Source organism: Haliotis cracherodii, unplaced genomic scaffold (genome assembly GCF_022045235.1).
Source record: "Haliotis cracherodii isolate W230 unplaced genomic scaffold, xgHalCrac1.p SCAF_10, whole genome shotgun sequence".
NCBI lineage: Eukaryota > Metazoa > Mollusca > Gastropoda > Lepetellida > Haliotidae > Haliotis > Haliotis cracherodii.
In genome coordinates, this window is record NW_027266265.1 from 42,755,500 (window position 1) to 42,871,073 (window position 115,574).

General features: G+C 40.3%; 4 protein-coding genes across 17 annotated transcripts in view; 2 read left to right on the forward strand and 2 right to left on the reverse strand.

Annotated features, from left to right (window-relative positions):
- The window catches only part of LOC139450950 (lon protease homolog 2, peroxisomal-like), a 19,522-nt gene extending 13,037 nt beyond the window's left edge, over nucleotides 1–6,485 (forward strand). Inside the window, exons 13-17 of the mRNA XM_071232776.1 lie at nucleotides 1,487–1,743; nucleotides 2,746–2,958; nucleotides 3,563–3,754; nucleotides 4,044–4,154; nucleotides 4,918–6,485. Coding sequence (XP_071088877.1) covers nucleotides 1,487–1,743; nucleotides 2,746–2,958; nucleotides 3,563–3,754; nucleotides 4,044–4,154; nucleotides 4,918–5,028 — 884 coding nt within the window. The 3' untranslated portion in view covers nucleotides 5,029–6,485. The remainder of the gene's footprint in view (nucleotides 1–1,486; nucleotides 1,744–2,745; nucleotides 2,959–3,562; nucleotides 3,755–4,043; nucleotides 4,155–4,917) is intronic.
- Nucleotides 6,486–35,631: 29,146 nt separating this feature from the next.
- LOC139454405 (uncharacterized) lies at nucleotides 35,632–82,367 on the reverse strand. 14 transcript variants are annotated; one of them, XM_071236085.1, is made up of 14 exons: nucleotides 82,261–82,367; nucleotides 80,559–80,617; nucleotides 56,330–56,438; nucleotides 55,395–55,540; nucleotides 51,778–53,589; nucleotides 48,855–48,956; nucleotides 47,796–47,882; nucleotides 47,026–47,079; nucleotides 46,251–46,274; nucleotides 44,152–44,226; nucleotides 41,441–41,646; nucleotides 40,163–40,232; nucleotides 37,936–38,082; nucleotides 35,632–36,659 (listed from the first exon to the last, which is right to left on the reverse strand). In XM_071236085.1, exons 2-13 carry the CDS (start codon nucleotides 80,595–80,597, stop codon nucleotides 37,972–37,974), a joined length of 2,835 nt encoding a protein of 944 aa, XP_071092186.1. In that variant the 5' UTR covers nucleotides 80,598–80,617; nucleotides 82,261–82,367; the 3' UTR covers nucleotides 35,632–36,659; nucleotides 37,936–37,971. The 14 variants fall into 14 exon arrangements, with proteins under 14 accessions (XP_071092186.1, XP_071092182.1, XP_071092181.1 ...); XM_071236081.1 differs by lacking the exons at nucleotides 46,251–46,274; nucleotides 80,559–80,617; nucleotides 82,261–82,367 and adding exons at nucleotides 45,532–45,549; nucleotides 81,641–81,893; XM_071236080.1 differs by lacking the exons at nucleotides 80,559–80,617; nucleotides 82,261–82,367 and adding an exon at nucleotides 81,641–81,892.
- Nucleotides 82,368–91,709: 9,342 nt separating this feature from the next.
- Nucleotides 91,710–104,463, reverse strand: LOC139450960 (uncharacterized). The gene is made up of 7 exons (XM_071232786.1): nucleotides 103,840–104,463; nucleotides 100,945–101,531; nucleotides 99,917–99,995; nucleotides 98,985–99,042; nucleotides 97,504–97,634; nucleotides 94,831–94,924; nucleotides 91,710–92,816 (listed from the first exon to the last, which is right to left on the reverse strand). Exons 1-7 carry the CDS (start codon nucleotides 103,979–103,981, stop codon nucleotides 92,711–92,713), a joined length of 1,197 nt encoding a protein of 398 aa, XP_071088887.1. The 5' UTR covers nucleotides 103,982–104,463; the 3' UTR covers nucleotides 91,710–92,710.
- A 10,780-nt stretch (nucleotides 104,464–115,243) lies between these two features.
- The window catches only part of LOC139450971 (proteasome subunit beta type-5-like), a 9,545-nt gene continuing 9,214 nt past the window's right edge, over nucleotides 115,244–115,574 (forward strand). The window contains exon 1 of the mRNA XM_071232797.1: nucleotides 115,244–115,390. Coding sequence (XP_071088898.1) covers nucleotides 115,250–115,390 — 141 coding nt within the window. The 5' untranslated portion in view covers nucleotides 115,244–115,249. The remainder of the gene's footprint in view (nucleotides 115,391–115,574) is intronic.

A 115,574-nucleotide genomic window follows, 5' to 3' on the forward strand; every position in this document is an offset into this window, starting at 1 on the left:
AACACAACAACAACAACACAACAACAACAACAACAACAGATGGATACCAACAACAACACCACAACAACAACAACACAACAACAACAACAACACAACAACAACAACACAACAACAACAACACAACAACAACAACAACAACAACAACAACAACACAACAACAACAACAACACAACAACAACAACAACAACAGATGGATACCAGTTTGTTTTTTAGCCCCCACCCAAACAAAGTTTCGCAGGGGCATATAGAAATGGTCTCTGTCACATTTCATTTCGCAGCAGTACTCAGAAACCATACAACATTTCTTATGCTTGAGAGACAACCAAATGGACGGGGTGGTCAGGATTGGTGACTTGATTGATTGGGTGACATTGTTCTCTGACAGTGTGTGACATTTCTCAAAATGCAGTGTTTATTAAATATCAGCACAGTATTATACATCATTCAAGAATTGTTTAATGTTTTCAATGTTATGTCATTCAGTTGTATTTAGAGTTTTGATTTTTTTTGTAACATTGCTATCTAATGGACAGCTTTTGATTGTCTATTGAAAAGTACCTTGGACGGCACTGAAAGCGTTTTATAGACTAGAGGGAATCCTTTGTTTTAGTCATCAATCTGAAGTCCGTTGTACTCACAAGCTTTATGATTGACCATATTTTATATACCGGTAAATAGGTATGTGACATACTTTTTGTGATTTTATGCACATATTTCAAAGGGCAGGGGAGTAAAATGTTTTTGCTTTGTTTGTTTTCAAAGCTAGACTCGGTATTATGTTAGCTATGTGATGATATCCTGTAAATAATCAAATCATGACAGACCAGTGATTCATGTCACTACTGGGGAGCTATTCTAGACTGGGGAAGTGTTCCATGTTTGGGAACTATTCTATGTGAGAATCCCCACAAGGAACAGCAGAGTATAGTGCTGACAGGCTGGATCATGATTGGGGTGAATCTGAGATTCAAACCCATGACCAGGTGGGTCCTTACACAGCCAAGGGAAGCAACTCAAAGTGTTTTACGTGGGGTCGCTTTATACACAGCGACATACGGTATGTAATTATGCTGAAGGAAATAAGTACTTGCACAGTGTTGGGTGTATATTAGGAAGTGCTGTTTGTGAACGGTGATCTGACTTTTGATTTTGGTATTTTGAAGTTATGTCCATTAATAATTATTGATTAAACATTGATTAACATGATTAACTTCCAGAACACCTAAGCATGCTGATTGACCCTTTCTTGAACTCAGCATGTTCAGTTAGGATGAAATAATTTGGAATATTTAGTCTTAAATGTAATGTCTTAATTTGAATATGTTGAGATGTCAATGTCAAGCACTGCTTTGTCTGGCCCACACACAGTTATTAACTGGCTGACAAATTGCTCATGAATATGGCATAAAACATCAAACAAAACTAATTGATGAAGTTTGAGGAGCTTGTATTTTGTATTGTTGTATGCTAATGCTTGTCTTGTCAGTGTCCAAGTACACCCGTGAGGCGGGAGTGCGTACCCTGGAGCGGCGAATTGCGGCCATATGCAGGGCCGTGGCTGTGCGGGTTGCGGAGGGCGTGTCCAGAGCTCGGCGTGAGAAGTTGGAGGTCACCCAGGGGGACAAGAAGAATATTCCCTCAGAGATTCTGTCGGAGAAGGACTCCCACGAGGCCTCCACACTCGCCCATCCTCCCGAAATGCCGATAGTCATTGATGAAGCTGCCATTGAGGACATCCTAGGGGTATGTGGCTGCAACTGGAATATATGATTTAGGGGACGTTCACACAGAAACATGTAAAGACAACAATTCCTCAGCAGAATTTAATTTGAAATTGAAATTTTGAATTCAAAAACGATTAAAACCTTTAGAAAATCTATAGGGTCCATATTTTGTCCAATTCATCGAAAAGAAGAGTTTACACTTGTCACAATATGATTAAAAAGAAAGGACATAATCACAGCAACATTTGTTATGAGTAAATATGTTTATATTACTTATCAACATGATCAATAAGAGTAATATATCTCTTGTAATCGTGTACATCCATCAGACAGCGGAAAGCAAACATAACACATTGCACGTTACGTAAATGACGTTTATGTACTGACAAAAGAAACGTGAATACCATACATGTTGGTTAATACATGAAGAATTACTCATTCAAGAGACACACATGTTCGACACAGGAACGAAAATACTGGTAAGTTGTGTGACAAGATTCTTATACCATGTGCATTTGCTGTGTACTTGGACATTCAGTAGTACTTTGTGAGCACCTTCTGTGTGGTAAATGTATTGAATCCAAGTGTTTTGCCTAGACTTGATTGTTAACAGGCTGTGGTGACGACAATTAAATGCTGACAATGGTATTAAACAACACTCTTTTGAAGCCTTGGCCCGTGAAGACGCCGGGGTAGAATAGGTCTTCAGCAACCCATACTTGCCGTAAAAGGTGACTATGCTTGTCGTAAAAGGCGACTAACGGGATCGGGTGGTCAGGCTCGCTGACTTGGTTGATGCATGTCATCGATCCCAATTGCGTGGATCGATGCTCATGATATTAATCACTGGATTGTGTGGTCCAGACTCGATTATTTACAGGCCGCCGTCATATAGCTGGGACATTGCCGAGTGCGGCGTTAAACAACAAACCAACCAACCAACTTTTGAAGCCTTGTGTTAACTATTTAGATTTCAGTGTGAAACAGGAAAGATGTATTGTTGACTCCTTGTATGTTGCAGCCTCCGATGTATGAGAGGGAGATGTCGGAGCGCCTGGGCCAGCCGGGGGTAGCCGTGGGGCTGGCCTGGACCGCCATGGGGGGAGAGATCATGTTTGTGGAGGCTACCCGCATGGAGGGAGAAGGGAAGATAACTCTGACAGGACAACTGGGCGATGTGATGAAGGAGTCTGCCAACCTGGCTCTCAATTGGGTCAGGGCCAATGCCAAGAGGGTAAGTTTGTTTGTTTGTTTTTTGTTTAACGCCACATTCAGCTATATTCCAGCTATATGATGGCGTTCTGTAAATAATCGAGTCAGGACCGAACAATCCAGTGATTGACATCATGAGCATCGATCTACACATTTGGGATATGATGACGTGCAAGTTAGCGAGCCTGACCACCTGATCCCGTAAGTCGCCTCTTACGACAAGCATAGTTGCCTTTTACGGCAAGCATGGGTTGCTTAAGACCTATTCTACCCCGGATCTTCACAGATTACGAGGGTAAGTAGTCTATCAGCTCCTGCAGCTATGTAAGTCAGTGTCAGCCATCAGCTACTGCTTGGTGATCTTGCAGCATGTATCAGTGACCAGGTGACCTGGTTGAGTGTGGAGTTGCCTCCCTCTGCCATGCCAGGATCTGCAGATCAAGGATTTGCATCTTGAGATTCACCCTGGTTAAAGGTTATTGGTTCTCAGAACAATGACCCTGGTTATGAGTTTCACCAGAGTGGTAGGCTTCTACGATTTATGCCAATTCGGACTTTTCTCCCACATTTAGCTGACATTATTTTAGACAAATTTGTGTTTTTAAAAGATCAAATCTTTTTTCCAGCTGAACATGAAGTCTGACCTTCTGGACAACACTGACCTTCACATTCATTTCCCTGCTGGGGCTGTTGGAAAAGATGGACCATCTGCTGGTGTTACCATAGCAACTGTCTTGGTGTCACTCTTCAGTGAGCGATGTGTTCGCTCTGACACAGCCATGACAGGGGAGATCACTCTCAGAGGACTTGTTTTGCCAGTAGGTTTTGTAGATTGTAGACATTAAACAATACTGTTGGACTGTTTACCACCTTATTTCTAATAAATGACTCTAACAAAATGCATAATTCCTCAATCTCCTTCATGTAGCTCATCTTTAAAATAATAATGAATAATGGCAATCTTAATGAAAAGTTCTTAGAGATCGTCCTAAATTATTTTTTGGGTGTATGAGGGGGGCATATTAAAGATTGCACACAGCTTAAAATAAGCTGTTTTGATTCCTTAATAATGCAAGACAGTTCACCAAAACCTTGTCTTATTACCAGGTTGGCGGTATAAAGGAGAAAGTTTTGTCAGCACATAGGGCAGGAATTAGACGCGTGATCATGCCCCGCAGGAACGAGAAGGACTTGCAGGATATCCCTTCTAACATTCTGGTAGGTCCCTCAACAGTGGCAGAAGGCAGGGACAAGGGGATTTGCAGGATATCCCTTCTAACATTCTGTTAGGTCACACAACAGTGGCAGAAGGCAGGGACAAGGGGATTTGCACATACAATTGTGTACATGCTACATGGGACAATAATCTCATTGTTCATCACACAGGACATCTGAATAAGAAGTGCCTAACGTTGAGGGGAACAAAGCAGGGTTTGTTGCTTTGATTTTGATGGCTGTTTGATGTATCTCACCCAAAGAGTGGAATCTCATTCCTTACAAACCCAAGAGACATACTTAGTTTAATAGCTGGTGACCTTGTGGTCAGAAGTAGTTTGGCCAACACCAGATGCCAGGCCATCATTGCTTTCTTTAAGACTCAGTGTATTGAACTAAAAATCATGTGACCGCCTCCATGGTCTAGTGGTAGAGTGCTGCCCGGAGAGTGTCATACCAATAGATGCTAAAAGATGGTACTTGTTACCCTGTCTGGCGCTCGGCATTAAGGGGCTAAAACAAGGACTGGTCGGCTCGGAGTCAGTACACTGTGTCTGAATGGCGGTGTATTTGTGTTAAACTGCGGCATGGTATCTCAGTGAGCTAGCACTATCAATCGGCATCAGTCCGGACTAGTACAAGCAGCCACACAAACACATGTGCATGCACATCGCTATATAAGTGCTATATAATCTTGGACGCGACGTTAAACCCAATTTCACCTCTAGAAATCATGTTGAATATTATTGTCTATTTGTTTTTCCAGAAAGATCTATCTATTGTCTTGGCAAGTAAACTGGAAGATGTCCTTAATGCAGCCTTTGACAGCGGCTTCCCATCCCTCTTACCTTCCCCACAGGAAGTCAGCAAGCTGTAATGACCTTGACCCTGCAGAATGACCTTGACCTTGCCTTGGCCAACCATGGATCTTTCTTTACCATCTGGTATTCACTTAACAGATTAAATTTGATGCTTTAATTTATGGAATGGATGATTGCTTCAGGTTTGTGAAAATTGTATTAATATGAAGGTGAATATATACGTTGCTCCTTGTCGCATCAGTATATTATCTGAATAATGCAGCCTGGTATCACGGAAATGCAGCCAATGAATATTGATGAACCTGGAGTGTGTGTTGCTGGTGTTTGTGATAGAAGTTGTCTTGGGTGGAGTAGGTGAATGTTGTTTAATGCCACAGTCTGTAATAATCCATCTGTATCAAGGTCTGTAAGCTATCATGTGTGGAGAAAGGGAGACCAGATCTATGTCAGACAGCATTATCAGCCAGGTTACAGATTGTCACCAGACACCCTTCATTTGGTAGACTTTGTTACTAGTCTTTATCTTAAGAAGTTCTATTGGAGATCTATTCTGCCCTGGAGTACCCTTGAAGTCATTGGGATAGCCAATGCTAATGTCTGGGTGGAGTCAGTGTGGCTGGAATCACAACTCTTGCTGTGAACAAGCTGATTTCAAGCATTGTAGGGGGTACCGGTGGCCTAGTGGTCTAAGGCGCTGCGATTCGCTGTGCAGAGTTGTGTCCCCTGGACACGCCAGAAACCTATGATTGTGGGTTCGAATCCCGGTTCACCACGATTATGTTTCTAGGTTTGTCAGCACTATGCCCGTGCTCGTGCCGTGATATAACTGGAATACTGTTAAAAGCAACGTTAAACCCAACTCACTCACTCAAGCATTGTACGAAGTGGTAAACGTCTGAGCCCTGCATCACTTCGAGCTTTCTTCCCACATTAAGCTGACACGCTGCGATATAACTGCAATACTGTAAAAAGCGGCGTTAAACCCAACTCACTCACTCACTCATTGTACTTGAATGAAGGGATAAATGCCTCTACAAAATGAATGGTTTAACTGATTTACATTGTATGTATTATATCTCTGGTGTGGTCCAACACAAATTTTAATGGATCCCTTTTTGCTGAAATGTTTTGAAGATAAAAAATTAATTTAATATGTTAAATTAATAAACAGAAAGGAAATTTCTATTGATGATTATTTACATAACAGTGCATTTATTGTGTAAGCATGTTGATTTCTTGTCTGATACTGGTTGGCATACCCACTATCATGCCTTTCTTATGTTGACTTTTTTAAGCATATGCAGATATTTTGAATGAGTGTATTTGTAGCTTATCAAGAAGATTTAAAGATACTATTTTGTGACTGTATGTTGTTGGGATATGAATCAATCATCACTATTTAATGGCATGAGCACAATTGGTGACTGTGTTGTAATTATGAAGTTCATGCCACATGTTACTAATATCCTTGTTGGTAATAAAATGTTCAGGAATATAAAGATTTTTATGTTTACATTCTTTTTCAGGATTGTCTGTTCCAGATTCGATTATTTACAAACCGCTGTCATATACATGTAGTTGGAATATTGCTGAGTGTGGCGTTAAACAACAAATTTAAATCACAAATCTTACACACTTGCTAATAAGTTGATCATAGAAGGTACATTATGTTCTTCCTGAGACCATACATGGATAAATGATCTCTGATTATATCTGTTATCAAATAACAACTCATATACAAAACTATAGCCAAAAGTATATACATGTATATCCACAAACAAATGATTGATGATGATTTTGGTTATTTTACGAGCGCTTCCGGTAGTGTCGATTTCTCACAGGCATACCTTGAAACATTAGGATGAACAGAGACCATATACTGATCGGTATATGGTCTCTGGGATGAAATAGACAGTGTGTTTGATGCATGATGTGGTTGATAAACAACTGATTTCATTAAACGTACTTACTTACTTTGGAGATTTAACGTGCGCTTTCCGACTGATGCGTATTTCGCACACGGGCCCGGCCAGGCCATTTAATGTGTTTCCGAAAGGGGCGAGGGTGGTCTGTGCAACCCAAGAGGGGGCTTTAGGGGTTGCTTATATAGAATTTGGGAATTTTGAGATTTGGAATAGATGCTGATGGGGTTGGGGAGGAGAACTAAGGGAGCTGGGTATGGTGGATGATTGTTTGTTTATGTGATTTTGATTTGGTAGGTTATTATGGTTTTAGATGCGTTTTATTAGTTCCGTTTTTATTAAGAATACGCCTAAGGCCTTGAAGTTTTCTAGTTTATTTTGTGGGTTTAGTATTGCTTCTAGAGTGAGAGCCTTGTTTAGATTGAGGGTGGTTTGTAATGCGGTTCGATGTGTTAGGTAGTGTGTGCAGTGGATGAGTGCGTGTTCTGGGGTTTCTGGTTGTTTGCAGTGTGGGCAGTTACCTGTAGTGTGTTTTTTAAATTTTTTTAGGTGGTTATTTAGGTTGGTGTGTCCTGTTTGGAGTTTAGTGATTACTCTGTCGATTTTTTTTGATGGATGGAGAATTTTTGGTTTGGTTAGTGGTTTGCTGAGCACTCTTTTGATTTTGCTATTTGAGTTTAGATATAGGTTATGCCATTTTTTTGTGATTTTTTGTTTGTTTACACTTTTAATTTCTGTTTTTGAGATGGGTAAGTTTAAGCTTATTTCTGGGATTTTAAGGGATAGTTTAGCTGCTTTATCGGCGTTTTCATTACCGTATATTCCTACGTGGGCGGGTATCCACAAGAAGGTTATTTGTTTGCCTGCTTTTGTTAGGTCGTTGGAGCTTTTAAGTATTTGATTTATTAATTTAGGTCGGTTTTTGGTATTTTTGTTTTGGAGGGCTTGTAGTCCACTTAGGGAGTCAGTAAGTATTAGGATTTTTTGGTTGTTTTTGGATTCTTGATTGTGGAGGGCTGAGGCCATGCCCATTAGTTCGGCCGTGAATATTGATTGGTTATTTGGGAGTCGGAAGGATTGTGTGGTTTTAGTTGGTTGTGTGGTATGGACTCCGAAACCCGTGTGTTTGGAGGTCGGATCTGAGGATCCGTCCGTGTAAATGTGACACCAATTTGGCCAATTTTTGTGTATGTATGCTAGTGTGGTAGTTTTAGCTATGTTTGGGTCGGTTTGTTTATTTATTTGGCTAGCTAGTGTTGTGTCTATTTTGGGTATTTTAAGTTTAGGGGTGAAGATATTTGATTGTTTGCAGTTTTGTTTAAGATTTTTAATTTGGTGTTCATTTAGGTAGTTTGTTATTCTTTGGGATATTGGGGTAAGTAAGGGGTGTTTACGAGCTAGAGCTTGGTTTTTAGGGCTGATGTTTTGGTTTATTAAGTTTTGGATGAGAGGGTTTGATTGGGACGCGGCCCAGAAATTTAAGCTTAGCTGTTCCCTGCGTAGACTTAGTGGCATTTCTCCTGTTAAGGCCTGAAGTGAGGTGTAGGAGGTGCCATGTTGGGTGCGTGTAATGAGTTTGAGAGCCTGATATTGTATTGAGTCAAGTTTTTTGGATAGAGAGTTGTTTAGGGTGTTGTATATGGCGCAGCCGTAGTCTAGTTTTGATCTAATTAGGGATATGTAGAGAGAGAGGAGAGTATCTTTGGAGGCTCCCCAGTTAGAGCCAGTTAGGCATCTTAGGGTGTTTAGGTCTTTACTGCATTTAGTTGTTAGGTTTTGGATGTGAGCATCCCAGGTGAGATGTTCATCGAAAATAAGTCCTAAGAATTTGGTTTGTTTTTGAAATTTGATTGTTTGGTTGTTTAGCTGGAGGATTGGGGAGGCGGGTTTCATGTTTTTATGTTTGAATACTATTCCTGTTGTTTTTTCTGAGTTAAGGGAGAAGCCCCATTTGTCAGCCCATTGTTGTATTTTATTAAGAGATTTTTGGAGTAGATTTGTGGCCATTTTCATGCTTTTAGTGCGGATCCAGATGGCTCCATCATCCGCAAATTTTGATGTGTTTACTTTAGGGGATAGACCCTCGAATAGATCGTTTATCATTATATTGAAGAGGGTGGGGCTGAGGATACTGCCCTGTGGAGTGCCATTTTCTAGGGGACATTGGTCCGATAGAGTTTGGTCTATACACACGGTTATTTTACGATTGTTTAGGAAGTCCTGGATGTAGTTTATTATCTGACCTTTGAGTCCTATTTTTTTAAGTTTTTGTATTAGCCCATCGTGCCATACCATGTCGAAAGCTTTAGAGAAGTCTAAGAAGATGCCTGTGGTATATTGTTTATTTAGTTGTCCTGTCTTAATATCTTGTTCTAGTCGGGCGAGGTTATCTAGGGTTGAGCGGCCAGGAGTGAAACCGCTTTGATCTGGGTTTATGGTGTTATTTTGGGTTAAGTAATGTTGTAATCTATTTTTAACCATTGATTCCATTACTTTACATAAGTTTGAAGTTAGGGATATTGGTCTATATGAGTTAGCTTGATTAGCTGGTTTATTAGGTTTAGGGATTGGTATGACTAGGGCCTGTTTCCAGGGTGTAGGAACCTGTCCGTTTAGGTAGATGAGATTGTATAGTTTGAGTAGTGCCTGGAGCAGTTTTAGGGGGAGTTTTTTAATTATTTGGTAAGAGGTTAGGTCTAATCCTGGGGCTGTGCCCTTTTTCCTGTTTTGGATTACGTAGAGGAGCTCCTCCATTGTGTAGGGTTGATTTATTTCTAGATTGTTATTGTTTGGTTCTTTTGTGGGTTTGTTTTCTGTTTTAAGTTTATCTTGGAATTTTTGGCTGAAGTTGCTGTTACTGCTAACGGCCGAAAAGTGGTTGGCGAGATTATTTGCTTTTTGGGCGGGGTTGGTTGAGTTGTTAATGTTAGGGTTTTTTTTATGTCGTTTTAAGCCTCTAATGGCGTGGATTTTGCGCCAGACCGTTCTGGCATCTGTACGGTTATTTATACCTTCGCAGAATTTTTTCCAGTCTCTACTTTTGGCTATTTGGACTAGTTTTTGAACCTGGTGGTTTAGTTCGTGGGCTATGTTTAAATATTTGTAGTCGCGTTTTGCTTTATTGAAGGCTGATTTACGTTTTCGTCTAGTCTGTTCTATTTCCTCATTCCACCATGGTACCGTCGGTTTGCCTGTCTTAGATACTTTGAAGGGGATGGAGGTTTTGGCTGCGTTTATTATATAGTCTGTTAGGTTTTTACAATAGGTTTCTGGATCATTATTTTCTATTTCGTTTAAGTTAGCTTCGTTGCAGATATCTTGGAATTGGTCCCAGTTAGCTTTGTTGTAATGGAATTTTGGTTCTTGGTTTTCTGTTTGGATTGGTACGTTTGTATTTCCTATGGTTATGTTTATGGGGAAGTGGTCGCTACCTAGCGGGACGTCGTGCACTTCCCATTGAGTGCTTTGGGCTAGATCTGCGGTGCATATGGTTAGGTCGATAGCCGACATTTTTTGGTTTATCTTATCGTACCTCGTGGGTTGGTTGCTATTAAGGAGTACTAGGTCGTTTGTTTCTATCCATTCGGAGATTAATTTGCCATGAGTATCTATTTTATCATCTATGCTCCATGTAGGATGGTGAGCGTTAAAGTCTCCTAGGAATATAGTAGATTTATCGCTTATTTTGAGTAGTTTGTTTAGATCCTCAGGTTGGACTTTTTGTTCCGCCCAGTGGTAAATATTTATGATGTTTATGTTTCGGTTATTTAATGTGATTTTAATGCCGTTGGCTTCTAGGTTTGGCGTGTCTATTTTTATTTCTTCGTAATTTATATCTTCCCTGATAAATATGATTAGTCCTCCTGCGGCTCTTCTTGTTTTCGGTTTAGCTCTGTCAGTTCTAACTGAGTTGTAGTTAGGTAGTGTGAATTTCGATTTTTTTGAGAATTTGGTTTCCTGTATACAAGCAATGTGAGGGCCTTTATTTAGTTTAAATTTAGTTTTTAGTTCATGGCCGTGGGAGGTGAGTCCGTTGGCGTTCCACTGAAAAATATTTAGTCCTTCGAATATTGGGTTCGGGTGATTGGTGATTTAGTTTTTAGTTTTTATTTTATTCGGTGAGTTCTTTTAGATGGAGGTTAAAGAGGAAGAAGGGAAGATCGGTTAATTTTAGATTGAAAGCTACTTTGTGGAAGGATTCCATACTAGCTTTTGGTGAGTTTTGACTATGCATATATGCTAGGAGTAAGGTGAGGTTATTTAGGTTTGGGGTGTTGGCTGGTTGGGAAGTTTGGTTTGTTTTAGTTGGAGTAGTGTCTATTGTTTCCTCAGTAGTGGAGAAATCTTCGTCATGGGTTGGATTAGGTTTAGCTGGTTGAGTTTCCATGGGGGAGGCATGTGATGTGGAGGGTTGTGAAGGTGTTGGCGGGATGGGTGTAGCTGATGTTTTCTTAGTGTTTGTGTTTTGTTGTTGTGCTTGCTTGTGGGAGAGCGTTGTTGCCATATGGGCTGTAGGGTGCTTGGATGAGGGTCGTGTTGTGGTGGTCATTTTGAGGTTTGTTTTGCATGCGGGGGTTGATGTTTTGGGAGGGTTCGTGGTTGGTTGAGTGGCTGCTTGTGTGTGTGAGGTGGGTGCGGTTTCTCGGTAGGGGTCCCAGACAGAGCTGTCGGTTATGGGTGTGGTGTTTGTTTGTGGGATGGTGTTTGGGTGTGGTGTAGGGAGGAGTGGTTTAGATGCAGGTGTAGCAAATTTTCGTGTTTGGATTTTAGCCGTTTCTATGTTTATGTGTTTGTTGGCCTGCTGGGTGAGTGTGTGTCTGTGTGGGCATTGGTTTGAAAGTGAAGTGTGTTGGGTGGATTTGCAGTGGATGCACCAGGGTGTGCATGTGCCTGGGCAGTCTGTTTGTGCGCATTTTTTACATTTAGTTTTAGGGTAGGTGCATTGGGAAGCAGTGTGGTTGTATTTGAGGCACTTTGAACATTGCTTAACCTGCTTTATATAGGGTTTGACTTCTAAGTTTGTGTGGGCTCCGAAGGATATGTGTTTGGGGGCTTCAGGGAATTTAGCGGTTTTTTTAAAGTTGATTATGACAATGGAGGTTGGGACCGTTTTTCCGTTTCTAGTTGAGGTTATTCTGCGCGTGCTGGTGATTAGGGGTTGAGGGTTTTGGTCTTGGTTTATGTTAGCTTCTAGAGAGTATAATTGTAAGTCCTCAGTTGTTTCCCTTGGGTTAACCCTTATTACGCCTCGTGTATATTGTTGCCAATTAGGTGTTTGTTTGATTACCGTGACGTGGAATATTTGAGTTATTTTATTTGCTGCGTTGTAAGATTCTCGGTTAGGAAAGATTATCTGGTATCCTTTGTTGGCTTTTTTAATTTTGTTGTAATTTATTTTTTGTCTTTTGAACCAAAGTCCTATTTTGTCTGCCGAAAGTTCTAGTGAGAGAGTGGTGCCTGAGCCTGCTGAGAAGAAGTAGAGGGCGAAGGTGGTGAGGAAGGCGGCCGGGGAGGGTGTTGGCGATGGAGGTGGAGTGGATGTGTCGAGTTTGCGTTTTTTGGTGTTTTGTGGTGGCGAGTTAGCTGGTTTGGTTGGGGTGGTGTATGTCGTGTTTTCGCCATACTCGGTCGGGACGATGTTTTCGAGTGACCTCCCAGAAGTGTTGTGCGCTTCCGCAGGCGTGGGTGAGTAAGGAGCTGGAATGTCTGCGAGTGTGGCGTTGCGGGTGTCAGTCATATTGTTTGGGTGTTGTGTTGGAGAGCGTGTGTTGTGGTGAGTGGTGGTGGTTTTGGGGAGGTGAGTTGGTTTGTTGTTTTTACTTGGTGATTTGTGTTTAGGAGGCGGAGGAGGTTGCGGTGGTTATTTGTTGTTGGTTTTAGTAGGAGGGTTTGGGAAATGGATTATTTATTGAAGATTAAGTTTGATTCTGGAAGGCTGGGATAAGGTGAGACAAGTGGAAAGCGGGGATTAAGAGATATTTAGTCGAAGGAGTGGAGGTATGTGAGTGGTGGGCGTGGGTGGTGAGTAGGAAAGAGCGAGCGTTGTGTTTAGGAGAAGGGGGGATTAGGTGTTTTTTGCTTTTAGGAGTTGGGTCAAAGGGTGTGTTTGAGTGGTGGGCGTGGGTGTGAGTAGAAATGAGTGCGAGCTGTGTTAGGGAGATTGGGTAGGGTAAGGTGTTGGTTATTTAGTGTTGTTGTTTTTTAAGGATTTAGGGGTTTTATGATTAATTCGGTGAGAGTGATTTTAAGAGTATGTGAATAAGGATAACGTGATAATTACCGATGATGGAGTTTCCTTGGCTGGCTATCAGGCAATGCTCTGTGCTGGCTTGGGAAGTGTTGCTCGCTGGGAGTACAAACTGCAACTGATTGTCTGGCCAAGACTCGTTTATTTTCAAACCGCTGTCCTGTAGCTGGAACACTGCTAGGTTCGGCGTTAAACAACAAACAAACAAACGGTGAGAGTGATTGTAAGAGTATGTGAATAAGGCTGAAAGGATGACGTGATAATTACCGATAACTGCAACTGTCATTAAACGTTTAAATTAAAGCATTAAATCAGCAGAACGTACTGTCCACAGCTGGGGCGAGTCCTGGACTTCCTGATTGCCATCTTGTCAGAACAATGAAGCCTCTGAGTGAAGCCTGCCATCACCGGCGGAGATTACCAGATGAAAGGAGGTGAAATCTGAGCGGGGTTGCTCTTTTCAATTCCTACGAAAACAAGTGAATAATTACATGGAGTGACATGATCTCAAGGTCACAATGGCTTCCTCATTTAGAGTTGTCAGTGTTAAAGCTAATCATCCCAGATGCGTTTAAAAGGAGCCAGGTAGAATTTCTACATCATATCTGACATCTCCCTGAAGATGACCGTCGCTTCCAGAACACGTGGTCAAATCAAGTTGGGAAAGCTACGCAAGAGGTACGAGATGGCCGCCAAGCAAGTCCACGTTTTGACTGAATTGCTGAAGGCGACACAGGCCCGGTACGACAAGGCAAGGGCAGATAACCGGCGGTCTTACCGCTACAACATCAGACTGCGCCAGACGGTGATAGACGGGGTTAGAATGATGTACTACGACTATGCTGTTAAGCTGATGAGGCTGTTACCGAGGAGCATGCATACCAGAGACGTCCACCAGTAGGGGCAACTCTCTGGAGGTAGTCACCTGTAACCACTGAGTGGTAAAACGGCCCTTTTCAGGGCCAACCATATCTCCAAAAGAACACTTCGAAACATAACCATTGATCGTATATTGTAGCCAAGTAAAAGCCCCCCAAAATCAGTTACTCGGAACATAGAGATATAATCTGTATTTTTACAATCAGCACATCGCCTATGTTGTAATTAGACAAAAGTGAGTGAGTATGGTTTCACGCCGCTTTTGCCAATATTCCAGCCATATCACGGCGGGGGGACACCAGAAATGGACCTTACACATTGTAATCCAACCCGGGCCTTCGGCGTGACGAGCGAACGCTTTAACCACAAGGCTACCCCGAAGCCCTTTTGACAACAGATACAATCATTTATCAATATATGGTGATTTAAACATTATTTCCAAGAGGAATATCGATTGGTTAACAAGCTCATGGCTCATATGAATACCTATTCGCAAATAATTGAAACTTGTTCTAATAAAAAAAAATATATGAAAATGTGGAGCAGTTGATCTTCCCTTGGACGTCCACAAGAACAAGCAAGGTTACTTCAGATATGTCGTTCATATTCATGAGCCTTCAAGTTGGTGCATCCAAGTCGAGACTATACAAATACTATAAAGACTCCCTGATCTGACAGAATCTTGAACCTGAATTTAAATCAACATAGCGTTGGTTTATCGTGTTTATTTGTACTAGTCTTTTAATTGTCCCTATATTCACAGCGTTAACTAAGTTACCAGGCAGCTGACGCTATTGTTCTGTGATCTCGGGCAAAAAAGATTTTGCATAAAATTCCTGATGACATCTTGGTGTCTGAATAGTGTCACTATATTTTAATACGTATGTACGTAACGTTGAAACTCCTTCGGGAATAAGATCTGATAAATAATTCGGAGGTAAGTTATTAATCATTTTGTTGAACAGTATTGTTATATTATTGTCTACTTTGAGCTAGTGACTTTACGTTAGTCTCCCTATACATCAATATGTGGCCTGATGACCCCACATATACTTAATGCGTCTAAATGTAAAATTTCAAGTTTGTTTTTCTTTGTACAGTTATCCAATATATACACATGTACATGAATTAAGCACCACTCACTTTTGGGATATGTACTACAGTCAACTACGGTTATAACGAACACGCTTATAACGAACTGACGGATATAACGAATTTACTTTTTGGTCCGGACTATTTGCTGTAGTTATGCTGTATATATGCTTATAACGAACTACGGTTATAACGAACTAAAATTAGTAGTCCCTTAGTTCGTTATAACCGTACTTTACTGTACATTAATAAATGACTGGTATGCTATTATGGTTTTGGACCTAGATCAATTACTCTGAATAATTACTCTCTGATGTCAAGATAGGTGTTTAACCACAGAAACATATTTATCTATACCACATGATTTCAATTTAAAAAAATATTCCTTTATTCCATACTTTATTAAAAACCTTGCTAACATAGCAAACAGCTCTTACTTCTTTGTCGCTATCCAAAGCATCAGCAATAAAATCATACAGATGTGTTATCTGATAAAGGGTACTGTCTCCCGGCATGAATCCAGATTGTAAATTAGTCAAAATATTATTTGCTCTGAAGAAACTGAACACGTACTTGAGAACACACTTCTTGAAGACTTTTGCCAAACAACTAGTAAGAGCAATTGGTCGGTAGTTTGAACATTCATTAACGGTACCGTGTTTATAAATACATTTTACAAAAGCTTCGTTCCATACGAGTGGGAAAACTGACTTACATAGGGACAGACTATAAAGTTGCGTAAGAGGGTCTGATAAAGAGGTTGCAGTTAATTTAAATTATACATCGCCAATTCAATCAGGTCTTGTAGCTTTAGTAGCATCAACTGACATCTTGAATTCCTGTCTAGTTAATTTGATATCACTAGAGTAACATTATTATGGGCAACATATTGGGGTAGCTCTTTGGATGTGGAACTGTAACTGTACTGTACAATAGTAATTGATTCAGCTTCATTATAAAATATACCATTGTAACAAACAGGTGGAAAGATACGATGCTTATTTGCAATCAAAACCAAGGTACAACAAATCTGAACTTGACCCAACCTGTGTTAAAATTTCTCCTTTTAGCTTTTTTAAATGCTGTCGATTTCTATGTCGAATAAATCTAGGAAAGTTGCCGGGGAAGTAATCCATGATCCAACAATTGAGCTATTTTTTTTATTAACTTATACCATGCCAAATTGCTAAGAATGACCTATATTAACAGTAGTCTCTTCAATTCCATTTGCAATACCACTGATATTTGAAGAAACAAATTTTTGGACGCATTGTATATTAGAAATGCATCTTTTCATATTTTCAATTTTAACTACTAAAGCATAGTAATACATTTTTCTTTCGTAGGTAGGGGTGGTGGGGTATTTTCTATGATCTTTCTATATACGGGGCAGTGGTCACTACAAATTGGATCCAGCACACCTGACTTATTAGACACCAATATTAACTTACATTAATATACTGGGTGTTTGCGTGATTTTAGTTCGTTCTGTGAACAGGGATTTTTTCTATGTCGACAATTTGTGCTCAGATAATTCATGTTAAAGTCATAGATAGTTACCATGTTCAGACCAATAGCATCTCTAACAGATGGTTTAATCGCTTCAATAGGAGCGTCAGTCTCATGTAAAATAAGGAATACTGTTCGGCGTTAAACCAAACTCACTATGTATATTATGGGCGATCATATCACGGAAGTACATATAAGGACTCAACTACGTATGTAGTCTTCCGTAATGTGTGTGCCCAGTCCAACTGGGATATAGAACGTGTTACATGTTTCAAAGTGTTCTCTGGTGTAATATGGTTGGCCCTGAAAAGGGCCGTTTGACGCACACACTGGTGGCGCATGAGGGTAGTATCACCAGTCTGTATGTCGCCCTGTGTTGCTGGATATCTCCACTATGTCCCAGGCAATCTTCTCAGCATAGCTGAAATACATGTCCCGGACACCCTCGATCACGGCCAGACGCAACCGGGTGTGGTATCGGTAACTTCGGCGGTTCACTGCCATTGCTCTGTCGTACCGGATCTGCGCTTCGCCGAGGCGTTCATTCAAAAGATGGATTTGATTGACGGCCCACTGGAACCTTTTCCGTATCTTCTTCAGCTTGGTCTGGCGACGTGTCCTGGATGCGATGGTCATTTTGACTTCTGTTCAATGGAATTGACGTCAATGATATGGTTCTGAACTGTTGTCGACCGCTTTTAAACTGATAGACCATGTTGTTTTTGTGACATCATGATCGAAGCCAATAGATTCTATGTTGAGTAGCTGGTGTCACCTGCTGTCATTGTTTGTTTAATGGCAACTGTGAGTTAGCGTTGTCTCGCATCAGAGTTTGGGCAGGCTTACTTACCTGTTGAACTTAATCTAATCATAAAGAAGAACGCTTTGCACTACCTGTAATCATCTTGATTTACATGCAGAAACTACCCAAATATTAGAGTGAGTGAGTGAGTTGGGTTTAACGCCGCTTTTAACAGTATTCCAGTTATATCACGGCGTGCCAGCTTAATGTGGGAGGAAAGCCCGAAGTTATGCAGGTCTCAGACGTTTACCACTTCGGTGAAGCCCACGAGCACGGGTATAGTGCTGACAACATAATCGGGGCGAACCGGGATTCGAACCCAAAATCATAGTTTTCTGGCACGTCAAAGGGACGCAACTCTGCACAGCGAATCGCGGCGCCTTAGACGACTGGAACACCCCCCCCCCCCCCCCCCCCCCCCCCTACACACACACACCCAAATATTAGAAATAATATGTATTTTTGCACCCATGGATATAACATGAAAACGGTTCTATGCGGCACCTTCGTTTAGTGACGCCCGCTTAACTCGGACACCACAAGCTTTCGTTTACGTCACAGATTATCTTTATGTATTGTACTTACATATTGATATAAACATATCTATTTCCATAAAGTGGAGGGATTGGCAAACAAACACATTTTGCTTATCTGAATGCCTCTCCCAAACATGATACATATACAAATTACAAAGTATTGAAAGTGACATGAGAAATAGCATACATCATATAATTGACATTAAAGATAATTATTGTTCTGTAAGTGTTTTATTACTCGATTATCTTTCGTAACTGCAGCTACGTTATTTTTACATCCAGCACAACAACAGCGGAGTATCAAATAGCAAAACATAGCACATACATATTAAACATGAACATGTTATATATAAAGTCATAAAGTGTCATCTGTTTTTCCTTTATATAAGCAATGTTGTGCTTGTTTACAAGTCCAGAAGTGAAGTGCAGTAAAGAACGCTCGCCAAACATGACCCTAGGATTAAGAAATATATCTCCCACCGGTACATGCCTCGTAACACACTCACAGCAACATACGTCCTGTGTCACAGGTACAAGCAAATGGTTACTGGAAGTACTGGAAGTATGTTGGATGATCTTGTTACAAACTTTAGCCCATTTTGATATCATTTCTATATCGCTGTCTAAACTTATACTTGATGGCACTGGGTCATCAATAAAAACGCATCATGAAGTATTATCAGCAAACAATTTAATATTACATTGTATGTCTTCAACGTTATCGTAAATAAATATTAAAAAATAACAGAGGCCCCAACACTGAACCCTGTGGAACGCCTGTCAGTACAGATTTAGTCCATTTACATCCATTGATGACAGTATATACAGTTTTCTGTTGGTTAGATAACTTTCAAACCATTCTAAAAGTTGTCCTCGTATTTAACTTATGTGAGATACCTTTATGCCAGACTCAATCAAAGGCTTCGTTAATATCGCTATATATGCTCTCTTTACCATTGTCCCATGCTTCTGCAATAAAATCATATAAATGATTTAACTGGTACACAGAAGAATATCCTACCTAAAATCCTGATGGTGATGATCTTAAGCCATCGTCGGGAAGAAACTTGGAAACATGTTTACAAACATACTTTTCCAAGACCTTGGATAAATAGCTCGTGAGACTAATTGTTCAATAATTTGAGTAATCATGAACATCGTTTTGTGATGTATTGGAACGGAAGAAGAATATTTCAATATTCAATGTATCGGGAAATTTGGAATGCGAAAGTGAAATATTTAAATAGTTTAAATAATGATTTGGATAGTTGCGTAGCTTAGAACTTTAAAATACGTTTAAGCATATTATGAGGTCCGGTTGCTTTGGAAATCTCCAGGGAAAATAATATATCGTTTACTTCGGATTCTTCTAAATGTATATTTTGAAGATTATGGTCAACCTTTATCAAATCATCGTTAACCACTACTTCATTATCAGGATTATCAACAGTTGCCATGCCAACAAAATAGTTATTTAATATACTAGCATTTTCAATATCATCTTCTTATGCAATGACATTCTGCTCTATATGTGGGAAGCATGACACTCTCTTATTAGTTTGTTTCATATACGTCTTTACTTAGCGCCACCGGGGGCGGTCGGGTAGCCTAGTGGTTAAAGCGTTCGCTCGTCACGCCGAAGACCAGGGTTTGAATCCCGACATGTGTACAATGTGTGAAGCCCATTTCTGGTGTCCCCCGCCGTGATGTTGCTGGAAAATTGCTAAAAGCGGCGTAAAACCAAACTCACTCACTTGGCGCCACCGTGTTTTACTACCACACGATGTATTAATACTATAAGTATTATCCAGATGGTCTGTATATGGCAATTTATACTTCCTTATTCCAGTTATAACAATATCCCTGCATCATCTGTATATTTTCCAGTGGGATGATATGTTACTACGTTTAGCCTTTCGTTTAAACCCTATAATGTGGGTTCCCAGTTGTGCATAAGGAAAACCCAATCGGATTTTTGTGTGCTTGGACATAAAAAGGACTATTGAATAATGATACAGATTGATGTAGCTGAAATTGGCCTTTCAATCTAGACCGCCTCCGTGGTCTAGTGGTAGAGCGTCCGCCCGGAGAGCGGAAGGTCCGGGGTTCGATCCCCGGCCGCGTCATACCAAAAGACGTTAAAAGATGGTACTTGTTGTTACCCTGTCTGACACTCGGCATAAAGGGCTAAAACAAGGACTGGTCGGCTCGGAGTCAGTATACTGTGTCTGAGTGGGGTATCCATGTTAAACTGCGGCATGATATCTCAGTGTGCTAGCACTATAAATCGGCATCAGTCCGGAATAAAACAAGCAGTCACACACACACACATGCACGGCGCTATATAAGCGCAATAATCTTGGACGCGACGTTAAACCCAATTTCACCTCACCTTTCAATCTATGTCTAAAACTGTTCAATCAAATCTGATTCAAACATGAGCAATGGGACGATATTCAGAGTTTGGGGTTGAAAAAATATCAATGGAATGGATCATAAGGCTCTGATTTGTAAATCAGTTCTTGTGGAAATCGTTTCATAATCATCGACCTTTTGAAATGTGGGTTTAGGACCAATTGGAGGAGTGACGGATAGGGCATAGTGTACCTAACACAAACAGTGGAGATCATGCAACGATTCTCTGCAGGATTAAGAATGTTGACGCTCTATATTCACTGGCGATGATTAGAAGTTCAACAAAGCGTGTCGCTTCAGGATTAGATTAACTCTAACAAGCAAGGAAGCCAGTCCACAAACTGATGCGAGACAACACAAACTCACAGTTGCCATGAAACAAACAATGGCAGAAGGTGACACCAGCTACTCAACACACAATCTATTGGCTTCCATCGTGATTTTACGAAAACAACATGGTGTATCAGTTTAAAAGCGGTCGACAACAGTTCAGAACCATATCATTGACGTCAATTCCATTGATCAGAAGTCAAAATGACCATCGCATCCAGAACACGTCGCCAGACCAAGCTGAAGAAGATACGGAAAAGGTTCCAGTGGGCCGTCAATCAAATCCATCTTTTGAATGAACGCCTCGGCGAAGCGCAGATCCGGTACGACAGAGCAATGGCAGTGAACCGCCGAAGTTACCGATACCACACCCGGTTGCGTCTGGCCGTGATCGAGGGTGTACGGGACATGTATTTCAGCTATGCTGAGAAGATTGCCTGGGACATAGTGGAGATATCCAGCAACACAGGGCGACATACAGACTGGTGATACTACCCTCATGCGCCACCAGTGTGTGCGTCAAACGGCCCTTTTCAGGGCCAACCATATTACACCAGAGAACACTTTGAAACATGTAACACGTTCTATATCCCAGTTGGACTGGGCACACACATAACGGGAAAATTACAAGCGTATAAATACTTATGTGTTTCCATGATATGATCGTTATTAATATAGTGAGATTGGTTTCACAACATTCAGGTTTAACCACTCGGGTTAACCTACGGGTCTATACATATAATATCCGTAGTTTGTTTTCATTCATTTCCTCGTAATACAGTATCGTTCGTTGTTTTTTTCTCCATTTTCTTTAATGCCCTGGAAAAACTGCTTCTTTTGTTGTAGTTCTGACTTTCAGAGAGTTTTCAATCTTAGTGTACTCACGGAAATGAACAAAAACTGTTTTTCTCAATTTAAAAATCGACACAAAGTCCAAATTGACATAGCAGAAACAGACTATAGGCATTATGCACCTGTTCTCACCTGTCGTCAAGGTGTCATAGGTCACCTTGATCTACTTACACCTGGTCATATGCCCTGTTTCACAATAGTCTGTTTTATTCACATTTTTACACACTTTTACGTGTAAAAAGGCATAAAAACATTTGATACGCTGTATTTGTGTCACGACCCAATTAGTACTAATCAAGTTGTTTGAATATTTACATATTTTGTATATTAACTGCATTTATTTAAGATCTGAGGTCGAAAAAAACAGTTTTTTTTCATTTCCGTGAGTACTTTAGTGTTCACATATGGCCTGGACCCAATATCTTTCGGTTTGGAAGAGACTAGGATACCAGTTCTCTTTGCAGCATTCGGTCTTCTTTTATGCTCTGACACACTAGGGAATAAAACAAAAACATGGTGAGGTGAGGTGAAAAGGGGTTTAACGTCGCGTCCAAGATTATTGCACTTATATAGCGGCATGTGTGTGTGTGTGGCTGCTTGTACTAGTCCGGGCTAATGCCGATTTATAGTGCTAGCACACTGAGATACCATGCCGAAGTTTAACATGAATACCCACTCAGACACAGTATACTAACTCCGAGCCCACCAGTCCTTGTTTTATCCCCTTAATGTCGACGCCAGGCAGGGTAACAACAAGTACCATCTAATAACGTCGATCGAACCCCGAACCTTCCGCTCTCTGGACGGACGCTCTACCACTAGATCACGGAGACATGATTACAATATTTTAAGTAGTGTAGATAATAAAGATCACCAATAATAATGTGTAAAACTGTGGAATTAGCAGTGCCGGGACATACTGGAATTTGGAGGCCCACAACCGATAATAATAAAAAGAATCAAAATAAGGTCTGTCGTCCGGCAGTGCAGCAGCCATCATTCGAACCCTGGTTTGGAAGGATATACCCATGAGTGAATTCGTCTCTAGTGAGTGACATAAAATTCAAAGTCACATCGGCAATATTTCACCTATATTGTGTGATTTGAACCAGTTTACATCAACACTATCTTAAAAACGTGTAAAAGGTCAGCATGATCACGATGTAACACAGTTTGTTTTTTCTTGAAACTAGTTGGGAAAGTCCTCTCTGAGTAACGCAATGTGGCATTGGTCAAGGGTATGTAGTATAAGATAATGTTCCTGGTATGACACCACATTATTCAGCTTAAACTTGACCCTCCGTGGAACCACGAGTACCTGATGTGACAAACAGATGACTGATTTCAAATCGTGTCAGAAAATCTGTGTCGCCAGAGGGACTTGAACCCGCATTGTGTGATTGGAAAACAGACTGTGGCGTTATAGATATGAATATGTATGATGTCCATGTTATAAATAGAAATATTTCATTAGAAGTGTGAAGTGACGCACTGTTTGTTTGTTTGTTTGTTGTTTAACACCGCACTCAGCAATGTTCCAGATATATGAAGGCGGGCTTGTAAATAATCGGGCCTGGTCCAGACAATCCTGTGATTGACATCATGAGCATCGGTCTACGCAATTGGGATACAATGACATCCATCAACCAAGTCGGCGAGCCTGACCTCCCGATCCCGTTAGTCGTCTCAGACGACAATCATGGGTTGCTGAAGACCTATTCTACCCCTTTTTGAGAATTTATAGAATTGGAAATTTAAATTGTTGCATCCTGGCTATAGTCCGTGTATTACACTCTGTGGTATCACAAGTTCACTTGCAATTGAAAGTATTTCCATTAAAAATTGGATTAGGGCTTAGCATCACTAGGTGCTTTTGTAAAACTAGAAATGTCGGAGTATCACTTTGTAAAAACTTAACACCCAAGCTTGACTATCCCGTTGCAGATTATCTCAGTGTTGAGTAGACCGGAACGTTCCATTAAGCACGTGGGCGTCGTCTCATCGAAGCCCTTCCTCATTGTATTACAGATGGGGAGCGTAACTTCTGGTGTGCCACCCACCCATTCAACAAAATCATACTCGCTTTGGCTCCGTTGATCTCCACGTGTAGCCCACTGACTACTGTATCGTTTTAAATGTTTCTATCTTTGGGATGACTGCAATGCTCAACATTCAAGGTATTTAACATTATTCGACTTAAAGTGGTTTCGCCGGAAGCTCTCGTAAAACATCGGAAAAGACGACGAAGAAGAGGAGGGGATGAGAAGGAGGAGAAAGGAACTGGTCGAAGTTAGGCAGTAATATCAAAACTTTTCTTATTTTGTGATTTTCATTGGGGGTGGTGTTGTGTAGCTTGTATTGCGGAGATGTAGACATAGTCAGCCCAAACTACAGCCTATGTGGACCCTCAAGGCCTCAATACGGAAGCCTTTTAAGGCCATTTGTTTTTTTCTGTTTTTTTTTCCCTTGAAATTTCAAGATGTTGTGTTGAATTTTCAAGATACTAAGTTTCAAGATAAGTTGAAATTTCAAGTTAATATCTTGAAATTCAAAGTTTGGAAACTATAGTATAATGGGTACTCTACTGTATAGCATATATTTTATATAAAATTTCAGTGTCATCTAGTCAGTTTGAGTGAGTTTAGTTCCTCATAGACCCAAATATTGCATGTTTTTGTATGGCTTGAAACCGTTGTACTGTGTATAATTATAATGACACTAAATATACTGATCTTCTACGTCAAGTCAGTCTATTCCCTTGTTGTTTTGGCAAGTTCTTCCGTACACTGTATTTGAATCATCACTTCACCTCCTTTCTCCCTTGGACATTTCAGACGCCCGTGTCATCTATGTTATATATTCGGGATGATTATATATCTGGAACATTCTTTTTATTGTTATGCACAAAGACATCCCTTGAAACGCTCGGAACAGGTGTTGAGGATGAAATGCCTGACGATTGACTTGCCTTTGCTTGTGTTTGTGACGGGTGCCACCGGTGGGGAAGGATACGCTCACCTTTTCGCGAACACCCGGTATCATTATTATTTGGTAGTGATTCATAAACACATGCTCATGATATAGTCGGAATCGTACAATCGACTCTGCTTTATGCAGAGATTTTTGCTGGATATGGAAAGAGTTTTGTCGCATTATCTATTGGAAATAGCCACTGTTGAAGTGTGGATGGAGTATGACGTGTACTGACTCTGTGCAGCGGTGTCATTTAGGTTAATGTTTAATGATGATGCTGGAGATTGTACGAGCGCTTCCGTTAGAGCCGATTTCGCACATGCGGCCCACCTTGAACATGAACTTTATGAGTAAATGAGAGAGAGAGAGAGAGAGAGAGAGAGAGAGAGAGAGAGAGAGAGAGAGAGAGAGAGAGAGAGAGAGAGTGAGAGTTAATGCCGTGCTATAGGTGGGGGAGCTGAGGGAGTTTGTGGCTGTGTGTTATTTTGGATTTTAATTTTTTTTAATTTAATTAATTTTTAAAATATTTTTTTAGGATTTTAGCATTGTTATAGAATGTTTTTGTAGTTTATTAGATGCGGCCTAGTATGCCTGTTTTAATTAATAAAATGCCTAATGTCATCAAATTTTGTAGGGCGTTTAGTGGGTTTAGAAGTGTTGCCCGAGACAGTTGGTTGTTACAGTTTATTGTGGATTTGAGGGTTGTTCTGTGTTGTTGGTGGTGTGTGCAGTGTAATAGAGCGTGTTCAGGTGTTTCTATTAGGTTACAGTGAGGGCACTACGGTGTTAAGAGAGCAAGGAGTCTATTAGACATTAATGTGGGTAGTTTTGTCTAAATGAGGAATGATGTTACTAAATTCTGCCGTATAATTCTGATTAAGTAATTGCCCAGGTGTACACCTCAATCTCTGGCCCCTGCTATCATCGCTGCCCCCCGACAGCGTGACCGGTGGTGGAAAACGTCAGTGGGTCATTAGGCTGGCGCGCTAAGCTTACCGTGCCATTCCCAGCTCTCCGTGTCACCGACACAAGCGGGGCAATCCCATCGTCACGGTGTGACTCGTGACACCTGTCCCTCCTCCTCACCATCAGTGTCACATTGGTTGCATAAAGCTTCCCAACAACAATCACTTTCAGTACATGTCCTGTTCGGTCATAGCGCAAAGTCAAGATTATCAAACGATAGCTTTCTTCAGCTGGAATATATAGATACTGCAGTTTTCGAACTACCAGATCCGCAAACATGCATTCAGTTACCATGGATACTGATGAAATATTCGAGCTCTACAGCAGCCTGTACGAAGCAGAGAGAAGATTTAAGTCCGCCTGCACTCAAATCGCCGTCCTGGATGCCCGGCTGGAAGACGTCCGAGTTCGATACGACCGTGCTGTACGAAACAACCAGAGGCCGTTCCGAATGTTGTACCGGATCCGCATCGCCACCATACAGGGAGTGAGGAACGCCTACTGCGAGTACGCCATGGAAAAGGGCACCGAGATGGCGAGGTTGAACAGCGCCCTCAGATCGCCAGCCTGGTAGAGCAGGAGTTCTCTCATTCGGGCTTCTCCGTTTTCCTCCGTCGGACTGAGGCGGAAAGAGTCGAGTTTTTCCACCATAACTCAAAAAGGCTCTTTTCAGAGCCAAGAAATGCCATGAAAGAAAACTTGGTCCACATGGTCAAACCAATATTACAGACTTGTCACACACAAAGTCATATAGTGGGTATACACGGTTTATTGTGAACGGGTTAGTGGGAATTGGAAAACTGTAGCACCAATGCTTTTGTTTTAACGCCGCACTCAGCAATATTCCAGCTATATGACGGCGGTCTGTAAATAATCGGGTCTGAATCAGACCATCCAGTCATTGACATCATGAGCATCGATTCACGCAATTGGGATACGCTTCAACAAAGTCAGCTAGCCCGACCACTCATCCCGTTAGTCGCCTCTTACGACAAGCGTTGGTTGCTGGAGACCTATTCCACCCCGGATCTTCACGGGTCTCATTTACTATGCCCGTATGTTGACTTACTGTTTGTCCCTTTTTCATGTTTATATATGTTTATTAGTTATTAGTTTACCATTATTTCTCCTATACCCTGTAATCAATGATACTTCCTGATTCTAAGAATACATCACTCCTACTTGAGATGCCACCTAGCAGACTTCTGGAAACAGGAAGTCTTCGATTGCAGCTGTGGAATTGTAGAATAATACCCTGATGTAATGCCACGTTAATGGGGATCTAACGCATTAGTTAATAATATACAGTAATCGCTTTGAACACGTGTCAATGTTGCCGTCAATTCCTTATGGATGCAAGAACCAACCATTAGGGTTTAGTGTAGCCGTCAGTAAATGATAGAAAGAAACCGATCCAGTAAATAAGATGTAGTTGCCACGACAAGAGCGTTATCTCCCATTAGTTACACGTCCCATGTGTCACACACCTCCATATTCCCAGTTGTCACACACCTCCATATTCCCAGTTGTTACACACCTCCATATTCCCAGTTGTCACACACCTCCATATTGCCAGTTGTCACACACCTCTATATTCCCCGTTGTCACACACCTCCATATTCCCCGTTGTCACACACCTCCATATTCCCAGTTGTCACACACCTCTATATTCCCTGATGTTACATACCTCCATATTCCCAGTTGTCACACACCTCCATATTCCCAGTTGTCACACACCTCCATATTCCCAGTTGTCACACACCTCCATATTCCCAGTTGTCACACACCTCCATATTCCCAGTTGTCACACACCTCCATATTCCCAGTTGTCACACACCTCCATATTCCCAGTTGTCACACACCTCCATATTCCCATTAGTTACACGTCTCCATATTCCCAGTTGTCACACATCTCCATATTCCCATGTGTCACACACCTCCATATTCCCAGTTGTCACACACCTCCATATTCCCAGTTGTCACACACCTCCATATTCCCATGTGTCACACACCTCCATATTCTCAGTTGTCACACACCTCCATATTCCCATTAGTTACACGTCTCCATATTCCCAGTTGTTACACAGCCTGGGAGGTGGCCAGGAGGGGAGTAATTAAGACCACACCTACTGAGTAATGGACCAGTAATGGCTCGTCACGCCGAAGACCTGGGTTCGATTCCCCAAATGGGTACAATGTGTGAAGCCCATTTTCCGGTGCCCCCCTCCGTGATATTGCTGGAATATTGCTAAAAGCGGCGTAAAACCATACTCTCGCAATACGCATTAAGTCGGAAAGCGCATGTAAAAAAAACAACTCTCTCTCTTTCTCATTCGACATTCTGGAGTTGATATTCTACATCTTATTAAGAGTTAGAAATATTCTGCATGTTTTAGTGCCAACAGTGATTGCCATCAAAACATCGTGAATGAGTTTAGATGCGATGTCCATGTTTGTCTCTCGTAATCAAGGAATGTTTGTTTTACGTGACACACATCTACTTCCCGTGATCCCCTTCTAATATATAGATATACAAGAATTATATATTTTACATAAGCACACATATATATGACAAATGATTATAATGACGTGTTAGCTGTGCATTGTAACTGTTATAAACACATAAGGATATAAATTTATTCATTATCTTTAAACTATAACCACCTGAAACATAAATGCTGCAGTTCGTAAATATTTAAATTCAGACATGTATAGTTACCATAACGTGTCGGTGTTCTCTATTGAAAGTGTTGGCAATAGGAGGCTTGTCGGGTGTCTTTTAAATACCAGAAATGGATCCATGGGTTTTCATTCAGCGCCAAGTTTCGATGTAATACATGACTGTTTGGCTGATAGGCTTCAATGATTTTGCGTCATCTAATGCCATAGTTTCACAGACGAAACCCCGTACCAAGAGAGGTTATCTTTATTGGACGGATTAATACCAATGCATTGTTTAAATCATTAACGTCAGTATACAAGTGATCAAGCATATATTGTTACGTTGAATCAATTAGTCTTAATTAAAACCAACTGGCTGTTGAAAGGAATAAAATAATCTAATTTAATTATCTGTAAGCGTTGGTTTAAAATAGAATTAAGGATTTTGAATTACAAATGAAATTGATACAGATGCACATTTGTAAGCACTGACGTATTAATATTAAATAGGATATTTTTAATTTCTTACAATTATGTAATTATGTATAACCCATCTACGACAATATTTGAAAAGTATAGTGAAGTGGCAGATTTTTGGTTTGTTTATATGTTTATGAATACAAGTTGGTTTAAAAAATAACTATGGATTTAAATTGAGTAAAAAAATCTAGAATTACATTACATGAAAATATGTATCAGTATTTGACCAGATGATATTCTTAAACAGTTCAGGAGAGGAACACGGGAGATGTGATACCTTGCTTGATAACGGCGACAGTGTCTACACCGAAACGTCGCATTCATCTCCCTAGATGTACCTACAGCGTAGCGTTTCATCTTATTAGAGACCACATACCTATATATGGTCTCTGATCATATGAGTACATAATCATGTTTATACCCTTGAAGGTCCGGGTCAGAATTGGTCTTCAGCAACCCATGCTTGTCGTAAGAGGCGACTAACGGGATCGTGATGTCAGGCTCGCTGACTTTGTCGATGCATGTCATCGTGTACCAGCTGCGTAGATCGATGCTCATAAAGTCAATCACTGGATTGTCTGGTCCAGACTCGATTATTTACAGACCGCAGTTATATAGCTGGAATATTGCTGAGTGCGGCATTAAACAACAAACAAACATGTTTCAAGTTTTCTTTCAGGATAAATTGTTGGCTCTTATAAGAGCCTTTGGAAGCCCACTTTTTTTCAATTTACAATTCCATCTCGCTCTCTTCAAGGCGTCCTTCCGCATTCCGTTGTGCTTCTTCTATCTCCACAAGGCTGAACCGGAGGCGCACCATGTCTTTAGCCTTCCTGTCCAGGTACTCCATGTACACGCCCATCATCCCCTCCAGGATGACCTTCCTCAGTCGAAGGTGAAGGACGAACGCTCGCTGACCATTAGTTTTGGCGCTTTCATAACGGTGGTTGACGTCTTTCATTCTCTGTGACAGAAGAATGACCTGGTCGCGGGCTCGCAGGAACTTTTCTTCGCAGTCGTAGAGGTCGTTTTGTAGCATGTCGCGGTTGAAGGAGTAGACGAGTGCCATGGTGGGAATGAGATGAGGAGGCTGACCTGAAGTATTTATCTGCATCACTTGAAAGGGTGCTAATGGCATGTTTAGCTTCTACTTTAACGAGCGCTGTGAAACACTCTGTGTCAGCGTGGGACAATGTTTGTTGTGCTGCGCGCATTGTTACCATAATTGACGTTAATTGACTACAACTACCAGACAACCATCTTTAACTAGATAATTAAGATTACGGAACGGATTAACACTATAGCATGTTTTTATACTTAATTAGCGTCAATATAAGTTGATCAAGCGTATATTGTTACGTCCAAGCGGGTAGTCTAAATAACTACCAGGTAGTCTGGTTGAAGCCTGACCGATTTCTGCATAATGCCATAAGCCCCACACAGCCTTTGTCTTTGATAGACGGCTTGTTTAATTAATTAAACTCACGTGTTAGCCGAGGGAGTTATATTATATCCACATGTGTTGTCATGGGTCGGTTTTAAATTTTGTCACCGCAGATGACAGGTTTATTGCAGCAAATTCAACATTATAAAGGTAACCTTTAACCTGTGCAATAATGTCAGTCAATAAATAAATTGCAAGTGATTCCATGTCATTTGATTGTCTAACCAAGCAATTATGTTTGCGTTTATGCTTCCATAAACCGAAAAATGGGCCACGCCCATTCGCGAACTACTGTTTCCTGATTGACTGACAATAGAGTGGGCGGGGCTTGTGTTGCATTACTGCGCTGAACGATGTCACCGATTTCGAATCACATGTACATTTTATTTGTTACTGAATAAATAAGCAGTCTGTGCAGTTGGTCATTATTTATTTATTTATTTATTTATTTATTTATTTATTTATTTATTTATTTATTTATTTATTTATTTATTTATTTATTTATTTATTTATTTATTTATTTATTTATTTATTTATTTATTTATTTATTTATCCATCCATCCATCCATCCATCCATTCATTCATTCATAGAAATTAGCCTCCATCAACGCAAACAATATATTAAATTCGATTCTTTATAACACCTTATTTTCAGTGACCCATTCATGCATTTTTCAGCGTTATTTTGCCTCTTATGCCCTATGGAATCTCTTTCGACGAATGATCGTGCCTGGTTACGCTCTGGCGTTGACGTGAATTTCGGGAAAGCATAACACATATGTCATGAAGTCATATGCATACATTGTAATAGTTCGCACTTTCTCTGTCTGCCACAATACCTAGGTTAGACTCACCATTGACTTATTTTCAACCCTTGCACCTATAGATTTAGTTCGAGACAGTCGAAAATGCGACACATGCGGGATAAAAAAATGATAAATTCAGAAAGAATTTCCCCGGGCCGGACTGTGATCTCGACACATCCGAGTTCGAGACAACGGAATTCGACTGTACATAGTGCTTCAGTCGATATTATGTAGCCGAGAATGGTTTAAACGTACTCTCCCACTAACGAATATGAGACGACGTTTCATAGGGACATTCGTTTTCCTGGTTACTGCCTAACAAAGATTTTCACATTGACGTTAATATCATGGTAATGAAAAAAACCGATTATTCTTAACATGTATTTACATAAAAGCATCGTTTTTAAACGAACTACTCCTTCGTGAAGAACAAGAAAACGTTTTTTTCAAAGATGTTCAGACGAACCTTTAAAGCCATAAGTGAAAATGCGTTATTGTGATATTTATGAAAATGATGAATGATGCTACTACATAATCAGAAAGAGCAATTCCGCATACTTGCTTATACATGTTTTTTAGGACATGCTTACCCTTTCCGCGAACACCTGGTGTCATCACTGAATTCCAGTGGTCCATTCATATAATTTACGCCTTTTACGCCAAATGGAATGTGTTACGGTGGATAATCGAGACAGACAATTTATATTTACAATAAGACCTACCTTTTAAGCACTGTAAAAACATATGTAAGTTCCAAGTTCGGTTGGTTGAAGGAATAAAAAGGGAAAAAAGGGTATGTCAGAAATGTCATTTTGTTAAAATAAAAACAAAAAACACCCAACATAATACGGCTCTTTCTTATTTATGAAAGTCAAACGTTTGTTGTCTTCCCGTGTGGGCTCCTTTGATGTTTATGTTGTTGGAAGTGGCACCACATTCAGTGGAAAGGAAAAACACCCGTTCCTTATGTAATTATATTACATATACGTAAATCTAGTAATTAAAACAGAACCAAGGATATGTTATTTTATCTGTTTTCAAATTTTCTTTCATGGATTTGTTGGCCCTCATAAGGGCCTTTGAAATTAAGAATGAGTTAACGTGAACTCATGTTTACGAAGAAAGTGTTTGTTCAACCTTTCCAATCTGGTACTTGAGGAGGGCCATTTCTTCAGCCTTCTTCCACGCGTACTCGTAGTACGTGTTCCGTATTCCCTTCGTTACCCTCTGCCGGAGTAGAAGGTTATATCGGAAGGTGGGTCTGCTGTTGGCGATGTCGCGGCGATGTTGTATGTCGTCCAGTCTAGCGTCCAGGAGATATATTTGGTCACATGCGCGGTTGAGCCTGCTTTCAGTCTCGACCAACGCCAATTGTAGCTTCAGCAACGTGAGTGTAGGCATCGTAGTAGTAGTTGCTGTTGAAGTCGACGTCGCAAGACAGATGTTGAACATGTGGTTCCGTGTTAAGATTTAGTAAGGAATGACTGTTTGCTGTGTGGTTATATATAGTACCGTGAGCATGGGGTGTCAACCTATATATACTACTCAAAAGAAGTTAAAGAACACCCGAATTCTTCATATGACTATGACATCTGTCATGGCTGGTGGGTATTTCAAAACACAGATTTCTAATGGTGGGTGTTCTTTAAATTGTTTTGAGTAGTGTACTACCTGTAGGGTTAATAGTGTACTGTTTTAATGGCAGTTGTCGAACAGAGCTGTCGTTGTCAACTTCGGTGTGCATAAGCTTACGGCGTTGCCGAGTATGACATACGCGAGCACATGATGACAGACTTTATGTCCCTGACCTGGCTTCCAGATCAATACGACCTGTGTTTAGCTTATGTTGTCAGTGATACTTGTCTGTACGATTCTGTAATACATGATGTCAAAATACTGGTTTTGCTGCCGTACTAGTAACAATTACTTGATGTTTTGGAATTATTGATTTACATAAGATTCTTGTATAATTTAATTCGTAATTGCCCGAGGATCGCCTTTGTGCACAATCAGCATTGCTGGAAGCTCTCATAAAATCCCCGACCGTCAGTCATGATGTCATTTCCCCTTTGAGCATGTCACATCAGTTTGATCAATGGGTAGAGTCATGTTTTTCAGGTATATCCTGGCACGTCAGCTAGCAGGTCTTCGACGTTTACCATCTGGTGAAACCCACGGTATGGCCTGACGAACCAAGTCAGTTCCCGCGTTCATAGGATCGCGTTACACCCAAGGGACGCAATAATGCGTCGCCTTAGATAAACTGAGGATCATAATTGGGGACAATATGGGATTCAATCCCACGATGACATTGCCGCAAACTCTTGAATCCCTAAAGATCCAGGGTAATATGAGACGTATACCATAAACAGCGCGCAGAAGCGTACATCTCTTAACGTGGCTGTTGTTTTACGCAGTCTATATCACGGCGGCCTGTAAACAATCAAATGTGGGCCAGACAACTCACTGACAGATATTATGATAATGATATATATAAGCGACAAAACCATTTCTATAATCATAAACAAATCCCAAGAAGAGTCCATTGTACCGACTACATCATATGCAAGTGTTTATAAATCACTATCCAATTGGTGTAAGAAGCATATTATTTTATTCTGGATTTTCCTTTGACTGATCGCACAAGACATCGGTAATGAAAAACTAGTTTTAAATACAAAGATTATTAGATTAAATTCAGCAAAACTGTCATCAACAAGTTTCCTCTTCACACTTTCTCAAGCATTATTCTGGTATCAAATCATTGTTGCAACCAGAATTTTTAAACTGTATTACAAGATAAATCTCCATTAAGAGCTCTTTGTAAATTGAGAATCTTCCATGTCAATAAATGTCGTAGAACCAAGGATAGTGATTTTGTAAATTGTATATGTACTAACTGTAGCAACCAAGACGAGTTTCATGTTCCTTTTATATGTGAAAAAATAAAACGTGCAGATCAAAGTTTCTATCTAATTTAGGTATTACACACAAAGACAATCAATTAATGATCAATTTGTTGAATTCCAACAATGAAGACGTTGTCAAATCTTTAGCAGTGTATTTAATACATGTGTTAAGACTAAGGTGAAAATATACCATGCTATGTTCAAGATCACGTTGACTTCATGTATGTTAAAACTGAAATATTTTTTTAATTTGACGTTTACACGATATGCGACTTTTCCATTGGACGAGAGGTCGGTCACATGACCGCGAAATTGACATTCATGAGTGTATGAACGACACAATTTGACGTTCATACGTTTTTCACGAGACCGTGTTCTTGAAATGACGTAAACACTGACGGACTACTTCCACATTCCTGGGGAAACCCCTGGGAATTCCCTACCACGAAAACATACATTAGCATTATTTCTGATCATTTAGAACCTTTTATCTTGGTCACAGCATTTCAGTATACATTGAGAAACGTAAGAGAGCTTGACTGCATGATTGTTCACGAATTTCCTCGCTACGGCCCATCCTAATGAACAAACGGAAAAATGCACATCCAAACTATCGTCAGTATCGACTCGATCTGTGTCTAGGCTGACAGTGACCGCCTCCAGCAATCTACGAATTTACCTTGGTGTCTGTTTGACGCATCTTTAATCACCTTTCAATAATCGGTCAGTTGATCAATTATGACTAACACATGTAACCGCCACAGGTTCATTAAAAACTTCGGAAATCCTCCCGTTACGTTTATCGTGTCGGCCATTTTGACGTCTTGTACTTGATGTAATTTATGTATTACGACGCGCTGTCATTGTGACTGACTTACTGAGGTAGTTCATTACAGACCTTTCTCATCTAATGGGGATATTATATGAAGACATGTGTTGCGTAAGATGTTTCTGAAGAGCAAGTTCTGCATCCATACGCTCATGTCACCTCTCTTTTGGGGGATCTATTTTATTCCGCGATATAGCTGGTTGTTGTTTGGCTGTCAGTGTAAACATGAAGTCACACGTACTAAATAAAATTGTGTTTAGATCTTGGCCTAAGTCCTTTGAGGAAAGAAATTGTGATAAAAAATTATAAGAATTGACTTTCACTTTGTGTGAGTTCATTGGAGTATGAACCTGCATAGAGTGAGGGCCAAACATTGTATGAACGTCGTCGCAAGCTCCGACGTTCATACAGTTTGGCCCTCACTCTATGCAGGTTCATACTCCAATGAACTCACACAAAGTGAAGGTCAATTCTTAACAGTACTGTTGGCCATATGACATTTCATACTGAATAAACTGTCTTTCTGATAACAAGTGTTCGCGAAATGGTGAGCGTATCCTGCTTCACCGGTGACACCCGTCACAAACACATGCAAAACTCATGCCGTCGGATACAGTGACACAATCAACCAAATCAGGGCCTGACCATTTAAATCACATTGTCGTCAAGCGATAGTTTTGTGGGGTCGAATTCTAACAATGGCCCCCACGAGGTTATCTACTTCTGATAACTTAAGTAACTCCTCGAAACCCGTGAAAATCCGGATCAGAATTGGTCTTCCGCTTGTTGTTAGAGGCGACTAAATGTATCGTATGGTCAGGCTCGCCGACTTGGTTGATGCATGAATGGTATTCCAATTGCGTAGACCGATGTTCATGATGTCAATCACTAGATTTTCAGGTACAGATCGCCGTTATATAACTGGAATATTGCTGAGTGCGGCGTTAAACAACAAACAGACAAACAAACAAAAACTCCTTGAAAGGAATAAAGACATGACTCGAATGGCGGGTAGTTTAATGAAGTCTTTAATTACAAGAGCTGTTTCAACAATGGCGCTAGAGGGACCATATATACTTTAACACACAGAACAACACACCGCTCTTAAAGCCTCATAGTCCGTTCTGTACAGCAATGAATGGACTTGAAAATCTGAAGTAAATATTTTCAAATTTTCTTTAACACTTTTTAGTAAACGCTTTTCAGTCTTTTCAGCACGTTTTCTCCCGTCACTTTGCCAAATATCAGGCGTGGCCACACTCGTACCGAAACTGGTTTGTGAGGCAGTTTGAAGTTTTAGTGAAACCAGTTTGGGCCTCCACTTAAACTGGAGCAAGTTCACAGCGATTTAGATTTCCAGACTTGCAAAATGAACCCTCAATGAAGAAGTATATTCCGGTGTGGCCGTTGTCGTTTGTCTTTCCTTTGGGTAGTTATTCTGAGCTGTTACTAATTAATGGTATATATCAATTTATGTACAATGGAAGAAAATATATCGGGGTAAAATCGTAATGGCAGTGAGGAATATTAAATCACACGTGAATCGGTTTCTTCCCTCGGTTGATTTCCAAACCCTTTTTTTATGCCAAGCTGTTGCGAATATAACACTTGTTATAACAACCAAATGCCTTAAATTAGCCTTTAAATAAATATATGCAAATAAATAACAAATATGAAATATCCCTTAATTTTGTCAACAGTTTGGACATACACATATACAGTAAGTGCGCGCTTTATGGCCTCATTTTATACTGTTTCAGCATAAGATTCTGTTTCAGCGTAAGACACTGTTTCAGCAAAAGATGCTGAAATGCGAGCGCAGAGTGAGATGCGTTCAACAAAGTCACCATGAAGCATACGCCGTAACGTGGGATAGTTAAAATATCTGTACCAAAACCGGAAGAAAAGCTTTTCTAATCGAAACAAAATGTACAAAATCTCCAATCGATGCTTCAATGATTGTAACGTCGTCTGGCATACTCCAGGACCAGACACCGACTTGACTGGGATGCCCTACTTCACTCTAATACTTCTTCTGAAAATGGAAGTAAAGACATATAAGAAACATAAAATTTGGGGAAAGCCGTCTGAACATGCTAATTTCTGTATGGTTTTCCTTTGCATATAACAAAATCTTTAACAACAGTAATATACTGAGCCCCGTTTCACTTAACGATCATACGTCCTTTGAGTAACGCAACGGCCCAATATATGATATTTTTCAGATTTTTTACTGGTGGATACGAAGTGATAATCTTTCCAATATCTTTCAAAGATAATATATACATAGTACAAATGGTCTCTTATCATTACGATCAATTATTATCAAAGTAATATGGCAATCAGTATAAAAACAGCTTACAAATTATAATCATTCAGAAAGTGAGGAAGTGATTCAAAAAGTTATCTTACTGCAGAAATTTGAAATACTCCACTGATTGGCCACCAGCACGACACGTGACCGCGACACGTGGCCATTACTCGTAACACCAAGGGACCGTCATGCATTGGGAGCACAAAAAACAGCGGAACTGTGTCAGTCACCAGGTTAGGATAGATATAAGAACAGGGTGAATAAACGACGCATCAGGTATGAAAGTCACCAATACTTCTTACCGTCGCCTTAATTAATCCGCTTACCTTGACGACAGCTATCATAGCGGCCGTATATCGGAAGTTAAACGTTTGGTGTCAAATGAAAATGGAACATTTGGAACTATAATATCGGTTCATACCAGAGACCATATATGGTCTCTGTTCATACCCAGTGTGTCGTTTGTACATTCGCTTCACTGCATTTTGCCCACTACCAAGCAGCGAAGCAATTTGCAGATTTGTTTTTGAACCACCACTGGATTTGATTCAGTATGTTAGGGTCTTACACGAGGACAATGGCGAGAAACGTATGTAATTTGTGACCAGGGTTTGGGGTTGATGGGTAGCAAATAATTTGAATAGTTCGAATTCGGGAGGTCAGGACCAGATGAGCCAGTTATTGATATTATGAACAACGTCCCACGCCGTCGGGGTACGATAACACTCAATCAACCAAGTCACCAAGCCTGTCCCCCCGATCGATTTGGTCCCCCTTTACGATCAGCAGAGGTTGCTGGGGGACTAGTCTAACCCGGATTCCCCACGGGGTCCTATATCAGTACACAAATACGGATTTGATATCTATCTGTACAGGGGAGCACTCATTGTGCAAAATGTTGCGGGAAACCGGTGGGTGCAAAGGTTTGTATATTTGGAGGGACACCACTGGTAAGGTCTTTTTCACTGCAAGCCCGTCCGTTGCCATGGATACCTACCCTCCCGAGGGGACTAGACACGTGTTGCACGCGACTTTACTCCCGGTCTCTGTAATAGTTGGGCTCGCCTCTGCTCCTACACACTGTGCGCCTCAATCTCCTCCTCAGTTCGGAGACGGGCTGTTTTGGGGGCATACCGTATTGGCTCTGTCAAGGTATAGCACAATATGTGACGTCATATCCTTTTGATGACGTCATAACATGTTCCAGAAACTCGGAAATCAACTGTCAATGTCAAGGACGTTTATGGAACCCATGCATATTTGTAAAGAATATGTTACAAAAACAAAATCACACCGCTGGTGGAAAGTTGTAAAGGCTTTAAGGAAATATGAGGAAAGTCCTTGAGATGACAGTGGATGACGGTAGTTTTTGTAACCCTTTGTTGTGCCCTAGTTCAGTTCCCTGATTTGTTTGATACTCGTAGATTTAATTGCAGAAAGCTGACGTTAGTGCAAAAAACTGGGCTGAACTCAAGAAGCAACAACGGTTAAAACAATAAAGAATGTTACTGTAACAGTACTATGTGATGAACTCGTTAGGAAACAGTAGAATATTTAAAGCATTTAACAAAATTGACATGAAACCACAGCATGCAATAAGTTTGATAGATTCCAAACAACGTTTTGATAAATGTACATACTGAAGTTTACTTCTTGTCAAACGTTGAATATTTAATAGTTGGTGGAAAGCACAAATGCTAATGTATATATGTGCACTACCCCAGGCGCTAAAACTCTCCAAACGATACATATTTATATTGTTTATATCACAACAGTCAATATATATATATATATTGTAAACTAAAGTGCCACGCCCAACTGCAAACAGGATAGTGTGTATATCATACAATACTTGTCATGGTCGTCAAGATAGGTGTTATCCGGCATACATAACGATAGGCTTGATTTACAATGGACACTGATCTATCCCTCGAGTTTAACTCGGAACCCCTTCCAAATAAATATATATAATTTTATGGGCATCAGTAAAAATGCAAAATGCAAAATATTCCCCAAGTTTGACAATCGTTTTTGTTCCCGGAATACCAAGAATGGGATTCGTTGATGTCATGTTGGGAATCGAACCCTGGGCTCGTGCGTGACACTGTTATTACCACTTGGGTATCCCACCCCGATATCACGACTAGGAGGTGGTTTTACGTCGATAGCATCCACCCCTTTGATTTCTTTGAATTGAGGGGTGGCCGGGTAGCCTAGTGGTTAAGCGTTCGCTCGTCACGCCGAAGACCCGGGTTCGATTCCCGACATGGGTACAATGTGTGAAGCCCATTTCTGGTGTCCCCCGCCGTGATATTGCTGGAATATTGCTAAAAGCGGCGTAAAACCATACTCACTCACTTTTTGAATTAAAAAGAATGTTGTCTTTATTTTCTTTCCTTGGCTACGATGGACAAAAAAATTTCGACAAAGTTCCAATATTCCTTTAGACTCCTGTTTTACTTGGAAGAATGTTAACGCTATTTCCATGACAAGAATTGTTTATTAAGGGGAAGCGTCTACTATGGATATTGGAAATGGTCAAACTGATAGTGGGAATAAAAATAAGGGTATATATCGAAATAAGTATTCGGATTGTGTTTGGTTGTGTGCACCATAAACATATGTGATCTGCGATTTGTTCTTAGAATTAATAGCATCATAAATCTTTGAAAAACTTACGGTTAAGTGAAAGGATGTCGCTATCAATTGTTAATCCACACACACAGTTATAGATTCACATGCAGTCCTTACCTCTTCTCAATGCAAATAATCCATATAAATGTATAATGTGTCTAAATTATATATAAAACATTGGTTTACCAATTTGAAAACTGTGAATAAGTAAGTATGACAATCTAGACAAAATAACTATGAAAGGTATTTAAAAAAAACGTACTCAAAATATTCCAAAATTCGTAATATGGGATGAAAGAAAATCTAAATCTTGGTTGATCGGAGGTGTAGATCATTAACGTAACCTTTCACTTACATATTTCAATAAAGCATATTGTGATACAGTGAGACCTCGCTAGTCCGGACCCTGTGACTGCAGTGAACGCTGATGTGTATAAAACTAAGTGTCTTGCTACGCATCAACGATTCGTTAATGTGGAAATTCGTAAATCCTGATGATTTCAGGGGGAACGCTCCCGCACGGAATAACGAGGTTTCACTGTATTGAGTGTTTAGTGTGCCAGGTTAGTTGAACTAGAAGCAAAACTTACGACCACACGGGGAGGGGATTTGTATACCGACAGGCGATCGCTGTTGACACTCACCGGGCCCCTGTAAGAACTTAAAAGTCAGAAAAAAATTAAAACATTCTGAAAGCACGATGCACCATTGCCATATGACCTCAACACTGTATGCCGCCGAGAGTTAGGCTTGCTTTCCGCAAAAGCAACGTTTCTTCATGAAACGTTTCGGAAGCTCTCAACATAAGCATAGGTTAAGCACACAGCAAAGGGAAACTGAGAACCGGTTAAGTCACAAAAAACCTTGTGCTTAACGGCTGCGCTTACGTGTTTGTTCTAGTTCAAGGTGAGTTGCAAACATATTGATAAGCGCGTTTAAGTCTGCTAGGCGAAACATGAAATACTTGAAAATGTAAACGATAAGTAAAGCAAAGTTTAATCTTATAACAAATTACGATTAATCAACATTTAGTACAGCTTCAACATCGTTAAAGTAGAATCCTTGAGTTAGTAATGTGAACGTGAAGAACGTTTTCTAGTGTGGGTTAGGAATAAAAGTTAACCAAACAATAACGATATTACTAGCCTTGAACTGAAACAAGTGAAAACTCAATGTATAGACTTGCAAAAAGTGTGGAGACTGGTGCGAGAGGTATAGAGAGGAGGTGAAAAATATTCTTTGAACGGAAAAAGTAAGAGACTACAAGCTACTTACTAAGGCAAAGACTTTCAGAAATTCTCAAAACTTGATCTTATTTGAAATATTTTTTTCCATATAAGCATGCAAGACAAAAAACATTTAACTGAATTTACAATAGTGATTTAATATATATGAATTCCAAATTATAAATAAGAAAATTTTACAAGCATAATAGGTAAAGCATGCACGACACAGGCGAAAGGTCAATGCAAAACCAGAAAAGAGCATGCACATTGTTTATACAAACGAATTTCGGTATCTTATCTCGTGATAGTGAAATAGTATACTCTGTTCTCAACATTAACGCGAGCGGTGAATTTACAAAAGAATATTTCTTTTTAACATTTAATTCAGTTTTATGTTCAAAATCTGAATTCAAAACTCGTTTGGCTAAACATGATTGTATCTTAGTTACCTCCCTTGAGCACAAACAATTATAATACAAGTATACATATACGCTGATATTCAGTTCAGTCTTCAATGGGAAAATACACCAATGGATTCATGTCGAATATTACAGATTGTATCTAAATTTAACATGAAACAAAACTGCAAGGGAGGTAACTTTTGTCAGAGCGTAAACAGGAAGTGACGTAATGGGTACATACGTGTCACGACGCTCCAGCTCCTCCATCTTACGCTGAACGCTTCCCTGTATGTCTCGGGTTGGGCCACTGTCGGTCAAGTAGCGGTCAAGCAGTTGACGGTGGCGGTCCATCTTGTCATGGGCGTCACGCACCTGCTCTCGCATGCGCGAGAACGATCCTGGTTTGTAGATAAGGTCAGCGGGGTCCATACGGGACTCCAGACGGTACTGTGGAGATTATTGGTTACTTAATAAGGAATTGTGGCGACAAAATCCTTTCCATTATTATAATCTCAGCGAAAAGCAGAGTCCACTGTTTGTTTGTTTGTTGTTTAACGCCGCACTCAGCAAAATTCCAAATATGACGGCGGTCTGTAAATAATCGAGTCTATACCAGACAATCCAGTGATTGACATCAATAGCATCGATCCACTAAATTGGGATACGATGACATGCATCAACCAAGTCAGCGAGCCCGTCCACCCGACCTCGTTAGTCGCCTCTTACGACAAGCAGAGTCGCCTTGGGTTGCATATTGACATGCATATGGGTTGCTGAAGACCTATTCCACCCGGATCTTCACACACTTCAGACTTTGAGCACATTTGATTTTACAATGATTCAAACCTTTCGTAATCCGTTAATAATCTTGTATGTATTATCAAGACTGACCTTATCTGATGAAGTCTACACGTTAAGCTCTCATGTTTCAGTCATTATAGTACAAACCTTTGCCTCAAATTACTTTGTAAACATTGATATCACAGTGACACTTTCAAAGAAAGTCAATAGCTGGAATACACGTGTCAGTATAAACAAATTGAGAAAACTTCTAAGCTAGCTACATTGCATGCGAGAACCATGCTATAGATTGTCGGTGGGAAGAGGACACAGAATTCTCAATACCAAAGTAATTGGAAGTAATTTTTTGAACCTCAGCAAACAAAATCTGGTCGACCCTTCTATTATATGTTCGTACACAGAAGCTCGTACACAGACTCGGGGATGTACGGGCAGACTACACACTCCACACTGGGCAGTATTTGATCTCTATATGTTAGTACTGTACAATGTCCGGGAAGCAGTCATCTCAACCAGGAGGTGTCATGTCATCTTACCAATACCATTGGAAGGAGTCCCCTTTGTCATCTGTAAGCTGGGGCAACGGAATTAACTTCATGGAGGGAACAATATGATCTATGCATCGCCGACTTGCGTGAACGTGGTTTTTAGCGCCCTTTTAGCAATATGCAGCAATATCATGACATCAAAAATGGGTGTACACATTGTATCTAATTGGGAAATCGAACCTGTGTCTTCGACGAACGTGTTAACCGCGTGACCGCTCAACCACCCAACCTGGTGTATAGTATAAATAAAGTATCAACGTGTATTTGGCATTGCTTCATTATACCATTCGCTTCATTTGTCACCTTTGGGCTTCGGTTATGGGGGCAGATGTATCATAGACTTCAGTCTCTCAAATCAGTACAGTGTAGAGAATTAGAACAGATTGATTTCCGTTGAACTCCATTAGACCTTCTTCCGTGCTGTACTTAGACCTTTGAATACGCATTCAAATTGAATTAGAAAATTTACAGACCAATTTGTCTCTGAAATTCTATAGTAAAGTAAAAATTCTATAGTAAAGTCCAAGTTTTGGGATAGAGCGGTGTATTTTTATCTCGAATTTATAGTGCGACGGCCGTGACCGGAGTTTAGATTCGACATATCGGTATAATCCAGATAACGGGGTTCCAGATATCGAGGCTCGACTGTAATTGCTCTTTGTACTTCAGTGTGTTCTGTCATGCATGCAACAGAAGATAGGCAATATTCATGCAAATTCAGAAAGTTCAATGAAAAACATATTAATGTAAAACATAACAATAATTTTCAAGGCCATAATATAATGAACATGTAGCCAAGCATTGTGAAATTAAAGTGTGATTTGCTGAAACAGAAAGATAACAGTAAAAATTGATGAGTAAAGCTTAAGCAAAACAAGCTGCTATTGTTATATGCTGAGCGCAGATAGAAGTATTAGATGAGCGCTGAAGCTATGTTACTTGTTATGTGTTTTGTTGTTGTTGTACAAAGAAACAACCTACACTGTATGAGCAAATAATAAGTGGGAAGGCATTGATGCAGATAGAAGATATGACTTGGTGATATAAATCATACGCCTGTGTAAATCAATGGTTTACGCTGTACCAGACAGCGCTCGAGAAGAAGTGTGCATTTTTGTCCGGAAAGGACCAAAGTGCCGTGATAACAATATTTGGAACAGATTTTATTTATAATGATTAGGATGTCATTGAGGCGTGATTTGATATTTTCAAACTATCCACACAAACCTGATAGAATGGAGCCGTGTTAAGTTGGTCGTACGTTTCGCATATTTTCAGTTTGGGTTGAGCTCGGAACATGAAGTAGCATGTCAAAATGATGAAATTAGTCAATCGTATCAAAAATTTTGAAGTGACAACAAATATTATTTCATTATGAACAAATCTGGACTTCGAATTTTCAGGAAAATGTGATTTTAACTGATTAAGAAATACGTCCAGAACTTGGTAACATTATTGCCCCTAAATCACTTATCAACGTAATTAATGCCAATGTCAACCCTCTCTGTCCTTATGCTAGCCCCATCCTCCCAGGGTTGCGTGGAGATGATCCCATGCACACTCCGAACCAAAGAATTGGCATCATCAACACCTTAAGACGCACCTGCCACGACAGAAGGTTCCTAGGTTTGGTGAATCCCTCCACATCTCGAATAGCTCGCCTGTCTGATGGGAGGGGCTGGTGGGAGGAGGAAGACGGTAAATACATACGGGTAACTCGATATCCGGGTATGTATCTCGCTTAGCACGTGCGTGTTAGTGGTGTATTCGTGTGACGTGTTCACTTTTTATGGTTTGCCAACGTGTGAAGGTTTTGTTTTATTTTGGGGGAAGGGTTTCACACAATTTTGATACATTCAGAGAGATCTTCACACAGTTACCTTATATGAATGAGTTTTAAGAGATGGAGAGCAAAGCGATTGGAACATCTTAAACGTAGTTTGTTTTCGTTGATATTGAAATAACCCGAACTAACCAATCTCCCAAATATAACATAATTTGCCTGGGGACCCAAATCAGTATTTCTAAAATGCATCATAACAAATATGGGGGTCATAATGTATGTAATGTGTGGTTTGTATTGGTTATTTGCAAACAAGAGTTCCAGATAGGAAAAAGTAAAATAATGTTATGTATCACACGAGTGATAATAGAAAAGATGACGCCAGACACGTAGAGCACGTGCTGAAAATAAGAGAATATTACACAGTTCGTACGGTACACGTTTTCTTTAAGGATGTCAATGCAGAAGTATTTGTTTCAAATAGTCCTAATATATGTTTATTTTGTTACCTCACCTTAATGCAATTTTCAACAACAAAGAAGCGCTGTAGAAAGAGCGTTGCTAAGCGACATACATGAGTAAATAAACAAGATGAGTAGAACAGGAAAGGACATTGTCCGGGTGGACAGTGCTGCTCAGAAATACCAACGCCAGGCGCACACTCAAAATGCACGATTGTCGTCATCCATGTCACGTGGTAAGGTCGACATCTTGTTACCATTAATGCCTCAGCGGATCTGATATATTTCTGTTCTCTTCCTTGTTCATGGGGTGTGGCATGATTATCATTGAAATATATAAATATTACCATACACGATAATTGTCATTAAATGTTTCTCAATATATTGCTGTGGAAAATTAATATATAGCATTAAATTAAAGTTGGATGACAAACAAATCAGCCTTATAACAATGCTCTTTGGCATAAAATAGATCCTTTATTCCCTCTGATATTTTCATGTTGAGTCTAGGCATAACCACAGATAATTAAGCCCACAGATCCTGGTGCCGATATCGGTTCTTTGGGAAGTCAAATATTAAATTCCACAGTCTTAAAGTTTCTCCACTTGGCGTTGTACTGTCCCCTTGCTGATAGCCCTCGCAGGATACGCGAAGACCGTGCATTTTGAGTGCAAACGTAGAACCAAGATGCTGATTTTGTGCTTAAAGGTAGTTATAGTTCTGAACGCCAATACCTACCATTGCCCTCGGGGTGCGCTGAAAAAGACATAGCCTGATCAAGATCCAAACTCAGGGCAACGTTCACCCATATTAGCCTTGAAACGTCCACGAATGCAGGGTAGATCACAATCCCATGGCACTTGTGATTGAACAGGGAAACCACGCGTAAATCTTTGTTATTTGAAACTCGGGTTCATCACAATACTATGCTGTAACTCGTGGTCGTGCGAATCAGATGAATGTTTGGTTACGTATACAATTTGGAGTTAAGGTTCAAAGTGTCTTTGGAGACCTATCTCAGGCTGTCTAGCAGGTCACGAGGAACAAACGGCTATTGTTGGTTACATGGGGAGGAGAGGCAAGATTTGACACGTGTACATGATAGTGGATGCTCGACTGAGTTCAAGATTGCACCAATAAAACTGCAGGGATAAGGTAAAATCCGAACCCACTAGCACAAAGTTTCCACTGAGGTCATGTAAGGGGGGAACATTTGATATTCTAGAAATATATCTCGAAAACTGTCGAAAATATTATTTTTGGTCCAAACAAATGTTTGGTTCTTTCAATTAGACGAAACATTGTATGTTTTGAAGAGTTGAATTTTAAGAACATTCTGTCTCACACAAAAATCCCAGCCCAGAATATGAAATGCTCGGTCCCTCATAGATGTCAAATATGCCACTATAGTCATACTGGTGTCCACATCAAGCCCAGATCATACGCTATTTCCTCACCGCCCCTGATAGGTCATCGTATCTCTGAAAAGTCACGCCATGTCAAGTATACAACACCAGCTAATACTATTGAGTCGCAGCTTGGCATAAGACACAAACGTCTGTACGTATAGGTACAGAAAAAACAAGTGATGACTAGAGGGTTTATGTCATGATAAGGCACTAAAATGTTGTTCCATTGTGTTTTTAATTGAGTAAAATGTGTATTTTGCTTGTTATAGAATTTTTGTTATAGAAATTAAAGTTAACATTTCAGGATGTATGTATTATATCATGTACATATCTGTAAGACAAGTGTTATAAGTATGCTTTAACACCACGATAGTCACTAGGATGTAAAAAATAAAACATCAAGGGTAATAATATTAAAAGTGAAAATAATACAATATGTAACTCTTGATTTAGATACAGAGCTACTTAAGATTTCCATGAGAAAGTACAGGCATATGATTTCAGATCTTCATTAATATGATTCCATATAAATGTAAGTACAGATCGTTAAAAAATGCAAGTGCAAAATCGGTTCCACCCGAAGCACTCGTAAAATCTCTAACATGATCATCAACAAATTTAAAAACTATTGAACATTTATTTCTTTAAAAATTGCCGCGAGTAGTGCAATACTGCTGATACGGCTTTGAAAAATATTTACTCACTCACCCTTTAAAAAACCCTTCAAATTTGCAATTACTTTTCAAAGAAATCCTTTTTAAATGGTAACATGATATTGACATATGCGTCATGAATGGATAAACACACATTGAAAGAGACATACCAGTGGTGGTCTAGAGGCGGAGAGTCCAGAGGTCACCTGGGGGTACACACTTTCCTGAAACATAATACAGTCGGTGCGTATGTGCTGACTCGGCGAGGTGAAGGTATCTTGTCACGTGACAGTGCAAATTCAGACATAATGATTGAGAAGGAACTGCCTGTAGGATTGCATATGTTGATTGGATAACGAGGAAGAAGATGTGAAAGAAATGAATGTCATGACCACTAATAAGCACATAAACAAATAGAACATAAAAACATAACTTGTTTATTTTATTTTCCGAATTTATTCATTCTCATATCCCGTTTCTTACATTCATAGTTTCATATCGTCGGAATCGTAAATGAGCTCTGCTTTTAGCATATATTCTTTTGATTATGGAAAGGGTTTTGTCGCTTTTATTTTAAAGGTTTACTCCTGAAAACCCAACAGTGACCATAATGATCTCAAAACCATTTTAATTGTCATCTAATCTTTGGCTTGTTCAGTGCTTGTTGAGTGCTTGTTCTTAAAGACATGATTCGTGAGACAGAGAGAAGAGACCACTGCAGAGGTGTTATTGAAGGTGGCCTTCATTGATTAGAAAGTTTCGTACACAGCTTGTTATTGACACACTGGGTTCTCGGTAATCTATTTTGAAGGTAATTAATTGGGACGTGATGGGAGATGCAGTGGACTGGGGATGCTATTCACGAGGTGATCGAGTCACGAACTGAGCGGTAACTATGGAAGTAATATATGGGACATGCTTTACATTTGTTTCAACATACCTGCAGAAACAACGATCGTCTCAATTGAGGGAGATCTAAACTTTGATCCAGTTTGTTTGGACTTTCCCTCAGTTCTAATTGAGGTAACTGTTGAAATCAAGATATTTGAACATTAAGGTTCACGTTGCAACACACGTGCCAAATTACTACTACTAGACGAGTGCAAAGCCTTGCTCTAATTCTTGGTTTACAGACATTTCACCCCAAATATTTTCAAGAAGATATTCTTGATAGGCGATCTATATAGAGAAGAAAACAAGGAAAGATCGAGTGAAAGGGTTCCCTCTCCCCCAACTGGCCAGCTTTGACACTGTTTTCATTACGTAAACGAGGCAACATGCTGTGGGAAGAAAACAGGCGGCAGTTTCATACCCCATGTGTGAAATGTGGGTCGGCGTATCCATAAACCAAATAATTACAGAAAGCCTTCTAACAATATATGGATATATAATATATTATATGGAACATACATCATTATTCCTACATGAACTGATCTTCATTTGTAAAATTTTCCTCAAAATGGGAATAATTTTTTGTTGTTATTCATTGATTGAAGTCAGTTACGTCCTTGACTATATGTGAAACCTGTGTTGGAAGATCAGAGGGCCTGGTTTGTGTTAGCCAGTCAAAGGTTAAGGCTTTATACTTCGCAAGGAACTACATTTTTCATGAACTAATCTTTGGTTTTGATTGTGCTGTGCAGTGTCACATCAAGGAGTGAATAAGCCAATTGTCAAAGCAGAAATCTTTAGGTACATGCACGTTCCGACTGGAGGGTTTTCACAGAACAACCATATGTTCTCTTATATAATAAACTGGGTATATTTTACTCGCTTTTTACATCGCTGACTAAAACAATTCACGTAACGATAACAAAAATACACGCCATTTCTATTCTTATTTACTACTTTCAATATTCATATTAAATAAGAACAGAAACGTCTATTATCTACTGGCAGTTCCTTCAACCAATCGTGTCAAAGACCATGCATCACGTGACCTTTCGGCTCCAAGGTCGCCGGCGTCCAAGGTCACACTTACAAATGGACGGGTTTTTACCTCGCCTCTTGCACGAGTGGTTCGCAATTTGTCTGCGGCGAACTTAGAACGTGGCCTTTTCCTCCTGGGCTCAACTTCAACTTTGCTTGCAACAATTGCCGCCTGTATGAAAAGCAAATGAATGAAATTCGAAGGCAGGATAAGGTGGGCCACAGCAGTGTTGAAAACTTGACACCAAGGCGCAGTCGTAGGAATGATGACATATATACTACTCAACATGTGATACGGAGATATGTCATACCGTTTACCCAATCAGTTTGGTGTCTCTTAGAATAGTAGACTATCCATATCAAACGTTGAGTAGCATACATAGAACATATGCATTATCAGATTGGTGGAACATAGGGTAGTAGATTATCCCCAACAAACGTTGAGTGGCATACGTGGAATGATTGTCACTATGTACATGTAGAATGTGTTTTATTGACAGTTTCAATATCCACACGAGATCAGAACATCTTTAATGTAATGGTTAAAGCAGATTAGTTTCACCAAGTTCTTAACGTGTACCTTATATCAGTTGAATGAGTTGACAAAGAAGTAACTGCAGATTGGGCGATTAATGTATAAATCTTATGTAATTGTGGACTCCCAGAAGAATCACTTAAACATTCATAAATTTGTGTTTGGGGCACCATCAATGATTTCGAATATGACACTATTTATGTTTTATCACAACCAAAGCGAGTGATATGTAGAGTTATGGATGTAGTGAGTCATCGAGACTGCTGATGGCAAGTTTTCTTCGCATTACTGTGACCCAGTGTCTACAAGGAAATGCCTCACCCGGTGAACAAAAATAAAGGTGTACAAAATTGGTTAAATGGAACATTTTTCTTTTAAAATCTTACAAAAATGATGCATTAATCAATAAAATAACGGAACAGAATTAAAATATTAATGCAATAAATACGTTATAAGATTGAATCATTATAATCAAATACTTCATTTCTTCATTACTGCTTATGTACACTTTAAATATACCAAAGTTGTTATACAGACGTATTACCTTATCAAGACACTGAAAACAAGTGCAAGAAACAGTACGTTCATACAGAAGCATTCTGACAAAGAGGCTGGCTGATGTATGTTAGTGACACAGGCGGGTGAGGCATACCCAAGCTAATGGTGTTAAATACACAACGACTAACGCTGTCACACGAACTGACATGCTACGAGCAGGTGCCTTAATGGGAAGCATGCAGACTTCTCTCGTTGACACGTTTAGATGTTGGATGTTTAGTGGAACTGTAAAACGCCAGATCTAAACTTAAATGTGAGTTTTAGGATCAACGACCGGTCTGTCAGAGAAGTCAGATAGCCACCCTTGAAGGGTCACCTGACTTGTAACTTATAGTTCATGCGGTCTCCTCATGTCCGCTCCACATGCCAACAATGCTGTAAGTACCAAAGGTGGCGGCCATCTTGAAAATGGCATGCTGGGTGAATTGATTACTAGGCTGAAAACAATGAACTGTAAAAAGGATCAAGCATTAGCATGAACGAATCCAAGTCTGGCTGTAATATTAAGAACATGAAGGACAGTAACAGTTTAGCCAATTGTCGCATGCCACGTGGCATTAGTAGAGAAAGAGCAGCATATGCCACTGGCTGTTCAATAGTTTAACCCTTGAAGAATGCAAGCTTCAACATGATGTAAGTAATGCCAACATATGCGAATATTTGTTATTGGGCGGAAGCTGAACCATTATTGTGACAAAAGCGGAAGCAGTTATGATCCTACGGGAAGCCGTGTAAAAAGAGCAAGGGTTCTCTTGTGCACAAATTTTGAATAGGGTTTTGACGTTCCGAGGATACTACGGGAACCAATGATAGCATGAACTCAAATATGCTTGCCAAATTAACCCAACAGCGAACGAACTGAACTAAGGAACAGCCAAACAGTAACTACACGTCACCTTTGCTCTTCTTGGTTTTCTATAAGTGGCATATGCAGACCGCAGAGAGCGGAGTCGATAGCGAGGAGGAACTTTCGCGCGTTTTGGTGTGGCATAATATGTGAAAACAGAGGAAGCCACTGCTCGCTCCCGAACCACGACAGGTTGTCGCCCATACTCTCTAACAACATTCGAAGAGCGTGGCTCTCTGTCAGCAACGTACTGTGGGGCGCGCACCCGAGGACCAACGGGTAGCACGTAATACCCACTCCCCGGACCTGCGACTTGAATTAGAACGACTCTAGGTCTAGGCGTATAGTAGGCGGGAACTGATGCGTAAGGATAGCTAGCTACCTCATTCCGGTATAGGATAGGTTTGGCTTGTGGTTTGGCAGTTTGTTGGTTGGCTTTTCGTGCAACCCTTCTCGCTGCGACAGAAGACTTGGGTGTAGCGTATGCCTCACTGGATACCTGCGAGGAAGGGAGGGCACAAAGATCATGGAAGGAGTGGAAAAAACACAAGAGCTGCAAATTAAAGATGGTCTACATAATCTACAAACCTAGTGAAGCTTGGGAGTTTGGACCTGGTTGTTTTTTAGAATTTGTTTTTTGATGAAACCGTGTTCATCAAGATTGATTGGTGTTCCTTCATGTTCTTAACCGATATCTAGTTAGCATTCAGGCAACCCACCGTCATTTAGTGCCAGACCAGCCTCTCTACTGATGTCAGTGCTTGTGAGTAGGGAGGAAAGAATGTAAGCCTAGTTAGTTGGTTTATTCCTAGTTAGCAACACACCTGTCTGAGGGGAGATGTAATGCGCGCAGCTCTCCTCTATCTAGGAGAGTAGGTTAAAACCGTTAGCATCCACTTAGCAGCCAGAGTCATACACAGGAACTAGCAAGTAAGAGAAAGAACCGGAATAGCCACTACATTGGGTGAAGCATCAGCCAGCCATTCACTAGGAGCAGAAAGGGAGACAGAGCATGTCCATAGGCTTGGCTAGACTACGGGCAGAACACATTACCTTGATTTTGATCTTATCAAGAACAGTAAGCTTATAACTGTCACGTTTGTCCTTGTCATTCGCAGATGCCGTTTCAGGTAAAGTGAGAGACAGCGTCTCTGAGGGCAACACACGCTCGCTGACAGGAAGCTCAATGACGTCAACACGTTGTGTTGTGCCCCCCTGAAGGCGTTTTCTGAAGGATGTGTACGGGAGGAAGTTATCTGTCGGCTTGCTAGGAGTGTAAGTTCCAATCTCTCTGTATGCAGATGGTACCGTTCTAGGTGAAACCCTACTATCAAGTCTGCTGCGGAAATCGGCACGAATATCTCGCAGCTTGTTCACATAGGTCCCAAAGAAACTGTCCACTATCGAGGAACTTGGCGAGGGAAGGCCAAGTACGCTTGTTCCCAATCCTCTGCCTACAATTGGGACTGGTGGGTGGTAGTATTTAAATCCATATCGGCCGCCGGTATTGGGGGACACCACATCTCCTTCCACGCTTAGCACTAAGCTAGCATTATCATAGTTGCCAAAGCCATTGTTTTTGAAAGCGGTCCTTGCACGAGCAGCGGATGATGACACAATGGAATTCAAATACAAATCACTTCCCTTTGAACCAATATCTGAGCTGATTTTGGGAAGATATGGGAGTGTGGATACAAGTGGGAGCTCTGGTGCAGGAGGGGTGTTCTCATAGGGGGCTAGTTCTAGAACTCCGGGAGATTCAAGCCTTCTCCTCGGTTTGAAGGGTACATACTCATCAGGCTCGTCCATGTAACTGTCATCTTCATTATCCAGGTAACTTATGTACCTTCCCCCAGCAGCTCCCTCATCGTCCCAGTGGGTAGCATTGGCTGTACCATAGTAATCTGGTATGGATTCCGTCTCACTGAGGATATCCCCTGCCTCTGACGTGATGTCGTCTACGTCATAGTAAGGCCAGTACTTTGATGATCCCCTTTGTCCTGCCCGCTTTCTTTTAAGTCTGTCCATATAGTTGCCAACTCGTCTCTTGGTCCCCAAGACCTTTGGCCGACGTCTCGTGGTGGTCAGTTCTGGGTAATCAGGTTCATTCACATAATAATTGTCATATGTAGTCAGAGGGGTGCCAGCTGTGTATGTGACGGGAGTCTGCGTGCCGCTAGCATACGGTGACACTGATGGCGACAATGTCAGGCGTCTGGAAGGGATGTACCCACTAAGTAGCCGTGTTCCAGGTCGGGAACTGTAGGACAGGTACACGGGAGACTGTGTGCCACTAGCATATGGCGACACACTGACTGTCCTGTAGGCAAATCTGGGTGACACATACCCTCCGAGCAGCTTTGTGGTCTCTGTATATGCTGATGGTCTATATGTGGGAGTGGTAGATCCACTGTCAAATGCTAATTTGTAGGTAGGCCTCTTCGAGCCTAGATATGGCGATTGATAAAGGGGAGTCGTCGTCCCACTACCTAAGGGAGATCCAGAACGGTACAAAGTGCGAGGAATGTACCCTCCTAGAAGCCGAGTGGATGAACTGTCTGGCAACACACCGGAAGAACTGCTATCATAAGTACTTTTGAGAGAGGCTATCCTACTGGCGGTGTTGCCTAAACTACTGTTCCTGGCGTATTTACTGACGGTGGGAGTTACATTTGGTCGAGGAGGTGCGCTGGCTTGAAGGTGTGAGGTGGGGAGTGAGTAACTTGTCTTACTGGATGACACCGGCGTGTCATCAATGTCGGGGGAGAAGGAACGAGTGATAGGTCGTGATAGAAAACGCCTCCCGGGAAGGGCGCTGGCTGTCCGGCTAGGCGAGGCCATCAGCGGCGAGTTTGTCGACGGGGGCTGCATGAATAGTGAAGGGACACCTTAGATACAACTTACTTTGCCCTGGTCTAAATTATATAGAATGTATGGTCTGGGTGATGGAACTAGTTGGACTAAGGGCAAATCAAAGGAAAATCACTATCTACATAAATAAAACATGAGAAGCATTGGGTTGTAGGTTGTAGTGTCTAATGAGGTTATTGGATATGCGACAAAAAAGACTATAGGACGGAATATGGCTACTTGTATGGAACAGTTACCTTGGCCCAGAATGGCATGATCTTGTAACACATGACGGTACAAATGACGTGTGTGTATATGTGTGTTCGCCAGTGCCTATTGACAATGTCGATGATGTTAAAGATGAGGAATATCATCTGGCATAAGTCTAAAGGATTTGCAGAAACGCAGGTGTTGGGTACATGCTTTCGCGAGCACCTGTTGTCATCACTGATTTTTAGTGATCCATTTATATAATTTGACCTTTAACGCCCAATGAAATCCGTTTCGGCAAATAATTGAAACTAATTATTCTTTGGCGTTGACGTTTTAGATTTATAATCATCAATGCATTCAGTAATAATATTGGTCAACAAAGATGTTGTTGATTTAAATTAATTGCGTTTTAACCCCGTTTCTGCAAATACTCAAATTCTAATAGTCATCGCTATTCGTCTTCATTGTACTATCGAAACACAAAGACCATGCAGTAGATTATTATATCGACAAGCCAGAATATGATGAATTACCAATATATGTGCTAAAGGAATAGGGACTGTGCACCATGTTATAAATTTCGTTTCAGATCAATCATTCAAAAGATCTACAGACAACATTGTAATATTCATAGACTATATATCTAACGACAACATGTGTTAACTTATATGTATATTTTGTCATACACAACATAAAGAACCTTTAAATGAGTATATGTAAAAAAAGATATACCTCTTACATATATAGTTGCATTTTTGTAATTACTGCAATAATATTCATAAAAATATGGAACGTAAAGCATGTATCTGAAACGGAATGTTATGGAGTTTATTCGGGGAGTCATGGGATCACGCACACTCCTTCTGGTTGGGATACTATATGATTAAAAATCATTCTCACATGTTATTGATTGACTATCGAAATATAACTTCACGTAGTGTTCACGGAAATTACCTGAGTCCTCTATACTCCAGATTGATGTCATTGAGGATTAAAGGATAAAAATAATAGTTAATTTTCAGGTATGAAGTTTCATGTATGTAAGGGGAAGACCCACGGCATGAACACATCAACCGGGCACAGCCCTGTACACAAATCATGGTGAATAAGACCAATACAAAATCACAAACTGTAAAAACTAAATCTGGATTCAAAATCATTTCATATATTACAATGATCTAAATGATCAAGTAAACATTGAAGGCAAAGTACAAAGTTTCAAGATTAACTTAAGAATATAAAATGAATTTGAGATAATTATTATAACCGACATACAAGCTATTTTTGTTTCCTTTCGTTATTTTTGTCGTTGTTTCATAAGCTTTAGAATCACATTCAAATATATTCTTCATTGAAGTAAAGGTGGTACACATTTTATAATATGGACTGTAAAACAATATCTTGTAATATTTCTAGTCCACATGAAGCCTAGAAGCTGTTGAAGAAGTGCCTCGCTACTGTGTAAGCACCACACGCTTTGTGTCTCTTCAAAACTCGGTTCAAACATTCTTAACCCAAAAGCATCAATGTGAAATCGTTTTTCAATCGCGACAAGAATGTTGGAATTGGCAGTGTAGGAAAATGGCGGATAAAGGGAGGTAACTCACGATGGCTGCTGTGGCGTTTTGCAGAAGAGTCTGGTCCCGCCCTCGTGACCTGTTGGCAGTGTCGTAAGTGTCGTACAGGGAAGCGTCAGAATATGATGTGGCGTTAGTGACGGCACTGCCAAGAGCGTACTCCTCTGCTGTGCTCTCTGAATACAGATTGTTGTATTAAGATGTCAAAAACATTTTCATGACAGTTGAAATTTGTTTGCAAAACACATATCATTCAGCTCCACTCGACTCATTCCGTTACCTACAAGATTCCCCAGAAAGAAATAAAGTAGTCCAGCACTGCAAGCCATGCATAACGCAAGATTCCTCCGCACAAAGTTCATACATCATGACGGCCGATGTCTTTAGAAAAACTTTTTTTATGACAAAAGAAGTTCGGTATATTATTTGATATTGTGAAAGATTAATGTGAGGTCACGACTGCCCATTAAATAGCGCAATCTGAAAGTCACGTTCATTATGGATTCATACTGATATTGTCTGAGTAGACTTATTGATTGCTGTGTGTCGAATGCATCTATCAGTGTCCTTTGTTGATGACATGTTCTTGACAAGACTTACTATTTTTTCCCCAAAAATGAAATTGTCCTGCAAATGCTTTTGAAAAAAAATGAAATTGGTAGTCACAATAAAAGTATTTTTCTTTCTTATTTAAAAAAAGAAAGACTCATGAACTTGATTAAAAAATATATATCTGTAACTAAAAAAAATATCTAACCTCCATACAAAATCCCAAATTCCCCTCACCCAAATTGGCCGGTCCCTAAGGGAAGGCACACGATAGTGAAGCGTTTTTTCATATTCTCGGTAGCTCACACGTGGATCCAGAACGATGCTATTGCTACAGACGAAGTGGTACAGTGAACTTTCGTTTTAAGCAGAGATTTCTTGTTATTATGGAAAGGGCTTTGTCGCTTTTTATTTACCGTATCCAAGCCTGCGTGGTATATACTCAGGGGCAAAGGCGTCGCTGTACACACGTCTAGGGGTGGCACCGAACGTCCCTCTGCGCAGAACGGAGTGGCCCCTTGTGCTCTGAAACAGGTAATACATTGGTTTTAGCGCCTGCGTTTATACCCAGGAACAGGTGATGCAGGGGTTATAGTGCCTGCGTGTATACCCAGGAACCAGGTAATACAGGGGTTATAGTGCCTGCGTGTATACCCAGGAACCAGGTAATACAGGGGTTATAGTGCCTGCGTGTATACCCAGGAACCAGGTAATACAGGGGTTATAGTGCCTGCGTGTATACCCAGGAACCAGGTAATGCAGGGGTTATAGTGCCTGCGTGTATACCCAGGAACCAGGTAATACGGGGGTTATAGCGCCTACGTGTATACCCAGGAACCAGGTAATACAGGGGTTATAGCGCCTACGTGTATACCCAGGAACAGGTAATACAGGGGTTATAGTGCCTGCGTGTATACCCAGGAACAGGTAATACAGGGGTTATAGTGCCTGCGTGTATACCCAGGAACCAGGCAATACAGGGGTTATAGTGCCTGCGTGTATACCCAGGAACCAGGTAATACAGGGGTTATAGCGCCTACGTGTATACCCAGGAACAGGTAATACAGGGGTTATAGTGCCTGCGTGTATACCCAGGAACAGGTAATACAGGGGTTATAGTGCCTGCGTGTATACCCAGGAACCAGGTAATACAGGGGTTATAGTGCCTGCGTGTATACCAGGGAACCAGGTAATGCAGGGGTTATAGTGCCTGCGTGTATACCCAGGAACCAGGTAATACAGGGGTTAAAGTGCCTGCGTGTATACCCAGGAACCAGGTAATACAGGGGTTATAGTGCCTGCGTGTATACCCAGGAACAGGTAATACAGGGGTTATAGTGCCTGCGTGTATACCCAGGAACAGGTAATACAGGGGTTATAGTGCCTGCGTGTATACCCAGGAACAGGTAATACAGGGGTTATAGTGCCTGCGTGTATACCCAGGAACCAGGTAATACAGGGGTTATAGTGCCTGCGTGTATACCCAGGAACAGGTAATGCAGGGGTTATAGTGCCTGCGTGTATACCCAGGAACAGGTAATACGGGGGTTATAGTGCCTGCGTGTATACCCAGGAACAGGTAATGCAGGGGTTATAGTGCCTGCGTGTATACCCAGGAACAGGTAATACAGGGGTTATAATAGGCGGGTATACACAGGAACAGATAATAAAGGGTGTTATAGTAGGCCGGTACACCCAGGAACTGATAATAAAGGTGTTATAGTACTTGCGTGTATACCCAGGAACAGGTAACACATGGGTTATAATAGGCGGGTATACCCAGGTAATACAGGGGTTATAGTACAGATGTTATACCCAAGAACAGGTCACAGAGGGGTTATAGTAGAGGTGGGTATACCCAAGATCATCCATATTTTCTCCAAATAATGAGAGTCAATTGTATATTCATTCAATTTAATTGTATACATTAAAGCATTAACTCATAAAAAACATATGTCTGTTTTATGCGATATACCTTTGCAATGAGATTATTTTCAATTAATGTAGGTGATATCAGTCTTGAATTAGTAGGTTAACGTGTTAATAAACAGTTTCTACTATTCAATTAGTGTTTAGTTTCAAATGCATGGAATACATCGACCTCCAAGAAAGTGTTCCCAGTTATCTTCCCTTTGTTGGCTGCCCCTGGGTAGGTTTCTATCGTTAACAGGCCCATTGCAGACAAGCCACACGCGTTTGGAATGTTCATCACAACTGTGCACCTATTCAAAGTCAAAGGGGAGCCACCATTTAATATTTAGAAACAGAATACTGTTTCGGTCACTTCGTCAAAACACGCAATTTTCTTTTGTTAAAAGATGAACCGAACAATCGATACTACTCATAGGTGTTAAGGAACACTCGCTGTTTTTTCATATAACTACAGTCAATCGGTTATGGCTGGTGGGCATTGCAACACACATCCTTCCTTTGTTCCTTTGAGTAGTATACATTGTTTTCACTTTTGTCGAGAGAACAATTTCTTTTTTTTGATGAAACATATGAAAGTATTTCTTTCACATACAAACGATCGCATCAACTCCACCACCACCATCGCCCCAATATTGCAAATTCTTATGAAATATAATTACAACAGTGAAAAGGAGTGAGTGAGTGAGTAAGTATGGTTTTACGCCGCTTTTAGCAATATTCCAGCAATATCACGGCGGGGGACACCAGAAATGGGCTCCACACATTGTACCCATGTCGGGAATCGAACCAGGGTCTTCGGCGTGACGAGCGAACGCTTTAACCACTAGGCTACCCGACCGCCCCCAGTGAAAAGGACCCCAAGGTGACAAACAAACAGTATTTTCACAACACAACTTTGCAGCAACACCATATACACTTCCGTAATCAGCAACGGCAGTAAACGGTCTGCGCGAGGGCAACTATGTCAGAGGAATCTCTGGCACTGCAGCAACATTTGCTGACTGAGCAGATTCTGTACAACTATTCACAGGTCTTGTCGTACAGCTGTGGAGTGTGCGTGGCAGGCGGAAGTTGGAATGTGAGGGAGTGAGTTTTCGAGTAGAGTTTGAACCTGCTTTGGGTAACATTCCAGCATATTTACGGCGGGCATACCAAAAATGGGGTTCAGGCAGTTAACATATTAGAGGCATGGAACCAATGGTCTATCTAACCGCCCATATAACTAATAGGATATTTATAGCCACATCAGGCAGTTAACATATGAGGGGCATGGAACCAATGGTCTATCTAACCGCCCATATAACTAATATGGTATTAATAACCACAACAGGCAGTTAACATATTAGGGGCATTGAACCAATGGTCTATCTAACCGCCCTTATAACTAATATGGTATTAATAACCACAACAGGCAGTTAACATATTAGGGGCATTGAACCAATGGTCTATCTAACCGCCCACATAACTATTATGATATTTATATCCACATCAGGCAGATAACATATTAAGGGCATGGAACCAATGGTCTATCTAATCGCCCACATACCTAATGTGATATTTATAAGCACATCAGGCAGGTAGGGGCGTGGAACCAATGGTCCATCTAACCGCCCACATAATTAATATGGTAATAACAGCCACAACAGGCAGTTAACATATTAGGGGCATTGAACCAATGGTCTATCTAACCGCCCACATAACTAATATCATATTTATAACCGCATCCTGCTTCAAGTGCGTGTGTGTCAGGTTAAGTGTGCGTGTGTGTGTGTGTGTGTGTGTGTGTGTGTGTGTTAACAAGTTTTTTTATGCAGACCAATCTTTTAATGATTTGCCTGATAACATGGTACAAGTGACGATGTTTAGACATTTACAGGAAATGAGAAGTGAGATCCATCTCGTTGACAATGGTCCCTCTTTAATGACTAAAGGATAATATATATTTGGGTGTAGCTTCTTTAAAATAACACATTACGTTGTATTGTTTGGACTGCAGGTGTATACAAAATGTAACTTGTCGTCACATATAATTTCAGACATGCATGTAGGAAATATATTTCTACTCTTGAATGTTGAGGTGATACAATATATCCCTATCCTAAAGTATGAATCAATGGAAATTGAAACCACGATTAATAAAATATACAACTATTTTTTTCAAAATACTTTCGTTCCCCCACAATAAAAATTATTTTCCTGACATGAACGTCAAAGTCATCACTAAACTTTTGAAACCGGTCTGAGTTTTTCAATCCAGAAACTTCATTCCGGAATCCGTCAGAATGTGGCAAGACCCACGTGCGAAGCTGGAGTAGGATGAAACCCGATACCCCTGACACACGCCGCATTCCTCGTAGAAACACAGCACCCATACAGGAAGAGCCTAATTTAGCTGCGCTCATCTCAATACAGTGATAGATAGGAGAAGAGCTCCACGAACGCGCGCTTGTAAGGTTGCCATGGAAACGGATAGGTAGATATAGCAAGAGCGTACTTCAGAGGATTTCTGACGTAGACTTGTAGAATACCTCAGCGTTAGAGCGAGATAAACATCTTTATAGCAAAGCTTTTTCTGTGATAACAATCTTCTTATACACTAAATATTTTACCTACGAAAATTCAAATGTGCCCCCTCCTCCCCACTGTGCATGGTGTTTCTGGTTGCCTACAGCAGAGATATTACTTATTTGATATGATCTATGTAAAAATGTATTTATATAGTTTCCTATCAACAATATTTAAAGATAAATTGTTTGATAGGCATTACATATTTAAAGATATTTCACAGCATTTCATTACATTGAAGTGGGATATGGTCATAAGAGAATAAAATACCAATTGCAATAGTCATTTCTAATTAAAATATTAATTGCGAAAGAATCTCTGTTCACATAGTTCTTACAGAATAGCTTCAACATCAGCTAACCTATAATATACAAAACATCCCCTTTGAAGATTCGGGGTAGAACTGGTCTTCAGCAACCCATGCTTGCCGTAAAAAGCGACTAGGCTTGTCATCAGAGGCGACTTAAGGTATCGGGTGGTCAGACTCGCTGACTTGGTTGATGCATGTCATCGTATCTCAATTGCGTGGATCTATGCCAATGATGTAAATCACTGGAAAGTCTGGTCCAAACTCGATTATTTACAGACCGCCGTCATATACCTGGAATATTGTTAAGTGCGGCGTTAAACAAGAAACAAACTAATGATAAAGATAAAGTTTGCAGGCAAAGTGGCTTGATTTAATGGATCTTGACACGTATTTCTATTCAGCATTTTGGGCTCCAAGGTTAGCAGGTAACATCTGTGGCTGTGCCTTCAGCGACGAACACGGTACATATAAAGACTTGAAGAAGCACCTCCGTGCACACAATAACAAGGGGGCTATTATTAACCTCTCAGACTGGCAAAGAGCGCATCAGCCCAAACCGAGAAAAATAACATACAGATAGACCATAGACTTATCAGTGAATCGGAGACTGAAAGTGCAAAGCGGAACTTGAAGGAATTACTGTGTGTATTCTAGCAACTTCCAAGGCCACGCCACATGTTGTTTCTGTGGAATATCAGCACGCGCGACACTGTGTACATTTGAACCTCGATAGTCTGGAATTACATATACACATGAACACTCCCTGCTCTCTATTAGTAATCTGGACTATTTTCGTGGAAACGTTGCTTTACGGAATTTGATGGTTTAATTATGCTGAATTATGACGAATTTTGGACTAAGGATATTGAACTGTATTAAGTATTAATTACATTGTAATGATGTTAAGTTCGGTGTTTTCTTGGGATAATTCGGTTTTGCTTGTTTGTCTGTTGTTAATCGCCGCAGTCAACAATATTATAGCAATATGACGGCGGCCTGTGTAATAATCGAGTCTGGACCAAACAAACAAGTGACTGATACTTTTCGTCCAGTTCCACGTTCTCGGCTACAATGACACGATGTCAACCATGGCACCCAGTCAAACAACCCGATCCATTTGGTCGCCTCTACGACCAGCATGGGTTGCTGCGGACAATTCTAAACCTGAATCTCTTCTGAAAATGAACATGATATTCAATATGACATATATATCTGCCACTAGGTGGGGTGTTTCGATCACATCCGGTCAGAGATATGTCTTCTTAAAAAAAAAGATCTGTGTAGCCCACACACGGACATACGAAACTGAAGAGTGTAGGGTACTAAGGGATGAGCATGTCCGTCCAGTGTTGCATTCGATAATCACATCATGACCATTTCAGTCTCGACGTTAGGGATACCAATGAGTGTGTGTCGAGCCATAAAGGGTGCAGCTGTTAACCATGTCTAGATAGTCCCTAGGAAGAAACGAGAATTGGTGAAATGTCGACGCGTCCCAAACTATCCCCCAAATGCAATGTCTAGGTAATCAGCGGGTATAAATATATCCACTCTCTTCAGCGTACGGGGATTCTGCTGCAACTGTTGTTGTTACGCGCAACGAGTAGACAAATGAAACTTAAGTTATGGCAAACTGAGTAAACGGCTAAATTTAAACTGTCTTATGTTTCAAGCCAAGGGATTTAGTGTAACGCCAAATGGTCTTATCACTCAGGTATTTGTGTCTCGTAGATCTTTGCACTGGCAAAGTCCTGCACACACGTGATTCTTCCTAGTAGCGCAGCATAAGTGAGTTGAATTAAACGAACTTTCCACGATAACATGTTTAGTGAGTGAGTATTGTTTTACGCCGCTTTTAGCAATATTCCAGCAATATCACGGTGGGGGACATCAGAAATGGGCTTCACACATTGTACCCATGTGGGGAATCGAACTCGGGTCTTCGGCTTGACGAGCGACGCTTTAACTACTAGGCTACCCTACCACCCTGGTTAGGTTTAGAATTCATGGCCAAATAAGCGAACGAGTGAAGTTTTACCCTGCATTACTCTAGTCATATAACGGCGGATGACCCAAAGAATGGACTTCCCATGTTGGACCTTTGCTGGGATTCGAACGCGGTCTTCGGTGTGACGAGCCAACACTTTAACCGCCAGGTCACTCCACCAAACTTGTATCATAGTGTACACTGAGCGTCCGATAAACTAATGATCAAGCATCAAAATAGTCTGTGTCACAGTCCCCGAACCATATTATTTTCCCTTACGCCCAGCACTTACTCTAAAACTATACTTATAAATGAAGCAAGTTTAGAATTTCCATCTTACAGGGCTCCTTTTCATGTTTAAATGGAGTTGTTTGTTTCTATCAAAAATTCAATATTTTCAGAGACTAAGCCTAGCATCTAAGGAACTGAAACATCATGACGGCAACGTTGTACCTGACGTGAAGATAAACAGAGGTAACTCAATCCATAAATACATTAAGTATCTGCAAAGTAGTTTTTCAAAGCCTAGCACAGCTTCATCTGGTGAATCATTCTCAGAGTCCGCACTTGCCATCACGCTCTATGTAGAGCATGCTCCCGTGTCTACGATGCTCTACCACAGGCGATCCTGTATCCAAAGGATTGTCCTGTGGTCTAAGGAAAGTTTAACGGTAAGCGATATATATAGAGCTTTCTTGGGTTGGTTAAACATCAGTTTGGAGAGTATATCACGACGTGGCAGCTGAAGGTGCAGAGAAGGCCCAAAGTGGCATATGTTGCACACTTTTACCACTTTGGGGAAGCCCAACAGAATTGAAAGACAGTCAACTACGGTTACAACGAACTAAGAGTGCCACTAGTTTTAGTTCGTTATAACCGTAGCTCGTTATAGGCACAAAACAGCCTATATAATGCAAATGGACGGGACCAAAAAACAATTCGTAATTAATCCATTGTCTAGTTACGTAGTATTTGCTTTTAAGCCTCTGTGAAATAATGAAATGAAATGAAAAGGTCTCCCTTCATGCACTGTCGGTAAATATCGCCCAACCAACAGAGATATAGAACTACCTGTATCAGAACATTCTCTGAGTAGTGACGACAACATTGACGTCAGAGCAGGGAGCAGATGGCGCTGTTAAGGGCAATGCCCATCTGCATCTAATGCAGGAATCAGGGGAAAGGGCTGGGTTTCTTTTAGGTTGCCATGTGATACCAGACATGAAACCATTGTGTTTAAGAAGTTATTCACCTGCAAACACCTTGCCGTTCAATGTACACTTGTCTTTGCCGGTCTCGTTCGGCGTTTTGTTTGGTTATGAAGATTGTTGCAGGTATTCATATTAAATACATCTATGATATGAATACATATTCATGCATAATGAATTAGCATGGTCATTAAGAGAATTGGGTTTAATTTGACATTATTAATTCATATTTACCATGATTTTCATATTTTATTTCTAAACTTAAAGTTAAGACAAGTTCAGACAGCGATTTTCAAAGTTAAATATGACGTCATTAAGTTTATTCTGCACAGAATTAGTTTTCTCTCATTTCGGTATTAACACAATCGAGACATAAGGTAAAAAAATAAAAATGTAAATATGATACAACTTAGATCAGATCTCTTCAAGAAATACTGGTTCACATTTGCTTTGCAAGATTATTGGAAAAATTAAAAAGCGCTCATAGAAATAAATTTTTGATTAAAAACAAGTTCTTCAATCACATGTCAACATTATAAAATAGTTTTTATATGAATCAATATAAACAAATGTGTTATAATTACCTAAAAGCAGTTCAAAACTTATAATCCACCTTGAAAGGACGAAAACACCTCCTTGTAAAGCAGAACAGCTTCTTTGTGAACAGTCTACTACGCAAAAGCGGATCTTAAAGAACCTAGCGGAGCTGGAAAGGATAGTTTAAGACCCAGCTCCCGGTGTAAGGTCCGCCTCTTGTTATAATATTCCAATAACCTATTGCAGCTGACATTATCCTGCACCGGGCCCACTTGGCATTGGCAGAGAATCAAGATTGACTTGCAACTGGCAGACCAATCACGTCCGTCGATGTCGGATCTGACACAGGTCTCCCTTACAGCCCGTGTCGCAAGTCGTCTAGGCAGATTGCCAATCCTGAAACACACCTGTCCGATCTTGCGCTCCCTGCGAAGTGGTTATATAAGATCGCGAAAATGATACTTTCCTAGATACAATTTTAAACAAATTCTGGTAAACTAACTTGTCTGACAAACAGGCTGGTTGGATCTGTGTCTACAAAAGTGACTACAAGGCCTTGGCAACGGCCTATGTTAATTGTTATCACAAGAGATATGGCAGCGGGGGTCATTAGCTGTTCCCAACGCCCGTCCTTGGCCGATTCTAGTTCTGTGGATGATCCGGGGGCTAAAGTGATTTTGCAGCAATGCGGCAAACACTATCTCTATGGCATATAGACAGCAATATATCTCAGACGATCAAGCATGAGATTTGGGTAACCTTTAATATATGGGACTTGAAATGCCTTTGTAAAACTAACACAGTCCAGAGTATCACATTTGTATTCAGTTCGTAAAAAAGCGTATGCAAACGTTTATATTGATACATCTCCAGCTTGTGTAACCTTTGCGATAAATGTTCCCATGAACGGCTGAATGTTACAGGAAAAGCACCTGCATTACCCAGTATAACGCTCCTAGTTGCAGAGAACTTACCAAATTACATGTTTGTATCATGAATGAAACTGATAGGCTTGTGTACCGCTTGGCTTATTGCAAGAATGTAAGGTTGAATCAGCACTTAATAACACTTATCTATTACGAATCAATTAGTACCACATTGGCCAAAGTGTAGACTGATCCATGCGTTTGCCCTTTACAAAACAACTTCACCTGTTGCACAGGATCTATAGTGAAAAAAAGGTATTATTGGTGCACTTGGAAGCATGTGCGAACATGAACGTATAACAGATTCGGGTTAAAGGGCAAGTTCACACGGAAATGAACCATTTTTTCTTGTACTTTTTCCACATTAAAAGTGTTAACATAGAAGTATCATAGACAAAAATATAAAAACATCATATTTAATTAACATATTTATTGCACTAAAACGATTTATATTTTTCACATTTACCAAGTGTTCTATTTCCATAACAAAAACACCATGGCTTATGCCCCTTGCAATATGACGTCATTGGTGCCAATTGATAAACATTATGACGTCATCATGCTTTGTTAGAGCCGCTTCACGTGGTGTAGGTACAGTTTTGTGATTCTAGCATCTCAGATGCCAGCCAAAATTGTGTTATGCTGAGTCACCACTGCGCCGGAGTGTGTCGTAGACCATGTTGTTTTACCGCAAACTGGTCCTTGATATCTTTTGCGTTGAGAATAGACAGGGACCCAGTTGAATTGGCACCAATTACGTCATAATCTAAGGGGGATAACTCAGGCCTATTTCGCTCGTAAAACGAAGGCCTCATAACGGCATATCACTTTCACACTATTGTGAGCTTCCTACTGTCACTGTGAAAAAAAGGGGATGTACATGCTCTCTCTTGTATCATCAACACAAGTGTGATTGGTTGTTTAACGCACTCATGAATTATTACAGGTACATGACCCTTTGCCGCCATTTACGAAAGCATGGTTGCCGAAGACCATCAATTTCGGATCTTCATGAGGCATCAACAAGTAGCTTGTAGGAACCACTGTTTAAATAAAATACATATATATATATACACTTCATATGCAAATTTTCCCAGGTTTAACATTGGGCGTACCGCGATCATGACCATCTGTGAGGTGAAATGGGGTTTAACGTCGCGTCAAAGATTATTGCACTTATATAGTGACGTCCATGTACGTGTGTGTGTTTGTGTGGCTGCTTGTACTAGTCCGGACTGATGCCGATTTATAGCGCTAGCTCACTGAGATACCATGCCGCAGTTTAACATGAATACCCCACTCAGACACAGTATACTGACTCCGAGCCGATCAGTCCTTGTTTCAGCCCCTTAAAGCTGAGCGCCAGACAGCATGACCATCTGTTACTTTACAACATAATTAATATATACTACTGAAACGGTTAAAGAACACCCGATTCTTTGACATTACTATAGTAAATCAGTTAAACTCGGGTGTTCTTTAACTTCTTTGGAGTACACACACGTACATGCACGTCGCTATACAAGTGCAATAATCTTGGACGCGACGTTAAACCCCATTTCACGTCACCTCACCTTCTTTGGAGAAGTAAATCAGTGGCATCGTGTATGTAGTCTTTAAGTACCGACCATCTGAACCACCTTGAAACTATGCTTTATCTAGGTCCACCACCTGCATGTTTGATATTGTCAGAGCAGGTAGTGATGTAAGCTTTGAGAGTAAACAAAACACGCGTTGTTTACTCAGTGCACCAACATGCACCATTAATCACACGCTGTGGCAGATGCACTAAAACAAATTTAGAGATATCACAAGCGCGGTAAGATGTTATTTAGATATGGAACATTTGACATATTTTGGCGGAAGATGCTCTCCAAAAACATATAAATATGTTAACGATATGGAAACGAATCATCAAGTACGCCAACTTTGATATTATTTTGATAGGAAGGAACCTTGCGATGTTTAATTTCATTTGCTGTCAGAAATACACAGTCACAACTTATGTAAACACGTATGTATGTAAACACGATCGTAGAATTCTTATTAATATATATCACATTATACCATTCCTATATATTCAGTTCTATAGTGCAAATAAATCCAATTATGTAACACATATATATCCAATTCGCATAGTTACCCAACTGTATAACTACTGGATACCAGATTGTATCACCACAAAATATCAGATTCTTTAACAACAGAATATTATAAACAATAAATAATAACTGATATCGGAATCTATAAATCTTAGATATATGCTTCTATGACTGCTCGTTATGTACCATTCCAAAAATCCGAGGTATTCTATAACGCCTATCCCGGGTTTATGTTCGATTCAATAAATCCTTGAAGTCCGACTCCTAGCTGTCTGATTCTGTAATTCCCAGATATCAGATTCTATATCTCCCAGGTGTCCAATTACATATCTCCTAGATGTCCGATTCTATAACTACTAGATGTCCGATTCTCTACTTCCTAGATGTCCGATTTTATAATTCCCAGATGTCCGATTTTATAGTTCCTAGATGTCTGATTCTGTAACTCCCAGATGTCCAATTCTATAACTACAAGATGTCCGATTCTATAATTCCTAGCTGTCCATTTCTATATTTCCTAGATATCCGATACTATAACTCCCAGATGTCGGATTTCTATAATTCCTAGATGTCCCATTCTATAACTTCAAGATGTCCGATTTCTATAACTTCTAGATCCCGATTCTATAACTCCTAGATGTCCGATTCTATAACTCCTAGATGTCCGATTCTATAACTCCCAGATGTCCGATCTATAACTCCCAGATGTCCGATCTATAACTTCCAGATGCCCGATTCTATAACTCCCAGATGTCCGATTCTATAACTCCCAGATGTCCCATTCTATAACTCCTAGATGTCCGATTCTATAACTCCCAGATGTCCGATCTATAACTTCCAGATGGCCGATTCTATAACTTCCAGATGGCCGATCTATAACTCCCAGATGTCCCATTCTATAACTCCTAGATGTCCGATTCTATAACTCCTAGATGTCCGATTCTATAACTCCCAGATGTCCGATCTAGAACTTCCAGATGGCCGATTCTATAACTTCCAGATGGCCGATCTATAACTCCCAGATGTCCGATTCTATAACTCCCAGATGTCCGATTCTATAACTCCCAGATGTCCGATTCTATAACTATAACATTTAGGAGATAAATATTTCGTTTTGTAAGATTTGCGTGATGTTATGCTGAATGGATGTACGGAAATTTCATTTGAACACGACGCCGTAAGGCGGAGTGTTCAAATGAAAAATTTCCGTACATCCATTCAGCATAACATCACGCAAATCTTACAAAACGAAATATTTATCGACATTGTAACATGAACGTTAATTAAATCGATATTTAGGAGGAACTAATTTACTAAGCGCATGACACAACAAAACTGTCGTTAGTAATACGTCTCCTCGTGCTCACCTTCGAAAAGATGCATGATATGGGGTGCCGCGAAACCGATCAATGGTTTCGAGGTACTCCAATAATGAGGGTCCATTTTACGAAAGGGGTGGTCACATGTTCAAGCTCATTTCTCAGAAAATAAACAAACAACAGGAAATATCACAAATTCAATTCTTTATCACAGTTCCTCATCTTACTTGTAATTTGTAATTATGCGTAACTATGAAATACAAATAATCAAAATTAGAAAAGACGTACATACTGTTTGGCCCCTGTACAAGATAGTGTCAACTCGCCTGAAACTGAGGTGGTGACAAGAGACGTCAAACGTGCGAAATTTCAGACATGCAGCTTAGCTGGGATTGAAAAAGTTGTTTACTGTTACAGTGGAATAACATATGTGAGAGAGGCCGTGGAAATTAGCAGAAGAATTAACCTGGAAATTACTCACGGGAGCAGTGGACAGTGGCAGGATATTTGTATCTATGACAGGTACCAAATTACGTTCGTTAGCGAGCTGCTCCTGTCTCTGAAAAATGTTCGAATAATGTCGTTTTTGAGACGAGCACGAGTCAATGGAATACGACTTCAACGATTCATCGGATTTGTGGCCGGTAATTCTGCAAATCTCGCGATTCAATACCTGCGTTTGACAGTAAAGTGACGGCAGTTTGCAGTGTGAAATTCCCGGTCTTGGATAATGTTTATGCTGCGCTCAAATGGCGGCCCCCTGATGTGCCTGTGTATGGCAGCACGCAACCCAACAAAACTCGATTTTGAGTAAAGTTCTCCCTCAGCATTTCTGACTTCGGCATAAAAGAACCTCAGTCTCTCATTCAGTTGAAAAGCAGGAAGCTCTTCGAACGTGGGTTCAAAACCTCGGAAACCAAGCCATTCTGGAAGTGAAAAGATTGCCGTGTTCAGGGTACAAATGTGACGGTAAGTGGGAGTATTTCGTTATTATTACGGTGTCGTGTTTAAATGAAATTTCCGTATATCCATTTAGTATAACATATCTCAAATCTTACAAAACATAATATTTAATTTATGTTAAGATTTTGGTCAATCTCGTTATATTATTGCCAATTTTTGCGATGACACATTGGTCACGCTTTACATTGCTATTATGGCAATGGTGTAAGGGAGGTAACTCTCGCTGATGTTGATCGAATCTGCGTAGGAATTTTTTTTTATTTGTTTATGTATTCTTTTATGTTTCAATGGCTTACGTCGAAATATTTTAACTCCCAGTAGATTTGGAGAGGTTCCTATCCACGATGTCCTGTACTGCTTTTGTATCAAGGGACGCGAAGCGGTGACTGGACGCTTGAACTTTGGGCTCTACGGAAACGCTGGCTGTATTTCTTAGTTCGGGGGCCATCTCAGAACGGTTTTCAGCTTCAACAGCTTTTTGTGGGTTATAATAAGAACAAAATTAGGTGGATGTATGAAAGTCATTATAGAGTTGCAATAAATGTTTTTTACTCTGTTAAAAATTGATTTTGTTTTGTTTTTTCCTTTGGCCAAGCCCAAGAAAATTACATTATTTATGATTATGATTTTGTAATTAATGGAAAAAGGTAAATTTCATTTACCTTCAAATTCTTGTATTATCTCAGAAAATGTCTCGTCGCCCCATTCACTCAATATTTCATCGAAATCTCCGATGTGGAAGTCAGGGTAAATTTCCATCTGTTCCTCCATGTTGATGATTTCAAAAATAGTTCCATTAATTAATGTATACATACACGGTGATGAGACCCCAAAAATTCAGCGATGTTATGCTCATTCGACAACACTTTTTAACCAATCAGATCAGGGAACATACCTACATTTATGTTACAATTCAGCTTCTATAACTCAGAGATAGTGCACTCTTTAGCTTACTCGGTCTTCATTTCACGCACCCGAATGTTTCTAGCGGTTTCTAAATCTAAAAAAGTTGTTTCCAGATCTAAACTGTTGAATCAGTTATCTTAAACTCTTGATACATTATCACAGTCCTGTTGAGGTAGGTGTCTCCCAAGCAGGAAACCTTGACTACAAAGTCCTCATTATCAGTTTGGAACTCCGCCAAGGGCAACACGTAACGCAGTATCCATGTTTGTCAGCAGCGTGCACTGCGATGGTAATTGCCAGGGGAATATAACATAGGAACATATTATGTCTGTTTTACCACGTATCATACGTTACATTTATCATTGATGTGGGCGCAATGGAAGCTTAGCTGATAAGAACTGGTTACCTCGACTTAGAGAAACCATGTAACTGTATACATACTGCTTGTACACAATGAGCCCATTCTGGCACATGAAAGAATCCAGTTGTCATTGAACAGCCCTTGGAACAATGACAAAGATAATGTTGTGATTGTATGTCTATACACTGTATATACAGAAAAAAGAAACACATTTGGCGCCAGTTAGTAAAGTAAAGGGGGATTATGATAGTATTTTGCAATTTAGAGGTCTGCAGATTTTTTAGATTACAATTACAGATTGTGACATATCTATACAATGTTCTGTCATACATGCGCGTAATACAGAGACCATAAATTAGACTTTCATTGTGAATTACTGGCCGTTATTGAAAATCACAATCAATCCCTTCCTCAATTGTTTGTTAATATTCATTACATATTTTGCTACATTACTTTTGCCATGTAACATCATGCAATGTCATAAACTGCTACTGAAGTTAATACGTGATTTCCCGTATGAATGAGAACAATAATGTTGTTTATTGTTCGAATACTTGTGCTAAAACGTATTACCTGGCCGACTGTTGCTAACTGAATATCAATGCATTTTCGGCGCAAATAACATTTTACCACATACACATTGAATTAATTTAACCAAAACATTGCAATCTTGTCACTTTCAACCCATTACCCTGTAACAGAAAATAGTTTCCATGGCAACGTCAGCTTCACTCTTAACACCAAGCCTCCCCCATACGAGTAACCACCTATATATTATCTGTGAAGCCCACGTGTATCTCGTTTCAAGCTCGGACGCAGAACCAGTAACAAAAACAGGTATGCTGTAGAGAAGCATATACTCCTATACATAATAATAATATATAACTTCATTATAGGCAGTTGATGGGGCATAATCTACCTGAAGACCGCCAAAAAGAACTTGAAAGAGACGTCAATAATAGTCTATGCATTTGCTTACTAGTATATTCTCAAGGACTTCTCAAGGTCCAAGACACTTCACATCAGCTTCTGTGGGGTTTTGCACAGGTCAGAGAGGAACCGGCAAATTTGCCAAAATGCCAAGATGGAACCCTTCTTCATTACAAGACACGAGTATCCTACTGTGATGTGCATCCTCTGATGCGGGCGTCTGGTCCTCAGGACCCTCGAGTTTCAGTTCCCGTTCCTTCCATTACAAGGACGAGTCTATATCTGCATACATAATTCACTGCCCATGATGTAATGTTATAAAGAGGACTTATAATGCTTCACCAAAGAAGAGAATGAACGATGTTTTACGCCACTTTTAGAAATATTCCATACTTATCATGGCGGGGGCATCATGTGTTATTCCTAAGTGGGAAACAAACCCGTCTTAGGCGTGACGAGCGAACGCTTAACCACTTAGCTACGTCGCCGCCCAATATAAGACGAGCAAACCTGACTTTGTACGCTTTTCTGAGCAAATTGCAAACACTTATACCACCATATTACAACTTCATACAAAACGAATGGAAATATAAACTAAAGCATTAATATATTCGTAGATGAAGCAAAGCTAAAAATAATCCATTGAGGCTATGACTAGAAAATAATGAACAGTTTCAATCATATATCAACGCAGTATTTGTTATACAAGTGATATATAAGCAACCAACGTCTTCAGGGAACAGTTAGCGTTCGCCAAATGACCCCAATTACAGAAAGGTGTTACTTAATCTGTCTAGGTAGATTCACGCCGTCTGGTTAAAGCTCTGTACCGTTAGTGATATGCAACCGGGGGCAATCTTGCCCACATAGGCTCATGTTGTAACTCTCTATTACAGCCCAATACCCGAGTGAACCTTGGCTGAACTTGGCTATGGAAACCTTAACTCACACATTTAAATTCAACCAGAGTAAGGATATGCATATATCTCTATATAAAATCACATCAAATCGAACAGTAAAATGTTAGGTTTTTTTTGGTTTAACGCCGCACTCATCAATTCCAGCTGCATGCGGGGGAAGGGAGTTTTTGAGATTTCCTTCCATTTGGACATGTTGGAAGGGGTGGTTTTAGGGGCAGCTCAGTTACGTAGTTTGTGTGTTCAAAGTTTAGCATCATGCGCAATCAATAACATTATGTAATGCTGAATAGTTATACTTGTCAAGATCCATTAAATCAAGCCACTTTGCCTGCAAACTTTATCTTTATCATTAGTTTTGTTTCTTGTTTAACGCCGCACTCAGCAATATTCCAGCTATATGACGGCAGCCTGTAAATAATCCAGTCTGGACCAGACACTAAAGTGATTTACATCATGAGCATCGGCCAACGCAACTGGGATACGATGACATGCATCAACCAAGTCAGCGAGCCAGACCCCCGATCCCGTTAGTCGCCTCTTACGACAAGTATGGGTTGCTCAAGACCGATTCTAACCCGGATCATACGGGTGGAACAGTGCAATGAAAACGTTGAACACTTTCTTCACGACTATCAATAACGATGCACCTTGTCCAAATACAGCAACTTCTCCCTGGTGTTAACGTTAACAAACAAGAAATTCACTGGTATTCAAATTATAAAACGTCAATGCCAGAGAATTATGAAGTGACATTATATGAATGGACGACACCAAAAACCAGTGATGATACAACGCGTTCGCGAAAAGGGTAAGCATGTGTTGGCACCAGTGGCACCCGCCATACAATCTAATTTGTATACAAGAAGATGGTTAGATAAGGTATGTCTAAGTACATCAGTTAGGAAGTAAGTTAAAAAGTGAGGGGTGTCCATAATCCTATCTCTGTCACAAGAAACAAAACTGAAATCCACAAATTCATCCATACAAACTAATTTAGTGCCAAGGTTAAGTATGTACTTCAGACAACACAACATTCATGATGTAACTGAATGTATCAATCTCCCCACAGCCGAGCTGGCGGGCGGGCACCTGTTGTCGGATTGGCTCCTGGCCGACTGTGGTGAGCTGTGCAGACAGGAAGGACGTATACATGTGCGCGGGACTGTTTCATGTAGCCACGAGGAGAACGATCGGCGCCTCCGTGCCACTCGTCAGCACAGCCAAACAGCTCAGCAAATCATGATACCTGAACTTAAATCACCAAGATCTAAACAGACTTCTATCAGGTCTGGATCTGGTTTACATGAATCGATCTGATTAATATGGCACCTGCTTATTATGCTTACACGTTGTAAGAGTGAGAGCGAGTGAGCTGAGTTTAACCCAGCTTTGAAAAATACTCCAGTTATATCGCGGCGTGTCAGGTTCATGAGGGAATAAAACCCGAAGCGATGCATGTCTAAGACGTTTACCACATTGGTGAAACCACGGCTATGGTGCTAACAGACATAATCGGGGCGAACCGGGATTTGAACCCACGATCATAGGTTTCTGACGTGCCCAAGTTACGCAACTTCACAGAATATTGCGGCGCCTTAGATGGCCGGGCCACCTGTGCCCCGACTAGTGTAAGGGTGTCGGGACACTGATGCAAACAGGTTCATATTATTAGGTATTTTAAGATGAATGTAAAAATATACTACTTAAAAGAAGTTAAGGATCACCTGATTCTTTCATATTACTATAGTTAATCTCTCATGCCATGACAGATTAACTTTACCAATATGAAAGAATCGGGTGATCCTTAACTTCTTTTGAGTAGTATAGCAACTGTATTCTTTAACTGAGACAACATTCAGTACAGATAAACTGATATCCAGTAATTATATTTCAGCATCATAGATTCGGTAACAGGAAAACAGTATCTCGAAGGGAGATAAATGAAAACAGCAGGTCCCAATGAACAACACACAACTGTGACCTTCACTTGTAAGATGGCTCCATTAACAAACATGTTCACAAGAAATATCAACACACATGTGTACACTATTGTAATATACGTACCAGTCTATCCGGAGACTGTTGATGACTTAATGAGATCAACACCTTGGCAAACACACAGCAACAGCCAACGACCAGTCTTAGCAGTGTATGCCGCTGATTGCATACCACCCGATATGCTTATGATAACACACAGATGGTTCTTCGGTACAGCTCCGTCAGAAAAGCATGTACGGCTCATCATCATCTGTGCAGTATCATGTCTTTGCATTCTTGTTCTTGTGATTAGTTTTAGTTCTGTGGTACGAGGTATCGTGACTGAGTGATTGACTCACCCTTTTTCCCATTTGGAATTGCCAAGAAGAGTGAGTGAGTGAATATGGTTTTACGCCGCTTTTAGCAAAATATCACGACGGAGGACACGCGTGTCGATTTGATGTGGGAGCCAATTACTGAGCTAACGCCTAACATGTAGGGGGATTATATCAACTACATTTTTCTGCAATTTAATACCATAACCATAACTGTATTAACATATTAATTGGATGAAAATAGAATACAAAATGATATTATCATGAAGAGAAAGTCTGGAATCCAACTTGCTGGGCGACATAAATAATATGTACTTCTTTTGCGCTAGACTCCATATACAAGGTGCGTGCTCAAAGCGCTAACCCCGATCATTGGATCAGTGTGCACTCGTTTATCATTCTCAGCTCCCTGGGGAGTATACATTGTTGCAAAGTGATATTACTCTGTATCATATTCGTTAATCCGGAACCTTGATAATCCTGAAGTTTTCACTTGCATTTCACTACCCGTGAAGATCCGGGATAGAATAGGTCTTCAGCAACCCATGCTTATCGTGAGAGCAGACTAACGAGATCACGTGGTCAGGCTCGCTGACTTGGTTGGTGCATGTCATGATGCCAGTCACTGGATTGTCTGGCCCAAACTCGATTATTTACAGACCGCCGTCATAAAGCTGGATTATTGCTGAGTGCGACGTTAAACAAGAAACAAACTTGGATTTTCCCTTCCTGAGTAATGCATTTAAACAATGCATATATAACTTGGTCAGCATGGGTTATGCCCTCACTGAATTCAGTGCGAAAATAAAGTCTGCGTCTGGCTATGAAAGCTGCCTTGCCTTTCATAACCTAATCATCTCAACGAAGACACATCATACGTCGACCTGAATTAGTTTTACCAGCAACATAACTTTCTTGATTGCTCTCCTTTTGACTTCTTGACCAAATATACTGCCAGTGCTGTGATATTTTACTTATTTCCTATTTACTTATTCCAAACACAGACAGTTCACCAAGGTGTTACCTTTTAAGGTAAACAGTTCTCAGTGACGTTTCCACGTTATCTCCAATCAGTAAAATAAAGTTTTCCTCAGTTTCATCGCTTAAATAAATCCTTAACAAAGTTCAAAGGTGCTTGGCATGCTGCCGTGACAACCGGACAGGTCCGTTGCAGTAAACGGAAACTTCCGAGTGTTGACGAATGAGAGTTGGCAGGAGTCGTATATATGCAGATTTGCAAGACGTACCTTTTTCAATCTCAAGTCCCTCGGATCGGAAGTTTCAGTATCCATGTTTTTTTACCTTCCCTGTGCGCACCATACGAGGGCTACACACGTTCTGAGCTCTCAGGGAGGGAATGCTTAGTTTTATCAGACAAATGGAATGTTAGCTATTTAAAGAAATATGCAGTTGGTGCAGTTTTGTTTAGCTCCATGTTAATTGATTGCACCGCGACTACATGTCTGAGATAAACCTCGATTTGAAGTGGAAACATGACATACGGGAGCTGTTACTGTTTCTCAAAAATGATGGGAAACAATGCGACAAGAACAAGGGATGAGTCACACTACACAAACAGGGTGAGTGAGTGCGGTTTGACGCCGCGTTCGGAATACTTCAGGCATATTCTAACGGGTACAGCCATGGACTTCACAAATACAACCCATGTGGGGAATCGAACCTTTGTCTTCGATGTGACTAGCGAATGCTTTAATCATTAGGCCACCCACTGCCCGCAATCAAAATGACTCAAAGACTACCATTTCTTTACATCTTTCACTGTTTCTCCCCAAAGTAAGCTCAACATAATGATTTCAGCAGATTGGGGATATATGTATATCTACCTAAGTGTATGTGCTGTGTATCGTTATAGTGGGTTATTGAGAAACCGGCTTGCGTCTATTCAAGTTTGGACCAGATCATTAAACGCCCACTTTAGTCACCGCCAACAGTTCAATCTGGTTCAGTCTATAAATACCCGATATCCAACAGTTCAATCTGGTTCAGTCTATAAATACCCGACATCCAACAGTTCAATCTGGCTCAGTCTACAAATACCTGATATCCATTGTTACATGGAGAAGACCTACACGTGTCCAAACCTACATCGAAAATATATACAAGACCTGGTATCTCCTAATCCATTATCAAATTAATCCATCTATTAAAACTTGATTGTTGAACTATTTCCTTATTGAAAAATATTGCTAACGTTATGATCAAGGAAACATGCCGATGCTATCTGAGATACGCCGATACGATATGTAATTATTCACCATGAGGTAAAATAATTATACAGAATGTTGTTTTTTTAAATTTCTAAACAAAGGATTTAAAAAAGAAAGGGATTTCATGGATAGACTTTAGTCTGTGACTTCCCCTAGCCCATCCCATTCCATATATATACATGCATGGATTTTCCATATGGGCTTGTCATGTTTAATAAATCCAACATACGCAAGAATTACACTTTGACAGCATTTTCAGTGGCCCGATAACTAAATCTACAGTTATTCTTATTTTATGTCACTCTCCATGCGAGAGAAATTGCCTTGCTGCACATTCGGCTTGGTGTTCAATGTTACCGTTTTCCCATATACCGGATGTAAAGTGTCTGTGCATGTGTTCTTATGTTGTCACACATTCTCCTGCGCAAGAATTGCATATCTCTATTCGTCCTTCAGGTAAGAATAATTGCTTCTCTGGTTCTAATAACGGAGAGACAGTGAAATGCGGCAGTGACAGATATATGAGTATCTTGAGCCGGTATCAGTGCATCGCGTCAACCCACTGGCATTCACTGGCTCACACAACACGAGTGAAGGTATAGGTATATATAGGCATAGCCTCGGCCGCATATGTGAGAGCCGTTCGGAAAGCTATATTGACATAGACTCGGCCGCATATGCAGGAACAATTCTTCCTGCTCATAAACAACTGCGGGGGTTGGTAGGCTCGAGCTCCAGCTAGGCTGTTACTATTTAGGATGCGGTACTTTGTACTTGAAAGAACTCTGTGTGTATATGCTGTATACGCGATGTTAAATTTTCCAATACACATTTTTTGGTGTTTAAGGCTGAAAGACATTCGGTGGTTAATCTGATCTATCACTCGACTTCTCACAAGTAACATGCTACTTTAAAGATAGACATCTAGTCATACCAAATGGCTGGAAGACCTTAAGTACCACGTGACTTAAATACGTCTCAGTGGAATTCCCTTGCACACGTCACCAGTACAACATATTTATTTAACGTATCTCTCAAAATGTACAGTTTGTGTTTTTGTTAAATAATATATTGAAGACATGTACTTCAAACAGCAATGAAATTTAAAGAATAATCTGTGAAATGGGTATACTTTGCAATAAACATGATTACATAATTTATGTTGAACTAAGTAATGAATTAAGTTTAAGTTTAATACAAAATTTAATAATAGATTTACAGTATTTAAATCAGTTAATATCTTACACGTTGTCCGTCACATCTAAAACATGTATGAACTTTATACAGGTAGAGTGCAAAGGTTTCCGTTTGATATCATTATTGGCGGTTGAGCTCCATTTTATACATTACATCCACCATGACAAGATTGCCTTTGCATTAGAACCTACACACCCACCCACACACAGCCTATATACAGATAGAGTTATCGGTCTAACGCCACAGTGCGCCTACAGGTACCGAACCAGCAACCCTGACTCACGGGGATTCTTGCGAACACACCCACGTTATCGTATCAGAGTGGAGGAACTTCCAAGATAAATCCAGATTTGGACCCTCATTTAAAAAAAAAAAAAAATCCCAATGCACTAATATGCAACAAAATGCACCAAGTGTTGCAGTGTGGTCCTTGGATTTGTTATCTTTGGCGCATCTGACGAAAACATGACGGAAGATCTAGAACGCTACGTTCTTATCTTCATAGGTTTCCATGGCAACTTGGTACTTGCATTGTAGGTATTTGGCACTCTTGGCACAGGCCACTGACACAACAGGCTATGTTTCAAATATGGGCGGAAGGGGGATGGAGGAAGGGTTGGAGGGTAAAGGGGGAATGTAATTACTTCAGTAACGAGAACTAAAGATGATGGGACAACATGACCAAGAAAAATGTTTGACAAACAACAGAACTGTTCCTGCAATCTAAGCAAACGAGTGTTCGGAGAATTACATGGAGTCAGTTATTTCCCTCGGGTGAGTGAGTGTAGTTGAACACCGCTTGCACACTATAACGGGGAGAACGAGAATCGGGAAGTGTACCTATATGTGGGAACCTAGGTCTATCGAACAGGTTGCATTTGTCTGCGCCAAACTATTCCACCCTTACATTTGGAATAGAATTGGAATAATATTGAGAGAGAGAGAGAGAGAGAGAGAGAGAGAGAGAGAGAGAGAGAGAGAGAGAGAGAGAGAGAGAGAGAGTCTATCAAGTGTCTATTACGGTAGTACCTTATTCTGAGAACACATGATTTCCCTTCCCTTATTCTGTGATAGATATAAAACGTCAACGCCAGAGCATACCAGTCTCGATTATCCACCAACACAGATTCCATTGGGCGTAAAAGGCAAACTGACGGTGCCAATTATATGAATGGATCATTGATAATCAATGATGACACCAGGTGTTAGTAAACTATGTTACATTAGCAATTCAAAAGATAGAGATTCAAATACACACAGAAAGTTGTACACGTGAGATTGCTTGTGCATGCATTTATCACTGATTAGTACTGACATACTGAAAAAATAAATAAGGGAACAGCTATTAAAGAATATATGTGTTTGATATAAAATGCGTTTATAACCTTGAGGACACGTAGTGGACGTCAGATACATTTCACTTAGTGACGTATGTCGTTGTCATAGGCCATTTTCATTAAACCCAGTACCTAAGCATATTTTGCACATACACATTTACGATCGTAACATTCAATTCAATTCAGTTAGACAGTTAGACAACATGCGTATGTTGTGTGAGAAAAAGGAGGCAGGATCTTCGTTCCACAAAACGAAACGTTCTTTGCGCTTCGACTATTACAAGTCTATGTTAAATGATGGGAGATACAAAACTCGTAGCACAAAGATTGATGCATGTAACAGTGCCCCGTTCTCTGAATATGTAAAGCATGTCGCCACAAAAGTTGTACAAAGCTGCAGAACAATATAAATATCCTGGAACATCTGACAACTTAATATCATCACCAAAATCCAGAAAATAGTCTATACCCGGTGGTAGGACTACATAATTTTTTGGGAGTTACTAAATAAAGCAGTTGTCAGGAATTCCAATATGGCTGCCAAGTGTCTTCTGGCGAAACAAAATGGCGGTGGCCGTGTGTTAGTTGAATGCTGTGAATCTTACCACTGAGTAGCCGGGGGCGAAGAACCTCCTCTTAGTCATAGCTACCCGCTGAGCCTCACCTGTTCATTGTTTAAAACCATTAATTAATTACATGAAGATATTCTTAATTGGATCCATGTTTGCAAATCGGAACACAAAGAACCAGCGTACACGACCATAGACCATCTATATCATAGAAATGGTTTAGGAATGTTTTCATGTTTAAGCATTCAATACCAAGGATTAATGATGACCTGTTATAACTTCGAGACAAAAAACCGCCTATTTGTTCCAAATTTTATAAAAATATCCATGATGAGTAAATAACCGTGAAACCTCTCTGACTTGTTTTACTGGAGAAAGTTTGTTTGTTCTTGTTTGTGCCAGAAATTTGGAGGAAAAAACAAATAGTTGCTTCACCTACGAGTTAGCAGAAACCTGGTGGCCTTCCAAGAATCCATGCTGAGTCAGCGAGGGGTAAATGCCAAACTAAACGAATCCTCTCGTGGAGGCCATTTAAGAAGGCAATATTCCTTCAAATCGATGTCCATATATTCCATTTCCCTACTGTATAGGAAGGATGGGTTTGTGTTCGTATCGGTCTCTGTGTCCAGCTTTGCATGTCGACATGGCAATGGTATACATACCAGACAATGACACTGCGGTGAATCAGCAACACCGTCACGTACCAGCCTTACCTATATATACCTACGGAGGAAAATGTTATTGTCTGGTATGTACAGGTGTATCAAACTTGCACAAATCTTGAAAATCGTTCCATGGATAGGATGTTTGAAGAAGTCATTGTCTTAACCTTTATCTTTTCAGTGTAATGTTTGGAAAGCGGATGCCACAACGCCAAAATAGCCGTCCATGTTGGACCTTCCCATCAAAAGACATCCCCTTATGAAACATAAACAATGGCTGAAGGTGAAAAAGTCAGCCGTATCAGGTTGGGAATCTAATAATAGCATCGCGTTAACAAAGTGTACTTCATCATTACCTACAACTGTTACACCCGGAGTTGATTTACACGATTGCGCAAGCTTGAATCAAATTCAAAATGGCTACCCGTAACATAACGAAGTTATCACACCACCTACCCTCTCTTCAGCCTCGTCAAGGGCATTTTGAACTGCAACTTGTTGAAAAGTCTGCTGATTCTTCAAATACGCATAGTTGTTCCAGACAGGAGAGAGCTTCATTTTAAGTGTTTTTTTTAAAACTTATTTATAAATCACTGTCGTGAGAATCTAAAACGAAAACAGGCTGATGAAAAAGGTTGGCGTGGTTCTAGACTATGGCTTAGACCACTTCTCCCACGACAGTGAAGACTTGCTAAAAATGATTCTCCTATAAAGCTTGCGTACGGACAGGTTTTTTCTTAGTACCGACACACATGGGGTAGCCTATGGTCTTACGTACATGCGCGGGGCCCAGTATTGAGAGGTGGACTCAAGTTTCTAATACATCTGGCATAACAGTGGCTCATGAAATATCACGACCTTTCCATGGTAACCGATTCCTGCGTCAAGATTGTCGGTCGATACCTGGTCAGGTGTTTCCAGGTGTAAAACGTCCGTATTACAGGTAAATCCAATATTCCTTATTTGCATATCGATGTAAATAAATATTGCTTATTCGACAATTTGTACCATTATCGTTACACACGTAGTCTCACAAATGAGTTAATTATGCAACATAAGAAAATAATTTTACTTACTTTTCTAGGTCGCCTAATTCGAAATAGATCGAAAATCCACGACCAAAGTTACAGCTTAGGAGGACTGGAGGGAAATCTAGCAGGCAGTGTACAGCCGTAGACTACAGTCGAATATACCGTCATGTGGGACCAGTCTATCTTAAGGGGTAGAAAGTTAAAAATATCAAATTTAACTCAAAAACAATATATTAAGCCAAAATGCACATATGTTTGGTTTAAAGAACATTAAACCATTCAAAACCAAAAAATAATCAAAAAACGTTTGAAACGTTAAATTTTAGCAGTCCGCTGTTATGGAGCACTTGATAGTAACCTGACACCCCTCGCTGCCATAATGGTTCCGACCGGCAGATTCTTCAAGTGTGTCTCTCACCTGCCTATAAATGGTGAAGCAAGCCCGCGTCAAGGACGGATATTTCAGGAGAGGGTGGGTAACGGCAGGTTATTGCTTACAGTGTGTATACTTGTGTGCTGTAGTCACTCACAAGCGCATTGGTTCGAACAAAATGCAAGACTGCAGAACGTGTGCGGGCGTTTACCATACTGGTGCCACGATGACATATAGCACCACTGAGCGTGTGCCATCCAACAAGGTGCCAGTGCTGTGTCGCGCGAGTCAGTCTGTAACCTGATATACCTCTGAAGAAACCATTTGATATATACCAATGGATGTAATATTGTTGTCATTATCATGTCTCGGAGTCAAATATGTTCCGATGTTTTAATTGTTTAGTATTAATCGCAAACTTAAATAAAGCAATTGCTTACAATTAGGCAACACTTTTGTTTTTGTAGAGTGTGATAACTGTTAAGCAGTAATATGATCAGCTTATAGATTTGGTATATATATCTTGATTCTTGAAGCATTGATAATACGAATATAATACTCAGATATATAAGAATAATGTTGTCCCTTATTTAGGGTTGACTGAAGTTATGTTTTTATGATAATTGATGCTGATGTTTACATGATTCACTGAGGCAACACTGAGGCTAATAACAGGGCGAGTGAGTGAGTGAGTGAGTGAGTGAATATTATACGCTCTTAAAACCGCTGAAGCAGTATCACGCAAAGGGTCACCCGACTACCTTTGACCCATGTTTGGTCTCGAACTCGGACCGTCTACGAGACGATGGTACGCTCTAAACATTCCTGTGCCGACAGTCGATGAGTAACATCCAAAGCACAGCTCTGTAATAGCGAGTAACACAGTGGCAATATACACCGAGTGCACTTCCTTCATAGTGCCAGTTAAAGTAGGCGGAATCAACAAACAAACATACCCACGCGGACTGATATTCATATTAAGGCCCTTTTACAGAGTTAATTATCTTCTCAAAACCAACACTTGAAAATAAAAATTCATGAGAATAATTAAATATATCACAATCTAACCCGTCTTCATGTAAAGCAGTTTTATTTTTCGCTGATGCACAAATATAGTTAAACCTCATTTATCCGGACGATACTACATAAAATGAAATCTGCCGGTTTACACGCTCAAGTATTTACAGCCCGCCTTAATATATTTAGAATATTGCTGAGTGCGCGATAAAAACAAATAAACAAACAAACAAGCATTGTCGGGTTACGGATAAGGATTAATTTACGTATATAGACATACAAAACAGTCACCCTCTAATAGGCAGGGTTTCCAGATTAACAAGTTCCAGTCTAACGAGGTTACAGTTTAAACGCCTCTCTATATACGGTGTGGAGACTTCGTAAAAACACCGGACTCGGGCTTATCAGCATATCAAAGAATTTACAGCAAACCTTTGCATGTTTCTGTGGATTAACAATAACCTGTGGTGAACTCGATACAAACTGTAGGCTGCAAATAGGACAGGTTTAACACTGTGGATAGCATGTAGGCAGATACTCGTACCTCAAGTGTGAAATGTGGTCTCTCTTACGAAAATAGTGTGCTGGCATTTCCTCAGAAGTGATATGTGTAAGCCGTTTGGTCCAAAGTTGTATAATAACGCGTGCCAGGTGAGACAAAATTGAAGACAGAATAGTGCCTGGTATTAATAAAGATGTGGCTCGACGTCCGTGGCAACGGAGAGGAGGTGAGGTGAGTTAAAATTGGGTTTAGTGAGTGAGTGAGTGAGTTTGATTTTACGCCGCATTTAGCAATATCACGGCGGGGGACACCAGAAATTGGCTTCACACATTGTACCCATGTCGGGAATCGAACCCGGGTCTTCGGCGTGACGAGCGAAAGCTTTAACCACTAGGCTACCCGACCGCCCCAAAATTGGGTTTAACGTCGCGTTGAAGATTATTGCACTATGCATGTGCGTGTGCGTGTGCGTGTGCGTGTGTTTTATAGTGCTAGCCCACTTACACACCAGGCCGCAGTTTAACACACAGACACATATTCTGACTGCGAGGCGAAAAGTAATTGTTTTATCACCCTTTGGGGCACGATAACAACAAGTGCCATCTTTTTAACGTCTTTTGGTATGACGCGATCGGGTATCGAACCACCGACCTTCCGCTCTCTGGGCAGACGCCCAATAGGCCACGGAGGAAACGAGTGTCTGGTTTTCGTGTTGGATAGATCAACGTCGATGATGAACAGATTTAGACCATTGAGGACGTGCGCATGGTAGAACATATAGGGAAAGTGAGCGAGCGCGTGAGATTTAACGCCCGCACAATATTTAAGTTATATCACGGCATGTCAGTTGAATATGGGAGCAAGGGAACCGACGTGACGCAGGTCGTTAACGTTTACCTCTTTGGCGAAACCCATGCGCACACGTGGGTCGTGTGCAATCAAACCAAGGAATCAGAACAGATGATGGATTGTCCGTGACAACAGAATGGACGCGTGTCCGGTATTCACATATATGGATCAACGTCCGACACAACAGAATGGACGAGTGTCAGGTATTCCCACATATGGATCAACGTCCGTGACAACAGAATGGACGAGTGTGTGGTGTTCACATATATGGATCAACGTCCGACACAACAGAATGGACAAACGTCTGGTATTCACATATATATGGATCAACGTGCGACACAACAGCATGGACGAGCGTCTGGTATTTACATATATGGATCAACCTTCTTGACAACAGAATGAACGAGCGTCTGGCATTCACATATATGGATCAACCTTCTTGACAACAGAATGAACGAGTGTATGGTATTTACATATATGGATCAACGTCCGACACAACAGAATGGACGAGTGTCAGGTATTCCCACATATGGATCAACGTCCGTGACAACAGAATGGACGAGTGTGTGGTGTTCACATATATGGATCAACGTCCGACACAACAGAATGGACAAACGTCTGGTATTCACATATATATGGATCAACGTGCGACACAACAGCATGGACGAGCGTCTGGTATTTACATATATGGATCAACCTTCTTGACAACAGAATGAACGAGCGTCTGGCATTCACATATATGGATCAACCTTCTTGACAACAGAATGAACGAGTGTATGGTATTTACATATATGGATCAACGTCCGTGACAACAAAATGGACGAGCGTATGGTACATGTATTCACATATATAGATCAACGTTCGTGACAACAAATGAACGAGTGTATGGTATTCACATATATGGATCAACGTCCATCACAACAGAATGGACGAGCATCCCGCATTCACAGAGGTGGATCAACGTCTGTGACAACAGAATGGACGAGCATCCCGCATTCACATATATGGATCAACATCCTTAACAACAGAATGGACGAGCATCCCGCATTCACAGAGGTGGATCAACGTCTGTGACAACAGAATGGACGAGCATCCCGCATTCACAGAGGTGGATCAACGACTGTGACAACAGAATGGACGAGCATCCCGCATTCACATATATGGATCAACATCCTTAACAACAGAATGGACGAGCATCCCGCATTCACATATATGGATCAACATCCTTAACAACAGAATGGACGAGCATCCCGCATTCACAGAGGTGGGTCAACGTCTGTGACAACAGAATGGAGGAGCGTCCCGCATTCACATATATGGATCAACATCCTTAACAACAGAATGGACGAGCGTCTTGCATTCACATATAGGGATCAACGTCCGTGACAACAGAATGGACGAGCGTCCCGCATTCACAGAGGTGGATCAACATCCTTAACAGAATGGACGAGTGTATGGTATTCACATATATGGATCAACATCCGTGACAACAGCATGGACGAGCGTCCCGAATTCACAGAGGCGGATCAAAGTCCGTGACAACAGAATGGACGAGTGTCTGATATTCACATAGGTGGATATACGTCCGTGACAACAGAATGGACGAGTGTCTGGTGTCAACATATATGGATCAACGTCCGTGACAACAGAATGGACGAGTGTCTGATATTCACATATATGGATGAACGTCCATGACAACAGGAAGGACGAGTGTCTGATATTCACATATACAGATCAACGTCGGTGACAACAGAATGGACGAGCGTCTGGTATTCACAGAGGTGGATCAACGTCCGTGACAACAGAATGGACGAGTGTCTGGTGTTCACAGAGGTGGATCAACGTCCGTGACAACAGAATGGACGAGTGTCTGGTGTTCACAGAGGTGGATCAACGTCCGTGACAACAGAAAGGACGAGTTCCCGTGATTGAAAGAGGCAGATCAACGTCGATAAAGACATTCGTCCTCTGTTTGCCATCACTGACACCAATTCGCCGCAATTTGCTTAGCAGTTTTACGTTCCTTAACTTTACCAGGATTCACTGATTGTGCGCTCGAATCCAGATTGTCATTAATCACGATCTTTCGTTTGAAGGTACCATATCTGTTCTCGTGAGTTTCCTTTGTCACTTGGTTCTGTTCTCAAACATTAAGCTAAGTTCGCTGTATGTTCCAGTAATATTATTGACGGGGCTCTAAACCCAATTTACTCAATTACCGACAACGATTATAGATAGTTATCTTAGCCTTTAGCCGGGAAGCGGTTACCTGAGCAGTATTGGTGGCATCTGTTTGAGCGAGTGGGTGAGTTTGGTTAAACGCCGCTTTGAACAGTTTTTTGAGTCACATAAAGGCGTTTCAGCTTGATGTTGGTAAAGGATGGTGCTGGCAAACCTTGAAACACATAACTAGAGTGATCGTGCAGTTAAGAAGTACATACATCTACGTTCGGAGCTTTTGTGTTGCTTTAATTAGATTTGTGATTATATTTTAAATTCTGGTAACGTATGTTGCCTAATTGGAGCTAATAGTTTACGTCGCCTCAGTTACTTTTGGACCATTGTCATCAATGGCACTGATTCAAAATCTTCAGGAGGCACATATTTTAAAATCTTAACATATCAAAATTCTAAATTCCAACATGTGCTCTCTCTCTCTCTCTCTCTCTCTGGGTGGAGAGAGTGGAACAATACTGCACGGGCCTGATTACTGTGGAGTTCACATCGTTACTCTCAGAGATAGAAAACAGCAGATACCACTGCAGTAAGAGTATGCCTATTATAGTAGACGCGTAAACATTTGACGATGGAACTACTGGCGAACAAGACATGGCAAGGCCGTAGGGAAGCGATGTTTGTTTGTGTCTACCACAGGGTTAAGCTTGCTAAGGCTGTGAAAGGCAAGGCAGCTTCCATAGCCAGACGCAGACTTTATTTTCGCACTGTATGCGGTGCGCGCATAACTCATGCTGCCCAAGTTATAAGTGTTGTATAATTGCATTACTCCGGAAGGGATAATGCAAGTTGGTTGTTGTTTAACGCCGCACTCAGCAATATTCCAGCTATATGACGGCGGTCTGTAAATAATCGAGTCTGGACAGGACAATCCAGTGATTAATATCATGAGCATCGATCCCCGCAATTGGGATCGATGTCATGCATCAACCAAGTCAGCGAGTCTGACCACCCGATCCCGTTAGTCGCCTTTCACGACAAGCATCATCACCTTTTACAGCAAGCATGGGTTGCTGAAGACCTATTCTGCCCCGGAATCTTCACGGGTTCCATGGATGATGGAGGAACATAGTGGACACAAACACAAGCATTACCTTGGCTCTTATTTTCGATGAACCTAACTTTGGCATAGAATATCTATTCATATTTGAGTTTTGATAATTAAAAATGAAATGGGGGTAATTTACAAGAAAGATTTCTTTTGATCCTAAAGCTTCTTACATATTCCACAGGAATAGGAAGTTCTGAGTGCGAGTTGAGATCTTATTCCTACTTATGTAGAATGAATATAAATATTGTCTTTGGATATCTATCCACGAAATTGGGATACGATGGCATGCATCAACCAAGTCAGCAGGCCTGACCACCCGATCCAGTTAGTCGCCTCTGACGACCAGCATAGTCGCCTTTTACGGCAAGCATTGGTTGCTGAAGGCCTATTCTAGCCCGGATCTTCATGGGTCAGGGAAGCAATGTAAAACTTGTCAGCAAGCAGCAGCATTAGAACGGCGAATCATTGAACAAGAGCACAAAGGGAACAACACCACGCTGCCTTCACTGAAAGGATTTTAAAGAAGAGTGCGAGTAAGTATTGTTTTACGCCGCTTTTCAAGCGATATCACAAAGGGGACATCAGAAATGGGCTTCACATGTGATACGTCTTCAACGTCAAGTTATCAGTACTTCCAGACAAGCGGAGTTCCCACAAGCCTATACCAAAGCCTAGGTGAAAACTAGACTTTGATATAGGTTAGTGGGCACTTTTGCCTCGGGGAGATGGTGATGGTATTGCGGGGACGACGTTACATCTTCTTTATCTATCGAGTAATCCATCTCTCGGGACAAGTGTATTATCGGTATTGAAAATACTGATTATGATTCTGCACATGGTACATGGTCTTTATATATTAAACTGTCCGTAATTCGAGACAATCGTAAAGTCGGTAGACCAAAGTGCGGATAGTGCTCCTGTTGAGACAAAGTTATATAGTCCTTAAATATGGAGTTGTCCGTAATTCGAGACAAGCGGAGTTAAAAATATCGAGTTGAAGGAGATCCATTTAACGAAGTTTTCAAACTAAATAGTTTTGTTTTGCAAGGTAATATAAACAGATTGGGTTTCTTGTTTCAAACATGTATTCGGATCAGTGCTCCAATCTATTACTGGTGTACCCCGCCGTGATATTGCTGGGATATTGCGAACAGCAGCGTAAAACCATACTCACTCGCTCACTCACGAAAGGTAGTAAACGATCTGCGTTACTTTGGGATTTCATATTAATCTGAAGTCACGATAAGAAGAGAAGAAATCATGTTCAAAACAACAATTCACAGGGATCAGTGATAAACAGAACCAGTGAGGACGATCACAATATTGATTTGGATCTGAATTAGAATCAAGTGAGTGAGTTAAAATTTAACGTCGCATGGGCATTATTTCAGCCATATAGCGACTGTTTTCAATTAACCGTGCAAATAATAGGAAAACAGTGAAAAACCATATTTCTTCCGCAAAACTGTATGCCTGACTCAGGAAAGTTAAAAAATATGAAGGCGGTAGCATCCTTCTTCCAACTATCCTATAAACTTACGGTTAAGCGCAACTAGTCAGTTCTTACCTGTGTGTGAGATTATCTGTGTCAAATGGCCTGTAGTTAGAGGTTGTAAAGTGTATCTATTTGTAAGTGAATGCAAAACATTTCTCCTTGTTTGGAAGTCATTGTCACGGTAAAGCAAGCTGAGCAGACGAGCAGACGACGCAGTAAGGGACGTAACTCTAAATTCTTAGATCGCCCATTCAAAAATGCATTGACAAGCCCTATCAGTCCGGCAAGGGGTGTAATATGGGTCTGGTTATTACACCCCCTGTAATGTGACGGTCGCCATGTTGGCTCTATCGCACATGCAAAATGTCTCATATCATTGACAGGTATATGCTTATAAATAATTACAGACAAACTAGCTAAGAACTCTATGGTTACACTACAAGTCACTTATGTTCGCATTTCCTTCTGACTTTGCACCCATTCTTTCTGACTTTTCAAATGGTTGAATAAAGATATAACGTAAGTCAACTTCAGTGTATGCATGGCCAGATCGTTTAATACATGTATCTAAATACGTTTTGCAAATGCTGTGGTAAAAAAACAAGTATTCCCAATCGGACATTTTGTATCTCTTGAGAACTATATTGGGTATCCGGGTAGGGTCGGGTGATAGTGGTGGGGGGTACCCGGGAAGTAAATTTGGAGGTGTGTTTGTGTGCGCGCGTGCGTGCGTGCGTGCGTGCAGGTGTGTCACTGTGGCTGCTTGCACTAGGCCGGGCTAATGTCGATTTTATAGTGCTAGCCCACTGAGATACCATGCTTCAGTTTAACATGAATACCCCACTCAGACACAATATACTGACTCCGAGCCGACCAGTCCTTGAGATAGCGCCTTAATGCCGAGTGCCAGGCAAGGTAACAACAAGTACCATCTTTTAACGTCTTTTGGTATGAACCCCGACCTTCGGCTCTCCAGGCAGACGGTCTACCACTTGACCACAGAGGCGGCCTTGTTTCTGATGGGGAGCACAACAGGTTTAAAAAATAATGTGTGAAAAAGAAATAAAAACACTCGCTTGTATCTCAATCTCATTAAAATCAGATCTAAGATAGCGAGAACTAAGATCTGATTTTAATGAGATTGCTTGTCATACGTCATATCTGGGTCTCCACGCTGTCAGGGCAGATGACACAGAACCATGTCATGGATCCTGACCCCCTGGGGCCAATCATAGGCTGCTGGAGTCATGTCATATCTGGGTCTCCACGCTGTCAGGGCAGATGACACAGAACCATGTCATGGATCCTAACCCCCTGGGGCCAATCATAGGCTGCTGGAGTCATGTCATATCTGGGTCTCCATGCTGTCAGGGCAGATGACACAGAACCATGTCATGGATCCTGACCCCCTGGGGCCAATCATAGGCTGCTGGAGTCATGTCATATCTGGGTCTCCACGCTGTCAGGGCAGATGACACAGAACCATGACATGGATCCTGACCCCCTGGGGCCAATCATAGGCTGCTGGAGTCATGTCATGTCTGGGTCTCCACGCTGTCAGGGCAGATGACACAGAACCATGTCATGGATCCTGAACCCCTGGGGCCAATCATAGGCTGCTGGAGTCATGTCATGTCTGGGTCTCCACGCTTTCAGGGCAGATGACACAGAACCATGTCATGGATCCTGACCCCCTGGGGCCAATCATAGGCTGCTGGAGTCATGTCATGTCTGGGTCTCCACGCTGTCAGGGCAGATGACACAGAACCATGTCATGGATCCTGACCCTCTGGGGCCAATCATAGGCTGCTGGTGTCATGTTATGTCTTGGTTTCCACTGTGGCATCTGAGGGAGATATCTACAAAGATTTTCCCAAAGTAACCTCTCACCCTTGCCTGCCAAAAACAAACTCATGCATACTGTAACTATGGTAACAACAGGTTTTATTTGTACATGAATGTAATAGTTTAAAACCTCTTAATATAAGTCATAACACATGTAGATATAACAGTCATTCAACATGAAATACAATACCATGAACATATGTCAGTGAAATGTTATATTTGGGATAACACTTTCTTAGTAAGGTACAAATACTAGTACTTTTTTGGATTGAGTCCCAATTAGGATTTGTACCTTCACAGAGTGAGGCACCTATCTGCCAGCACACAAACTCAGCCAGCCAGTCTTTCGCAAAAATTGAAGTCCGACAACTGGTAGTCCAGATCACATACTTTGTTCCCCTCTGATAAGCGTAAATGGACTCAACATATGACGACTTTGGTGAAACCAACGAAAGATGACAAACACATGGATCATAACGACCTGAATTTGGGAGAAGGTTCTATCTAAATCTAAACCTCTTCAAATTCGACAGTACGTAGAGTGACCTTTGATTATGCCCGGCACCACCTATTCCTTAACTCATGCAGCCCCCAACACGAACAGCACAATCAAACAGATGCAAATCACCTGATAAGTGCACACCAGGTATGTACTAACTATTCCATATAGGAATCAGCTCTACCCAAGCTCTCTACAGTTCAAGCAGAGGCAGATCCTGGATTTTGAAAAAAAGGTGGGGGTGCATAGATTACCCATGTCACCAAGTCACTTGGCGGAGTGCACACATAATATGTAGGGTGTCTGAAATAAGGGGGGGCACCACGGCATCCCCCACCTGGATCAACAAGTATCAAGTAGGATGTACGAGAGTTTTACAACACTGATAACAGATGTGCATATATTTCAGCTTCTCACAGTCAAAAGTCTGCTCTTCAGAGTGGCCAGGATTCAAACACATGATCTTAGGTACCTGGTGTGCCCATGGGACACAACCCTGCATAGCAAATTGCAGCGTCTACACCACTGGGCCACCTGTGCCCCTTGTTCTTCAGTGTGGCCATGGATCACACTACCTCAAAGGCCCAGTTTGCAGCTGAGGCAATTGACCTTTTATGTTCTGATTCTTTTTAATGTTTATAGCTCCTGAGAACCTGGTTCCAATGTTTGTTCTCAGATTTGTCTCCCCTTGATGCCTTCAGATGAGGGCGCCAAACGTGCTGGCCCTTAGTGCATCTGCAAAAATAAAATATTATTTTATGGAACATAAAACCGTATTCTTGAAATATTACATGTATTACGCAGCTGACACAAACAAATAGGGTTTACAACAAGTACAAGAATGCCTCCACTCTAGGATTTAAATTATCCTTGAGTTTTGGAGGAATCCTTCTGACAATGGAGGAGCGTAGATATAGTAGATGTTTTAAGTGAATGAACTCCATCATAACACCTCATTCATTCAGATACATCACCTAAATGTGTTGGAATAGAACTCATATGTAGACACTGAATATTATAAGGGAAATGTTATTTTTCAGGGCATCATCATTTGCAGAAGCCCGAGGTCCTTCGTCGGGCAATTGAAAAGAGCGAGGGCTTCTGCAAATGATGATGTCCAGAAAAATAGCATTACCATTATTATAGATAAATGGATAGAATTTGTTATCAAACAAAAATAAACAAAAATATCAGTTTGAAACATTTACTGCAATCAACACAAAACGAATGTCACTGACCCACTTTTACAAATATGGAAACATCATAGAACAAACCAGATGACGTCACTATTGAACATGAATGTGACGTCACCTAACAGCGGGTGTGATTATGGCAATATGAGGGCATGATCAAGTTACAGTGGCCCGCTCATTTCTGATAACAAGCGGGCGGTTTAATGATAATTCTATCCATTTTAGCTATAATGTGGTGTAATACATAATTATAGGGACTGATTACTTAATATAGGGAAGAGAGGCCAGTGATTAAGGGTGGCTGGTGGTCATGAAAAGATGACACTGCGAAAGTGTGTGTGTGTGTGTGTGTGTGTGCCAACATTTATTGCAAAAATAAGGGGGACGGGGGGTGTCGGCTATGATGAAATGAAATGGCCACTCATGCCACATGTTGGTATTTTCAAAAAACAATTCCATACCACTAAATTCCTTTTCGCTAAAAAACTACGAACAAGGAAGATGATTAATTACTCCATTGTTAAATATTATCACAACTGAACATAACATTTGCTTAAATGACAATACTTTTATTATTGCCAGAATTAATTTGAAAGCATACAGTAACTTGAACTTAAACATTCTGTGTAGTCCGAGTCATTCCATAGACCAAAAACAGTACTTCCATATTAGACTGCCTCCTTAACAGCAAGGGAGATAATTGCAGTGAACCTGTTTCTGTTGCCTATACCCCACCAGCACACATTTAGAATTTAAGATCCTTAACAAGTCGCTCAAGGCAACCATATAGAGCAGCATCTTTGATTATCTAGAATATTATTTCTTCATTATGTGATGATATATATTCCACACCACTCAGGGGCATGCTCAAAACGCTATTATTATCCCAGTCAGTGGACAAGAGTGCACTCAAAAATCATTCTCAGCTCCCAGGGGAGTATACAACCCAGGCTGCCTGTTAGGCGCTAGAAGGTAACAACCACATTACCATGTCATCCTACTGGGTACCCATTCACTGCCAGGTGAACAGAGGCACATTTCTAACAGTCACATGCCTAAGGAGACGCCACATGTGTTACCTGTGCTTCAGTTTGGGGTAGGACCAAAGCCCTAGAAACTCTTAGGAGCCAAGCTGCCGAAACCCGAAACGCGGTCACTGTTACTCTAACCACATTCATGGCTTTGTTTTGGAGGAAAAGTCAACATCGCCCTCAGAACAGTAATGCAAAAAGGATGGCTACTGGGCTACTTTTTAGTGTCAAAGAGGCTATGATGAGACATGGATCCAGGGTATTTAACACAATAGAATGGAAATAAAATACCCTGGATAACCGAGGATGTGTGATCATAGCGCTATGATTGGGAGATTGGTCATCTTAGCCCTACGATAGCTTTCTGGGGCCCGTTCCACAAAGTGATCTTAGCGCTATGATTGTCTTAAGCCTATTTTAAAGTATGTGAATTACGATCATCTTAGCGCTAAGATCTCTTTGTGTAAACGGGGCCCTGGAACAGTTCCCAGGACAGTGAAGAGAATTGTGAAGGGGGGTCCTTACCCATTGAAGGAGTGTTCAGCATGAGTTGGCTTCAAGTATTGTACACTGTATCTACAACAGCTCCACGTGTAGTACCTCGCCTCGGCGCAGTAATCTGAAATAAAACAACAGTTTGGGTATTCCCTGAACTGCACAGAAAGTACCTGACTTTCAAACATTACATATTCATAAACATTTACAACTTGGCTGAGGAAAAGGGATAACAATTAGTTCCTGTGTAAAATACGTACACATAATTTTGGAGTCTAAAAATGATGGAGAAAACTGTGTATTATACACGAACAGATACGGTAATCAAATATTTGACAAGAATTCACAGAACAGGAACAATACACCATGGACACAGGAGATTCAATACTACTAATTTTGCAATATTTGGCACTTGGCATGACAATCTGTGCAAAAAGTTTTGAGTCTACCGCAGGGGTCTGGAAACCGTCATATGCGCCGGACATGTCATATTGAGAATCTCAAATGTCCGGTTTAAAATATTGCTTACCGGACATTTAAATTTTTCTGTCCGGACATTTTAAAAAGTAATGTCCGGACATTCTTAACTTTTGACCGGACATGATCAGCAGTTAGGACTGAGCAGTTTCTGTCTGCAGTTGTAACACAATGAAGATTATCTACACTGACAAGCTTTGTTTGTTTGATTGCTGTAAATACATTGTACCTATATGATAGTCCAATCGGTCAATCACTGTAATAGGCAATTAACTGAGTTGACACTGATTAATCGAGGATTAATTTGTGAGAACATCTTGTTAATTTGAGTGAAAGGTGTTTACAACTGTACATAAATACCTTGCATCATCGATGTACCTCCGGTGTGCGAAATACGCTACAGTCGGAAAGCGCACGTTAAATCTTCTATATCAGTCAGATGTACCTCATTATCCTCACAATACTAAAATGCGTACTGGCCTGTTCTTCATTTCAATACACTTTTGTGTCATTAGCTGAGCTTACTAAACAGAACAGAATGTTACAAGACTCTGGCTTGTCTAAAGCACGGACTTGTATATATACTTGTTATATAGGTCCGTGTCTAAAGTCACAGACTGATGTGACACAAGTCCTATAAACAAAGGTTAACAGATGCTGCCGTCATCAGTTGATACACGATGAGAATAAATAATCCACTTCACGAAATACAGCAAACATATTGGTCAGCACTAATTAATAAATTGTCTGAAGTACAGGTAAATTGTGAAACTTATTTTTACAGAAGGAAAAGTATCCTGTATCTTATTGGAGACTTTGAACACAGAATTGATGCATCAGTGAAATCAGCCTCATTATCTTATCCTTGAATTCCGGGGCCATTGGTGGCCTGGGCATGCTTTCTTTTGTTTTGTTGGTTTGTTGTTTAACGCCGCACTCAGCAATATTCCAGCTATATGATGGCGGTCTGTAAATAATCGAGTCCGGACCAGACAATCTAGTGATTGATAAAATGAGCATCGATTGGGATACAATGACATGCATCAACCAAGTCTAGTGAACCTGACCACCCAATCCCGTTAGTTGCCTCTTCCAACAAACATAGTTACCTTTTACAGCAAGCATGGGTTGCTGAAGATCTATTCTACCACAGATCTTCAGGGGTCGCCAGGCATGTCAGGCGACACAATTTGCTGTGCTGAGTTGCGTCCCTAGGGCATGCCTGGAACCTATGATTGTCGGTTCAAATACCGGTTTGCCTTGATTTTGTTTTCACATTTGTCAGCAGCACACCTGTGTTCTTGGGTTTCACCGAAGTGGTAAACATCTGAGACCTGCATCACTTCGGGCTTTCCTCCCACATCAAGTTGACATGCACTGGTGTAACTGGAATACTGCGTTTAACCCAACTCACTCACTCCTTGAATTCCACCCAATGCTGAATCCCATCTCAATGATAACAATTAAAAGAAATTAAATTTATTTTATAAGCATTACTATATTTGCTCATGTTGCTACCAAGACAATCGTTTCTTACCACAAATTGTTATTTACATTACATTAAAGAGTGATGCAGGTCTTGGTGAAACCCACGAGCACCGGTATGGTGCCGACATATGTGATGAATGTCACTTTCCCATGGTTTCTCCTTTGGGTTACCATCCAATTGTTTTGCAAAGCTATTTCCTAGAGCTGGGACGAGTCAAAATTTACTACCTGGGTACCTGACACCCTATTACCCGGCCCTACCCGGAAACCTTCTATAGGTCTCAAGAGTTGGTCTCGGAATGGGAGATGTTTTACCGCAGCCCTGGCAAAAACTTCTTAGATACTCATTTAAAACGATCTGATCATGTATACACTGAAGTTGATAGACGCTTTATCCTTACTTGAACATATAAAATTAAGAACGAATGCCTGCATTGTGAGAAAGAAATGTGTAGTGTAACCATTGAGTTTTATTGTTAATGTCATTGAACAGTATGTCACGTGAATACCCACGGGTCCGGGTAGTGATGTGGGTACAGGGTCCTCCTCAGGACCCACCCGACCCGAGTACCTGAGTTACCCGTCCCAGCCCTACTACTTCCCATACAAGACCCCTTTAGAACCACAGAATAATCAGTGGCCCATCCCTATATCATCCTGTCAGGCTGAGACGATAGGTGCAACTGGGCCTTCAGCATGACAAGCAAACAACTTAACCACAGCACCTCAACTACTTACAAATGAAACCTTTGTGGTAGCTGCAAACATCCCCATTCTCCTTCAGGGAGTTGTATGTCTTGAGGCAATTCAGACAGTGACCTCCGATCAAGGGGTCGAACTTGTCCTTGCCGCAAAGCTGATATCTTTTACTGAAAAATAAATGACAATGATTCAGTGATGTGACCATCTTCTCAAGGCAAGGGAGTTATCTGACTGTAAAAGTCCAGTTTCCACCCTTGCCGAGCTTGGCTGGAATTTCTAGGCTTCACCAGTGGCTATGACAAGTTATGTCCCTTCTAAGTCCATCTTACAAGATCCTCGCAGCGATACCCCATTCACAGAGCTCTCTATAACGTGAGTGTAACGAAGGTGTCGCACGCTCGGAAGGAGCTTGTCCTTCTAAATACCCAATCAGGTTCCTCTCATAGCATTTGCTTTCAAAAAAATGGCGGCGCCCAGATCTATATTGTAATAAAACTGGTGTTATTTGGCAAAGTGCATGTGAGCACCTTGATCAGAAACCTTAAATCATATTGAAAATATCTGTTGAAGCTGATTTGAGGGTACACATGCTTTACAAATTCTGCAATCAGTTATCTGTACGGCAGTTGACGAACCGGATGTCAACTTTGTTATGTGATTTTGTTAGGACTATGCTTAGACTCACTAGTCCAGCCAAAATATATATAACTCCATAATCCCAGCCTAGTTCAACAAGGGTGAGAACGGAACTTTTATATTTAGTTAACTCCCTTGCCTCGGTAAGATGAAAATAATGCATCCAAAACTAGATATTTGATCATAACAGCCCATTCATCATTATTTTTGAGTACACTGCATATGCAAATTAACTTGGATTGTATTGAATAAAACAAATTGTCCCAGAAAATGCTTGAAAAATACAATTATGCTTTAGAGTGCTTTTAGAATAAATACAAATGCATTTTCTGCACCAAAAAAATACCTTGTTGCAAGGTGTATCTAAAAAAAGATACTTAGGCTCATAATTTTAACTAAAACAATATCTGGTTTTGCAGCTGTAACTGAAAAATATCTCCATACAAATCCCAGCACCTCCCCCTAGAATATCAAATGTCAGTCCCTAATGAGTTCAAGTACCGTATATGACCGCGGATAAGCTGACCCCATAGATAAGCCGAGGTGTTAACTTGACCATTGAAATACGAAAGAAAATGATAAGCCGAACCAGGAAGTGAAAGGCAAAAAACACTGCGAAGTCGGACTGCAAGACATGTGCCGGTACTCGCAGATATTCAATAATATAAGATGAAAAACGTTGTAATTATAATCATGATAATTAAAAAGTCATTATTATTTGTAATAAAGATTTAACAAACCAGTCATCCACTTTCATAATGTGGGAAGCTGTTTCTCTTGTCTTTTTTTAATCTCATTATGATCGTTTTTTTGTTGCCATCAACAACGAAGCGCGATTTTGTGAATCGGTGTATATAGAATTATGAACCCGTAGTACGTACTGTTTATCATCCTTCATAACTTTCTTCTCAAAGTCCAGAGACATTATATCCTTCCGATCTGAAGAATAAAATATGTCATTACAACAGGATCAAATGAAAACATGTTTAGTGAGTGAGTGAGTGAGTGAGTGAGGAGTGAGTGTTGATTTTACGCCACTTTTAGCAATATTCCAGCAATATCACGGCGGGGGACACCAGTAATGGGCTTCACACATTGTACCCATGTCGGGAATCGAACCCGGGTCTTCAGCGTGACGAGCGAACGCTTTAACCACTAGGCTACCGGACCGCCCCTAGAGAATAAGCTATGAGCTACCGTATAACAAATTTTGGGTTAACTGTACCATGTAAATACATTTTGTAGCAAGGGAGCCTTTGCAGGGTACTCTCTTCAATATTTTACAAGACATGCTTTCAGATGTGGGCAGGTTATTCTATATCCTTGTATTACCCATTTTTTGTGTGAACATATAACAAATATTGGTTTCCCAACCACAAATGGAGAAATCAACTCAAGAAATCCATTGTTGGATCAATGTCTCATAAAACTATCTGTGATGACATGAACAATGGTTGACATAAAACATAAACATTTTCAAACCTTAAACATCCTACAAGGAGTTTTGTTTGTTTGTTTTTTTGTTTGTTGTTAAAGGCCACACTCAGCAATCTTCCAGCTATATGACAGTGGTCTGTAAATAATTGAGTCTGGACCAGATAATCCAGTGATTGACATCATGAGCATCAATCTACGCAATTGGGATACAATGACATGAATCAACCAAGTCAGAGTCAGAACACCCGATCCCATTTGTCGCCTCTTACAACACATGCAACAAGCATAGTCGCCTTTTACGACAAGCATGGGTTGCTGAAGACCTATTCTACCCCTTTTCTCCTTCAAGGAGTAAATGTAAAAGCAGAAAACTCACCCATTTCAAACTGATAAGCATTTTGGGCACCAGGACTGGATTTAAGGTGGATAGACCTTTTGATTTCCCTTGCAGCAACCTAAACGTAAATACACACCACAGGGATGTCACAATACACACTGTATCAGTGTATGGATATCTCTCTCAGGGTATCCAGCAATAATGTTTGTTTTTTTAAACTGAACAGCAAATTATTCAATTGCACAAAAATAATAAGGTCCGTCTTGATTATACAAATAGAAAAACATAATAAAACAATATAATCTACATGGTCTATACTGAATAAATAAGGTGAAGGGTCATAAAATATTTCTATTTACCGTATACATTTAAAACACATGGTTATCCCCATAATTATCCATGAACCCAAACTTTTTTTATTCAGTGAATATAAGTAAGTAATGAAATTAATGCAAGTGCCAATCACAAGCAGATGCTATGTGAAATTAATGAATTTAGACCTTCCTTTGAAACTTAAACCAGAGCTCCAGATAAGCTGCGTATCTGCGTAAAATACGCATCAGAAATGCAGACATACTCAGTAAAATAAAATCCAAGCGTATCAAATATGCAACGGACATTACAGATAAGCTACAAAAATAAAACTTGTGTGTATCATCAAAATTTTGTGAAGTAACCCTACGTATTCGATTAGCAAATCAGCAACTTATTTTGAAATTATAAACGGGCATTCTGTCAACCTTGCCAAACTCCACGATAACAGTCACATCATGATCATTTGCCATCACACTTTCTTGTGGAAGTATCGTGGTATTTTTGAGTCCTATAAAGCTCTCGAACCCACATGACACCAGTTTGCAGGGACTAGATGAATAGTGTTTTTAAACATTTAACTTAAATTACATGTGTAAAAACTAGTGTGTAACAGAAATTTGAATACCCAGATAGAATTACTGATACCAAATGATTTTAAAATGCATGGGTAAAATACCCACAACACCAATCAGGAAACAACACTACCAAGACTGTAGACAATGGTAGACAAGGAAGGAAACATATATATTTACCCTTCTACGTTGTTCCAGTTCGTGTTTTCTGGACGTCTCAGCCTGAATCTTCATGGCAGCAGCCGTCAAATACTGACTGATCTCTCCAAGACTCTCCTGCGACTTGCACCACACAGTAACCATGGTCTTCTGTTGCCCTTTGTCCATAAACATCTTCGTCTTCTCTCCATCAAACTGAACCACACAGTCAAACTTTCTACTCACTTCACAAAACCCTTTACCAGTAGCCGGTTCAAGAGACTTGCTATTCCCTCCAAACAATGGAAGGATGACGTCAGTCTTGATTGGGCAGGACTTCTTCCTCTTCCTGATGATATAATGAACAGCTGAGGGGGACGTTTTGTGTTCTTTCATTTTGATCGGTTTCAGTCTCATTTCTGGTGTGAAGATATTAAAATCATTGTCAAGAGCCTTTACCAGAACACAGAGCAGCTTCCTCTTGCTTAGTCCAGTATAGTACGAAGACAACACATTACTAACAAAGTCTTTAGTTTGGGGATAAGCATCCCACTTCGGCATGTTCACATCGTCGTATACTTTGGCCACCTCTCCACGGGTTATTTCCAGGCTGTGTACGTCATAATTACCTGTAGATATGCACAAACCACAGGCTTATAAATATAATGAAATATAAAGTACACTCATTAACATAGTTGTTTGGGTAACAAAAATAAGAAAAGCAAACTATAGAAACAAAAAATGGAGGAGCCAAGATATCTGTCATGGCAACCAGTAATGGGAACAATTGGTCTATTCTTTATTATACCATGGTAGGCGACTAACAGGATTGGGTGGTCAGACTCACTGACTTGGTTGATGCATGTCATCACTGGGTTCATGGATAAGTTTTTTTAATGTGTATGGTAAATAGAAATATTTTATGACCTCTGACCTGTGGATTCCATTTTTGTCTGGTGTCTTGTGACAGAGATAGGATTATGGATACCCCTGACTTTTTAATCTTACTTCCTAACTGATGTACTTAGCCATTATCTAACCATCTTTTTGTATACAAATTAGATTGTATGGGGGGTACCACTGGTGCAAACATCCTTTTCGGTGTCATGAATAATTTTTGGTGTCATCCATTCATATAACTGTCACTTTATAATTCTCTGGTCATGAGGTTTTATAATTTCAATACCAGTGTTTTTCATGTTTAAACATGATGTTTGTTAACGTTAACACCAGGTATTAACACCAGGAAGAAGTTGCTGTATTTGGACAAGGTGCATTGTTCATGATAGTCATGAAGAAAGTGTTCAACATGTTCACTGCACTGTTCAGCCCCTGAAGATCTGTGTTGGAATGGGTCTTGTGCCACCCATGCTTTCGAAGAGGCTACAAACGGGATCGGGTGGTCGGGCTCGCTGACTTGGTTGATGCATGTCATCGTATCCCAATTGCGTGGATCGGTGCTCATGATGTCAATCACTGGATTGTCTGGTCCAGATTTGATTATTTACAGACTGCCGTCATATAGCTGGAGTATTGCAGAGTGCAGCGTTAAACAACAAACCAAACCAGATTCATACCATGTTCTGGGCTTATGCCTGCAAGATTTTTAATATTTGGTCTTAATCAATTAAACAGCTCTTATCCATAGACAATAAAAAAGATCTGTGATTTTATTTGTTCTGACAACATGTTAAATTTCATCATAAGAAAAGATAACCACTTCAGTTAACTACAAATGTCCAACTGTAATTAAATTGTATATTTACTGTCAACAAATACCAGGCCAAACCTTATAAACTTAAAAACCCTCATCGTACAATCATGGCCTCTAAAGGCAGTGTTCTAGCATGAACAAAATATACATGCCTCCACATCTTCCTAAGGCAAGGGAGATAACTGACTATGAAAGTTGAGTGGAAACTGGACTTTTATAGTCAGTTACCTCCCTTGCCTCAGAAAGTTCCCTGTATTCAGAAAGCGTCAATAGCTTGTGTCTGTCAATAATGCAAGCTCTTGTAAAACACCTCACTATGATGACACATTCAGACAGATCCGAGTCTAGATGAGAACTGGAGAAGGCATTAACAGGGACCAGAAGGTGAGCTCGAGACAACCCGGGAATTCGAAACATCAAAGTTTGACACAACGTGTTTGACTATAAAATCTTAATTTCTTATCTTATTAGATTCTTGTGCTTGTAACACAAGAAATAGACAGAGCCGGTAGAATGCATTTGATGTGCTGTATTTATGTTTAACAAGGGCCCCCTGACAATTTCTAAGACTAGTGTGTAAGAAATGTTTATAAGCTCCCAATACTCACATGCTAAGATTGAAAACTTACATATGACCAGAGCTCCAGATAACTTTTCGAGCAATTGAGTTTTTACTCTAGGGTTTCTATTTTAATTGGGTTTTTACATTTTTCATTGGGTAACCAATATTTCTTCACTCATCTATTCATCACTCTATTGGGTTTTTCCCCAAATTAGTGAACATTTTAAGATTTAAAAAAATGAAATAATGTTTTAGGTGTATATAGAATCTAACTGTTCTAAATATATAGGTATGCCTCAGAAAGTAAATTAGCTCCTAATTGTGTTTCAGAAATTAGCTCCTTTGTACGCAAACTGAAAAAGCTTCATTGGGTATTTACACGAGCTGCTTGTATACATTTGAGTTTTTCATTTAATGCATGTGTTTCTGTACGCAAGTTAATTGCAAGTAATTGGGTTTTGAATATTTATGGTGGGTATTTTACACAAATACGCTGCTTATCTTAACTGAATGACAGTCCACATTTTCCACAACAGATATATAGATGGGGGTATAATTGTCTGGTTTAACTGTTATATAGAAACCATATGCATTTCTTTCATGCACGTTTGAAGTAAGTTTGTTTGATCATACTCGATCTCTGAAAACAAATTTTACTCACCTTTTTTCACATTCTTTCGACATGTGCACACAGTCATAGCCAAGCGAGGTCCATATTTCTTGGGTAAGATCTGCAGCTTCTGCAGGTCTTTCCTCACACTCTCAAACTTGACCTTGTCAGTATGGTACACACAATCTGGCATTCTGTGTGATAACTACCACCTACTTTTCCAAAGATTATAGGTGTTTTTTTTAAAAAATACACACACTGTCAATTAATTAATATCTAATATTATACCGTTGTTATGGCTTGTGCTATTCAGTTTTAGTGATTACATGCAAACACTTGAGCTTTCCATGCATATGCCGGTTTAAATTTTGGCAATTACTGCAAATCAATCCTGTATTTCAGATGTAAATAGGCCTATCTTTTAGCAATTTGGAAATAATAAGAATAATTAGGTGTGAATAAAGCCAAGCTCTGATTTGCAAAACCGAAAACGATGCCCTCCAACTTGCCCGTCCCAACAAATTTCACTGCCACTGTGACTGACAGCCTTTGCAAATGTTTATGTCGGGCTGTGTTCATCTATATATACAGTGCAGCTAACTTGAGCAACCGTTGTGCAATGTTGGAACTGACGTGTTCTTCTGTTAACCACTATCGAGAAGGTTCGCCTCGACATCACTGTCCACAGCCGACGGAAATAATAGAGTGACGCGTCTCTATTTTTAGCAACAAGCATAAGCTCCATTCCAACGCCTGCTGTAACGTGTTGCAAGAGCGCAGGACATTTCGCTGTTGAGAGCTTGAACCACATGCGCTTTTATTAGGGAGACAACATTTTGCCCTTATCGACTGTTGCGAAGTTAGGGTGTTAGCAGTTTGAGTTTCAACCGACTTTTGTGGTGATCTATATTTTTAATATATTCATAGCTTGATTTTTCATAAAGCATGTTTGAGGACAAAGTGACGTTCCCGCTCTATTCGCCGACAGTAAAGCTGGTGTTTAGTGCACTTTGCCTTCACTATGAATATGCACCCCTTATGAATTGTGGACAAGTCCAAAAGTATTTTGTATATTATTACTTTACTCTGTTGAAAAACCTGTGAGTTGCTTTGAAACATGTTGTTGTATATCTGTGTCCTCTCAACACCCAGTAGATGAAAGGGGGAACTGTGCATTTTCATAAGTTATTAATCCTTTGAAAAAATAGTTGTGTTCATAGTAGTGGTGGGAAGATACACCGATGCACAAGTATTGATCACAGTCACACACTAAGTAAAAAGGCGACTAGCGGGATCGGGTAGTCAGGCTCACTGACTTGGTTGATGTATGTCATCAATCCCAATTGTCTGGATCGATGCTCATGGTATCAATCACTGGATTGTCTGGTCCACACTCGATACATCTGCAGATCGGTGTAGCGAGCTCGCTCTAGTTCCTTGAGGCTGCTGGGCGATTGATGAAACTGGACTTATTTGGACCAGACAGTGTCTAATATTAACAGTGTTAGTATTATAAGGGTTGGATTTTATAATTTCTTTGTAAGGATTTTACAAATGTCAAATGCTTTTCATTATCAACTATATCACTGTATATAAATATATGTAATGAGATTATTTGGGGATCAAATCTTGGATTTTACATTGTGAGAAGTGTCAAATATTTATTATCCATTTTTTTATGTTCATATATATATATATATATATATATATCAACTACAAGTCGACTACAAGTATAACATTAGTCCTTGTTTGTTGACAATGGCATTGCATGGATAAGTCCATTACGGTAGAGGGATGAAGGTTTGGCTATTGTATGCCCTGAACCATGATGTTGTGTTTATAACACTGTAGGCAATAAGAGAAGACACCCACCCACCCCTTTAATAAATGACCAGTCATATATTGTTCATTCCACATTTAACATGTTTGGCAACACCAGCTTCTGATGTGAAAACAAAACATCCACAAAAATAAAGTTGTTTTATTACATAAATCATGCATATTTTTTAATTTATTACAATCTCATTTCATCAATATGGTCCCTGATGCTAGTTTCACCCTGACAAACAATTGAACATGCCAATAAAGTATAAGCCATTTCTTGTAAATTGCAGAGAAATATTAAACATTAACAAATGCATGAAACCTAGAGTGTCTGTCAGCGTTGTGACCCAAACACACCTTACTTATTAGATGCATTACATTTTCAAGATTAGATACACATCTTTCTCAAGGTTTAGCTTCAATTAAACATAAGTTTCTGATAAATATTTTCTACTGAATTACTTCTTAAAATATACCACTTGACTTGTCTAATCAGATATGTCAGATATATTAAAATATATATTGACATATGAGAACCATTTTTTGCATCATGGAAAGATAAAAATATCCCTATCCAAGTGGTGTATAAAATTACCACTGGAAAATATACCGTTCATAAAATATTGATCTCATAGCCTTATCCAAACCTGTTGACCAACTAGCGCCTACATCTCAAGAATACCACTGATCAGTTTCTTTTTCAACTTGCTTCATCAACCTCTTCATATTTAACACCTTCCTGCGAAACATGCTTAATGCCAAGTGAATTCCAGAACTGACTACTTATCTTCACATGTATGGTGAATATAGTACCTTATTCATGAGTATCATGATGCCAGCCTTTCTTGTAGGGATGGGACGAGTCCAAATTTACTACCTGGGTACCCACCCCTCATATTACCCAACCCTACCCGGGTACCCGCTGTAGGTCTCAAGAGATAGGTACAAAATGTCCGATTGGGAAAAGTTTGACCACAGCCCTGGACAAAATGTATTTAGATACACGTATAAAACAATCTGATCATTCATACACTGAAGTTTTATCTTTACTCAAACATATAAAAATCAGGAATGCGAACATTAGTGACTTCTAGTGTAACCATATAGTTCTAGATCATTTTTGTCATTGAACAATATATCATATGACTAACCACGGGTCCGGGTAGTCCTAAAGTTTTTGGCCCGTGAAGGGCCATGCATGGAACTGTCGGGCTCATCTCCAGCTGGTGCAAACATTTTCATTATGAACCAAATGAAAGACACAAGATCCAATATTTGTCCGGTCAGACAATCCAGTGATTGACATCATGAGCATCGACCCACGCAATTGGGATACGATGACATGCATCAACCAAGTCAGCGAGCCCGACCACCCGATCCCGTTTGTAGCCTCTTCGAAAGCATGGGTGGCACAAGACCCATTCCAACACAGATCTTCAGGGGCTGAACAGTGCAATGAACATGCTGAACACTTTCTTCATGACTATCATGAACAATGCACCTTGTCCAAATACAGCAACTTCTTCCTGGTGTTAATACCTGGTGTTAACGTTAACAAACATCATGTTTAAACATGAAAAACACTGGTGCTCACTCATGACCACCCAATCCCATTAGTCGCCCCTTACGATAAGCATAGTCGCCTCTTATGAGAAACATAGTCGCCTCTTACGACAAGCAAAGTCGCCTCTTACGACAAGCATAGTCGCCTCTTATGAGAAACATAGTCGCCTCTTACGACAAGCATAGTCGCCTGTTACGACAGCATAGTCGCCTCTTACGACAAGCATAGTCGCCTCTTATGAGAAACCTAGTCGCCTCTTACGACAAGCATAGTCGCCTCTTACAACAAGCATAGTCGCCTCTTATGAGAAAGATAGTCGCCTCTTACGACAAGCATAGTCGCCTCTTACGACAAGCATAGTCGCCTCTTACGACAAGCATAGTCGCCTCTTATGAGAAACATAGTCGCCTCTTACGACAAGCATAGTCGCCTCTTACGACAAGCATAGTCGCCTCTTATGAGAAACATAGTCGCCTCTTACGACAAGCATAGTCGCCTCTTACGACAAGCATAGTCGCCTCTTACGACAAGCATAGTCGCCTCTTACGACAAGCATAGTTGCCTCTTACGACAAGCATAGTTGCCTCTTACGACAAGCATAGTCGCCTCTTACGACAAGCATAGTTGCCTGCAAGCATGGGTTCCAGCAATACGTAAACAGGGAACTCCAGAAATGGTCTTCACACTTTTGTACCCATGTGAGGAATGGAACCTGGAGCCCTGGCGTGACAAGTGAATGTACTGATCACCACACTCCTTAGAAAAGGTTGGCTTAATGAAAATGGGTTATGATTGAAACTGTGAACTGGCGGGAAATATAAAACAGCAACAATATCTTTAAAAAAATGAATGTTTTTTAATGTGATTAATTAACAGTGTCAAAATAATGAACATGATTATATGTGGCTCCATGTGCTGTGAAACACAAAGCTAACAACATCCGTTACATAGCTCACATTTGCATTCTAGGAAACTATTACCCACACAACTGACTAACATGTCCAAGGAAGACACAAACTAATTGTATAAAAAACTACATAACTTGATGAGCTAGATCAAGACATTTTCTTGGTTTGTGGTTAAAAAATAATATTGCTTTGGCTCATTGAAAATATGCCATTTTTAGCATTCTTTTATTTGTTTATTGTTAAACGTTTTCTAATTCAAGAGTTTACTCAGGCAAATAACCTAAAAAAATTATTTCATTTTTTTCTGTGTCTTGGCATATTGACCTAGAACACAAAGAGGACTGATCTAATGACTGCGGTTTGTTTTTTGGCACTTTAAACATGTTTGGCAATATTTCGGCAATATCATGGTTGGGGTCACCAAAAAGCTTTACACATTGTACCCATATGGAGAATCAAACCTGGTCCATGGATGCGATGAACTAACACTTTAACCTCTGGGCTGCCACATTTCCTGGGGAATCACACAGTCAATGAATAGTTATGAGAAATAAAGATTATTTACGATGTGTTTCCCAGCACTTGACATTAAAGGAGGTAAGATAGGACAGTTGAGATTTGAATGCTATTATGCATATATACATACATCAACCACACACCTGTATTGCAATAATGTCTTTGTTTCAGCATAGCAGAGGGAACCACGAGTATCGGCATAATATTGTTCATGACCCCAATCTACAAAGCTTTCGTAGCCCTATGACATGTGTAAGCCAATGATAAACTATATAGTTACAATCGGTCGTAACGCAACAGATGCAATGTGGATCGGGACCTTGGTCACAAACTTGCAATTGTCGAGTCTCACTCAGAAACATATTTTTAAAATCTGACGATTGGCACTTAATATCAAGAATAAAAAATAGCATCATCACCTACCCTGGCCCAGTAATGGCAGTTAACTGTTTTATTTCTTACTTTAATAAGAGAGATAAAATATTCGTCATAAAATCACGCTTTGCAGAATAAACACATATATACATGCACATGAACTCTGAGCAAGATGATATTCATGAAGTATGGAAGTCACTGGCCTCAAGGTGGAGCATCACCAAGGTACCCTCTACCCCTAAGGAAGAACACATGCAATCTCATTCAAATCAGATCTTAGTTCTCGCTACCGCTAAACAAAGATCTGAGGACATCCCATTACGGGTCATGTCAGACCGACCTTGCGCGAACTTTGACCGACCAATGGACTGACCAATCAGAAGGCATCTTTCTCGTGCTTTACGGCACTAATTTCAAATTGGCGACTACGCTTCGAAACATTTTGACAAATTCTCAATTACAAATTTGAAACCTAAACAAAAGAACATTCTGGAATGGATAATAGATGGTCTAGATTGTATGGATTCAGTCGTTAATCCCGTAACTATCGTTCGGAATACCCCGTGTTAAGGTTTTCAAGGTTGTATGATTAGAAATCACATTCCGACTGTCACTTTCATGATCTGGTAAGCGACACTCTGATTAGTCGGATGAAAGGTCATTCTGACGTGGCCCCTAATGGGATGTCTTCAGATCTTTATTTAGCAATAGCGACGACTAAGGTCTGATTTTAATGAGATTGGAAAACTTGTGAGCGAGAGCTCTGCATTTTCTACAGAAAGTAACAATACATGAAGACTATACACGTAGGACTTGGATGTATTGTCCCAGAGATTTGCTGGGACTATCAGTCTTAATTTGGGGGATCAAAGGCATGAATAATGGGGTCCCATGGCTAGTGAAAAATGGCTCGTTGCATTTGATCTCCAAAACATTGATGGTCATATCACTACATATACTCTGAAGTCTTAGAACAGAAAAACAACCACTGACCATGCAGACACTCACACTTTGAATGTATGTCCTACTGGAATAGAAATGTCAGTTAAATGTGACATCCAATCTGCAATTTGGTAAGAAATAATTAAAATAACAAAACAGTTTTGCAGTGTTAATAATGTGCATCTACATGTATTCAGCATGTTCAGTTTGACTTTAGGATGCAATATTTTGTGTCTGGTTTGTTGTTTAACGCCACACTCAGCAATATTCCAGCTATATGACGGCGGTCTGTAAATAATCGAGTCTGGACCAGACAATCCAGTGATTAATATCATGAACAAAGAGGCACGCAATTGGGATCGATGACATGCATCAACCAAGTCAGCGAGCCTGACCACCCGATCCTGTTAGTTGCCTTTTACGACAAGTATAGTCACCTTTCACGGCAAGCATGGGTTGCTGAAGACCTTTTCTACCCCAGAATCTTCACGGGTCTGGTAAAACCCTGATTGATGTCACAAACAGACGACATCATTCCCAGTTTTGAAATCATACTGATGTTATTGTTAGGTCATTTTGGAAGCTGCATGTTATATTCCAATGCTTTCCTCTTGTTTCCTTGCAATCATTGGAACCCTTTGCTATCCTTAGAGTTATGGTTGTGATATCCGTGCAAAATTATTTAACTTCCACATTCATCCTCATAGTTATAAACATCCCACTGCTGGCGCTACAACTGACAGAAATAGGCCACTTGTCACAGATCTGTGACTTGCCATGGATCTTGCACAGATACTCATAAGTAAGGTATACAGCACTGGTTAGTCAATTCCCACTCTGGTATCCCATTTGGCTGCATCTTATTTTTTTTAATCCAATCCCTTGGGCTAGAAGAATACAAGACCAGTCTTTCGGTACCACCTTTTGTAAAAGTCAACAGTTAACATTTTTCAGTCTTCACATATGTTGATCTTCAGTCATGTTGATCTTCAGTATCAATCCATTTGTAATGTCACCTTGCTATAATCATGATTAAATTCATCACAAATTAATTCTGTGTCATGAAGAATTCTTCAGTCAGCATTCTTGTCAAGGATTATATGATGTAATGTGAATATGTGAAACAATGCATAAATAATATCATATACAGTTAAGAGTCATGCCTGAGTTAGAAATGCTTCTCTTGTTCATTGCTGTCAATCACATGATATAATTGTCTGTGTCTCCAGTCACCATCACTCAATCAAGATAATAAACACAGCCTGTCCATGGATTCATCACAACATTATTGGTTAGGAAATGACTGTGAACAAAAGGGTATTAACATTGCTTTATGGTGTGACATTCACTGGTATGATGAAACAGCTGTTTTGATTAAGGATTTTAAATCCACTCCAGGTTTCCTAATCCCGCCTCTTTTTCACCCGTTGTCGTTGAGCAGTTTGATCATCAGCTGATTCGGAGCCATTCTGTCCTAGCAATTCCCGTACAAACTTGAACTTGCTAAGGAACAGCTTCCATACAATGTACCATCCTGAGAAAAAACAACATGAAAATAAATATACAACACAAATAGCAAATAGCGGCTTTCAGAAAGTTGATCGTAATGATAAGACAGACTTCCCCCAAACAGGCAATTCAATCAATAACAACCAGTATGGGGAGGAGTTTTAGTCTTAGAGTTTGAGAGTTTCCAGTTGAATCATAGCCAAGCAAAAAGACTCTTTGAAGAAAAGTGATATCCATAGGGACCGATATTGCTGTTGATAAACTGATCTTTTAACTTTTAACTTTTTTTGCAATAATAATTGCACCATATTGTTTAGAACTGTAAATTGTATATTTCCGCAATTTGCAAAGCACCAGATACATACATGCATCTGAGATTATTTTTGGGAGATTCTGAGTGGTGGTAAAAAAGGTTTATATTTTTATGTAGTATTTTGCAAAAGGCGTGATAATGTCAAAAATGAACATATTTTCTTCGACAGTTTTTTCTTAGTCAAAACAATTTTGGCTGGTGCAGCATTATCTAGCAGGGTTCTACAATACGAAGATGAGGATATCAGAAGCTAAACATTACCTAGACCTATGAAAAGAATAACAAAGAGCAACGATGCAATGAATGTAAACACTGGGATGATGAGATCCATTATTCCCGAAGTTAAATGATTTAGAGTGATCTCCCTTACATATTATAGTTCCGCATAAAAGTCAAACGTTTGAAAAGTAAGACTATAAAGCGCAGTGCGTAGAGTACAGAAAATCCTAGCGGTTAACCTCGCTCACAATCTTCAGATAGTAGGATAGAAACTTCTCGATCGTGTGGTGAAATCGTAATAGTATACGCTTTTTACATGGACTTATTCAATGCTATCCTTGTGTATGATGTGTTTAAAATTCATTTTTTAAATAATGTATAAGTACATGTACATTAAACAATGTGTATTAGATATATCTATCTATGTATATATCTCGTGATTCATCCCACATACACCGAAAGGATTAAGAAATCTGTGGAACACAGAGGACAACATAGATTTGTACATTTCAATATATAAAATAGCAATAAAAGTAAAAAAGAAACCTGTTGTGTGTTCCCATTGCAAAAATAGTGTAAAGTTTGCATAATAGGGCCACGAAACAAATCCTGCTCAGACTTGTACATTTTCCAGGGTGGTCGACTCCCTTGATTCACAAATTGTGAGCACATTTCTTCTTATTTGTGACTCTACTTGATGGTCTTATGCACCGTGAAGCAGTGAGACGTGTGAAAGACCGGTAGACATTGTCTCGGTGTGAATAGGGACATCGTCATGACCTTCTCTGAAATAAAACAGATATTTTTTATTTAAAAGATAAAGTGGTTAACGATGTAAATCAAATGCAATCTCATTAAAATCAGATCTCAGTTCTCGTTAGCGCTAAACACAGACCTGGGGTCATCCCATTACAGGTCACGTCAGAACGACCTTTCGGACGAAAGAAATGACAAACAAGAAGTCGATATTAGCCAGTCAGAAAGCAGCTTTCTCGAGCTTTGCGGCATTAGTTTCAAACCGGCGACTATTACACCAAACTACGCTTTGAAAATATTTTGATAAAGATCTCCATTCAAATTCTGAAAAAATGAACAAAAGAGTGAGTGAGTATGGTTTTAGGCCGCTTTTAGCAATATTCCAGCAATATCACGGCGGGGGACACCAGAAATGGGCTTCACACATTGTACCCATGTCGGGAATCGAACCCGGGTCTTCAGCATGGCGAGCGAGCGCTTTAACCACTAGGCTACCCGACCGTCCCATGAACAAAAGAATATTCTGGAGTGTCTAATAGATGGCCGAGATCGTATGACGGTACTTCCCAAGGGTTTTTCCATCTGAAATGTTTATCCCAATGAAGCGAGAGACAGATTACAAACTGACCCAAACATGCTCACTGTTTAAATGGATGTTATGTTGTGCGTGCTCACTGCCCAGACAGTCAAGAAAAAACGTGAAAACGTGACATACAAGAACATGCGCGTTTGACACCGAAAACACAAAACTGGACAACCGAAAATTATTTTACTCACACCATAATCCGATATTTATCCCGACACAGCGGAGGTGTAACATACAGCTGTTGTTATGATATAAACATGTTTACTTACTATAGCTGAAACCGGCTAGTATAACGTAACATGTTACTATAACATGAACCAGCTACTATAACATATCATGTTTTAACCAACATTTCTGCCCGATCTGCCACACGAGGCTAACAATGCAAGCAACAAATTAACAAGTCTGTCTTACAGACCCTGATACATTTATATCAACTACAGCCCATGCAAGTCTATAATGTTTGGCAAGTCTAGATTACTGCAGTATCTGAAGAGAATCACTGGGCTCCCTTTTTATTTGATTTTTATTAAGATAACCGAACAACTGTTTTTTTTCTGTATGATATGTTCATTTCAGAGACTATATGTTAGTCTACAAATTAACTTGTTGTCAATATACTGCAGTCGTGAAATTTAGTAGGCTAAACATTCAGTTAATGATTATATCAGAACGGGTTCTTCATTCATCGCTATTGTACATGTAAATATATATATATATATATATACAGATATAAAGGTCACAATCTCATTAAAATCAGATTTTACTCCTCGCTACAGCTAAACGTGTCACGTCAGATTATAAAGGTCGCAGTTCCCCAGATAGCAACTGACAGCATTTCTGCGGTGTCAATTAAACTTCAGACGTTAATACGATAGATTACCAATACACATAAACATAGCAGACAATAATCACAATCAATCATGTTTTCCATTCCCATACGACCTTGCCATATGTTTGTCTGTCTGTCTGCCTGTCTGCCTGAATATAGGATAAATGAAGAAGAAAAGGATAAGCTTCCGTATAATAGATTTGTATTGAAATGAACTTGTCATTATGCTCAGTGAACCATGAAGATCCGTGAGTAGAATAGGTCTTCAGCAACCCATACTTGCCGTAAAAGGCGACTATCCTTGTCGTCAGAGGCGACTATAACGGGATCGGTGGGTCAAGCTCGCAGACTTGGTTGATGCAGGCCATCGTTTCCCAATTGCGTGGATGAATGCTCATGATGTCAATCACTGGATTATCTGGTTCAGACTCGATTATTTACAGACCGCCGACATATAGCTGGAATATTGCTGAGTGCGGCGTTAAACAACAAGCCAACATTATACCCAGTGGTTGATTAACAGGGAGAGGGCTCACCAACAATGGTCGCCACTTGTCAGTTGTCGCATATAATAACATCTGCAAGGCTTTCTTCAAATCATTTTGGAATTATTTAGGTCCGGATTTTTTTTGTTACGAAAGGTAATTTTTCTTTTGGGGTTCGTTCTCGAGGTCATCATCGCCAGTGACATTAATTTACTGAATTAGGAGTGTGCCTTGATTGTAATAAAAACCTTCCATGTCATTGATTTTTGACAGTTCGAATATTCATTTAATGAAATTAGGCAACACAATTGTTTCTGTTCCAGATTTGAATCTGGATGCGTGAATGTTCCTGTATCCTATTTCTAAACGAGCCCTCATATTCTATCAATAATTCTTCCGAGGAGCATTGCTTGCATTTAAACACTAAAGAAATCCGTTTCCATGTATAGGTTCACTTTTGTATAAACGTCCAATTGATGTTTGCGAAAAATATATCTATATGTTTATCAAGTGAAAATAATTCTTGTCCAACCTTTTCCCTAAAAATATTATTATTTTATTTTTTACAAGGATTTACAAATATTCATTAATCATGCTCTCCATTCCATGCGGCCTTGCCATATCAATCCAACATGGCGCTTGCAGATGTTTGTGGATACCGTCCGATAAAATCTTCGGCTTTTCTCAATGATAGCCCTGGGTACGGACCATCTTCTATGGTGGAAGATGCCCTATTCACATCCCAGAATTTTATGGTACCATGTGCTGCCAATGTAAGTTTCAAAATCAAATTCCCTGACCACTTTTCCATACTGCTTTGTCACGCGTGTGCTGTATATATCCAAAATGTGACTCGTCATGCCGGTGATAGTGACGAACTCTGTCTGGAGAAAAAGGTGGCCAGTGTACATGGTGTAGCCTCAAAGGATAGGTAAACAAGTGGTTTACTGTTTACCA

Excerpts from the sequence above, each read along its gene's own strand:
- LOC139454405 (XM_071236080.1), bottom strand. The coding sequence starts at position 81,742 with ATGAAGCTCTCTCCTGTCTGGAACAACTATGCGTATTTGAAGAATCAG. Across the intron at positions 53,590-55,394 it reads AAAACGCCACAGCAGCCATC|CCCCCGTCGACAAACTCGCC; the intron begins GTGAGTTACCTC and ends CTATTCATGCAG. Across the intron at positions 44,227-46,250 it reads ACGATGACCTATCAGGGGCG|CCCCTCCCATCAGACAGGCG; the intron begins GTGAGGAAATAG and ends TCCTCCCACCAG.
- LOC139450960 (XM_071232786.1), bottom strand. The coding sequence starts at position 103,981 with ATGCCAGATTGTGTGTACCATACTGACAAGGTCAAGTTTGAGAGTGTG. Across the intron at positions 99,996-100,944 it reads AACTGGAACAACGTAGAAGG|GTTGCTGCAAGGGAAATCAA; the intron begins GTAAATATATAT and ends ATTTACGTTTAG. Across the intron at positions 94,925-97,503 it reads CTACCACAAAGGTTTCATTT|ATTACTGCGCCGAGGCGAGG; the intron begins GTAAGTAGTTGA and ends GTTTTATTTCAG.